Source organism: Emydura macquarii, unplaced genomic scaffold, assembly GCF_026122565.2.
Source record: "Emydura macquarii macquarii isolate MOO-44397 ecotype Brisbane River unplaced genomic scaffold, CSIRO-AGI_Emac_v2 contig_1348, whole genome shotgun sequence".
Taxonomy (NCBI): domain Eukaryota; kingdom Metazoa; phylum Chordata; order Testudines; family Chelidae; genus Emydura; species Emydura macquarii.
Window position 1 is genome coordinate 3194937 of NW_027131485.1, and position 134817 is coordinate 3329753.

The 134817-nt window shown below is 40.6% G+C and overlaps 1 protein-coding gene across 2 annotated transcripts; it reads left to right on the forward strand.

Annotated features, from left to right (window-relative positions):
* The first annotated feature begins 418 nt into the window (after positions 1 to 418).
* Positions 419 to 112572, forward strand: PRKAR1B (protein kinase cAMP-dependent type I regulatory subunit beta). 2 transcript variants are annotated; one of them, XM_067550915.1, is made up of 11 exons: positions 419 to 635; positions 2034 to 2217; positions 16289 to 16459; positions 21611 to 21702; positions 56938 to 56999; positions 57778 to 57824; positions 67584 to 67742; positions 77514 to 77574; positions 81243 to 81364; positions 109303 to 109384; positions 109782 to 112572. In XM_067550915.1, the coding sequence occupies exons 2-11, from the start codon at positions 2041 to 2043 to the stop codon at positions 109952 to 109954; spliced, it is 1146 nt and encodes a 381-aa protein (XP_067407016.1). In that variant the 5' UTR covers positions 419 to 635; positions 2034 to 2040; the 3' UTR covers positions 109955 to 112572. The 2 variants fall into 2 exon arrangements, with proteins under 2 accessions (XP_067407016.1, XP_067407017.1); XM_067550916.1 differs by lacking the exon at positions 419 to 635 and adding an exon at positions 1392 to 1440.
* The last annotated feature ends 22245 nt before the right edge of the window (positions 112573 to 134817 follow it).

Here is a 134817-nt window from a genome sequence, read left to right on the forward strand (position 1 = left end):
GGGCAGCTGGGGATGCAGCAAGACTCCCGGGTTATGAGCTACAGAAACAGACAAGAGATATACTTGTCAAACAGGGGCACTAATGTCACACACACGTCATTTCGTTTGGCCCCTTTCTCCATCCCTTAAACACCATCCCAAAATCAAGATCCAGAGGTCCAGGGCACCTCCTTATTAGGGGCTGCAGGTGGGGGGGGGCATCCTTCCCTGGGGGTATCTGTCTGCCCCTCATACACACACAGTAGTCCTTAGGGCAGATTGTGTGTCCCTCCTTTGATGCCTCTTCCCCACAGCCTGCCCACGGCCCCCAGAATCAGAGCTTGCTTCTCCTGCAGGAGGTGGTGAGGGAGGCTGTGCTTATGCGTGACTGACAGCAGACGGGACTTCCTGCAGGGGAGCTGCTGCTGCAGAGCCCTCTCGCTTTGTATGTGAGCAATCTGGGGGGGCAGGGCGGTTGAGAGGGCAGGGGGACCCTCTGCTGCAGCCTTCCACTGCTGCCAAGGCAGGAAGAGGAAAGGTAGCAGCAGCAGCTGGGGGAAGAGGAGGCGGCTGCACTGCAGAATAACAGGAGCCCCCACCCCCTGCATAAGGGAATAGAGAGAAGAGCTGCTGCTGTCACTTCTCCAGCAACCCAGGTATTTATATGGCCCTCTCACTCCACATCCTTTCCGCACGGCTCCTCTTGTCCCCATAGCCTGGTTGGATCCCTTCCATCCTCCTTCCTCTCTGGTTTTGACAACCCTTTCCCTCTCCATTGCCTCTCCCTCCGGCTTTGGAGCTGCTCCCCAGCAACAATAGCTGAGGTTTATTTCAGCACAAAGCCTGGTGCCAGTGGTGGAGGCAGGGAAGGGGGCTGATTATTCCCTCCCCCCCCCCCCCGCCTGGTGCCATTCACAAAGGCTGGGAGATGCTCTCATGGGGAGGGGGGGATGATGCCTTGGGCACTGGGACAATTGAAAGCAGAAGAGATGCCCCCCCTTTCCTACCCCCAATCCAAAACCAAATCCCAGTCCAGAATGAGATTCTCCCACTTCTTTGTAAAACACACAGATTAAAGCCTCTCCCTCCAATGTGAAAGAATTTAAAACTGTTTTAGAATAAATTCTTGGGAGGAAGGGGTTTCCCTCCAAATCAGCTTTCTTGAGGTAATCCCCAATCTTAGCCCAAGTTTCAGATAGTTGGAGGGAGAATTGTCTCGTTTCAGATTCATTTTGAGCCAGGCTTATGAGAGCATCTGGCTCTTGTGATGAAGGATTTGGCTGTCGTTTTTGTTCCAAGGGAACATTTAAGAATCTTATCTATCATTTTTGTTAAAAAAAAAAAAAAAGTCCCTTGTTTGAAATTGTCCCCTCATGAAACATTCCTGCTTGTTGAAAGCAAACCTCAATGATGATGGGAGTTGAGAAGAGGTGATGAAACGTAAATTATCTTCTGATATAAGTAAGTTAATATAAAACTAATATACCACACGCATGTCCTTTTATTTTGTACTGGGGTGAACACACATTAATTGGAGGAAATGAAACACTTTTTCCTTCATCACCACACTCCTCTTTTGGTGCAAAAGAGCTGCCCCACATATCTATATGTTTTTTTTTTTTAAAGAGGGTTAATAAGTATTGTAATGTTTGCCCCTCCATTTTCTACAGAAATCTAGGACCCTGGAGAAGGGACCTGGTCTCCATTTGTATACTGATGGGGACATTACTCTAAATTGTCATTTAGCAGATATCTTTAAAACTCATATTGTGCATGATTTATTGCATCGTTTCCAAATGTTGAAGAATGTCTAATAATTTGAATGCTTTTTTGTAATTCTTGGTATGTTGATTGTGTAGAGATGACATGATTCAATATTTGCATGAAAAGTGCCACAACAGTAAAATGTGCTGAATTGTTATCTTGTGAAGAGAAGCTGTACAATATTAAAATACCTTAGTTCTGTCAAATTGCTTTGACAAAAGACTTCAGGAATTCTCTGTGATATCTTAATTGCACCATTTTCTTACCTCGGTTTATTTTCTGTTTACAAGCCTGAAGATGGCTGCTTCTTCCTCCTGCAATGTGGAAGAAGATGAGAGCCTGAAGGGATGTGAACTCTATGTTCAGAAGTATAACATCCAACAGATTTTGAAAGAGTGTATTGTAAACCTTTGCATAGCAAAACCAGACCGGCCAATGAAGTTCCTCAGAGAACATTTTGAAAAATTAGAAAAGGTCAGTGACTTTCATGTGGCTTCTATTTTCAGTTTCCAAGTGTATGAATGCAAAGGATGTTCTTAAAGTTTCATATATTTGGGTGCAATATTTTCTTAGCATTTTGCTTTAGTAGGTATCCTTTAGTAGGTTCCCCCCCCCCCCGGCTGCCTCCACCCCCATCCTGTGGGACCTTCATAAGGCAGTCACAGGCAGACTTGACCCTAACTCCCCATAAAGGTGCCCTTTAATGGGATAAACACATCCTCAGCTGGGACCTGATAGAGCTCCACTGGAAGCTATCTTGGGATGAGAAGGAAGAGGGAAAGCATGCTACAAAGAACTTTCTCCTCTGTGGAGACAGCATTCCCTCCAAGCATAGATGCAGAAGGGAGCATGGGGCTGTAACTATATAAGGCTCAATCCTGCAAAGACTTACACATGTACTGTGTCCTAGGGACTACTTGTGTGCTTAAAGTAAGAGTGTGTGTAAATCTTTGCAGGATCATGGTCTAAGTTTTGTGGAGTTGCAACTTGACTTCATTTTTTAAAATATTTTTATTGTAAATGTGGAATTTTAGGTTAAAAATAAAAAAATATGCACAGAGCAAGAAATATAGTAATCAGTTAGCTGGACATGCAGCCCATATACTATATGCTGTGCATGCATTGTATAGACAAGTGGCTGTGTTGACACTGCATATTTAGATGTACTATCTGTATAGGATAGTATACCCCAAACTTGTGTGGTTTTAAAATTAAAAAAAAACCTATTTATATGCTGCTTTAAGGGTCTTCCAGTGTAGGATAACGTTGATTAGGTCAATTGTTTGGGATTAATGGGGTGAACCAAAGCCCTGGGAGAGTGATCTTCCCAACCATGCCCAGCTTGTTGAGTTCTAAACTCACAGGGGCAACAATATGATGACTCTGTGGAGGCAGCACTGTCATCATTTCTGTGCAGCCATCACAGATCCAATTGAGCTGAGGTCCATCAGTGAGTAGAAGCACTTGGGATGATCAGGCCCAATATATTGCTAGCAACATAAGGTCCCCAGCCCTGCAGTGTACACAAGTGCATCCCTGTTCCCATATGGAACCCACGGATGTAGTGAAGTTCCATATGGGCTGTGTGCCTCACATGCAGAATCAGGACCCAAGAGTGCAAAACTGGTGAATCCTGCACTTTGATGGCTTGTGATGGTGCGATTTATAATTTGTAAACAAAAGTCAAGAGAATTACTTCAACCTTCTATCCTGTTTTTAATACCTACTGACACTATTATTACAGGCAATTGCGTCAAAGACAATTTTAATATACCTTGTGCTTGCTGAATAATGAGCCTGACAATTGCTGTAGGAGTTTGAGCTAACACCAAATATGACTGTTCATACAATATTTTATTCTTGCTTAGGGAGAGCAGTGAAAATCTTGGGGTTTAAGACTTTGCTTAAAACATTTAATCTAAGAGTTCAAAACAGCAATAGACTTGAATGCCATGACACACACTTTGAAATTCACTTGAGAAATTTTGGGGTGAAATGAGGGTATTTTCTCAAACAATTTAAAAACTGGAGCTCATTGGAAAATGTGTAAAGATAAACGCAAAGCGTCATATTAATTCTTGGTGCAGCCCTTGTGATTGCACTGGAGTTACATCAAGGAGACTGAAAAATACAGTTTGTATTATTATGCTATTGCCATTATTATTATGTATCTCATTACATATCTTAAACTGCAGAATTAAACTACAGGATAAACTGAAGAAAACATAATATACATCAATAATCATGTATCAGATGTGGTCCTATCCTGCAAACACTAATAGATGACAAAGGAGCAGGTATTAACAGGATTGGGTCCATTGGTTCAGGAGGACCATACCTGAGTGAGATCACAAATCAATGCTTTCTGAAATTGATTAAAGTTTGATATCTAAATCTACACCAGTCATTTTCTGCAAGGTCTGGAGGAAAGGCTAGGGAGAGAAAAAAATACCTAATGTCATTTTGATGCTTACAGGCCATAATCTTTCAGCTGCCTTCAGTGTTATTGATCAGGAGGTGTTATTGACACAAACTTGATTTACTAACCATAGCAATTCCAGAATATCGGAATTTAAAAATTATTGCTGGGAATCATTCATACATCTGTTCCTGTTCATTCAAATATAGCAGGACCTGGTTGTCTTAAACGTACCACATCAGCTTTTACCTTAGTTACTATTTTATATTGCTCCAAAGAGGAAGGCAAGGGTGACAATAAGATTACTTTGTTCCTTAACAAAACTTCTGCACAGCATGAAAAATGATGATGATAGTTCTTAATGAAAAGATCTGAAAGAGAAGACAAGTGGACTTAAAACAAAATGTGGGACCTTGAACATCAATAGCTCACAGATAGAGCGCTCACAAACCAGAAAAAAACAGCCCCAGACAGTCCATTTCTTCCAAGCCACATCCTTCCCAAATGCCAAAGGGAAGAAAAAGTGGATTTTGCAGCATGCCTGGAATGTAAACAAATCCTGGATCTGTTGGATCAAAGGTGTCTAAGCCAAACATTGGTCACAGAGAACACACCTATTGTGTTGCTAAGGGAATATCTCTGGTCCAACAAGGGATGAGATGGTGATAAAACCTTTGTTTACTGTTATAGCATTAAACGGTTAAGTGTGATCTGGGGTTCCATGGCAAGTTATTGCTGGCTTACTCCCATTGTAACAATGGCCATTACAAATCTTTAACCTTTAGTTGAACACACAGGAAAGGACAGAAAACAGCAAACAGCATTTGGAACTTAAAGAAGGAATTAAGGCTTTCATGTGAACAATTTCCCTTATTCCCATTCTCTTTAGCTATACAGAATCTTTTACAGGGGGGATACCTCTGCTTGACAGACTTTTGAGATGGTATTAATTGGCCTTTTTGGGGAAAAGAGAAATAATTAGCTTATCTTGTTTCCTTTAAGACAAAACCAAGCAAACACACCCATCCAGCAGAAGAGAGAACCTTGCTTCTGTCTCTGATGCTTATTCTTGCTTGCAACCTAGCTGCTGGAAATGGCAGGCAGAGCATACTTATCAGCCACTCTGGGTATGTCTACACTGCAATTAAACACCTGGGGCTGGTTCATGTCAGCTGATTTGGGCTTGCAGGGCTTGGGCTGTGGGGCTGTAATATTGCAGTGTTGACATTTTGGACTCAGGTTGGAGCTGGCTCCAGCCTGAGCCCCAACGTCTACACTGCAATTTTACAGACCTATTGCTTGAGCCCTAGTCAGATGACACAGGCCAGACCTGGGTGTTTAATTACAGTGTAGACATACTGTCTGAGACCTGACACAGTATTAACAGTTTCAGGCTGTTTAAAGCATTGCTTTTAGCTTGCCTTTCTGGTGAGACTTACAGCAATGTTGCAAAAGGCTAGAGTTGTCTTGTCTGGCTAAGCAAGGCTTTTGTTAAACTTTTTTTCATGATAAGGAATAACATCACTGTTGCTTGAGGTGATTTATATCTGGGGAAAAACTATGGCAATATTTTTTGTTAGTTCTTCAAACAAAAGATAGGCTGGCTAATTATAGACTCATTTCTCACGTATACAAAATTCTACCTAAACTAACATACCTCAAAATAAGCATTTTAAGAGCACAAGCATCAATTCAGAAATCCACGGATCTGCCAAGAGTCATTTTATTGTTCCCTTTTCCACAAGAGACCTCGTACTCATATTAAAGTCAGCTGGTCTTGGCTCATAGTCTGCTTGAAATTGTTTAAATGCAAACGTGCCATTGTTAGGATTTATAGGCCAAGTTCACACGTCTCTTGGTGCTATTATTTCATTCTGTCTTTTTACAGTCTAAATAAAATTGCAGTAATTTGATTTACATTGAGGCAGCTATTTGTGCATCCTGAACAGCTAAACATTTCTTTAAAAAAAAAAAAAAAAAAAAAAAGCTAAGATTCAAGAGCATACAGCAAAATCCGTGGGAATTACATAAGCATGTAGATTCAATGCAAGCCTAGTTTCTGTAAGTAGTAGATGAGATTTTTAATGTCTATAATTGACATTCTTGGAGACTGATATGTTCCAGTGGCAAAAATCCCTATGCTGAGTTTATGTTTAGTGGGTTTATACCACTGATAAAACCATTACATGATTGCTTAAAAACTGACCAGGGATTCCTAGTGTAGATTTATCTTGGTACTAGGGCAGGTTCAGTTTTTATGCTAATTCAGTGCTTGGTCTGCCTGCTGTGGACACCAACACAGGTCCTGCCTGTGATAATGAATTTCAAAAGAGTTCAGCATTGGCCAAACTCTCCTCTTATTGAAGTCACTGGCTCTAGAGCTTCACAGATTTTTCTCGTCCAGGATGCGGTCCTGTGACTTTACATGACTTAGCTGTTCTTTCACTAATTTGGTTTGCTGTTGCATGCAAAATGTCTTTGATTACATTACACCCAGTCTTCATGTAAGGTCAGAGTTTAGGATACAGACAGATGAAAGATTCCGGTCCTTTCTCCTGTGATGCATGTTCATTTCTCTTTCCTCATATCTTTTCTCTGTCAGTGTGTTGCGCAAGGTTTCCCAAGGGCCAGTGAAACCTTTTAAGTAAGGCTGCATTTAGCTCACTCATGGCCAGGAGGTCATTGTGTTTTTACTCAAGGGTACCTACCTACGTTCTAAATTATTTTATTTCACCTTCTTTTGGTTGTAGATGATGCTTTGGGGAAAGACTGGATCAGGCTATTAAAGCTGTGTCAAACTGCTTTGCCCACATTAATCACTCTAACTACAGTGCATGAGAGAGAGAAATAACAGCAAAGAAAATGGAAATGTAAAATTGGTATAAATTGGATCTACCTTGGAACATATTTAAGGGACTGGGCAAGGCTGAGAGAGTTTGGTTTTAAAGTAAACAGACACTATCAAGTGTCTTTAAACAATATTTCTGTAACCATTCTGCCAGGTGGTGTCTGGAACAAGGAGGGATGGGTTTAATATCTAGGGGTTCCTCTTAAAATTACAAAACAAAGCTGTCTTGAGATTCCACCCAGCAATCTGGAAAAGCCGACTGCCTCCACTTGGAGCCTCGTAGTATTTGCCCACTTTCAAGCACTGAATCTATATTAAGAACAAAAAAAGAAAACTTTTTTTTGTGGTTCACCAACATCAAATCTGCTCTGGAGGAATACTGCTTACCTATAAGAATAGCATTTAGAGCAGCACCAGGAGTTTATTGCAGTTGTGCTTTTTAAAAAAAAAATTAAATCTGGATTTTTCAAAGGAAAAGTCTTAGACTCTTGACATTAAATTAGATCTATTTTGGTCAGTGATATTTTAAAAGAAAGGTCTGTTGCAAAATCTTGTGAGCTTAATAGTTTGCAGCCTTTCTGAGTCAATATTAGTGATAAAAGGATATTGATGAACAACAAGTCTACTCTGCTTTCATCTCTTTCTGTGCCTGCTCATATCTCTTATGTCTCAACCCTGACCCCCTTTAGGATGTCTACGCACCTTTACTAATTATTCTCTTTTTCCTGGTCGCTCTCCAATCTTTATGTCTTCTTCCATATGGCCCACTAAAGGCCATTTAACCCCCGCCCCTCCCACCCAGGAAGTGATGATAATGAATCAGAGAGAAACAAAACACAAACAGTGGAATTAATCAGATGTTCTTAAAGCAAATGGTGAAGTTATAACTTGCTTTTCTTGCAGCCCATCCCCCATATGCCTAGGGTCTATATGGGAGTACTATATAAATAATACATCACAGTAATCTACTGTGTAATTTTGTTTCTAAAACACAATCTCCAACCCAAAGTCCCTGTGGCATTTCGGAATATCTACAGAATGTGAAAAAGAAATTTGTCTCTAAGCCTGATGAATTTCCAGGAAGTAGTATTACAGACTGAGGCCTTGTCTACAATAGAGAGTGTTGTTAACACAAGTTACAGCAATGATCAAAAAGCGCTATAACTGTGCCAAAACTGTGTCGCCACCAGAGTTAGTGCTCTAGCGTTGACAGTGCACTGTGGGCAGCTATCCCACCGTGCAACTCGTCACCTTGTGCCACTAGGAGTTGTAGGAAGGCGGAGAGGATTGCAGTGCATCATGAGTGTGGGCTCAATGTCCGATGATGCAGTGATTTCTGTCCCATCATTCCATGGGTTTCCGACTGTGTTTCGCAGCATTTTTCAGTGGCTCCCGTATCCTGTGCGCCCGCTATCTCTGTCTGAAAGGATGGATCCTGCATTGCTCTCCACTGTTGTTGTCAGTGTTCTGAATACATCACGGCTGCTCATGCAGTATATCATGAACTCCCAGTCGGAAAAAGAATCCATGGCACCTGACCTGCTGTGTGCCATGCAAACAAACGACGCTGGATTACTGTTTGCATTCATGGAGCATCTGCATACGGTGAACTGCCACTTTTGAGCTCATGAAACAAGCATAAGTGGTGGGCTTACATTCTTATGCAGGTCTGGGATGGCAAGCAGTGGCTGCAGAACTTTAGAATATGCAAAGCCACCTTCATGGAACTCTGTGCGGAGCTCGCCCTTGCCCTGCAGTGCAAGGACATTAGAATGAGAGCTGCCCTCTTGTTGGAGAAGTGCATGACGATCGCTGTGTGGAAGCTGGCAACTCCAGACTGCTACCGGTTGGTCGCTAATCAGTTTGGAGTCAGGAAATCCACTGTTGGAACTGTGTTATTGCAGGGGTGCAGGGCCATTAATCACATTCTGCTATGAAGGACTGTGAGTCTTGGAAATGTGCCTGAAATAGTGGATGGGTTTGCAGCAATGGGATTCCCTAACTGTGGCATTTCCCGTTCATAGCCCTTCCCCACCATGAAACAAGAAATTTGACCATATGTATCAATGTTCCTTCAGCTGGAGTGGAGCTGTGACAGCACTGCCTCATCTCCCCAAATGCCGATCAGATCCAGAAGCTCTGGTATGCTCCAAGCGGGAGAGTGTTTGGTGCGTGGCGCTGCCATGGTCAGCTGGGATAAGACGTGAGCTTTCCACGCTGACCAAGCAGGTAGTGGAATTTCAAAAATTCCCGGGACTTTAAAGTGAGAGGGGTGGATGGCTGCAGGGCAGCAGAATTCAAACTGATGGCCAGAGTGGTCAGGGTGAGCGTCGTGGGACTCTTCCTGGAGGCCATTTACCGCAACAGAACCAAACATGGTGTCTACGCTCATGCTTTGTCACTAAAAGTTTGGCACAAAAAGCTCTACACCTCTCATTGAGATGGTTTTATTTTGATGCAAAATCAGGGGAGTTGGGTTGACAGGGGGGGATTACAGTGTGTACACCACCACTGTTTTGGTGCAAAAAGCTGACTTTGGTCAACAGAAGTCTAGAGTGTAGACCAGGACTTAATGTGTCATTTTTTATCCATAATTTTTTTTCTCTCCATTTATAAGTGTTCTCTTTTAAGAAGTATCATTTAATCAGTAAAGGTGAGCAAAGAAATTTAGTACCTGATGTCACATTAGAACCACATCATTTTGGTACCATCATTTAATAAAGCACTGTAAATACATTGGAAGAATATTGGTGTAAACAATGAGGTGTAATGGAACATGGATGACAGATACACTGAGGAACAATACCACAAATTGGAGTTTTTGAGGCACCTTCATGATTTACCACACAGAAATCATAATTTTTTCTTCCTGTGCTCTAACAGCTAGTTTCTGCCACCCTGACTGAATAAATCCTTATTCCTTGAATAGTCTCACTGAGTTCAGTGGAGTTACTTGTGGATTAAGGTATTCCCCCCAGGATAAATGAGGATAACAGAATCTGTAAGTAAAGAGCTGTGGATTTGGCATTGAACATGCCATCATTTTGGCAAAATTGAAAATTTTCACACAGAAGCACTGAAGTTGCTGAAAGCACAGCAAAATATCCTTGCAGTTCAGTCTGAAATAATATTTATCTACTAGAAGCAAAGCTGTTTCAGGTGATTTTTTCTTCACATACTAGATATAGATACAAATGTTGTATACTTGGCTTGGATTTTAAAAAGCAGAAAACCTTTGGCTACAGTTCTCTCTGTTTGGTAGTACGAGCTTTTAAACATTGAAAATACCTTCTGTGTTTTGTAATGTAACCATGCTACTTTATAGTAAAGTATATATATGAAACTAGGGCAATGGTGGTGATGAAATTCTGCAAGGCATTGAAGTGGAAGACAAGTTTTAATGTGATGCAGGAGGTCAGAGGAAGCTAGTGAAGGGATTCAAAGATGAAAGTGATATAGGCAGAGTCACAGAATAGAATGAGGATTTTTGGCAATAATATTTTGTCTAGATTAGAATCTGGGAATGAAATGAGTTGCAAAGAGGCCGGAGAAGACACAGTTGTAGAAATCTGGGCAGCAGATAGCTAAGAAATGGATAAGGACATTAGTGGTAGGAGATGGATATTAAAGGACAGAATTCAGACATGCCAAACAAGAAGAAATGACAGCACTTAACATCTTGGATATAGGTGTGGCGATGCTGAGGATTAGATCAAAAAGCCCCACCGAGGTTATGAGCCCATATGATGGGTCAGATAGTGGAGTTGTCTGTGGTGATGACAGGATTGGAAGGGAAGATTTTTCTGCCTGTGGAGGTAGATGGAGGGGGGACATCTGTGAGGAGTTGACAGAAAGGCAGTCGAGATGTGATGACTGCAAAGTTAGAGGAATAGGGGTAGAGAACTCCAAAATTTCCATCAACTTCAATGGGCTTGGGATGAGTTCCATACTAAGGAGATCAATTCTGCACTGTCAGCAAGGTGGAATAGTTTAACTTAATAAGTCTTTTTCAGTTCTAATCTTTATAATTCCAGGTGGTAGTCTCCAGGAATAGCTGAATGGTCATGAAAACTGAATTACTTTCTCCTTCCTAGCGATGATCCCTCTGGGTCAGTTCTGGGGGCAAAACCAGGGATTAACATCAATCATTAACAATGCTGTACATGGTTTGTGGATAAATAGGACATGGTCTTCAGGGTGATCAATTAGGAAAGTTTCTTGAGGACTAAAATTGGAAAACAGGAAAATATTTCAGTTAGAGAGAGACTCTGTGTTGCAATTTTAGAACAAAGTGAATAAGCTCTGGGGAGCAGAGTGGAAAACACTTAGTGATACTTAATGGCCAGCTTTGCTTTTGAAAGCCTTTCTGGAATGTTGTTATAAAGCTGTACACTCATTTGGACCTTGTCAAGTGTCATAGGTCTCTATGGTTTCACATTGTGAGTCTTGAGACAGTGACTGAGCATGAAAGCAGATGTGGGAGGAGGAACTACCGAAAATGAATTTCTCCTTGGTAATGTACCAACTCATAGAGAAGAGAGTTTATGGGTCAGGAAACATACTCTTGAATTGTAGTATGAAAGGATGAAACTAACTCAAACATTTGTTCAGCATTGTGACCAGTTGCAATGTTTTGGCTAGTACCCTATGAAAATGCTAATCAGAAAATTAAGTGACCTATTACTTTGAGGTCAGCATACTAAATTCCGTTGTGTCATGCTCCAAACCCTCCCAGGACAAGTTCCTTAGCTACAACCACACATACATTAGATAAACAGGCCAATGCAGAAATGTACATTTTTATTTTTTTTAATTCTAGGCAAGGATGACATTTCTTGTTCCCTTTCCAATTTTTGTCCCTAATCGTACGTCAATGAAGCTGCCAACTGCAGTACTTCAAGTTCACAGTCCAATTTCCTTTGAATTCACTGGAAATACTTCTGTTGAAAGCCTGGACTTTTATGGTATTTGATCAGGACCCAAGTGATTTTAGTGGCAGTAAGGTCACACTCCTTGTACATGGAATAGTTGATAATATTATAAGGCAGTGATGTGGATTTGTAACTTCTGGGAGTGTTGATGTGGTTCCACTATAGTAGTGACTTTACACATTTCAGACCAAAAAACTCCTCCTACTTACCCCAGTGTAGTCAGGAATAATTCCACGGGAGTCAGTGCGGTTACTAGTGTAAAAAGACAAGAAAAATAAGGTGCTCGCTGTTGGATTGGATCAAATACTACTATATATTATGCCATGGTCTAGTCTTTATGCCTATTTTCTCCATGGCATATCATTTTAAACTGGAAATATGATTTCTCTACTGTTGTGAATCCTCTGTGCCATTCCAGCAGAGAGTGAGAAAGCCTGTTGTCATGCCAACAAAAGAATGGTGAGGTGTTTACTTGAAAGTGAGTTCTCTACAAGCATTCATAGCAAGCTATGTCTGATGATCAGTGTTTGAAGAACTAATCTTAAGCGAGTCTATTCTTCCCTCTGAATATTTGCTCTGTTTATGTAGTTTTACCCCAGGATATAAGGAAGATGGCTATTTGAGAGCAATACCCTGGGCACAGTGTATGCTTTTGTTTTCAAAAAGCACTTTTGAGTTCAGTAATGGAAAGCATACTTAGATTACAAATAGCGGAACATGGAAAAGCCAGCAAGTCAACTGTCTGCTGCTTATATAAAGAGAGTTTGTAGCGAAGAGACTTCTTTTTAAAATGAATCATATGGTAACTCACTTTTAAAATTATTTAATATTTTTTGTTTTATACTGTATTTGGGGCTTAAGAGGTGTGTGAATTGTGATATTATTTTACCTCATTGAGCCTTTTACCTTTAATAAATATGTACTGGACTAGGGGACATATTAGTGATTAATTCTTCATAAATACCTATTATACAATATACAAAAAACAAGAAAAAGCGTGCATGCTGTATTCATATATTGCAAATAAATCATTTTCTGTAGTAATATATGCTATGTATGAAAAGACTATGTAAGTGCAAAGTAGCTTTATATAATTATTTACCTGACTGTCTGTTTTTAATAGTGTACCTTTTATTGTACTTTCAGAATTAAAGTGTTTACCAACAGAATACTGTTTTCTTAGAAAGAGTATGGATTTTTAGCTTTGCAATCAAGTGTATGGAGCAACTGTATATAGTTTTGGTCACTCTAAATAAACAGAGTTTATTATACTGTTGAAGAATTCATGAAGTTAAAAACCAGTGTGGGTTATTAATAAATTTGAAATTTTTCAAAAATGTATCAGTTTGATGTTGGTAAACAGATATCAATTAAAATTATAGTTGTATGGAACTTTTGTATATTCTTTAAGAATGTTTGCTTTGCTGTTGCTGCATACTTATATGCAATAAAACTCAGTGCATCCAGACACTTACTGTGTGTGCTGTAGGGCAGAATCTGGTGAGAATGTTATGTGTGATTCACAATTCTGAGAGAGTATGAAAATTCAGTCTAGCCGGCCCCTAACCATATCATTTGTAGCTTGAGATGGAATTGAAGACATTTTCAGTAGCTTGGAGCTCTATCTTGCAAGGGGATGAACACTTCCATAAAGTCAGTTTTGTTCTGTGCTTGTACATCACCTAGCACAATAGGGTCTAGTAGTAGTGCCTAGGATTCCAAATAATAAAGGGAGCTCATCACCCACAGGAGTGCTCGGCATTTTGTGGAATTAAGCCTTTCATCAGTCCATAAGTTGTATTTCGCTGTTGGTCTTCAGAACAGTTCAGTAGTCTAGATCTTAAAAATTATCTTTGACCAAAACAAGAATATGCTAGGAGCCATCACTTTGAATTATGCCGCCTGAGAAATACTGATCTGTTCCTTACCTCAGCCACTAGCAATATAATCAGGGTTGACGTGAAAGGTACTTTTGGATTAAGAAAGGAGGCAATATCTGTGAGAGTGGATAAAGTGACTGGAACAAGACCAGAAATGATAAGTAGCATAGCTGGATTTTTCAGACATTCATAAACATGGATGGCAAACCATGTATTAATCATCTGTTTTTCTTACAAGCTTTAAAGTTGTGGACATATGCCAGTGAAACAGGACACATTTTATGTAGCACACTGTTTTCTCATGTCATATCTGATGAGCCAACCATAACTCATTTCCTTTGTCAATATAACCAACTGGTTAAGATGGTAATTAACCACCTGTCTATCACTGGTACCCTCATCCTTCCTCCTCCGCTCCCTCCATGTGTTACACTCAAATTAGATAAGAATTTCCAAGGCAGGGGCTGTTTTTCGGTATCATGATATAGCACAGTGGGGCACTAATCTTATTGGGGACTTTAAATGCTACTGTAAAAGTAGTTTTGTTAAGTTAAATTCTCAGGAAGTTAAACGAATTCAGTGGATCATGATACATTTTGATAAACATCATTGATAGCCACCCACATTTGTAACTCCTGGGACTTTTCCCCCATGTGGTTTCTCTCCCCTGTTAGTCCCTCTTCAGGGATTCCCCTTCATTTTCTACACTGTTTTCCAGGAGTGGCAATTTGGAGCACAGCCATTCTTTTGGCCAGCTGGTGCTAAGCCAGCCGTCAATTTTAATTGTACGTCGGGGCCTGACTCAGATCTAATTTATTCAGTGTTTACATGGATGTAACTCCATTGACTTCAGGGGAGTTGTTTACACTGTCATAAATCAGGAGTGAAATTAGAATTGGCCTCCAGCAATGGAGATCCCAGAATATGCAGCTTCTTGAAAAAGGCCAGCCAGCATTTTTGCTGTGTTCCAGTGGTGGTAAACCGGGAGTAGAGCCTCTGGTAGAGGTACAGCTGGTCTGATTAATGTGTGGCTTTAGATTTAGACTCTTTCCTGAAGAGAAACATAGTCATGACAAAGTCTTTTTCTTTTACTCACTCCCCCCATGAGTATCTTCCCATGGGAAATTCAAAGGTGCTGTAGATCAACTGCAGAAAAAAATGGCTTTGGAAGGTAAGTGATAGTAGGCCTCAGTCTTTCCCCACAGCAACATAAACCCTTCAAAACAATGAAGATGCATTGGCAGCTAATTGGTGTAAGAAAGAGAGCCATGTCTAGTATCATGGCACCTTATTATGTATTGTACAGTGCAATACAGTCCTTGATGGGTTAGCTGGGCTTGTGGTTAGTGCACCCAGTGCCACCTCCTGGTCCTGGTCCTCTTTTACTCGGCGGTGCAGTGAGGGAGGCAGGTGGTTTGGGTCCCTTCTGTAGCAGGGGCAGAGATAGACTAGCCCAGGCCTGCTCACTCCATCAGGCTCTGACCCAGGGCCCTAGGAGAGGGCCCAATGGCCTGGGATGGGACATTAGACGAGGTGGGTTCTGAGTTACTACACAGAATTCTTTCCGGGTGTCTGGCTGGTGAGCCTTGCCCACATGCTCAGGGTTTAGCTAATTACCATATTTGGGGTCAGGAAGGAATTTTCCCCCAGGGCAGAATGGCAGAGGGCCTGGGGGGTTTTCACCTTCCTCTGTAGGATGGGGCATGGGTCACTTGCTGGTGGATTCTCTGGACCTTGAAGTCTTTAAACCATGATTTGAGGACTTCAATAACTCAGTCTTAGGTTAGGGGTGGGTGGGTGAGGTTCTGTGGCCTGCGTTGTGTGAGAGGTCAGACTAGATGATCATAATGGTCCCTTCTGACCTTAAAGTCTATGAGTGTATGAGTAACTGTGTCTGGCCCCCGAAAGTGTCCTCTGAGTTAACCTCTCTGGGTCATTTCCTGTCATTGCTTTCCTCTTTCAGCTGACATCCAAGATAAGGTGAAAAGAAAAAGAAAAGGAAAGCAAATTTGTCAGCCCCAACCGGACTCAGCACGTAGTCTGATTCCCTCAGGGAGGCTTCTTCAGCAGCCTTGTCAGGAGCCTTCAGAGTAGGCCTGTCCTCCTCCCCAGCCTCCCTCCTTTTTCAGCTGGGTTGCTCCCTTTTCAGCCCTTTCTCCGGTTGGATCATGCCCTGCAGGGCTACCTGGGCCCAGTATTGTCCTTTAACCTCTTCCAGCCCAGTGTGGGGTTTGTATATCCCATCACATGCTGATTATGTTAGCTGGTTTTTCATCATGCCATTCACTAGTGTTTAATTGTCCTTCATCAGAACACACACAAATGCACAAATGTGAAAACATTGTTTGAAATGTAGAAAGGAATCAGTTGCTGTGACTTACCAAAAATAAGTATATTACGTTTTATTTAGGGTAGCAGCTACATAGCTATGGAGGAAAATGCATCACGGTCTTCTTTTCACTTGCAGGAAGAATGCAAACAAATATTGGCTCGGCAGAAATCTAATTCCCAGTCAGATTCTCATGATGATGAGATTTCTCCTCCTCCTCCAAACCCGGTGGTGAAAGCTCGACGCAGAAGGGGAGGTGTCAGTGCTGAGGTGTACACTGAGGAAGATGCTGTTTCTTATGTTAGAAAGGTAACACGCTAGCAACTCTTTGATTCTGAAGTGTATGTTACAATCAAGTGATCTATCTGTATTTTACTCTATAAAACATAATTTGCAATGGTTGGGTCATTTTATGTTGCCACTGCCTGTGAAGAAATGCCAAGCACAAATTAAGAATATAAAACAAGAACTAGAAGGTTACAGGTAAGAGGACCACTAACGAAAGAAGATTCTGAAAAGTTAGAGATCATTGAGTTATCTGTTTACAATGGAGGAGTTCTGGTTGGCAGTCACAAACCACTTGTTGTAGGGTACGCTTTGGGACTGTCTGCAATATACAACGATAATGAAAGTGGAAGCCGTATTGTAGACAAGACTCTGGCAGCTTCTGGCTTTAAAAAAACCTGCAACACTATCGTGTTACTTAAATCTGCTCCTAAGTAACTGAGATCAGAATCAAGTCCTTTAAAAAAAGAAACAAAGTTATCTCATCTGTAACAATTTGTAGGTCATATTTAAAAATTACACGGCATACTTAGACTCTCCAAAATGTCTTTTCAAAGCAGGGGTCAGTCAGTCTATGGAAGCCCTGGACACTACTTCATTGAGCACTTTCAACCACATCAATTTATTTTTATAATAGTACATGTGTTTAATTTTTGGCAGGAAGTCCCAAGAGTGTGGGCTTTTGCTCATCTTGCCATTTACAGACACAGGCTTTTGCCCTACCATGATCTTAAATTCCCTTCCAGCCATTATTTCAGAGTACCATGAGATGTGCGTGGCAATTTACAGAGTAATCTTAAGACAGCCAGATCAGTGCCCTGCAGAGCTTTCATGAAAATGCAGACGACTTACCACACCAATTGTTTAGGTCCATTTGCTGGGGGAAATTCCCAATGGAAGCACCTCAGAATATGTAGTATAGACAGTGCTTAACCTAGTCAGATATGGTAGGCCAAGTTCTGTGATCCTTAATCAAGCAAGACCCCTGCTGGGCAGACTTTGACTCAATATGAGCTTTCCCCAGTGCTTCAAATGAGGCTGTACCTCAACGTGCACTATTTAGAAGTAACCAGCCTCCACTAGCGTTTCCGTCAGGAATTCTAAGATTGTTTCGACAGAGACAAGCTGGGTGAGGTGATATCTTTTATTGAACCAACTTCTGTTGGTGAAGGGGACAAGCTTTCGAACTTCCTAGAACTCTTCCTGAGGACTGGAAAAGGTTAACCACAGTATCATAGCAAAATACAAGATGGGACAGATTGTGAAGCCTAAGGAGTTGTAGAAGACCACTTAAAATGAAATGGGCACTTCACACCTTTGCAATTCTATGGCAAAGGAGAGCAGTAGGCTGCTGAGTGCATTACAAATGGTTGGAGTGAGCCATAAAACCAGTTTCTCTGTTAAATCCATGGTTTTTAGTGTCCAGCAGAGATATGAATTTAAGTTTCCAGGCTCGTCTTTTGAAGGTGTTGTGCAGATTATTTCGGAGCATGTAGGTCAGCTCTTACATCACTGGCATTGATTTATTTTTATCTTCACTGTTCTTTCATTATCTAATTAGATTTACCACGTTCATGTTCAGATATTAACTCCTAATTTTACATTAGAGATTTGTAAAGTATTAAACTTGGCTTTGCATATCTTGGATGAATCAATAAGATACTGGACATTATGTGCCAGACTTTCTAGCACTGAGTCCCCGGAGTTGGGCCAGGTGTACAAAACAGCTCAGCATCTCCCATTGTGACATTGATTGCCAAATTTTCAGAATAGCTGAGCACCCAGTGTGCTGGCTGAGCTCTTTAGAAGATTTGGCCCTAATTGTGGATTCTGAGCTCTTTAAAAACATTGGCCTATAATACATAGTACAGTGGTATTTTTAATTAGAAATATTAACTTGCTAAAATTAACATACACATTTGCTATTCTGCAATGGATCCACATAGGACCTTTATGCCTGCATGACTCCCTTTCCAGAATTGGCTCATGAATACCAATTTACAGGTGTGCAACTGTTAGTTAATTTAGTTGTTTTGGGTGTCAATGTTATTGTCGCATCCAGTGTCAATGGGTGGAAGGATTTTCTTTCTTCACTTGCAGCTATTGGCTAACAGTTACCTCCACCAAAGGGAGGTGGGGAGGGAAAGGGGCGCAAAACAGCTGTTGGTCTGATGCCTGGAGTAACTCTTCCTTCCACAAAAAAAGGGTTTATTTTATAGGAACACATTTTGTCAACCATTACTTTTGGGTGGGGTATCTCTTCCGTTCATGATCATACATGCCTTTGTCATCCTCTTATATTATGAGTTCACTGACTGCTCTGGGGTCTTCCCTAAGAAAAAAACGCTATTGTTCAACTGTTAATGGTACTGTTAAAAAACCATTTACATGATATCTTAAAAGGCACTTTCAGCTACTTAGTATTTTCTCTTCACAATTCTTAATATCCCCTTTAGAAACTTAAAACCTCCACTACATTTATGTCTCCTCTTTATGGGCCCAATCCAACTCTTCTGAAGATCAATGGAAGTGTTCCTCCATATTCCTTTGGATTGTTTTCTGATATTCGTAATTGAACCTGAAATTAACACAACTTTGATTCCTTCTCTCAGCAATAATGTCAGTACAGGCCTGGCAATGGAACTCGACAGGCAGTTGCTGCAAAACTAGAAGCACTGTACAGATTTTTTTCTGTGTTCTGCATAGAGATATTATGATTTTAATTTCTTAGAAGCAGGCTGTGATATTCTAGGGGATATTTTCCTACCAGGCTATTTGTAATGCTGAGGAATAAAGAACTAGGAGCCTGTGTTGGAATACTTTCTTGAGTGTCATCAGCAAATGAATCTGCTCCAGAATCACGCAGCAAGACACCAGGACTGGAACACACACTAGTGTTTCTCTGGCAGGGTAGAACACTAAACAAGAAGCTATTGAGCTTTTTCATAGTGAGCTAAGTTGCATCTAACTCTTATTTTGGGTGATATTAGGAATTCTAAGTCAAGTGAAGGTGAAATGTTGCCTTCTGTTAAGAATATGCATTTCCATTGACTTCTCTACGCCTTAGACTAGAGAAGGCAATGGGAGCTGCGTTTGTGAAGATAGAATTCAGCCCTTGAACCTGTGGCTGTCATATTCTTCCATACTAGATATGGACTGGTCACAGAGCTTGCTTATACATGTACCAGATGTGTTCATCATAAGATTCTTTAATGCTCTGGCAGGTATGGCTGAAGTTCGTTTCAATAAGGTATTTCACATGTAGTGCCACCTAGTGGCCGAACCGTATAATACAGATTAGCATTCCATTGTAGTGACAATGCCACTTATCCTTAAAATAATTCTAGGGCTGTTCTTTGTTTGACACTGCAAGAGGGTTGTCATGCATCAGTTTCCCCACTGGAGATAGCTTTCCTCTCTCTGGGCTGGCAGTATGGCCCTCTGGCCTAATCATGAGTCTTCCCCTGCCAGATTAATAAGGGAAGGGATGAACAGCAAAAAACAACCCTCTCTCATATTGGGAAATTGGCTTACTTCTGCCTAAATTAAAGAGGGGCTGGGGAAAACCAACAATAAAAACTCCAAGTCCAAGGCCTGCTCTCACTCTTGTCTCTTGGGATTTTCCCTGCGCAGTTCCAAGGGGAAAACAAAAAGAATAATAAGTCAGCCTTCTAGGCTGCCTCTCATTCCAGCCTCCGTGGGGTCAAAGAGATTCTAAAGCAAAATAAACAAAGGTTCAGCCCATTTTGGGGGAGGAAGTTCCTTACAGAAGCATATCTCCCCTCCTCACATACTTCTTCCCCTGTCCTCCCTCAAGGGACCTTTTATAGGGAGTGAGTGGAAGACTTCCCCCTTCTTTTCACCTGTCTCCACCCCTCCTGAGTGTCTGTGGCTCCTCCTAGGGCAAAGTGTTAACTCTTTCCATGCTGGATCAGGATAATGTCTGTCCACTTTGTGACAGACACATTCTAACATACTCTAAGATGCTTTACTTTTCAGACTTTAGACTTAATTGGTGATATGAAGGCCAGCTCTTTACTCTGTGGGATTTCTGCAAAAATGTGGATCACTCTTCCTTTGTGATTATACTTCAGAACTCAAAATATTTTCCTTTGGCTTAATTAATGTATTTTCTTTCATTAATTTTTTTGTGGGAGATTGGAGAAGTTTCTGACATATGAATATGTACAGTAGCTCAAATAAGGCAGGAGTTCTGTTTGTTTCATAAGATTGCGTCAATTGCCAGAATATGTTTTCCTCATCTTTCATCCTGGATCGTCTTTAAGACATGGGGAGCAGTAAAGCATTACCATTCATTCCAATCCCTGGCTTTTTTCTCCATTGAGCCCAGCCTGATCATGTCCCTGCATATAATGTCTAGTCGGTGATCGGCCGCTAGGGAGGATTGACCTTGGTCGCACTTGCATTATTTTCTCTGGCATCCTGGCATCTGTTTGTCTTCTACAGTGTCCCCACCATTGTAATCCTTTTGATTGCAGCCAATCCTGAACCCTGATTTCACATCCTACTCTCCCTCTAACTTCCATTTTATACCTGTCATCTTCTGAATATCTCTACTGCCTCCAGCCTTCTGATGTCTACTTCATTTAATGCAGCTGCTGCCAGATAAGAGATTAATACTGTTAGTACACTGGTTCGATATTATCAACTGATAAAGAATTTTTTTTCCACAATAAAAAATAAATTGGGCATGTGTTCATATTTTTTAAAGTGGAGAAACTTCACTCATGCTTTATGTTTAGAGGTAGATTGCTTCTGATGTTCCTTTGGGGAGAAGAAGAGTGTGGAAATTGTTTTCCTTAGTCTATTAAAAAATACATAATATATGAAAGAAGTCTGCGTAGCTGCTGTCAGTTCCTGCTGAATTTTTGCCTTGTACTGTATAAGGATATTTTGTGGGGCGGGGGCGAGGGGAAGCATGGAAAGGAACAATCTTTTCTGATTGTTATATTGATAACATTAATTCTTGTCCCCAGGCTGTTGAAATTGGAACGTTTTGCTTTCTTGGTGGTTTTATATTAAATTATAAATCTGACTCAGCAATTTGAAACAAATGGGCTCCATCCTACTGAGTAAAGCAGTCTTTTAGACATCACGATATATAATGAATCAAAGCCAGAACTGTAACGTTGTGTGTTTCTTTTTTCGCTACAGGTTATTCCAAAGGACTATAAAACAATGACTGCTCTGGCAAAGGCCATCTCCAAGAACGTGCTCTTTGCTCACCTGGATGATAATGAAAGAAGGTATGAGGAGGTGTTCTTATTATCTCAGCTTTTTGAATGAGTGGAATACGGTATTGGAATTAAAGACGAATCCTCCGTGAAACTTGAAGCATATGATATTGCAGCCTAGAAAACTTTACAGGTCTTAGAACCTCTCCCGTGGGATATTGGTGGATTTGGGTTGTGGCCAGAGCCTACCGAGCCCTTATGCAGGTACACAGGGTAAGAGTAAGGAGAAGATGGTCAGAGGAGCTTCTCTCCCTTGCATGACCTGACCCGTGTCAGATCCATTCGGAACAGCAGGGGGGTGCAGGGATGGTTTTGTTCCTACCCCGTGGGAGTGCCCGGCAGCCTGGAGTGGGGGCAAGGAGCATAGGAAGGGGTGAAGCCAGGGACTGGTGCTGACCAGGTATTCAAGGCAGAGTGTATGTGTGTGTGAGTATAATTCTAAATCACAGAGTAGCTGCAGAGCCTCTCCCTGAAGGGTCCTCCAGGCCCCAGCCCCTTCTGTGGTTTTGCCAAAGAGTGGAGAACTGGATCCTCTTTTCCTTGCTCGGCCTTTTCTGTGCATTCCCCGCAGGGAAGCTCAGCAGATTGTGTGGGCAAAGGATGCACATCTCCTGCACAGTCCTCTCAAATCATGTGGGCACCTATCCTCTTCCCCTTGCAGAGCAGATCTGCTTCTGCTTCCTAGGATTTGCCTCTTAGTGGGATTTCTTACTCTGTTTTCTTTCTAATTCATATTGTTTATCAGCTAGGAGCTAAGGCCTTGTCTACACTGGGGTTTTAGCACGGGTATAGCAACAACACAATAGTCCTTCAATGAGGCTACTAACATGCTTAGAGTTAAGCACACGTTTATTTGCAGATTCCTACTTATATTAGACATCAGCTCAGCATTGTCAGAGGCGGTTAAACAGTCCAATTACCATGAGATCCCATTAGAGTGCAACTCTCCAGAGTAATTAGCAGGGCATTGACTTTCCATATAATACCTTCTAACTTTTCCAAATATGTGAGTCCCAGTACATATCTGCTGTCTAAGACTGCTGACATATGCAAGCAGTGGAAAAGTATTTTCACCTCCATCAAGCACAAATTAAATGGGCAAGTATTTAGAGCTAAAAGGATATTTTAAGAATATTTCAGCAAAGAAAAAATGAAGGAAAAAATTTTGCTTTCTCTGCTCTAAATCGGCAGACATGACTCAAGATGATTGCCTTACTCCTGTATATTATTTCCCCCATCTCACCTAATTCTATGAGCCAGAGTGTCCCTTGTCCTATTAGGGGTACGTGGACATAGGGAAGGCAGAGAGTGCAGGGAGCATTTCACCTCTCCTGGTGCACGCCACATAAGGGTTAGAAACAATCTGTCGCTGCACTCGGGGGAGTGCAGGGATCGCTTTGTCCCTTGGGAGCAAATACTCCTAAAGGAGCAGAAAAGAGGGAGGGCCATTCCTCCTTTGCACCAGCCCACCAAGCTGGCTGGTTGCAGAGGGGCATGGGGCAGCTTGCACATTCCCTTTCTGCTGCCAGATGCTCCAGGAGAGTGTCTCCCTCCCTGCAGCTCTCAGTTCTGCACCATCCCCCTGCGTGGGACTGTGGCTCCATGCCACAATCAAGCCCTGTGACAAGCACAACAAGCTCTCATCCATATCAAAAGAGATGGGAATCTCAGAAGGACGCATACATTATGCTTTTTCAGACAAGGCTGTTGTATGCAAAGGGATTGGTTGGTCTTTGAATCTTAATGAATTCCCTCTTGACATCAAACCTCATTGCTCTAGTCCGGCCTCATGTTGTCAAGTGCTGAGAAGTCAGCACGCCGGAATACACTGCCGTCATCGCTGCCAGTCTGCGTCTTACTGATGCAAGCAGGAGGCTCAGCAGAAGCAATAGTGTATGACTTGCATTTTGTCCTCTTCAGAAATATTTATGTTTTTGAATAACTGGCAATTCCTCGGGGGAATATTTCATTTCCTGTGCTGCAGTGGGGTTTTTCCTGCAATCAGCTTCTCCTCATGCAGTGTCTGTGATCACTGGATCATAAATTCATTGTCATCCCTCCTCCAAGACTGGGTGCTAGGTAAACTTTGTCACACACAAAACGAACAATTAAATAAATAAATACAGCGTAGAGCTGTTCGTCTTTTGCACTCTTCCTGCTTGTCAGAATCAACTCTCCAAGAGAACTTAATTTTTTATCTGCTCCGTGGCTGTGTGATCGAGGAGCCCTGTGGATTATTCACTGGTCTGCAGCTGAGGAGGTTCTTACATATGACGTAAGACCCTGATTCGGCACGGTAGTGCGATGTAAATTTTCCCATTTCCCGTGTATACTTTGACTTCTTTGGGACTACTCACATGCTTAGAGTTAGGCATGTCCTTAAGTACCCTGCTGAATTGGAACTTAAGATAGCATCATTCATGTTATCATTGTGGAGAATGTATTATAGCATCTTTTCCCAAATATGGTGCCTAGTCCCCCTGTACACTATGTAATGCAGAGATACACAGAAAAGGGCTACAAAGCAACAGATAAAATGCAACTGCATTGGTATTAAACAGTGCTCAGTTTAAAATCCAGGGGTTGGTTTCTCAGCAGAGCTTCTGGCAAAATGTTCTCACTTACCTTGGCTGCCTACAAGCTTAAAAGAGAGCTCTGCTCTGGAAAGTGACTAAGGGCTTGGTCCTGTGCCATTGAAGTGAACGGGAGCTTTTCCATTGACTTGAAAGGGAGCAGAATTTCACCCCTAAGTGAGCTGCTGTTCTCACTTGGCACAGGAGGACTTCCCCAGCGTAGAGGCTACAGCAGGGTCAGAGAAAAACAAAGGTCAGCTTTAAGCCATGTGTGCACCTGCATACACACACACACACAGCGTGTGCTGCACACACATCATCCTTAGCCAAGAATCTGGCCTATTAAACACACAGCCGCACACCACATACTCTTGCACTGAAGTTCCTGGGACCATTACCAATGTTTTGATAAATTGGCAAGAAAATTAACAAACAGTAAAAACTAAAGGTAAAGCAATGACAGTGCTTGACAAAACATATCTTGAGAGATGTCATCTAGTTTTAATTGTTTATCAGAATTTTGCATAAAGAGCTAGCAAATGCATTTTTATAAGAATCATGAAGTCTTAGTAATGTGCAAACTCATCACAGGGTAACATCTGAAATCTTCGCTGAGACCTTTTTTCGTGTGTGAATTATAAATGGAATAGACTCGTGAGTTGCTAATGACACATGGAGATTAAATTGAGGAAAAGGTTCTTTCCACAGTTAGATGATTTTTAGTTGTTGTTCTATGGCTCCCATGTTAAAATATTTTGAAATGTTGTTGACTCATGGATTTCAAGGGCTTTATGACTGTTATAAACTTTATTCACTACTGCATAATATCATAGTTCATTAAAATATTGGCTGCAGTCCAACCAGAGTGCTTCATAGATAGGGAAGAAACCTAATACAGCATCATTTAGGACCAAGGTTTTTAAGCAACAGGACAGCACAGCTATGTATTCATTACACACCCTGTAGTTTCATTGCATTTGTAACTTTACTCTTTGTTAAAATCAAGCAAACACAGGGCAGATTCTGCTTGGCCTTTATACATAGCTGCAGTGAGCAGGCTGGTGCGCGGAGCCTTCCCTCGCTGGCCTACGGAGAACCCAAGAAGGATTGTTATTATTTATGTTATGTGCCTAGAAGCCCCAGCCAAGACTGTGGGGCCCATTGTGCTAGACACAACATGGACACACAGTGTGAGGCAGTCCCTGCCCTGAAGAGATTACAATGCCATCAGACAAAATCATCAAAGGGCGGTAGCAGAAAGAGAAGCGTAGGAAGGTGCAGCAACTTGCACAAAGTCACGCAGCAGATGAGTGGCAAAGCCAGGAACGGAAGCCAGGTTTTATGATTTCCCATGGAGTGCTTTATCCAGCAGACAACACTGCTTCCCCAGAATGGCAGGTCATTTGCTTAGGGAAGTGTAGGGTTTGATCCCGTCCTACTCCTTTGGGATGAATAGTGGATGAAAGATGGTGGGGGAAGGGCAGGACTATAACCTTGACCCATCTGCATTAGCCTGAAGAGTAGAACTGGTAAATAGGAGGAGCAGACTGCGTGCTACAAAGGCATGTAGTAATGGGCATGCGAATTCTGGGAGACAATCTGCAGACTATGGCGATTTGGAAGAAATAACTATATGCCTTCCCCAGAGTCTGTACTTCGAGAGATGTTACATGATCACACTTGGGTGAGGCTGCAGCTTTTAGTCATGTATCTGCAGTTATTCTAGAGCATTTCAGCTCTCATAGTTTATCACGACTTCAGTTCTCAATGATCCATTTTTAAATGAAACTATGAAGGTTGAAAGTGATGCAGTGCCTGCTTTAAGCTAAAACTGGCCTTTATTACTGCCCTGGCTGTATCCCTTTCTATGGCGATGATGCAGTTCATTGTACTATTTTACGTGAGCACATTGAAATCATTTGACATTTTCTTTTATTAATATAAGAATAGTCACATTACAACAACAGCCTGAAATTGAAGACACGGTGATTATGCGCACAGTCAAATGTAACACCTTCTAGTCTAAAAGTGACCAGTATTGAACTACTCTGTTGAATGGGAGGGATTTTGTTCTTGCAGGTTGGTCATTTTAGATAATGAAAGGAAGTTGGCTTCTTCACATGAACACAAAGCCTGGCCTTTCAATTCCACCTGTAATCTGCCAAGAAAGAGGAAGACAATATTCAAACGCATCTCTCAAAAGCCTTCTGTGAACTAAACAAAGCTCTTCTTTCTTTCGAGTAATACAAAAGGTATTGCCCAGGTAAATACCAACACTGACTCCCTGACAGTCTAGCTTCTCAGAGTCTGCTTAATGAATCCTATTGATGGCCCCGATTCAGCATGGTACTTAAGCATGTGCCTGTTGTCAGTGTTGTTAGTTGTTGGTGCTTGTCTGTGTAGGCTGCGTGCGCGCGTCCCCATGTAGGTGCTGTCCCACCTCTGCGCAGGTAACCGAGATGGCACTCACGATCGAATGAATCGACACCACCGTGGATTAGCTGAGCAACGAAGGCTCCTGGACCAGGTTTTATTACACTTGAGGCACAATGAGAAGTGACCTACAGAGTATCTATGGGTCTACTTCACATATGAGTGCGTTGTTACACTGGACACCCCCCAATGGCTGGACTTTCTGTTATCCCCTAGCCAGACAAAGTCGCTCCCTTTGACACCCTCTTTTATACACTGTTACAGACAATTTCATTCTGCCCCCTTTGACGTAGGTAGTTGCCACCCTCTTGATGTAGTCTAATACCACCCTTTACCGTAATTTGGATGATTTGGGCAAAACAACTCTATTTATCACCTTATTAGACATTTCTATCCATCAAAGTGTCATTTCAGGGAGTCAGGTTGCCCTTGTTATCTCTTTGGTGTCAGGATGTCTTGGTACCTTCTGTGTATTTTTAGTAATATTTTGATATTAGTAATATTTTGGAAATATGTATGTTTGCAGTATCAGCGTTTTCTCTGTGCCAGTTTCAGTCAGGTCGTAAGTTCACAGACTGACTCTTGTTAACTTGGTTTTTTCCACTTACTCTCCTGTTAACTTGGCTTTTTCCACTTAGGCCTTATGCCTTAGCCTGTTCTGCTAGGTTGCAGGCCTTAAGCTCTCACTTCTGACTACAGTGCCTACCTTTAAGCACCAGGGTAGTTCCCATGTCTTCTCATTGATTTCAGTTGAACTATTCACATTGTGCTTCAGCATCTTGCCGAATAAGACCTTGCTAACAAGGAATACTTCTTATACTAGGAAAAGTTGTGGATTTTGGAAATCATAGCTATTTGGCAGCAGAAATGGAAATAGAACGAGGTAGAATTGCCCACCCATTTGGAAAATAAATTCTCCAACTCTCCATTCAAGGATTAGACACAAATTTAACACTGACTTTGTGTTTGAGCAGATCCAATTTGTTAACCCAAGAACTATTGTCTTTAATCAGCCAGGTGTCTGGAGGCACCATTCTCTAGGTGAGTGTGCAGCTTTCAGGAGATTATATCAGCTTTGCTATCTTTGTCCAATCAAAACTTCTGTGATGACAGGTTTTTGGTTTTGTAGGACAGACTTTGTTCCTAAGCATAACTAAAGTCGCGACATTTGATATTCTCAGTCTTTCACCTTTAAAGAGAAATATTTTCAGACTGAAAAAAATAATTGTAAGGACTTAGATTTACTTTCACTGGTTTGTTCATCAATTCATATTCTTCATCACAAATACTGGTGAAGTCTGTGGCAGACTTTTATAAATCTGTATAAATTATTTTACCAGTGGTTTACCAAGAGGCATTCTATCACCCATTCCTGGCAAGTATTTCTGATAAACAGATTTTAAGTAGACCACTAGTTTATCTGGTTTCTTTCTAGAGTATTTGATTGAAAAAAAGTAGAGTTAGACAATTAACATTTATGCACACTTAGGATGATATCTTCATGCTAAACTCAGTGTATTGCAGCTGCTGTACAACGATATTTTAATGCAGTCATATTTAAATGCAAAATAATTATTTAAATAAAACAGAAAAAGAATAAACTCCTGTTTACTGCTGAATTTATTGACCATTGTGAAATCTTTCTAAATCTTTCAGTGCATATTATAGTACCTTTGTGCGCTTCTGCTTTACACAGCAATTAACTGGAAATAATTCTGTAAACTTAACCATTATTTGATCTAAAGGAGTACAAAAACTAAAAACAAAGGTTGAGTCTTTATTCAATATCCTGAGAAGACTTTCTCAGTGTTTTCAATATTTTGTCTTTGTCTTTCTCATTCAAACTGGATGACAGCTTGCTGGAAGTGATAATTTGTCTCTGTGCACTGAAGAACAATGGCTTATTTAATCTAAAACTGCTGAAAGCAGTGTTTACCTATTTGTTTTTAGAAACGATATATATAACTTGTTCACTTACTCTTACTGTAATATTTCTTGATTTGGGAACAGATCTTGCAATCCTTCATAGGCCAAATTTCTTCAAGTGGGCGTTTTACCTGTGCCTGGATTGAAGGTTCAACTTTCTGTGTTGCTCAGTTGTTGCTTTAGACTGGGATTTCCAAAGAGTTTAAAGGAATTAGACATCCAAATTGATTGAAATATAATGGGATTTGGACATTTAACTCCCTTAGATTATTTTGAAAATTCCAGTAATATATTTTGACATTTAGGCAAATAAATGTGCATTATGAAAGTACATCTGCTTGATAATCTTATTTTTGAAAGAAAGGAATTGTCTTAATAGGAAAACCCCCCTTAAAAAAACAACAAAAAAATCTACAATACTCTGAGTTCAAATGTTATTTTAGAAATAGATGATCCAGTTTAGTAACCATATGAGGTTTCTCTGTCACCTCAGTGCACTAATGGAAATTCTGAGTGTAAATTATTTGAATGTTAGGCTCCAAAGACTGTTCTAATGGGAAAAAAAACCTGACAAACCCAAACAATGATTTAGTTCTTGTTTTACAAGTTGGTTACTAAAGATTTTGACCTAAACTACATTGCATCTTGTGAGGTAACAGCTGGTCTATCATTGTCCTTGGAAAAAAGTAACAGTTGCTAATATTTCAAGAAACAAAGATGGTCTTTGAATCAACTGGAACAGCTGTAAGAGACTGACACACCATGCACTGTCAGCTGCTAAATTCATATATTCAGATTGACTGAAACAGAATACTTTAACTCTTTGGCACCACCAGACTACTACTTTCTTTCTTTAAAATTTAAATTAATTTTTAAATTTAGTTTTCAAATTGCTTTTTGCTTTCTCCTCCTGGGAAAAAAATACATATTTTTAAAATTTCCCTACAATTTAGAACAAGTTGACTTTTCTATTTATCCACCTTCTTTTTTACAAACAATATTAACACTTGTTTTGCAATCTGCTGTTGTGCAGCTGAAGTTTCTATTAGGTATGTATTACCTGAATTTCTGTGTGGTGCACAAAACTGAACAAACAAAATGTTTTAGAGAGGATATCAAGGTGAAAATGTCAAATGCTATGTTAGAGCCATATCAGGCACTGCCTTTTCTTTCTTTCTTTCATCCTAACAGCATAGTAGAAACTCAAAGTGCTTATCTTATCGAAGTAGATCAGGAGGTGGCTTGACCACAGTCTGGAAGTACCTATGCAAGGAGAGGATATCTGATACCAAAGGTCTCTTTAATGCAGTGGCTAGAAGCTGAAACTGGACACATTCAGACTGGGAAAAGGTGATTTTTTTTTTTTTACCAATGCCAGCAAATTAACCCTGGGAACAATGTAACCAGGGCAGATTTTCCATCTCTTGAAGTCTTCAAATCAGGGTGTCCAATGTTGCCAGCTCTTACAATCTTATCATGAATCTTGCAATGTTTGGTGTTTCCCCAGCTCTTGGAGTCAGGTGATTACATGAGAATCTCTGCTTCCATTTAATAAAAAGTAAGTTTCTAAGCCCTCATGCTTGCAGGGAAATACTTGAAAACATGAACTGAGTGCACCGTAAAGGCTCTAAAAGCAGAGGCAAACAAAAAGGATCTAAAATGGACTAATTTAAAAAATCTTATGATTTTTTAGCCAATCCTGTGATTTTTGGGGCCTGGTTTGAGATTTTTGAATTCTTGGGGTTGGCAATACTGCACGTTTATATTCTAGTGAAGCTACAAGTTGTGGGGCTTGATATAGGAGTTAGTTGGTGAAAATCTGTAGCCTCTGTTACGCAGGCGTTAAAATGGTCCCTTCTGCCTTCTAACGGATTAAAATCTGTTAATCTATCTACTCCTATTACCTGCTGCACATCAAAGAAGTTGGTGTGAAGTTTTTCCCCTAGTATAATGGAAGCCTGTGGCAAAGCCAAAGATCTGAATCTCATTTACACTAATCCCACTTTACACCACTCTGGTAGTCTAAAGGGGCCTTTGAGTGTGAGTAAATTATATTTTTATTTCCACTCACCCTTTAGGGCCAGATTTCCTGACCTACAGCCCTGTGCTTTAAACACAAGACCCACCTTGCTCTCTTTGGGCCTAATTTAAGCTCGAATTTCCACTGCCTTGTTTTTCACTTGTCTACTCATATTTGTTTTGCAAAAATCAGTCAACTGAAGATTGAGAAGACTTCAACAGAAACAAAATTAAAACAGCGTTCTGCTTGTTTTATACACTGCCTGGATTTATCTTCTTCTCTGATTCCTTTTTAATAACAGTTTCCAGAAGAAAAAATTGTGATCTTTACATTTGATGTGCTCATCATCTTTTTTTCTCTTGCGTTGTCCTCACGTGAAAGCCTTTCGATCCTACACTTTCTCTCAGATATGCATGTGCATGCCCACTGAGGTTAGCGGGAGCTATATTTGCATGTCTGAGGGCAGAATTTGGCCTTTTGACATCTTAATAATTCCAACAACAGCCAACAGAGGTTGCCCACACCGAAGATTTTGGCACCCCTATTCTAACATTGTAATGTCATCGTGGTCTTAATTCGTGGTGATAGTTTCATCAGCACAGTGACTCTTTGTTCCTTTTATAACTGCTGCATTCAAGCTTTTTTGGTACAACATTCAGTGCCGCACACTGCATTTTTATTTTTATTTTTCCAGAAGTTAGTTTTAAAATAATAAATCAGGGCATAGTGCATTTGGCTAAGCAATATGTTGTAGCATCTGGGCTTCAATCTTTCTCCTCCTCTACAGACTTTCTCTCCACTCTAATGCTGACCTGTCATTCTTTCAGGGAAGTAGCCTTCATTATGTCCAACTCCTTACCTGCAATATCTGACTGTGTTCCTTAAAGATGTTAATGTGTTCAATGGTGCGGTTAAGATTGTACTGCCTCCTGACATATTATGGTGTTAAGTAAAATTGGATTTAAAAAAAAAAATGCATCTAAATTGTTTGGCTTACCTCAGCATCCTTCTTATGCCTTATATTTTAAATTCAAATGTACTAATAAGCCTTAGTCCATAGTGATTAGTACAAGACCTATGTGTGACCTTCTAAGAACTTTCATTTACTATGCTCTTTGGTTTTGGAACTCCCTTCCTCTTCCGTGATGTTAGCCAAATCCAGCACTTTAAATCTGGGTTTTAGTTTAATTTATTTAATGCGGCTTGATCTTAATTACCTGGGCTGTATAGTATTGTGTCACAAAATTTAGATTTCTTGTGTATCAACTTCCTATTAAAACAATTGCCTTCTGAATACATTTATGGTGAAAGTGAATGATTTATATTTAGAAGACTAGTTTCATTTTCAGATGATGCTTTCATGGAAAACAAGGTTTAATTGTGTGGGAACAATGGAGATTCTGCAAACCGCTCTAATAGGTACAGCTTCTTTTTCTCTCCAATAGTTTTATAAATTGGATTAGCTACAACACAAGAGAGACAGTGAGAAAAAAAAAAGACAAAACCATATTATTCTCAGAATCCGTAACTGTTCTCACTGGTTCAGATTATGAACAATTCATCCAAAGTTTACTTGGAGCTTATTTCTACCCGACAACCTTCACACTTATTTATCAGTCTGATTTGTTATGCTGCTCTGTTCTGGAGCCATAGTGACACCCTCTGGCAATAGCAAAATAGGATTTTCCACAGCAGAGCTCTTTTAGAGATGATCAATGATGTGACTGTAAGGGTACTGTGGCATATCCAGTGATTCCTCCAGACTTGGAGATTGCTTTGTCTAGTGATTAAAGATCATAGATGTATGATATACCTTTGTATATGAATGTAACCCGCCCAATCTTGCAAATTAAGCTTCTGTGAAATAACAGTGCAGTTAGTTGGGTAATTTTTGTTGGGGGGTGAATTTAGTGCTGATGGAAGTGAGGGGCAGATAGGCTTACTTTGAGTCAAGCATGATATGAGCAAATATTGGGCATCCCACACATTTAAACATATATTTTCAATCCTCATCTAAAGTATCCCGTGGTATTCTAGTATTAGGCCTCTGAGCGGAGTCTTACAGTTGTGCCAACTATTATAGATTTTGTGATGAGCACAAGTAAGGACTAGAATGACACCCATCAAACTCATTTTATTCGTGAACTTAATCACCTTTGTGACTCATGTTTTCAAAGGTGAAAAGCCTAGTCTAGTAACCTGCTGTGCCAGTTAATCTCATGCTGCCAGTTAATGCTGCGCCTGTAATGCTTTTGCCTCCAATGTTTTGCATGTGTGGCTCACATAACTCAGATGTTTCTGGAGATGCTGGTTTTTCAAGAGATCGACTGGGAAGATTGAGACATTTTTGTCAGTTGGAGGAAAATTTTCAAAAGCACCTAGTGACTTAGGAGCCTAAGTCCCATTTTCAAGTGACTTTGGCATCCTAAATCTTATTGACACTCTGTGAGAATTTTGGTTCCTATGTGTCTGACTCGCACTATCCCTTTGTCGTCTATAGATTTAGTTATAACCTTTTCCAACAATATTTTTGAGTAGTAATTCTAGTGACAAAAACATCATTGTGCAGTCTGCACATAGGCTGTGTATGTGACTGGTCAGACTGTCTTTGCCGCTGCGAAACTCCCACGCATGGAAAATAGCTGTGACAGATCAGAGCAAGGGATGATGTTTATTTTCTGCAGTGATGAAGAATAACCATAGCAAAATTTTATACAGACCAGGCTGTAGTTTAGACTGTTAGCAAAACTTTTGCACATAAATTAGGGCAGTGGTTCTCAACCTGAGCCATACCAGGACCCTGAGAACTCTCTCCTATTTAGTTAGAATCTGGCTGGGACCTCTGTACCATTTCGCAATATATGAAGGGTGGTCAAGACTTCCAGGCTGAGAACCCCTCAATTAAGAGATTGGGGATTTTGAGCCTATTGATTGGCGGAGAGTACAGGTTTGGCTCAGCTCTTGAGAGCAGCTATCATGGTATCTGCCACCTGGGGTCACTGTGTTCAAGATTATTAAAGGATGCATAACAAAGAAAATATAATCAGCAAACAACCCTGAGGCTAACATTTTGATTGCCAGTGATGCACACGTTATTTGAAATAGAAGATTGTATAAAATGTAACTTACTTTGGGAGAAAAATAAAATCTGTTTTTTAATGCATAAAACACATTTGCATTAATACAAGGTTATTTTAGAATAAACTAACACAAGGAAAGCACTGGATTCCTCAAACATTCCCTTAATACAAATTTTCTAAGCTCTGTGCTCATTCTGTGTTTAGCACAATGGAGTATGAACAATTTTAAAGACCCACAATCCTTCATGTAATTCAGTATGTATTTTGAGAGTGAAAAACGTTTAGTGGGCTTGATTCAGATCTTGAACTGGTTTTACACTAATATTACTACACGGACAACAGCGGAGTTATTGTTGATTTACTCTGGTATAGGTGAGATCAGAATCAGATCCAATATATATTTTTAAATTGTATCCACTTTACAACATCTCTTAAATATGCTCTGTATTAAAATCTGTGTCTTAGCTAACACCAGATAGGTACAGTACAGTAAACCTAAATCCTCATGCACAAGACGACCATGCACTTTAGTTTTCAAGTTGGTTGGCCTATAGTGAAAAAACAGATATTTAAACAAAAAGTCCTCGTAATGGTGTGTGTGTATGTGAAATTGATTTGATAGAGTTGATTCCATGTAGGGGAGAGGACAGGGCTGATGCGCTCAGGGGAGCATTCTGCCCCAGCTAATGAAATGTAAAATACAATCCCAACCTTCCATGTGCATGGAATAGCATCAGCAGGGTGTGTGTCTGTATGGCACACAGTAACCCTGGTGCTCTCTCTGAGGCAATACAGCTCGGCACCACTTATGGCATAACTGCATAATTACCACATGATAGCCTGAAATGTCTTAGGTGTAGTTTTCATCACCTTTAAGCTAAGATGATAGGACACTGTAACCCTAATTCAGGTATTTTCTTCTATTGACAGGCAGTGGCTCATGTATAAAACCTTATAGCTGACCAAAGGAGTATGTTTCTTGCAACCTTTTTGCTGTAGTTGGCCACAGGTGGCCTCCATAAAATATAAGTTCATTTCTTTCTTCTCTAAATATTCTTAAAACTTGCTACACAACAGCATCACACGTGATATTCCATTAAATCCAGGATGTTTTTTAATATTGAAAATTGGCATCTAGGTATTAGGACACTCTCTAACACTGATAATTAGAGCATATGTATGATCTATCTTTCATCTCGCTGTTGGTATATCTTTTCACTGAACTCCGCTCAGAAGTACTCCAATTACAGGAATAAATGAAAGAGAAAAGTACACTGAAATTAATATTCAGGCGCTTCACAATACTTGCTCTATGGCTGTATAAACTGAAAAGTCATACAACTCAGATAATGCACAACAATGGCCAATTCAGTAGTGTTCTGTAGAATCCCAAATGAACTCTGCATAATCCATCAGCACCTTGAACTAAAGTTGGTGTCCACCATTCTTTGTGTTTGAACTAGACTGTATGCGCTTTAAAGCAGACATAGGGATCAGATTCTCTTCTCAGTTGCACCGGTGTTACACTGATCTAACATCTTTGATTTCATTGGCGTTCCTCACAATTTACAGCAGTGTAAATGAGATCAGAAGCAGGCTCGCACCTGTCTGTCTATCTAGGTTCTTATATTGCACTCATCACTGGTGTATCTAAATGCTTTGCACGCAGTTGGCGCTGAATAAAGTATGTACATTAAAATGTTGATTATGACAGAAATGGCTCATGGGGTTAGAAAGACATAATTGATACGTTTAATAGTGATGTTTAATAGTGCAAATAATTCTCTTATTTTGTAACTTCCTTCACTCCCTTCCTGCTATCTTACAAATTATTGAGCTAAAAATGTGGCCCAGGTGCCTTTTTTTTTTTACATGTAAAAAAATTCCTGGAATGTGGAGTAGTGGAGAAAACTGAGCTCCTTCCGGCAAGATTATGCCACCTTTCAGTGTTGTTGCTTAGGGTCTCATCCTGCGAGCAGTTTTAGCAAAGTTCAATGGTATTACTTGCAGTAGTAAGCACTACAAGGTTCCAGCCCTCAGATACAACGATACGTATATTAGAAATAGCATGATTTGATGGATAGCTTTTGTTATAGCTGCATGAGGTTTGAAGTTGTACTGCTCATCACAATTCGACAGTCTCCTTTTCCCCACTATTGTCTGGGTTCTTTTAAACAATATTGAGCAGTCCCTAAAAGAACACTGCCTTGCCATCTGTTAACTACGACACTAAAAGACCAGATAGAGGATATGGACAGAAAAGAAGGGTGTTGTTGAATTAAATCAAGATGAGTGGTTCATTGAGAACACCTGCCTGGTTTTAGACTCAGGAGGAGAAGAGGAAAAACAGTTGTGTGAATTGTAGGATGACTGGAGACACAACGCTAGGAAGGAACAGAACATCTATGGCAGTGACTTGGTAATTGCAAGGTAGATAGTGGAGGGTTTAATAAAGTATTTGTATAATAAAATAATACTTAGCTCTTACGTCATGCTTTACACATGTAGATCTTTTGGCTCTTTAAAAAGGAGGGTATCTGTCTTTTGTTAAACCAGTTTCAGATATTGTATGGCATTGGTGGTAACAGATAGCAGGAGATTACAAACCAAAGCCCCAATCCTGGAATAGGATCAATGTAAAGTTGCACTTGGTAAAATTCAGCTGACTCCATGGGGGCTTTGCATGGGCATAAGCATCCATTCAGATCCATGGAGATTCTACTGCAAAATTGGTGCCAAAAGGAAGATGGATAAAGACGCTGTGAACCACTAAACAAAATTAGAAATGTATTGGTAGAAGAGAATTTAATGATGCTTTCTTTTGATAGCTGTTTTTGTAAAATAAACTGAATGAACAGAACAATGATTAGTTTTCTCATTAGCCAGCCACAATTTTAACTTAGCCGCTTTTCACATTTACTGAAAAACTTACATAAAATAGTGCATATGTGTAATGTGATCAAGTTAATATTGCTGTTGGAATCTTTACTTTTGCATTTCCTGACTGGTTATGATTTCATCTGGGCAAAGTTAGTCTTGCATCAGCACAAAGTTTTTTGTGTTTAATTTCCTAAATTTTAGTCCTGGTAGATTATAGAATATTGGACTGTAAAATCAAACTATAATTATATATAGAAAAGCTATGTTAGGTAGATTATTGGGGTTTCTAAAATGTGTTCATTATTTTCTCTCTCTGAGTTGGACTCCTGGTAGTAAGATGGCCTGATTGCAATCAAAGGGGTATGAAAATCAGATGAATTTTTTTTCAAAGTTGTTTAGAACACATCTAAAGAAGTGTTTCATAAGTCTGTGGAATATGCACATTATACAATAATAACACGGCATAAGGGTCTAACCCTCATCTGGTGTAGTCAGTGGATTTACACAAGCTGACGGTCTGATTGGCATAACCTGCATAATATTTTTGCAGCTTTGCCACTTGTGAGTAATGTGTCCATCCCAAACTTATGTTGATAAAACCTTTTTACCACCCATCCAACCATGTATTAACTCTCTCTTTCTCAGCTTTATGTGAGTATGTATTTACCCTTATACCACAACTCGTTATACTATATATAATGTGTGTGTGTGTGTGTGTGTGTAATACACAGACACATGCACATGTGTGCATAATCAGACACATTCAAGATGGGCTGAATTCAAATATCTGAACTCCTTACAGACTGATAATATATGTCTGAAGCCTCAAATCTGAGCCAATCCCTATAGTTTTGGTTCCAGGCCAGAATCTGGAAAAGATGCAGCCAAAAATCTCTTGACAAAAGTCATTCTAGCGATATTTTTGCCCAAGATGGTGGGAATTTCACAAGAACAGCTGATTTCATGAAATTTTTCCCATTGGGGTAGAAATCTTAGGAAAATAACAATGATGCCAGTATTGACGGTATTGCTGTTTGCTGTTGGTAACTGTTCATTTTAAAAAAAATTCAACCACAGTATGTTGCTGCTTCTGTACCACTTTCCATCAGGGGATCTCAAAGCACTGGGAGATAGGTAGGTGAAGAAATCGAGGCAAAGAGAGCTGAAGTTACTCACAAAGCATTTTTTTCTTAAACCAATAAGCATAGAAGAACTTCAATCATGGGACATTTTAATTTTCACAGACTCTGATTAGTATAACAGCTATACAAAATACTGGCAGTGAATATGTTTCTAGGGATTTTGCAAGATTGCTGGTTTATACATTTTCTTTAACAGCCTACACAGTTGGAAATAATTCAGAATTTAACTGAGCCAAGCATCAAGAATATCATGACCACATTTAGGGGTGGGTGAAATGTTTTGATTACAATAATTCCATCCCTCAATCCGTGTCCTGACCTTTGCCTACCCCTCAAACTGGTTAAAGAAAGAGATACGAAGAGTACCCCAACATTACTTCCTACTCCCTTATGCCATTCCCTCCATCAATAGGCCATTAGTCATCTCTTGCCACCTACCCTACTTCATAATCTTCTCCCTTCTGTATACATCTTTTTGCAGAGCCCAGGCCTTTGGCAACCATTCTGTTAGTCCATGATGGCAACTTAACCATCACATGATCTTGGTTATGCAAGGCACTTTGTAGCATGTGATCCTAGGGCCTTGTAGATTTGAATTAAACACCATCCGGTACCAGCCAAGAGAGTTTGGGCCATGCCCAAACTATGTTAGCTTCTAGAAAGGGGAGAAGGAGAGTGGAGAAATTCATAGAATCATAGAAGATTAGTGTTGGAAGGGACCTCAGGAGGTCATTTAGTCCAACCTCCAGCTCAAAGCAGGACCAACCCCAACGAAATCATCCCAGTCAGGGCTTTCTCAAGCCACACCTTAAAAACTTCTAAGGATGGAGATTCCACCACCTCCCTAGGTAACCCATTCCAATAGAGATATACTGCTGAAAAGGCAAGGATGGTGGCAGCAGTTAGGTCTTGGCCTTTCCTCCTTACTTTCCAGAGGTAGTGGAAAGGCCACTGATCTTACCCATTTTCCATCATTGCCTCAAGCATTTTTCTTACCTAGATGGCACATAGGTTGCTCATGGCTGTGTCTTCGTCTGAGTTTGGAATGTGTCAAGTGCAGTGAGGATGCTACTGCATTCTAAATAATAACCAATAATAGAGGAAGGTGAATAGTTGAAGGGCTAGAGAAGGACATCCAGGGGATGATGAGAAAGGCAGTCTGAAGTCACATCTGTAATAATGGAATTCTTACAGTAACTGTAGACAGTATGTTCCCAGTCTGAACCTGGACACACAGCGTCACCCGAGCATGTGGCAAGGGACTGGAATTACACATTTCCTGAGATGCTGCAATCCAGTTTAACACATCTAGTTGGATGGGTCCCACAACTTTGATGTTTAGACATGAAGGATTTCTAGAGTGTGTTCGGAACATTGCTAAAACAGACAATACTAGAGCTTTCATAAATGCTTTTGTAACTTCAGAGAACATAGGAGATGGATTATGAAAGCTACCAGTGCAAAATGGAAGGTTGTTTTTGAAGAATGATATGTCTCCATTCTGACCCTATTACCTATCATGCAAGCCAAGAGGAAAGCACTGATGCCAATCTAATAGGCATGCTCAGCAGAGAATATCCAAGTTTCTGTTTTATATCCATTGATGTGAAAGGTTGTTTATAAAGGCAGGACATTATTGTTTTGAATCTTTGGCACTGCCTCACATCTTTTAAAGTTGAGAGGAGCAAGTCTGATGAGGTTTCCAGCTCCTTGGTCTCAGTTACAAGAGTGGGCTGTTGGAGATCATTTGTGCCTTCTTTGACAATGATCATGCACTTGCTGCATTCCTCTTTGCCTTGTTAGGAAACATTTATTTTCTTGTCTTTAAGTTACTCAGCCTGGCATTTGGATATAATCCAGTATAATAGACTGAACTGGTAGAATGTTAAATGCAGTAGGACCTCACTAATCCAAATATTGCTAATCTCCACCACTATTGTTTTTCCAGGGAAAAGTCACTCATCACACTTGTCGGCAAAGATGCAATACAGTAGCAGTGTATAGTAGAGAGCTCAAGATGTATGTATGTCAAAATGTAGGGCTTGCCCACGTGGGAAGTTAGTGTGAAATAAACTAGCGTGGAATTTAAAGTGTGGTGACTATTCTGCACAACTCCCCCTATGGGTACTCTTATTCTGTACTAAAAATTCCTGTGTATAATTTAGCTTAGTCTGCTAAGTAACTGCATGATCTTATTCTTGTAACCTTTGTCTTTCCCTTCTCCATTCCTCTTATTGCTTGTTACTTTCCCTTGTCCTGTCTAAAATTATATTGTAAACTTTTTGGGCCAGGGAGCATGTTATGCCTTTCTATTTGTCGTGTAAAGTGCCTACCACATTTTTTTGGTGTTGTATAAATAATAAATACTAATTATTACTAATAGCGAGGTTTCCTATTACTAAGACTTCATTTACTTTTGCAAAATATTATACAGACATTCAGTAATACACAGAGAAATAGGATGACATCAATCTACAGCTGTCAAGGAGCACAAACAAAGTGTATTTTACGATGTAGTATCCTTGCTTTTTATTGTTTATTCATTTACGGTCTGATTCATAAAAAAATCAGTCATTCATAAGGAGTCCTCCATTCATTAGCAAAGTTATATCATCAATAGACTTTCTGAATGTGAATTTCAAATTGTGTAACTTATTTTAGGTGTCTAAGCAGATATTACTTTTAACCTACTTTCACCCAAAAGTGTTTTCATGTATTTCTCTATTTTTCAGAGGAAAGTGTTAAGAAATTATTTTAATAATGGTTTTTCCTAATAACAAAATGAGATTGAATTCTGTTTGTGCTGCTCCATCTGTCTGAAAATGCCTCTCCTACCAGCTAATGAGTCACCTAAAAACCTTCCGCTTTGCATTAAAGAACTAACTGCAGACCATCATCACCGTTCCCTATTAGTACATCCTTACATTCTTCCCTTGCTGAAGTAGTCAGCAAGAATAGTAAAATCTTTACTGCTTTTAAATTTCAGCTCCCTTGTTTATCTCCTCTCCTCTCTACCTTTGAGATTCTCTGCATTCAGCTCTGTAAAGCATTTTATGAAGCAATTTCCTATGAAGTATGTTACATAAAATACACATTAAATTGTACAATTCTTCCCTGAGGATTGCATCTTGACATAGTGGAAAGGCTTGTGTGATCCATAGACTCTAAACAATGATGGGGGGGTGGGGTGGAGGTGGATTTTAACTCCTGATAGGGCCATCCAAAATGGATGGGTCAAAGGGTAGGGACCAGATGAAAGGCAGCTCTTTGGTCCTCCAGAGTTGGGGTTGAACAATAGGCTAACAGCCTATCTCTGTAAACAAGATGCAGAAAACACAACAAGGTGGCCATTCTGGCAAACATCATGGTAGATAGTGATGGCAGAATCTTATTCATGCCCAAACCAATGTCTGATAGTGTGGAAAGGATTCAGATTCAGATATTATGCTGAGCCCTCATTAAATCTCTTCAAACTATGCAGCAGACCGAGCTCTTAAGAAATTATTTTTGAACTCTTTCACATCACCTCCCTGGTTTGGTTTAGGAATGACACTAAAAGTTGTGAATACGCTGAATATTGTGAAATGGTATCCTTGTTATTGCTATCTCCTCCTGTAAACACTTCCTCTTTGAACATCCCAGATAGGATATGGTAGATGTTTTCATTTATGATATGAGCCTTCCCTAACCACCAGAGATAGACACCATACGATGGACAAAGATTCCCATTCTGAAGGGGACAACACTCGGTTTAACTGGCATTTCTGAGCCACTTTTTCTGAATCACTCCACTTTAACATTATATTTTCCTTTACAGAACTGTATTGAAATGCTCAGCACTTTTGGAAATCCTAAAATGGCTTTAGGAGTCCATTAGGCTTCTATTTTTGAAAATCTTGGCAATGCTTTATATTATATACCTAGTTCCATGACATGAGAACATTTAGCTCCTTGATCTCATCCAGATCCTGAAGACGTACTGCTAAAGAGATCTTACTTTTCTGATAGCCAATGTATTATCTCCCTCCTTTCATCCCATATTTTATATGGTCTGAAATCACCTTTTCTTCTTGTGTGTTAGGAAATAAATTATATCAAAGAGTGCAGTCATACTGAACAGCACTGATTTACTAAGAGGGTTGATTCAAATTGTTCTAGAGAAACTGTTCCTATTAACGAGGTTTCTAAAACTTAAAATATATGGGACCATAATGTTCCAAGTGAGTGTTCTGCAGCTCTCTCCGCTGAAATCAACAGTATGATCACTGGAGACTAACAATAATAACATGGCCTTAGGAAACTAGTATAAAAATAAACCACACAACTGTGATAGAGAGAGCAGTAAACAGGAAATTGAGGCAGAACTACTCCATTCAAACAGCAGAAAACCAATAACATAAGTGAGGCCATTAAAACAAATAATATAAATGAGCTTGAGACAGCTATAAGAGAGAGATAGGGTGATTGATGGCTCTAGTGACAAGTTGGGGGCATAGAAGTGGATTAGAGATTGAGTTAAAGGTAACAGTGCTAACACGCCTTTTCCTGTCCAGCAATTCTAATTGTTCTTCCTTCCTGTGAATTCAACATATAATACTGTATATAGCAACATTTCTTTACAGTTTTTGGACTGGTAGATCAATGGGTTTTTGCTCTGTTATTTCAGTTATAAAGTTTAGTTTTACACTGGATGCACAGGGGTAAATTCAGGGATATTGTGTAAACTACCCTTTACGTGAATTTAGATTCCCATAGGCTCAGTTAGACTCCCTTGGAGCTACATACACTGACTCTGCAGTTGTCTAAAGGAGTCTAATTTGGTGTGGCTTGCATGTTGAGGAATCAGAAAGAGATGTAAAATGAAGATTACACATTTGTCTCATGAGGATTTCCAGAAGAATTGCACAAAGGAAAAATAACCCCTCCCCCCAAACCATTAGGGCATAGTTGTGGCATATCTACAACCTTATTTGCAGAAGGTTTTAACACTTGACCTGCAAAGTCAACAAAAGAATCACCATCTCCCATCTTAATAAATTGGGTTCTATCTGCTCTGATCACATCCTGCAAATACACAAAGTCATCTGTTTCCTTTTTGCTTAGATCTTGCATACTCTTTGGAGGAAGAAGGTCCATTGTTGTCAACACTCCTGTTAAATTTATTTGCTTTTCTAGTGCAGGGAAGATGTGTATAACTCTAAAGGTCACATTGTACATTTTTTATTGATTTATTTGATGTCTTTTCATTTATATAAATGTCCCTGTAATCTTTGTGCGAGAGACATGTACAAAATTTACCAGATCAACAATAAAATGGGAAATGTGTCTTTAACAAAGCCCACCAGAATATTCACTAAGGCCCTGATCTTGCATTTGTTCTCTGTGAGCAGAATCCTACGCTCATAAGAAGCCCCACTGAAGTCAAAATAGCATGTGATGCTCTTTGCAGAATCAGAACCTAAAACCTTGAGTTTTCCCCTTCCTTCCTCACTGCTATGTTTCTTGTAACTGGATAATTATTCAAATGTATATAAAATTACATCTTAAATTACAGCAGTAAAAGGTTCCAATTCAGCAAAGTACTTAAGCATATGCTTAACTTTAAGCAGGTGCTTAAATCCATCTCTGTTCAGGAAAGCAATTAAGCATGTGCTTAAGTCCCACTGATATCACTAGTGAGTAGGATTGGATGAAAAACACTGTGAGGTTTAATTTGGCTCTCCAGCCAACATTTTTAGAAGTACAAATCCCAGTTCAGTCTGAAGCATTAGAAAATTATTTGCTTCCCATTAAAGTTTCAGTATAGTATGAAAACAGAATGCAATTTAACTGATTTGCATTTCTATTTTATTTTTAAAATAATGGGAAAATCCATCAAGAGTTTTTCTTTGATCCACAGTGAAACAAATTAGAAACTTCCTGTAAACATCAACAGCTTATCAATATGTACCTTAACCTAGGGAACAAATTATTAACATCCTTTATTCCTGAGAGCTGAAAGTAATGCATTTAACAAATGTATTCCTTTAAGAGGTTATGCGTTTTTCATACAAGAAAGAACAACCCAGGGCACAAATGAAAATTAGGCACCCAATTCTTAATGACCGAGGTAGGGGCCTACCTATCCTTTGTGCCTTTGAAAAATGCTACTCTTGACTCATTGGGTGAAAACAGACCCATGATGAAGCAGTACTGTTCGCATGTGTGGATGACTGAATTGGCTCATCAGTGGTCATCAGATTTTTTTTAAGCCTCTAACTTTATCTATGTTTTAGAGAACTACGTGTTTCTTTTAAAAGTTACATATCAGAAATTCATGGCCAAAATGAAGACATTTTGTAAGCATTTCGGATGAAGAAAGAATGTGTGTAACAATATGTATAAACTGACTTCATGTTTCACTGACCATCTAGATTTATTGTCCTTGGTGGTAAATATTGACCTTGGATTTATCTCAGTCAGTGTTTACCTCTTAGGTCAATAAATCTGAGGTTCACCTCAACAGAAGTCAATATCTGCTTAGTGTTAATATAAATATTTCGGTGACCTTTATATGTATTAAGTAGTCTAGGGGTTTTTTTTTAGTCTTTCTCTTGATATGTTTAATTCTTTAAGTATATTTTTTACACCATCTCCCATATTACTCTACAACAGTGATACTCAGACTTCAGTGGCTTAGGAGCAAAATCAGTGATCAACATTACACAAAAGAACCACAGTACTGTGAATTTATTGTTTCATATATATATATATATATATATACACACACACACACACACACATATTATTCTCACAGCAAAATGACTGTCCAAGTATTATTATTTTATAAACTACAATGATTAATAACTTAGTAAAAGCATCCTGATTGGTTAATAACTTAGATTGACTAATAATTAAATCACACAGTATTTTAATATCTCATGCTGCAAAGAACCGCAGGAGACACATTAAACAGTCACTTATGGCTCTCGAGCCTCAGTCTGAGTATCACTACTCTACAATCTGTTAATGAAGAGAATGTACAGGACTTTTTGTCTAAGGTGAGCTGTCAGATTTTGAATGTGTGTACATAATAGGCACTCCATAGTATAATAATATAAAATTGACTACATGGATCACCAAGCACCTGTCTACTAGTAGCGCGTAATGGTTACTTCTTTCTTGTCTCAAGACTTATTAGTTTTCTTACATGAGAAATCTTTTCTGTGGTAAAGTATTTCCTTTTCTGCATCTTTCATAGAGTTTAGAGCCAGAAGGGACCATTAGATCCTCTAGTCTGACCTCCTTTATCTCCTGACCATCTTTATCTTACTCATCGCCTTTATCTTACTTCTTTGGGCCTTCACCAAAATTAGTCTGGGGGTAATTCTGTTCAGGTTTTGGGTTCAGGTTTCATATTTGTGTTGTGTGACTGCCTTCTGAATGGTCATTGGGGGATTTCCCATGTAGTGTCAAACTGAAGCATCTCAGAAGTTTCAGGTTCTGCCTTCATGGCTCCTTTTGGACGGTCTCAGCCATAAACAGACACAAATATTTAGAACCCTGCATGAATACAACATTTATATCTGCAACCAATCCGCAAATTGTATATTTACAAATACTGCCTTTTCTGCCTCTGGATAGGTCGTTGCGTGGCTGGGTGTGAGACCTGCATCTGAATATTATCTCAAGCCATTACATAATGGATGGGGTCCCTTACTTTCCTCCTGACTTCCCCCCAACAGCTTCCTAGAAGTAAGATGCAAAGTTGGCATCAATGAATGCATGAATCCTCCTTTTTACTCTCATGGGGGAGCATGCAAGGGAGAGCATGCAAGCCAGAGCCTGAGGATTGAAAAGCAGCTCCACAGCTACTCAGTAATCTGGAGACAAAATGATTTCCCCTTGGGACTTTACGGTATCCAGGCCAGCTACTTGAATTGGGTGCTGGGCTGAAGATTTCCCCTATTATTACTGCTATATTACAAAACATTTATGTAATACCATAAATTACATGGCACGTAACAGACATAGATAAGATACATTTCCCCCTACCCCACAAGGGAAATCACAGTCTAAAGGCCTGATATTGCCAACCCATTCTCATGACATTAGGTCTGATGCTACTACCCTAACTAATGAGTGTTCATGTAAGTAAAAGTTTGGGGGCAGGACCTTTGTGATCACACAGAAATGTGGACTGTATGAAGATTTTAGGTTATTCATTCTAAAAGTATGCTGGGTTTAAATGGTTTTAGAATGTTACACTATGGAAAATTCTGATCCCTGTAGCAAGGAAAAGCATAAACTTAGGTCTACGGATTTATATGAATATTACTTACTGAGACCCAGATACAAGGTATTTGTAGTTCTCTTTCTCTTTATTTCTTTAATTGAATTTATTTCAAACAGGCTTTAGTGGCAGAATTTCTGCTGCATTTCTTTAATATATTCTGGGATTTTACGTCAGCACAAATAAAGACTCTTGACCCCAACATTAAAAAAAGGGTATTTAAATGACTGGTAGTGCTGTACTTAAACAAGAGGCAAAATTTTGTCTTGGTGATCTTTTCTTTATCCTAATGTATACCAATCCCCTCTTAATTTGATGGGCACAATATTTTAAAATTGCTTTGTCAAAAGCAATCCACAGTAATATATCCAATCTGAATTTAAGATTCTGTTGAGAGGAATTATGCATGGTGATTTTTCTATCATTTCAGTATATTCAGAAATAAACGTCAAAGCCTTGTTTGTGTTGAGATAATTTGGCTCAGCAATATATCAAGTCTTCAGGGGAAAGAAGTGTGAATCATTTTTTCTTCTTAGAGTTATCGGTTGGAGGGATTTGTATGCTGCAGGCCATGTTATAGCTGGCTTATATACAAGGCCTGATAGAGCAGGCAAAGCACTTGGCTGTTTTTCTGTGATGCATACCTTTAAGTCTGATTGAAGAGCAGCTTACTGTTGTCAACATTTGATTCATAGAGTTGTGTAAATGGGCAAAAAATTCCTTTCTGTCATGCCAGAGGCCAAATTAAACAGAAATCTGTGAACTGGGATGGTTATTTGGTTGTGGGGAAGCAACACGGATTGTATGATAACACATTTCTGCATGTTTTTGTGATTTGTTTGCATTGCATTTTGATTCTATTTTATTTAACTTAGTGAAATATAATTCTGCCTATTTGTTAAATTGCTGTAAATATGATTACTGCATTAGTCAGCAGAGATAGGCAAAAACCAGTGTTAAAACTACATATTGTGCGTAGGCTGAATAAGAGTGACTTTAAACATTTCAGTGTTAATGATGTTGTCGTACTAGACTGCCTGCAGAGTTCTCCATATTCCATTTCAAAGAGGCATTTAAAAAATGTCCTACAGATACTCAGTAAGTCATATACAATAGTGCTTTTTTCTCTCTTCTCAGTGTTAACAAAAGCCCAGCATATTTGAGATTTAAAGGCACTTTGGAAACCTGAATCTTAATGATTCTAGCACTGTGGAAAGGTAGAATACACTAAAGCATGCAGTTTCTAAAATTTGTCACTCTTTCTTTTTTAATGTTTGTAGCAGAGTGCAGAAGAAGCATGATTACATTAGTGACATGTTTACTAGGCAGATTTTAAAAACATCACAAAATCATAGAAAATTTGTGCTCTGAGGTTAGAAGTAGCAGGTGTTCCTGCGAGTAATATTATAGGGTGTCTCAAAGATTTCTTTGATGTTCATTTTAATGGCTAGTGAAGGTTCTGACCACAGTGACTGAGGAAGATGGAAAAAATAATGCATTCTGTGTCCTAATTTATATGGATATTTAGGGTGAAAACGATGCCCTTAGCTCTGTATATGTACATTTTATAAAGGGAGTAGCTTGTGCTTCTTCATGCTTCTTCATGCACTCATTCTATCCAAATCCTGAAATACTGACCCTCCTGAAAGACAAAGATGCATATCATCTGATCTTATTGACCTCTATTCTCTAACTGAGCTACTAGAGCTCCTAATGGGGGAACTGTTTAACTCAAAACTGATGCTTCATAACACAAAAGACACAAAACCCAGAAGGGAGGTATATACTATCTGAAAAAAAATGGATCTCTAATTCATTTTGTGAATGTAAATTATTCTGTTCCAAAAGTGCTGTAAATTAGGGGGGATAATACAAAGCTATAGGGAAAGCGGAAGGAAAATGGGTGGGTGCATGAGTTTGCACGTATCTGTCAGCTACATTGACTATGCAAATACAAAATCAAGTGCTTGGGGATATGTTGCTCTATGACAGTCATGGGAGGACTCTATATCCTTGGATTAATAGATAAATTAGACTCATCCAATTTTAAAGAAAAATCTAACACTTTTAATAGATAACTTTTGTCAGACTATTTTATGATCATTTCACTGATCCAAATATAAATTATAATTGCATCTTAGGTACTAATACAAGTTTTTATATGTTTTTATTGTACTTAGCTGTTTGATATCTCCAAGTGTGGTAGAACACAACAGAATGGAAATTAATGAAACAGAATGTGGGAGATGGTGGCAGCCATGTGTAACATGCTTGTGAGCAAAGAGAGAGGCATGTCATGCATGCCACAGAAATTTGTACTATTCTCCTAACTCTGGATGACAGTGACTGTAATTTGATAGAGTATTGCTCTATGGGACAGAGGCAATCTCTTCCTCTAAGTCTTTACAGTACCAAGTACACTGGTGGCAAACACTAGATAATACAATTAGTTGATGATAATCATGGGAATTTTCTGGCCCATAAAACTACTTTGCAGAAAGCTAAAAACAAGAAGTGAGAGCAAATTAAATGTAAACTCTGAATCTAGCCAATACTTCATATAGTAACGTAATTTTTATAGTAATGATGTCTCAGGCAAGAGCTATCTGGCACAGAAAGGAAAAGGTTAAAAAATTATTCCCTGGTTCTTTTTATTTTCTGTCTTTTTCTATACTGCTACTGCTGCCCATGAGAATCATCAGTCTATGACTTGTTCAAGCCTTCCTCCTGATTATTGGAGTTACATTCATCCATTCAGGAGATGGAAACAATACCATGTGATTCATGTACATGACCACAATTAACAAACATAACTCAAATTTGGAATACTGAACATCGAACACTCGGTGCATGTTGTTTAAAACAAATCCAGAGTAAAAAATAATTGTAAACAACGTTTCTGAGTGAGTACAAGCAGATCTATATAAATCACAATTTGTTCACAGGCATATCATGAGTAGAAAAATAGGTTAAATTCTTAGAATGAGTTATTCCTTGTAAATTGTTTGTTCATTTGTAATATTGATAGAAATATGCTGCTGGCAAACCAAAAGAATTTATTTCCTGTATAATTTGTGTGTCTTATTAAAAAAACTTCATCTAAACTTTCATCTCAAATGTTAATAAAGTGCTAACTGAAAACATTAACAGAGGTTGAGGGGGATCTACTTATATCTACTGCATATCCTGAGCAATAAGTACCAAGGTAATGTACATAGAACACTATTTGTTTAGTGTAAATTGTAATTTATCTAGATAATTATTTAAAATAATATCCAAGGTCCCGATTACTTTTTTAACATGTAGGATATTTATCTCATGCACTGGCTAGTAGGGCATTTTATACTTAATATTAAATTGAAAAACTTTGGGAATATTTTAAATCCCAACATATTCTAAATATTTTCAAGGAATTCCAAGCACAGTAACAGAATGAAACTGGCAAATAGCAATTAACTTTCTACAGATGTGTCACTTATAAAGAGTGTTAGCTGTACCATCTGAGTATTGAACAATGTATTGAAGTATTGAAGTATATACGATGAATAGTAAATAGTAACTCCTCTGATTTAGTTGGAATAGTCCAGAAGAGGGAGCTTGGAATTAAAGAGTAAACTTGCTTAAAAGTATATAGAGAATAAGTTGCTTATATTGGTAACTTTTTTTGGTTGCCTTTTACCATTGGTGGAACCATGTTTTATATTAAATGAATAAAAAATAGATTTGCTTTTAGGATGCCGTAGTATTTTTATATTGCTTTCCCATCATAGTTTTAAAGCAATTTTCTCTTAGAGATTCATTCTAAATATTTTGCTTTTATTAAAATATTGAGTGTCTTCTCTAGGTGTGTCTGCATCTGAAGAAGAGAGCTGATATCTCTCGAAAGCTTATGTCTACAGATATTAAATTTGTTAGTCTTTAAAGTGCCACAGAACTCTCATTGTCTTTGCTGTATACAGACTAACACGGCTACCCCTCTGGAACTCGGTGTGTTTGATAAAGAAACAAGGAATGTAGGAAATGCATGGTGATGGTTAGATCATAAAAAATCCAAATCCCATATACTCATATACAATGCATAGGACCATATTTATCTTTGGTTGACTCAAATCTACTGATCTCATTCTAGTTACTCTAGAGATGAATTTGGCCCACTTTATCTAAACTGTATGATTTTTCATTCTGATAACACGTCCCCGGGACATTTATAGAATGCCGATGCATACAAACACTGGCTTTGACTTTGTTACAATGTCCTTCTGTGCCTCTAATAAAAATGTATTTGGAGCCTTTTCTAAATAAAAGATCTAGTAGTGTATGCCTGCAGCTAAAACGAAGCAATGGTGCAATCTTACAGTATGTAACCTCCATAAATAGAGTGCGGTCACTTTGAATCTGACCCATCAGTTCTCATCCTCAAAGGAAACCTGCACAACACTTTCAAAAGACGAGCCTGGAAGCTTAAATTCTTAACTTTGCTAGACACTAAAAATCATGGTCTTAATAAAGACACTGGATTTATGGCATATTACAACAATCTGTAACTGACTAACCCTCCATTTTGTCCTATGACTACATGAATATTAACTGGCCCGAGGGTACCAACCCTCCAGGATTGTCCTGGAGTTCCCAGAAATTATAAAGTGTAGATTAATCTTTAATTAAAGATTATGTCATGTGATGAAACAAGGAATATGTCCAAACCAAAACTGGCAACCCTAGAGTCTCTTCACCTTAAATGGTCCCTTAGAATATGTGCTAACTACTTATCTTAAATTGTTATCTTGTATTTACTTCTTACACTCTTAGTACTTTTCCCAGACCTGAAGAAGAGCTCTGTGAAGCTCAAAAGCTTGTCTCTCTTTCTAACAGAAGTTGGTCCATAAAAGATATTACCACACCCACCTTGTGTATCCTGGGACCGACATGGCTACAACACTGCACACTCAGGAAGCCTGAATGGATCGGCAGAAGAATAAAATAAATGGTGGAAACTGGTGGATGCCGATACACACAGAGGGTGCAGGAGGATAAATAAGAATAATATGAAGCCTTACATTTAGATGGAATGCTCCACAGGGCAGGAACCATCACTTTTTATTTGCGTGTAAAGCACTATGCATGTCTAGATTGTATGAACATTAATGAGATGAGCTCAGTACTTTGTCTTAAATTGTGCTTTATTTACCCGTAGAGAGACAAGCAGGCTCAATGTTCGTTAGAAATACAATGTTTATCCTTTGAGGAAATTAACTGTAAGAAAATCTTAAACATACAAAAGAAAAAGCAAAATAAAACAAAAAGCCTACTATAGTACTTGGCTATAACAGAATAGGACTAAGCAAAGAATTTGAAGGGTTACCATGGAACACATTTGCTCAACTCTTACCGTATGAAAACAAGGAGGCTCAACACAACTGAGTCCTCTTCGTAAGAAGGTATACTGGTTTTTACAAGTATTACTCTGAGAGAGTGTTGTACAGTTTCTATGGAACTATGCCAGATCAGCTTAATATTTTTTCAAACATACCCTCGACAATATTGATTTTTTGGTAAAGTGATAACAAAGGAAGAGAAAGTTATGTATAGCACACATGTGGAATGTTTTCTGTGTTTGCCTGCACAGTGAAATAATTCTGATTGAAGTCTGACAAATTATAACCTGAAGGTATAACAAGGATTTTCCATTTGTGTCAGGGATTCTCTCCAATGTATACATTTTATGTATCTCTCATCTTCCTTTCCTGTGATCTGCTCACCACAATAAGGGCTGAAAACAAATCTGATTTTGAAACTGATAAATTATGTTACATAGTTTCCCTGTATAGCTATTGCCATGGTCTAACTTTGAAAGTGTTTGAAATCACTGTTCTCTCACTTTATCAAGCGTGTCCTCAATTATCTATTGCCAGCACTGCATTACCTACAATAGCCTTTTCTTTTTTTCCTATCTCACTTTCTATCTTGAATCAAAATAACCGCATTGAGATTATTTGTTTTTAACCATTCTTTTTTTTCCATGATAAAGAAAACCTCTTAGGTCTTACTTTCTACTGCCTTTCACCTTGTGTTGTGCTTTACACCTGGGTGTGGAAGCCTACCAAATCAAAATGTTGTAGTGTGTTATACCCACTTTGCATTCACTGGACCAAATTCTCGGATGGTGTAAAGAGGTGTCACTCTAACAACTTCAGTGGAATTTCACCCAATTACAGCAGCAGAGAATTTGGCCCACTTTGTACAGGTGTAAATAACTATATAAGGTGGAACCCAGTGGAGAAATCAGGCCCCTGGGTTTTAGATCTGACTTCAGTTGTTTGCAATCCTCTTGTATGCTTTAAGAAAACCTTCTACACGTTAAAACCTGCTGTGAGCCTTTGATATTTGCGACCCTTTAAAAATCCTTTACATTTTGATATTCCCAGAGAAGACAGATGGTATTTTTGATGGAATAGATAGAGATTTCAAGTCTAAACATATTCCTCAGTTTCACCTTGTTGGACTAGTTAACCAAGTTTTATGTTATGTGCAGCTCGGAAACTTTGCTTGTAATTTGATTTACTGTTGTAGATTATATTATCACAAAGTTACTAAAAATGAAATCTGCATAACCCTCTGTGGAGTTTATCATCATTGGCTGAGTCCTGCCAGTCTTTTCCCTGAAAAGCCAATGGGATCCTCATCCGTGCATACCATCCCACCTGCATCAGTGGTTCTGGGCCAAAAATTGCCCCCAAAGCCTTCCGATTGGAGTACTCCTGATTGGCTCCAACAGCCATAGCAACGAGAACCCACCTTTTTAAGGGTTAGCCAGTAGAGGTTGTGGAAGAGCCTCAGAACAGACCTAAAGCTTTTCCCCCGGGGATAGGGGCAGTGAAAGGCTGGGGAGAAGCAGTACTGACATTAGCGAGAGTCAGCTAGGAAGCTGTGCAGGGGGAGCCTTCCAGGAGTAGGGGCCCAGACGCAGAGGCACTGGATGTACACCCACTCCCCCGCCCCCCAACACACACATCTTAGAAGCTGTCCATAAATTATATAACACACTTTGGGGGGATTTTCAAGGCCCAGCTGCCCCTTAAACCTCTTTGTAACACTAAAATAAATGTGCAAAATTAAGGGACCACCTACCCCCTAACGTGTTACATATTTTATGGACAGTTCTGTATCTCCAACCATCAATATCTGCAATTCCTCATTCCATCACCTAACTAACACACCTTGGAACATTACAAATGATACATTTAAAAACAAGCAGTGCCCTCTCTTAGCAATTCTCCCACGCAACACACTGATCCGTAAGTCACTGATGATAAATCTACCCTTTGCACATTAACCATCCGTACCATTAGAAAACATGGTTGGCATCAGCATTTGGTGGAGAGTGGAGTCATGTGGAGTAAATAGGAAAAGTAATATGGAGAAGACAAAATCATAGTAATACTTTTTCAAAGTTTAGGTGAAGATTTAGCTAGTGAGTTCTTAGCTTTTTATGTCATCTTGTTACTGTGCTGGGGTGTATGCACTAGAACAACCACAGACTGTTATTTTAATAAAAAATTTTGTTTGGAGGAATTTATGTGTGTGTGTTTAAAATATATCTATAAATAATAGCAACTTGGAAATAAGAAATTCAGGTCCCATCCTCCACACATCTGTTACAACTCTACTACACACCTGTTTCTTATGGCAGGGCTGTTTAGAACACTTGATTTCTATGTTTATATCTTACATGGTCCAAAGACTATTGTGAACCATTCTAAAAACAGTCATGTACACCTTGTAGCAAAAAGAAGGTGGTCAAAATTTGGGGCTTGACTATATTATTCCTTTAGTGAGCTCCACTTTTTCTTAATCCATCTATTTTTTTAAAATCAGCGTTGTTTTCTACACATCGCTCATACTTTTCTAGCATGAAATTGTATATTGAACATGTACATTGATAAAATATTTCATGTGTTGTATGTTCAAACGCCAGCTTGAACAGATCAGGACCAAACATTTTAACTTACAAAAAAATAATTGGCATGTTCTCCCAGGGTAACAGTTTTTTTTTTATTTTAGTCTATTTTGTATGTTGCAAATCAAAATCAATAAATTATATCAATTGTTTTAACATCAATTCCACAGTAACCTAAATTAAGTCAAAGGTCAGTTTTGGTGCAATAAAGTTATGCGTTTGGAAGGTTGTTAGGCCAAGATTTTCAGAAGTGCTTTGTGACGTATCGAGTGCCTCAATTTTTGGGTGCCCAACTTGAGACATGTTAAAGGGGGCTGATTTTCAAAAGGTGGATGTTCAGCAGTTTCTGAAAATCAGGTCCATTTAATGTGTCTCAAGTTGGGGGATCCAAAAATTGAAACACTTACAATCATAGTCATTTTTGAAAATTTTAGCCTAGCCATAAACATTAAGAACAATAGTTCCGGGATGGACCAGAAACATGATTAGCTATTTTCAATGACATTCACTGGAAATGGGCAGGGATTGCTGTTTGCCAGAAGCTTGGAATGGGCCAAGGGATGGATCACTTGATGGTTACCTGTTCTGCTCATTCCCTTTGAAGCATCTGGCATTGGCCATTGTTGGAAGTCAGGATACTCGGCTAGATGGACCATTGGTATGACCCAGTATGGCCATTCTTATGTTCACATAATGGTTGATCACCTAAATTTGTGCATCAGTTATACCCACATATTGCTCTCTGGAAATGCAAATCAACATTAACATTAGTTTGGTTGACTTTCTTGCTTGGTTGCTTGCTAACATTTACCCCACAATTATGTCTCTCTCAAAAGTTTCTGTTAAAAAATCGAAGATTTGCTCTAGTAAAGAGAGGATCATGTTAAAATATACAATGCATTTCTATATATTTAGGCAGGGCAGTATTAGTTTGGTAATGCTAAACTGTTATTTTTGAAAATCTATTCCAGTACTCCTTTGACAACCCTTGTAGCAGTAGTTTGTAGCCTAGGAATTTTTAAACATTTTTGATAAAAGGAAGAGATGTTCAGAAATTTGATAACAAACTATTTTGGAGAAGGGTGCACTGCTATACATAATTTATCAGCCACTATTTGTACAGTTGGTTGTTAAGATATAAATAAAACACAACCTTCAAACAAGAGATAAAATGTTGACAGTGTGCATGGTTATTTCTCTGTATGTCGTCCAAAAATGGTTTCCAAACGTGTTCAAACAGTCACATTTTGGTTTTGATTATTCTTGGCCACAATCTGATTTCTCTGTTTAGTGGCGTAATCTTTTGGGGCCTGATCCTGTGAAGAGAGAGTGCCTTCAGCTCCAGTTAGAGCATTTCACACCTTGCAGAAATGGGCTCTTAGAGCTCTGCACGGACCCAGAGGCAGGGGTAACAGAGGGAGCAAGTTAAGGCTGCCTGATCCCGTGCTACTTGGCCCCAGCATAAGACAGAGCTACTGAGAGTATGCAACCTATGGGCACACTGGGGAGCTCTGAGAGAGGTGCAATCCCTGCCCCTTCTCCTCTAGGTGTGGTACAGTTCCACATTGCCCCCTAGGCAGTGCTGCTAATCACACCATCTAGCCCCAGCTGTGGAAGCATCCTGACTGCTCCGGAAGAAAGATACGCCCAGCTTGGGTTTCTGAGTGAACATTTCCTATAACTGAGCCTGAGTGGATTGTGGAACCGTTGGACAGGAAACAAGCTAATCATGGGATTTTACAATGTGCATTTCCCATATAAGGAATTGAAATTCACCACAGATTCGTAGCTGACCTCCTGGCTATTTTGATGAACCCTTTAAATTCCTTCATTGTTTACACTCGGTTGTGATTGAGAGGCATTTGCTTCATTGTATGGGCTACACGGAGAGTTTATGTCTCACTCTGGGTGAGGGGCGGTAAATTGATGCACCACTCCAGGAAAAGTGAGTCACAATTTCTCCCCTTTGCTGGTGGTGGGGTGTGGTTTCTTTCAGCCCTTGACACTGATTAATTGATTAGAGGAATAGCCAAGGCTCCACCCCATCCTTGATGCCTATCCTCCACCTGTGTGGGAGGGGAAGCGGTGGCTCTGTGGAACCTACTGTCCCCCCACGTGCCAAGTGGTGATCGGGACAAGCTGCCCAAAGCAATGGTGGAGGGAGGGATTTGTCCCTTACTGCCCAGCCTGTCCTTGTCAGAGCAAGTGACAAACTTGCCCTGTATGTTTAAAATCATGGTGCCGTGTGCAGTCCAGAAAAGATGAATTAGTGCAGTGTTCTTCTATAGCGTTAGTGTTTCCATAGCATTGGCCGAATTCTCGTCACACTAATAACTCCATCAAAGTCACTGAGTGTAACTGAAGTCGGAGTTTGGCTTCATATATTTATCTCTGCACTGGAAGTGTAATCCCTTGCCAGCTCTTATGCAATCTTTATTTAGGCCTCTACATTTCCGAAGGCATCCTGCTTTGTGCAATGGACTTTGCTTATAAAAATGGAGCTCCATTTTCAAAAGGGCTGTGCTTCCTTTTTGGGTTTCCAGCAGTTTCCGTTGTGACACATACTGGGCTCTTTTGAAAAGCTGACCACTTTCTGATGCCTAAAAGGGAGCTGAGGTCTTTGGAAAATTCTGGCCTTAGAGAATAAAAAGCATGAGCTGTCTAACTTGTAGAAAGCTTTCATTTAAGAATGGGCCTGTACACAGAAATTTTGAAAGTTCTTTCAAAATAGCATGAGTGGGTTGAGTCACCGTCTGAATTAGTTTGAAACTATGACTCCGACAGAACTAGCTTTTCAGATTTTTTGACAACTGGGGACTCCATGGGCTGCTGCAATTAACCTTTTTCGTTTCTTTATCTGCAAAATCTGTTAATGAAGGATTAACAAAACAGAGTGACTTCAGTACTATTGACTAAATAAGAAACAAATTCAACTCAACAATGTATGTTTATTTTCTTTTATAGTGACATATTTGATGCCATGTTCCCTGTTATGCACATTGCCGGAGAAACAGTTATACAGCAGGGTAAATTTTCTACACTTTTTTACTTACAAATTTGCTATGACTATATAATTGATACCTCTTTCTGATGTTCAGAAGTCATAGGGCCAGAGTATTTACCATCTTTGCTCACATGCAGCAGTATCTTATTCCACAAGTATCTAAGTATTTATTTATACTGTAAGCTCATTGGGGCAGGGGAATAGTTTCTTGTTCTGTGTTGTCCAGCACCTAGCATAATGGGGTCCTGTTCCATGACTGGGGTTCCTAGGCGCTACCACAATCCAAATATATAATTATAATATTAATAAAAAAGTGTCCACAGTGTTTTAAATGGGGGCTACTCGCAGTGTAAAGGACTACTGAACTTGAATAAAGGGAGCAGACGCTGGCCCAGAGTGATAGAAGATGGAAAATATTTTCAATGGTTGTTGAGAGTGCTCAGCACCTGAATGTATCGTGTCCACAGTTACCAGACTTGGCAACTTACTTGCAAGCTTAGAGCAAGTCGAGCAGGACTTTAGTATCCTGAGGGTATTCAAAGTTTCTAATGTGTTTGCCTGCATTTTAAATAAATCAAAATGGATAAACTAATACAACTGAGAAAAAATACAAATAGTCCCCCCTGATATTTCTGTTCATGAGTGAAACTAGGCAGTGGTGTTGAGGAAATGATTTTCTCTAATCAACTCGTAAACTTGTGCAAATATGTGTAGAATCAAATATGGAGAAATGGAAATGATTTGTATAACCATTGAGCAGACATTGTGAAAACAATCACCATTTCTATGTTTGCTTCCAGGTGACGAAGGAGACAACTTCTATGTAATTGATCAAGGAGAAGTGGATGTGAGTTTTAATGAACCTCCAATTGGGAGTTGCTTTCCCTTCTTATTTATTTTAATCAGCCACTTACAATATGATGCTCATTCTAAGTGGACATCGTAAAATCTCATGCTCATGATACTTGCCTCGGGCCTGATCCAGCAATGTTCTGAGACTCTCCACTCCAGCTGAACTGAGAGAGCTCAGCAGTTCACAGGATTGGTCACTTTGTTAGTTAGCTTTTGTTGCATTAGGTCATTTATGCATAATGTTATAAGGGGTATATTTTACAGTCAAATTTATTTGTCCATTCAAAGCAGGATAATATGGTATCATAAGCAAGCAAATTACTTTATCTTTGGAACTCTAACCACACCTGTAAGTGTGCTGCATTCAGTGGAGCGGGCCACCGGGATGGAAAGCACCTGAGGGGTCATATGAAACTTAAGGAAAATATTTTTTTAATCACTTATCTCAGCTCATGTGCATTTCTTTTCAAATCAAGGGAGAGCCCCAGGCTGATCATTTCCTTTTAGAAACCTTAATTTGCTTTTTAAACTAGCTCTGACTAACCAAACAGTGCACTGTGTTAATAAAGTGAGGTTTCTTAAAAAGTATAAATTGAGTTCTGAAGTCACAAAACACCCATCAGAGTTTGCAGTGGTTTTGTCAGGAGGCCTTTGAAAGGAAGCTGCCCTCGGAATCTGTTTTCCAGTTTCAGGTGACTCCTAATCTGTATACCTCTGATCAGCTTCACCTTAAGGAGTGTATGAAATCAACCCCCTTTACAGCTTTCATTTGGTACAGTCTTCTCATCTCATTGAATTCTCTGGAAGCCACGTCTTACATATCAACAGTTGTTAAGATAGGACAGGCTGGCTCATTGGCAGTGTTGCTATGCAGACTCCCAGATGAGTTCTGTTTGGATTATTTAAAGAAGGCAGTGATTTATTTTGAATCCAGCCAGCAGGCATACAGTTATTTTAGTGAAAGTTATTTTTTTTTAGACATTTGTTTGTGTCAGGGGACCATCTAATTGGCATTGTTGGGAATCGAGAAACCTCACACTCTGCCTGTGGAAGTTACTTCTCAGGAAATCCGTGTGACTCATTGTTCCTCTCAAGCGGGGTAGCATTCCTCAGTAGCAAACCTTGCCACATCGGCAGTGCCAGAAAATAACAAGTACTGTATTTATAGAAGCGTGGTAAAAATTACTTTTAGGGCCTGATCCAAAGCTCACTGACTTCACGGGCTTTGGATCGGGTCCATAATAATATGCAGAAAATAGACAGATATTGGAAGCTTGGTGTAGTCCTCCTTAAAAGTGCCTAGCCTTCCTTCGGAAGTTATAGAGAATAGTCAGCTGCATTTTCTGTCACTGAAGATGGGTTCTTAGCTTCTCCCCCTCCACTACATCCCGGGACCCCGCCAGGAGCAGCTCTTTTACACAATGCTAAGCAAGTTCTAACTGAGAGAATGAAACCTTTTCATACATAATCTTGACTGTCTGTGGCCCAAGGAGGGACCTAAATGCACAGATTTTTTTGACTGATCACTGGGTACATGAAAGCCTGATTTAAAGTAACCTCCATAGGCAGGTATCAGAAGGCTCTTCTAAGGGATAAAATTTTCAAAAGTAATTTAGTGGCTATGGGGCTGTGAGGGGGTGTTCTCCCCACACCACCCCTGAAGGGGTTAACGCAGCTCAGAAGGGGCTAATTAACCTGATAGGCTGCATCTGGAGGGAGACACAGCTTGAGGACAAGGGGAGTGTGAAGACCCATAGTAGGAAAAGGACAGGAAAAGAGGGACTGTGGAGCTACTGTGTATGGAGTCCTCCTTTGCAGAAGGCAGATATACCCTCCTGAGCTCGGCCCCAGAGTTACCACTCCCGCTGAAGGGGGCCAACAGGCAACAAGGAGGGATCCAGCCCTACTTATGCAGGTCCTGGAGAACCAGTGGAGACAATGGGAGGCGCAGATATACTGACACGGTTATTTGGCAAAGTTAGCTGAACAGCAAGCAGTATTTACTTAGGATTCTCCAGGAAGTGAGCAGGGGCCAGAGGGGCAGGGAATGGAAAAGAGGTTCTGAGCCAGAAGGCCAGAAGCCTGGCCAACGCAGTGCTATGTCTGTGGTCAGAAGGGACACATAAAAAGTCAGTGCCCCTGCCGGAACAGAGACAAGAAACTGCACCCTAAAGGTGGGAAGACAGGAAAGCCAAGAGAAGTCCCACCTGTTGAGACAGTAGAAAAGGGGTGGCACCTGTTTTTCCTTAGGGGAGTTAAGACATATGAGGAAGCATTGCCCTCACAAAGAACCATGGCCAAGAGAAGGGCAGGGTCTTGACTAAGGTCTCGAAGAAAGAGTTAGTAGACTGAAGTCTGAGTACAGCAGTAGCAGAGAAGGCTGACTGGGAGGTGATGATAGAGGATGAGAAAGAACTGGAGGTGAGAAAGACACTTGAAAAGACTGACCTGAAGGAGGCAGAGGTAGACACAGAGACCAGTCAGTAAATGGTGGGAACTCAGACCCTGTGGGGACAGGTTTTGAGGGTGTCTGCAGAGCAAGAGAAGGAGCTACCAGAGAAACTGATAGCCACAGAGCAGGACTTTACGAGTAGCTGTACAAGACCTACAGTTCAAGAGGGAAAAGGGACGGGCAAACTGCTTCTCCTAGAACTAGAGCAGAAGTAGGATGACCTGTGAGCCCAGGTTTGGCAGATGCAGGATAGGAGGCAATTGTACCCTGGAGGGTTGCAATCTTTAGGGGGAGGGTATGTGATGGGGTGTTCACACCACGCCATTCTTGAAGGACTTAAGGGGGTAATTAATCTGGTAGGCTGCATTCGTGGGGGGGAAGACTTAAGCTTGAGGACAAGCAAGAATTGAAAATAAAACCACCTTGGCAGGAGTAGGCAGGGCTTTAATAAATCCAGGAAGGGTGAGCGGAAGACGGTGGCAGTGTGGAAGTCTGCAGTCACTCTTCGGGCACAGTGAGGAGAGAAGGAGGAAACCAGGAGGGAGCGAAAGCCCTAGGATCCTCACCCCGAGGAAAGGATTTACCCAGAGAGGTGGTGAAGAAGGAAGCCTGCAGAGGCCGGGATGGGAAGAAGCCCAGGGAAATGGCAGGAAGGGTTGAGACGGTGCTGATTTTGGCTGCTGATTGTAGGCTCTGTGGACTGGAACCGGAGTAGCAGGTGGGCCTGGGTTCCCTTACCAGCCATGCGGAAGGTAGCAGTCTTGAATGGGAAGACTGCCTGGAATGGCATCTAGTGAGACTTTGATACCCTGGAAGGGGAAACCTGTATAGTGACGTGGCTGGAGGGCCAAGCCACAAAGCGGAAACACTGCAACTCCTAGAAAGCAAGTGAGCCATGGCATGAACTGAGAATGAAGGAGGAGGGCGTCAGTCTGGGCAGAGCTAATCCCCAGACTGAGCCACAAGGAGGCGCCAAAGCAGTGAGTGAGCCTTGTTATAGGGGCATAAATACCGTTGAAAGTCAAGGAGACTTAGGCTCCTAAGTGCCTCAGTCCCTTTTGAAAATGGGACTTAGGCTCTTATGCCACTTACACACTTTGGAAATTTTTACCCGAGACCTATCACCCAACAAGATACTTCAACACATATCTAACTTTAACCACGTCAGTGCGGTTGGGCTAACAGCTTTCATTGTTTCCGTGGTCTGCACAGCACAGACAAGTGCGTGACCCCAAGACTGTGGATCCATGGAGCAATATATTCTGAGCATGTCAACGACAGATACGAAGCCTGATTTTCCGTAGAAGTGCAAAGATGCATGGCAATAGTACTGGCAATTGCCATCATTACAAACATCAGAAGCTATTTGCAAACATAGCATGCAGTTTTTTAGGAAAGAAACGCTTTAGATTACAGGCAATATATAGTTAGAGTTATAGGAATTTGTACAAGAATTCTTGTAAGTGCAAGATTTATGATGAATCCCCTTACGGGTAATTTTGAAAATCTATGAAGAACAAAATAAAAAGACAGTCTAACACTAAGTCCTCATCCTCTGCATCTGTGGGAGGATAAATGAGAAACATTAAATACAAATAACTTAATATTACGGGTCCATAAATTTCCTTTTTATGGTTACTGTGAGCGACAGAATAAAATAAAATGCAATACGGTGCAGTTTACAGGTACATTACCGAGCTGGACAGACGGCATGGGCCAAAGGGATTGTCAGAGGAGAAACTTTCATATCTAGTATGTGAGGTTTTTTTATTATCTTTTCTTTGGCAGCGATGATGACGCACAAGTATACAACTGGCAGTGTTAATGTAATAAAAATGGACATCTAAATAAGTGCTTGTAGCCCTGCTTGAACTTCAGAGAAATCACAGTGCTGGTCAAATAATAGAGCAATCACAAGAGCCTATGCAGCAATGGTGTCCCACTATGGATCATTATTTCAAGAGAATTTACTGTGAGACAGACTGTGGGCAGGCTCATGTGTCCACACAAGATAGTATAGGGGGTGGAAGGCACCACCGAGCTACCTTGTACCAGCTACCTCTAGTGCAGGAGGGGAATAACGAAAGGGTGGAGCCTTGGCTTTGCTTCCAATGCATGAGGCGACATAGCTGCACCAGATACAGCCCTGGCACAGTGTACTCCCGCAACCAGAGCAGCCGGGAGATTGTGACTCAATAGGTCATAGGTGCAATCTCCCTCCAGGGCCGCACGTATTGCCACTAGCTCAGGGAAGATTGTTAACTCATGATCTAGCCTCGTATGAGGAATAACTTTCTACTAGCTAGATTATGGTTTGAGGCTTTAAGTCTCAGAGGTCAGTTGTCTACTGGAAGCTCTACTCCTTGGAGAAATGTGGATGTGTGCCAAAAATGCATCTGTTGAGGCTTAGATTATGGTTTCCAATAAAGATGTTGAAAGTACCTGTTAAAATATGTGTTTCTTGCAAAAATCTTTAATTCCTATTTCTAAATTTAAAACTGTCCTCCTGTTTATTATTTTAATCTTATGACCTCACATTTTATTTAAAACCCACCATCAACTACTCTTTTAAAATATGTATTTTTAAAACAATAACTTCCTATTGTATTTAATTATGCAACATTTTTCAGGTGTTTTCTTCTTGTAAAATAATAGCCAAATGCACAATGATGAAAAAACAAGTAAAAATTTGCCAGTTGCCTAGATAGCTAAATAGTATTTGTGCTTAAATAACCTTTGTGTTTACCATATTCAAGGTATTTCCACATGTATAATAGACAAATACAAAGAAATATTGTGGACACAGAAGTAATCTTATCGGTTCATCTCAGGTAAAACTGGCAAGTTTTTAAAGGCCACAGCCACCCTTGTATGTAGAAATATAAAGATGAAACAAATCAAAGTTACACAGCAGCGGGTGTATGAATATATCTGGATTTTTAAGAGCTAGTTAGACTTAATTAACCTATTGGTCAATGAGATCTAATGGATTGCTTTAGCTGAAAAGCCTCCCCCCCCCCCAGCTTTTTTCCCCTGTGTATTTAATTAAATGTATCCATGACAACTAGGATTCCTCCATTACTAACTGCCCGTGTTTCACATCTTTGCATTTTCTAATGGATGATTTTTAAAAAACTAATAAGTACATTCTATGGGTCACAATTTTCAAAACGTCACTTTGAGTTTTTGAGGATTTTTAAGATGGTCCCAAATTTTGAAAAAGACAAAACTACTGGCATCATCTGAGAAAGTCACCCACATGTATAAAACCTTCCTGTTTAAGACACATTTAGATTTCCAAGGAGAAATGAGCCTCATTTCTATTTTGGGAACAGAAATATTTGGACCTGCCTTCTCCAGACAAGGCACAGGACTGAAGATATTGCAGACAGAATATAATGGGGATGCTTTAAGATCTGAAAATTGCAGTATCTGGATCATTTCAATACACAAATGGATGAAGTGAGTGAGATTGCCTCCATAGGGCTTAGAGGGGCAGCAAGAAATGCAAACGGTTAATAAGAAATCAATAATATAAAACGGAGGACTGAAAAGCAGAAGTACATTCACTAGTTCTGAGACTGAGATATACTTTCATATCCCACTTCCCAAGCAAATGGTGGAGTTACAATGATTGGTAAGATTACATCCTATTTCTATAGATAACCTGAAGATGAATGAAGCTAAAATGTGCTCCTGAGCCACTGAGCCTTGTGTGAGTCAATTTGATTTTCTCTCTCGATTAGTGCCTAATGTATATCACAGCCTGTGAGGAAAGGAACTGAAGGGGACAATATCACACAAGATTCTTCCTCTTATTCTATCCTCTTATATAAAAAAAATACAAAGTGAGCCCAACTTGGGTGATTTTCTAGCTAACCTGCGGTGTTCATACCAACAGAGTTGAAAAACAATAGAAATCTAGAGACAATAGAAATAGCAGGCTCTGACAGCATGATATGCCCTTCATATTTGGGCATCTGCAGCTATGTATTCCTTTACAGCAACATGAAAGTAAAAAGTTCCCACTACTAGGCAGCTGGGTCAGCTGTCCAAGTAACAACTAGGAATGTTTTGATTGTGTATTCTCTACACTAGTGAGGGTTCATAAATATCCAAACTGCATAAGCTAGATCCTCTAACCAGTATTTTTTGGGGGAGGAGGGAAAGGGAGGAAAAGGGATCTTCAGAGCACCCAGAATAGCCTCATCTTCACCTTTCCTTTCCTGGGTTTTTTTTTTAACTCCATCTTAAAGGAATATTAGTGTGGCTGAACTTTCAGCTAAAGGACAGAATGACAGTACAATATATCATCACTGCACTTTATCATCATCATGCAGACAAAAGTTTATTGTTGACATAGGGCACATTCTGGACAGTGTAGTACAATGGCTTTCCTTTTAAAGTACAATAGTTGTTCTTGTGTTGTTTTCTCTTCAGGAGATTGAAATTAGAAAATGGTGTTTTTATTGGGGAAGAGAGTGCTGGGCCCAGTGACCATGTCATCGGATCAAAGATTTGGTTTCAGTTCAGAATGCTTTAAACCTGACACACTTAGTGGGGCTTGGCCATTTTCATAAACTGTTTACAAGCCGTATGTCAAAGATATTTTGTGGAGTCTAGTCAAATGGGATAGTAAAATTAAAGATGGCTTGGAGCAGATTAGCTTCAGCTTTTCTTTATTGCAGTGCAACTATTATAAATGTCAGTACTTCACTCACTCTACTTTGAGTTTCACCAGCTTAATTTCCCCCTCTGGTTTGCATTCCAGGACCACTTATTGATTTAACAAGAATTTACACATTACAGGTTTAAAATGCAGATGCCGGAGTGAGCACATTTCCCATTCATGATTCAGATGTTGCCATTTCTGCCCTAAAAAAACACCCGTCATGTTAGCAAATTATCTTACCGCATTTTTATGCAATAACAGAAATTCAACTCAGCAGCAAGACACTGTACACAAAAATAACTTTCTGTCCTGAGTTTTAAATGCAGGATGAAGGATCACCTGGCCTTCAGGGCCTAACCCAAAATCCATTAAAGACAGTGGGATTTTCTCACTGAATCCAATGGGCTTTTTGGATCAGAGCCTCACTGAGGACATAAGAGTTGCCTTATTGGAGCAGACTAGTGGGGTCCGTGTAATGCAGTGTCTACCTCTGCTGGTTGTCTATTCCTGATGCGTCACAATAAGAAGACACCTACCCGCCCGCCAATTTTGCAATATTTTAATATGGAAGGTTTAAAAAAAAAAAAGATTTACTGGTTATCAAACTTTATAGGTCCCTCGTTTTATTCATCCACCTTCCCTGCTTTTGACATGCAGGGGGTTCCAGGACTCAGACTTCAACCAGACTTGAACTTGGTCAAGTTTTTTCTGGTGTGGACTTTTTAAAACTCTTTTGTGTGTAAGTTTCTTATCACAAGAGGAATTAACAATTGACCCAACGTTCTGTTTGGTTTTCCTTTCAAAGCCTGTGTCACAGATCAAAAGGAAACCCTGCTATTATTTAATGTGACATTCCCCCATGGTAACAAAGAAATTCAGCTACACATGACATTTCATGGCTTGCATTCTCTTTTGGCAGCCTGCATGGCTACTGCCTGCCTATTTTGGTTTATTATTACCCTTTGCTTCTATTTCTTGGTCTCCAGGATGGGCCAGCAACACAGAGACCCACAACACTGGCTCTTCGGCTGTAGCTCACCATTGGGGCGAATAGAACTCCCATGCAGTCCTTACATTCAGACAAGGTCTCTGATCAGCTAAACTGTCTCATGCCTTGACAGCCTGTTCCAACTCCTATTGAAGTCAGTGGAAAGGCCTCAAAGGGAGTTGGATCAGGGCTTGAATGAGTATTGGGCAAAACAAACTGGGATTGAGTTGGGCTGTCATTCAATGGACATCTTTTCAGCACAAGAGGAAGATAGATAGATAGATAGATCTACACACACAAATATGTATTGACATTTATTTTTATTTTTGGGAAAAGTCCAAATATGTATATATTTTGCCCCATATTAGACACCTTATTTTTTCATTCCTATGTAGCACAAGATTCTAATTTATAAAAAAAAATTGCATTAGTTCATTGTTTGTAATAGGCTATGTGAAATTTTGCAAGTTTTCTTTTTTGTTTTTTCCTGTTTGCAATAAAGGAAACATATAATTATTCTGTTCTCATTTTTCTTTACAGAGCTGTTACAGAACTAATGTTCAGTCTCATTGATTGCTACTGTTACTGCTCCATAATACATTAGGATATATTCTGCACTTGATGTGTGCATGCAGCGTCTACTGTTCTTTAAGCTCCTTGACACATTACTAGCCTAAAAAGGGTACCTTCTCTCAGTTTATAATTACAAAACTACATACATGCTGCATAATACACTATCCATCACATTCTCTGAATACACTGTAATGCCTCAGAAGCTGTACTGTCAATGCATAGTGGGGGGAATTCACCCTAGTATAGAGAGCCTGCACACGCCCCCTTTGCTCAAGTGAAGGACTTACATGGTGCAGAGGAACTTGAGTAGGCCCTCCGCACTGAGTTGTATTTCAGTCAAAATATTGTATACATCAATGTATAACATTTTCTGATCTAAAATAGCTTTGGATCTGATCCATTTCATCAGTACAAGCAGGATCATAACAGTGGTTTAATAAAATAATTATGGGTCCTGAAGACCCATAGAGCTGATATGTGAGTGGAAGAAGAAGGATAGTTCTATTTACATGCTATCAGATCCAAAGTATTCAGTAACCCACTAAGTCAATGGGAGACCATGATAACTGTCCTTGGATAATTGATGGAGAGAATAAGCTTATAAAAGAAAAATTTCCCCTTACAGAAGATGTTTTCCTTGTTTTGTTCTGTTTTTCAGTTCACAGCTATGGTGCTTTCCAACAAATCTCATTACAGTTTTTAACAAATCTCCTTCCTTTCAAGTTTGACAGTGTTAATAAAAAGCCAAAGTTGTGACAGTTCTGCTTGTCGATTCTCTGAGTACTGAACACAAGAAGGAAAACTTGATGCCAGTTAACCACAGGAGCTGAAAACTCAGAGAGTAAATACAATTATTGTGCTGAAGCAAGAAGACTTGAAATTCTGTCCACAAAGCTGGTTGTCGCCCTCTTTTGTGAGTGAGCAAGGAAACTGTTAGGCCATTGTTTTCTTTCTGTGCCTACCAGCATGGACCATAGATAGGAAATTATTAATGGGTTTTTAGGTAACTGGAAGTAGAAGGAAAAGCACAAATAACCCCCCCAATTCTTTTTCCCTTTTCCTTTTGTAGGTTTATGTAAATGGAGAATGGGTTACCAGCATTGGAGAAGGAGGTAGCTTTGGGGAGCTTGCATTGATCTATGGAACACCAAGAGCTGCCACTGTCAAGGCCAAGACAGACCTCAAACTTTGGGGCATCGACAGGGACAGCTACAGACGCATTTTAATGGTGAGTTGTAAATGTAATGACTTATTCACATTACTGGTATTATTAAACATTTTATACAGCGCCATAAGTGAGCACAACATTTATATTTTACACTCAAAATATAGCAGTGCTAAAACCTCTGCAGCTTAAGGTTGTAAAACAAACAAATGCACATTCAAATAAAATGATGGGTCTCAATTCGACTCAGAAAAAAGGGAAAGGCAACAAGATTTAGCAGAATGAGCAGGGGGGTGTGTGCCAGGAACCCCTGAGTACTGCCCCATCATGCATAATAATACATCAATAATTATTTAAAACCATGAAGCCCTCAAGAGGCCCACATTACTCATCTAAGCTATCACACATTGTCTTATTGTTGTCGGTCCCCTCTTACCCTCCCTCAGCACCGCCCCATGTTTGGTGCCTTGTGTTGTCGTCATTCTAACGTACACTGTATGCTCTTCTTGGCAGGAGCTCTGAATGAAATCCTGGCTCCATTAATGTCAGCAGGAAAATTCCCAGTGACTTCAGTGAGTCCAGGATTTGACCGCCCTCCCCCCCCCCAATCTTTGTTTGTCTACGTAGTGCCGTGTATATCCATGGCACAATATACATAAATAACACTGCACGGCCCTAAAACTGCAGTAGCAGCTGCAGAAAGCTGCTAACACTCTGGGACTTGAGGGAAGGATTCCTTTCCATCCCTCCAGTCTTTGCAGAGAAGCCTACAACTCAAGTTGGACCTTGAGTGGTGGGTTTATAATGGAAACTTTGACACACACTTAACTAAAGCAATGTCTTAACTTTCACCGCAATTATTTGTTTTTCTGATGTGAATGTACATACTCTTTTCTCCTCCACAGAATATTCCCTTCCTGCCAGTAGTTTACACTTGAATAATGTTTTTTAAAGCATCTTTCTTGATAAGAACTTTTCTTCAATGGTTACATTATTTCATTGTGGCCTGGAGCAAATGTTACTGTGCTTTCTTGGTAAGGAAAGAATGTGTATTTAAAATATATACAGTACAAATGGAAGTACTGGATAACTTAAGAGTTTAGTAAGGGGATACAATGCCTTTCAATGCCAGGTCACTAGTTCACATCCAACCAAGTTCAGCAGTGACCTAATATTTATACCATTTGATGACTACTGGGTACCTGAGTGAAGTGAGTTAGTGGCATATATCTAGTTCTTCATGAACTCGTGTCCACATCACAAAAATCACCATCACCACTATCACTCTCAGTAGAGGAGCTGAAGACTCACTGGAGAAGCAGATGAAATTATTCTTCCATCCTTAGAGGTAGGGTGGCCCCTCTAGCACAGGATTGAGGTGCATCGACAAGCAGCCTGCCATGCTATTGAAGATATTGTCTCAGTTCTGTGGATGGACAGGATGAATACTATTTGAAACCTTCTTAGGACAGGAGCAGCATTAATTGATCTTAAATAAGACATTTTTTCAAAATAGGAAGGAGAACATAACTTCTCCATTAGTACTTGAGTAAGGCAATCAAGACGGGTATCTAGAATACTGCTTGAGATGAATCTGCTTGGTGTGAATAGTGTTCAAAAGTACAAAAGAGAAATTCTGCAGGAGAGAAATAAACAGCATAACTAATGTGTTCCCTGACTTTTTAAGAAAGGCTTTTTAGTTTTTCCTTTAATCTATCTAATGTAGTTACACCAGAACAGAGGAGAAATCATCAGAGCTTTTGAGGCCACTTTGGTCTCAAACTTGATGAAAATGGCAAGGCAAGCTTGTGAACCATTCAGGTTTGATCACTCAGTCAGGGTCAGATGCTCATCTCAGTTTGATAACTATCTTCAACAGTTGGATGAGCATTTCTTGTGCCAGAAGGGATTTTACTAAAAAGGCATATAACCTGCAGCTGAGGAAACTGCCCCTTTAGTGCTGGTGCAAGTATGCTGAACATAGACACAGCTTGAACATCGTGAGCCTCTCTCTGATTATAATATACAGATAACTGCCTTTAAAATGCATTTAGAATCCCTTGCTGCTTTCAGCAAGAAGATTTTGTTCAGTGTACGAGCACTTTGTCGTTTATACATTGGAGGATACTTTTTTTAAAAAATTGGTCAAGTTGGTGCCATTAGAAATGGAATGTCTACTGCACTGCATGAGAGAGTTGATCAATATTTTAGATGCCCCGCATTGCCATTTTTATCCACTTAAGCATCTCAATGATACTTTTATATTTACTGTATCCATAAAATGTAACTTTTTTTTCTTGGAGTGGACTAACCCCCATGCAAACAGTGCAGCTAGCTTTTGGTTTCATTTGCCATCCATTTGTTGCTTCAGGCTGTCTTGAAAGGACCATGTTAAACCAGATGCATTTCTGCATATTTCATTGTCTCTTTCTAGATAGCCTAATGCTTGAGGGTCAGATGTAAGCTCACTCAGCTGACTGGGATAATGGGAAGCCTCTGGTCAGTTCCTTCAGTTGAGATTTGTAAAGAAAGTGCTTGGCATTCATTGCTGTCTTTCACAAAACATTATAACCTGAAATTCTATGGGGTAAAATAAAGTTCTTCTAAGCCACTCAGTCCCCCCAAATGTTCCTCCTGCGCACACCACCCAGTTCTTTAACCTTGTTTCCTCTGTCTAGGAAAGTTATCAGTGCTGTATGTTGCATGCCTTACCCATGTAACATGTTTGTGGGGGTCTTTGATTTCATTTTTCTATCTTCCTGAGTGTGGGTAGTGAGGAATCTGTGGCTTGGGATTCTCATGTAACTTAAATTGATAAAATATCGCTGCTGTCTTCCTTGCCATTTGAATTGAAAACCGTGGGGAGCCTCCCAGGATAGCAGACAGAGAATGCCAGGATAAAAGGAGACAAATGTCCATTTTCGAATGGTGCCCCTATATTAAAACATCAAGTCCATCCCCCAACCAAATCAGTCCTTAGGTTGAGGACATGGCACACATTCATCTGTTAAAAAGGCGTTGTAAGTTATCCTTTCAGAAATTAATTTACCCAGATACCTGGCTGCTATAGGGAACAAGTTATAGGGTGGACACACAAACTTCGGCCTAGTCAGCCACAACATTGCTGAGATGGTCCACATGAGCCATCTTGCCAAGTGTGATCTTCTCACCTCTGATATGAATGGCTACAAACCCCAATGCCCTTTGTCCTGCAGTCGCTGGGTTCTGTCTGTGGCACAACAAGCCGGCCCTGCTGATACACAGTGAGTTATGTAGGATTGGAAGGGATTTCCTGGATTATCAAGGGTCGCAGGCAACTCCATCATATAATCCCATTGATAAATTTATCAAGCTGCATTTTAAAACTAGTTAGGTTGTTTGCTCCCATGACTCGTATTGGGAGGCTTCTCCAGGACCTCACCCCTCTGATGGTTAGAAACCTGCTTCTAATTTCCAGCCTAAATTTATTCTTAGCCAGTTTTTAGCCAAGAGCGATACTATTGGGACACAACTAATGATCAGTCAAGGTTAGTCCATTCCTACTGTAATGTCTGACTTCATTTATGTCATTTTGACCTTGTTTTGCCAACAATGCTTCACACTGCTTTGGATCTGAGAACATTGTTTTTTTAACAAGTGTCTTTTACCACTTAGAAGAATGAAGTTAGATCAATTGCACATTTCTATACACTGTACATTGCGTGGTGGCCAAAACATAAACCAAATCCAAAGCCTGCATTCCATTTAACATCTGTGCAATATAGCAGTAGGATCTTATGGTGTATTTTGTTTTCATGGCTAGTATGCATTGTTTCAGTGACTTTTTTCTGTGCTCCAGTAAGAATGTACATTCTAAGCATAATTCAATATCAGGTTTACGCAGAGATTAAAATGGAGATGGAATGGTCACCATTCCAGCACCTCCTGCCAGCTGCATACCTGCCAGCATAACCCTTTTATTTGAAACTCGAGCCTTGTTCTACCATTCGGTAGCCCTTTGTTTGGCTTGTCATGCAAGGCGGGGCTTTTTAGGAAATACCCAATCAACTCCAGCCAGCCTAGTGTGTACTTCTGGGGGGGGGGAAAAAAAGAGCTGGAGAAGGAAAGCAAAGAGGCGAGCAGAGGGGAAGAAAGAGAGAGATTGGAGTGGGAAGAGAGAAAGTAGAGGAGGAAGAGGCAATTTGAGTAAATGTTTGGGGGCACCAGATGCTGTGGCCTACCCCAATGTATACAGAAAAATGACCAGCCCTAAGCCATAGAACCTGTTTGCAATCTTGATGGCATTTCTCTTTCACAAACTGCGTGCTGCTTAAGATAAGTTTGTAGCCTGCTAAGTCTTGAGCTCCTCTAAACTGAAGGGCTTTGAACCCCTTTCTGAGATAGAGTTGGTTAATTGATCTGGCCACACTTCTACTGACTGACACCAAGAGGAACACTGTAGTTTAGAATTTAAAAGGAGACCAGGCCCTCTGTATTAAAGATGATTCCTTGTAAATGGGAACAGTAATCTTTTAAGTATGAGCTTGTTAATGAGGATTCTGCTTTAGAAAAGGAGGGAGTGTAGACTTAGAGGGAGGGTGGAAAGAAGCAGAAGGAGGTGGAAGGGAGAAAGAGTTAGGTATTAATCCAGAGATGGAAAAGACCATCAGCATTAGATCAGCTAATCAAGCTCCCTACCAGTGTACAATTGTTCCCTGGAGTACCTTAACTTTTATTTTTATCTATCCCAGTTTTAAGTGTCTCAAACAATGAGACTTTCCCCACTTCCTTTGGGAAACTTTTCCACAGGCTAATAGATTTCACAGTCAGGAAGATTTTACTGATATTCATCTTAAATTACTCCTTTCTTAACTTCCTTCCATTACTCCTAGTTATGCCTTTGTGTACCCTACCTTGCAGTTCCTTTCTCTTCTTGGAGTTTACAACCTTTAGATATTTGTAGACCACTATCATTTCCTCTCCTTAAAACCCTCTTATTTGTTGATCAGTTAAACTACACATTTAAACTGTTAATATTTCCTCATAAGTAATTTCTAAATGTTTCATTAATTCTTTCCTGAACTCCCTACAATTTGTCTATGTCTTTCTGGTAAGGAGAGACCCAGACAGATCACAACATTCTAGGTGTAGTTACACCAAATCCAGATATGTTAAGACTATTATCTTTCTGTCCTGTGTATGATGTCTTTGCATATTCAGATCAAACTTGTGTTGGACTTGTTTTTGCTGCAGTATCACATTGCAAACTCACGTCTAATTGACTGTCCATAAATCTCTTTTAGCATTACTACTTTCCAGGTTTCTCTTTCCTATTGAATATTTTGTGCCTTGGATTACTTTCCCTTAGATCTCTTAGCTATATTTTCCAAATTGAATCTCATTTTTTTTGCTACCCCTGTTTCAAATCTCTTTAGGCCCCTTGGTGGTATTTCCCTGTCCTGCCAGGTTTTCACAATGTTTCCCAACCTGCAGATTTCATTAGTGTGTTATTGGCTAGATAATTCTCCTAGATCATTAATGATGAGTTTATATAAGAACAGACCTAACACAGATCCCTGCAACACTCCACTTGACACCTCTCTGATTGTCAAGTAGACAGGAAACTAATAGAAAGTTATAGCAATGCACCAGATTATGATTGTGTTCATATTCTGTCTGATTTACATAAACTCTGTGAGTAACATTTTTTTGACAATCCAGTGCTTTTTTAATATCAAGATATATTACCCATGATACTTTTTCTTCATCCACTGATTTTGTCAGTCTACCAGCCTTCTACCCCCTATCAAACAGTGGCCAATACCTGGGGCAGGCTACTATACTAAACGGACTAGTTATAAAAAGCAGATGAGATGGCACAAAACAAATGGAAGAATGTGAGGAGAAGGCTGGAGATGGGGATTAAGGGAGGCAGAGAAGTAGGAAATCAAAAATTCTCTCTCTGCCTGTGTTCCATGTGGTATAAAGGTCAGCAGTACTAATCTGAATACCAGAAAAAATAATCATGTGTAGTAATGTTTTCTCTAAAGCACCCCTCAGCCCCACCCTGGAGGCAGTCAAAACACAGAAAAACCTTCTAAAGTAAAAACAAATCAATATCTCGAGCTAAGTTTTATGCCCATGCCTGGGCAAATGTGGTGAGTGGTCTGTAATTGGACAGAGTGCAAGAGGTGATAGACAACTGGCATTGCCTGAGGAACTTCCATGAGGGGGCACGGCCACGCCCAGTTCTCCTGATGGACAGTCCTGGGGGGTCATGCTTGCTCTTGTACATCTTTGCAAAAGCATAGCAACAGGAGCAGCCCGAGCCATTTTGCCAATCAGGGTGGGAAACGTTTTTGGCTCCTCCCTGCCCCACCCCCGAACAGCAGCCAAAAAACAGAGCCAGCCCAATCAATGGAGCAGACATGGCCAGCCAATCACAGCAGAGTAACAACAAACAACAAAAAGCCGAACAGCACGGTGGTCTGGTGCCCCCTGGAAGTTGGCCCCTAGGCGACGGCCTTGCTCACCCACCCCTAGAACCGGCCTTGCATAGCAACTTCCACAGCCCAACACACGCCCTCTAGCACGTAGGCAGAGTTATGCTTTTCCAGGGCACAATGCCTCCATACTGCACGATTCGCAGCTCTCTTTAACTAGGGTTTCAAAACTGTGCTGAACTCGGTTAGTCCTTGTCTACACCTGCAGCTAAAGCATATTCAGCACCATGAAATGGCATGCAACTTCAGCTTAATACCTCAGTGAGTTGGATAGAAGCAATTCTTACTTCTCAGAGCTATTGTTTCAGGTTGGCTGCAGACTCAAGCACAGTTAGTTCATACTTTCAAAGTTTCCTTCCCAAACACATGAACCCTCTCTACGCTAGAAAAAATGTTAACCATATTTAATAGTGTGAAGCAGGGGGTGCAGCTGTATGAAAATATGAATTGCTAAAGCTGTGTGTACACAGGGTGCAGGCTTTTAAATACCATGACAGCCAGCCTTGCTCCTTTTTCATTGCACCAATTTTGTTCCTTCTTTCTAGGTCCTTAGGCTGAGGCCTAGGGAAATTAGTGGGGTTGGGCAAGTCAATTCTTCTCTCTTTTCTCTACTCTCTTTTGCCTGTTGTAGCTATTTAAACCAGTGGTTTTCAACTGATGGTCTGCAGAGCCCGGGGGGTTCACAGACCATGTCTAATGGGTCCATGAAAGGTGGTTGTTACCATAGAACAGTGGTTTTCAACCTGCAGTCCGTGGATCCCTGGGGGGTCCACAGACTATGTCTAAGATTTCCAAAGAGGTCCACACCTCCATTTGATATTTTTTTAGGGATTCGCAAATGAAAAAAGATTTATCTGATTTGGACCATAGGATCTTTGGCATATATGGACTGTCTCTAACAATGTATCTGTACATGACCTAGTACAAATGGAATTGCAGTCTTGGTTCAGGTCTGTAGGTGCTATCACAATAATCATAATAATCTTCCCTTGAGTTCTTCGCATTTATAATATTCCCCTCAGGCTAGTTTTGTCTGGGAATTCTATAGCATTGCATTGGGGTTGTTATAATCTTACAGAATCGAGAGTTTACAGACACGTTTCTTAAAGAAATTGATGGGCTCTTTGCCCTCAGTGCCAGCCAGGATGTTTAGAGTTTTTACATTTTTGTCTGTTGTCTGGCTCTCTAAATACTCAAGGCTGTGGTCAGGCAGCCTTTCATGGCTCCTGATTACTGCTTCTTAAAATTCACCTGTGTCCGAAGTAATTTTAAAAGCATTTTCCACATCTGTTTGTACATGCCCTGGCCCATTAAACGAAACCACCAATCTGGTTTTCCACAGCTGTAAATTTTGCTGGTCTGGTTTCCACTTTGGATTGTAGGGAGGAGAGCAGTGACTACACAAGGTCCAGTTTTCCAGTCATTGTCTCACAGTGAGCTGTCAGTTTTTGGCAAGGTTTGCAGAAACTCCTCCATTTGAGGGTTTTTTTTTTCCCTCTTGGCCTTTCCAGTGCTCTGGGGGCCGCTGAGGTAGTGGTTAGTCAGATGGAGAGGTCAGATGAAGGTCACCACTGCTATCTCAGCATTTGAGGAGAGATCCTGGGAGACAAAGAATCATCAGGGGCTATACAATAGTGAAGCATGAGACAGATGATCCTGGCCGTTGCTGCTGCTTCTGCTGTTCTACATAGGCACCTGGTAGAACTTGGCAGCCACTGCTGGTCTGGTGGTTCTATTCTAGTACAGAGGGAGCCTATGACAATGTTGCTGCTCTGATGCACAATGGACCCAGGAGGAGAGTAACTAGCAGCTACTGCTGGTGCTGATCCTGATGCTTCTACCCCAGTGCAGTGCAGTGCTGGTGTAGAAGTAGAGAGAAGCTGGCAGCAGCTGCTGGTGCTGTTATTCTGGGGTCAAATCCAAACCCTCTTGAAATCACTAGAAAGACTCCCCTTGGCTTCAGTGAGTTTTGGATCAGACCTCTGGTGGAGAAGGAGACCAGTGGGTGGAGAAGGCTCTTTTCTTCTGGCTCTTTTTCTTCTCTTCCTCTCTTCTCTTTTTCTGGCTCTTTTCTTTCCAGAGTTTTGTCCCAGTTTTATATTTTTACCCTTACTGAATGCCTTGGCAGCAGAGATTATTGTATTGCCCTTTGCGGTCTGTCTTCCCAGCACCCATCAACACTCCCCCCTGCTGGGAGGAAAAGCCAAGTGGCTTTTTCTACAGCAAACACTAATATTTACTTATGGCTTATCCAGCCATGCTGTGAGTAAATGTGGCCTACGTTCCCTCATTCCTCGAAAGATTTGCATGTCTTCGCTGCACTGGGCTCTGTCTTCAGAGGTCTGGCTAACAGGTGCACCTTCTACCGAGATCTTTCACAGAGCAGGAAAATGGGCTGTGAGTCTTATACAGCTCTGCATAGTGAATAATTGTAAACCAAGCAAATATTGAATATGGCAAGAACAACCTTTTTCTATGGCTTGTTCTTTGTTACCAGGGAAACTTGTTCTTTTAAATCACCTACGATTATGCAATTGAGGTGGCAGGGGGAAGGAGAAGGGGTGAGATTTCTTTAGTGTGGGTAAAACTGCTGGGAAAGTTCTATAGAGCAGGATATCTTTTCTTATGCAAAGAGTAATCTGGGTGCAATGGATTCTGTATTTGAAAATCTAGGGTCATAACGGAATCCCTTTCTGATGCTCTGAAAACTCTCTATGATGGCTGCATGTAAATACCTTTTAACCAGATAAAACAGTACCATCATCATAACTATTTTCAATAATAACAATAGTAACTTTGTTTATTTGTATTGCATATGCCCGGAGAGTGCCTAAGTAGATTGGGGCACCATTATACAAGGCGCTGTAAAGACGTACGTGAAAATAACTTAAAATAATAGGTAATGATAAACCCTTACCACGCCTCCCTGAAGCCAAAGGAGTCTGAGCAGGTAAAGGAGACTAGATCTATAATGGGTTTCCTCCCACTTTTTAATTGTAACCTCACTACTTGTGGGCCTCATGCATAATAATATATAAAAATTAATTAAGAAATGCAGCCACTTAAAATCAATGGCTGAAAAGGGACCAAATTCACCTTTGGTGTCCAGTAACGCCACAGATGTCAGTGAAGTAATATGAGGGATGAATTTGATCCTCACTGACATTACTTATCAAGGATAAAGCTTATCCAGACATTTTATGAAGAAAATCTTGCTGTAGGCTATTTATACTGGCTGTGTTTAAGTTTCTGAAGGAAAAAAAAAATCAGAAAGAGCAGCTGGAGGAACAAATCACAAAAATACTTTGTGTAACGTTCTGCCTTTTCTTTCTCTCTCTCTCTTTAATAACAGGGCAGCACACTGAGAAAGCGAAAGATGTATGAAGAATTCCTGAGCAAGGTCTCCATTTTAGGTCAGTTGCCCTTTGGACTTCAGTGTTCGTTTCTCTGTCACACATGTTGTCTGAAAACATTTTGGTCTTTGATGAGATGATGAAAGTGGCAAGTGGTTGAACAGAAGACCTCACAGTAGCATCTCCAGCCAAAGAAAAGCATGTAAAAAAATGCAAAGGGCTCCACCCACTAGGACTTATTTTTCTCATCCTTACTGTGTAGCAAATAGGAAATAGGTGGGTGAAATCTTTCCTTGAAAATTTGAGTAAGCACTTTGCTAGGAACTTTCTGATGGATAAAGTTGCAGTGGTGTCACATGTGGGCAGTTGAAGAGGGATTTTAGTAATATGAATGTGTCATAAAGTCCTATTAAATCCTTGCAGCTGACAGGTGAGAAACTTTTTCCTACAGGAATGATGTTGTAGCCTCTTATATGCATTTATGTGGGCTAAACAGACTGACACCGCAGATCTAAATGGGCTTAAAATGTTTTTGTCTTGTGTCTTTTATAACCCCTGTCTCACATTCTTACAACATCTGTTTAGCTTCTTGTCCTTGGATTTTGTTTCCCTTTGATTAATGTGATAGCCACGAAATTTGGACGTGTTCTTGGTGGCCTTCAGTAGGAAAAACAACAAACCCCTAATGCCTGACCAATCCATCACCATTAGGGGAACAATTTCTAATCAGAAGGACAGTGTTAGATGATACAGTAAGATGCTGATTCTGTAGGAAATGCATCAAGTTCCTACTTGAAGTCTATCTTTGGCTATTTAAAAAAAAAAAGATTAATATACTATATAATTGAATAAAACTCTTCGTAGTTTCTTTTTAAACAAATTACGTTTGCTTATTTATGATATTCCTCTACCATTTTAGCTGATATGTGCCTGCAAAAAGGATACTTAGTGAAAATGTACTTGAACTTCTCAGAAGATCTGGTGTGAGAAATTTGCAATTACACTTGTATTCTTAGATTAATGTCAGGTAAATCATTCATTTATGTTCTCGTCTTTTCCAGCAGGATGCAAAAGTGCCTTCTCCATTACTTAATTTAAATCTTCATAAATTAGGAATGCAAATTATGTCAAATTATACTAAGCATTTAAAGAAAAAAAATCTCTGCACCTGCACTAATGAAGTACAATTACAGCAATAGACATTTAGAAGTAATTTTAGAGATTGAAGTTATTCAGAAATGAACTCCCTTAAGCATGCAAGTTGATACCGTAATCTTATACTCAGCCCTAACTTCGGCAAAACTCCCATGGACTTCAGTTCAGCCTATTGAAAATGCACCGTTTTTTGCTGTATACGTTTTTTCTCATTATGGACTGAATGAAGATTTGAAAATTTGGGCTTTTTTTCAGTGCAGAAAATTATTAGACAACCTATGTAGTGTTGTGGATGCATTGAGAATTCAGCTGAAATGTCTAAGAATATTTTGGGTTTAAATAGTAGATGACAGCTGGCAAACGCAACAGCCATTTGAGAAATCTCAACTATACAGTACTGACAAATCAACTCCATTTCCTACCTTAACCTAGTCAGAACTCAGTAATTTCTTGACATAAACACTTGATGTTTTGAATAAAACTTTTCTAGGTTTGAATACTTTCTCTAAATTGTCAACTATGATATTTTAGAAATAAAGTTTTAAAAAATTACATTCAGACTTATTTAGATTATGATGCACAGATTCCGTGTATATTTCAAGATATGAGAACATTAATATTTTGAAAACTTTCCTCTGAGGCTGTTTAAATGTGAAATCAAGATTTGATATGCAACATTTGGTGATTACAAATCTGCATATAATCTTCTTTATCTACATGTCTGAGTTTACCTCTGGAACTAAAAGAACTTTAAACAGTTACTTCATGTAAATTCCTCTATAAACTTTTTATTTGCAAGTACCATTAACTAATGTATTTGTAATGGTCCAATCCCTTTAGACAAGAGAGCGACTTCGTGACTAGAGCTACAATTAGCTTTGAATTTTTCATAAAGCCAACTGAAGAAAAAGTTTAAAGGGACTCTTTCTTTTCATTGTTAATTACTGACTCTGTTTTTTATCAGAAAGCCAGTTCTTCCAGTCTTTACAAACGGGTTTTATGCATATTTTTAAGTAAGCAATACACTTCTTGAATATTGTATTTACAATATTTTTATGGGCTTTGTTTGCAAACTAAAGGCCATAATTGATATAGGAAAGAATGTTAGTATGTAAACATGGAACAAAAAATGGAAACCATTATTTTAAAGTACATATGAGGAAAAAAGCCCCAGAAAATGCCAAGAGTTATATGTACCAAGTAACTCTGAACTTACTGCCACATAGTTTTGTTAGACCCAAAACATACTTCTGATTTCTGCCACAGGTTTATTTTAAAATGCCTCATTTCAGCAACATAACTTTTCTTTTTTCATGATGCTTCTAAACAGCTTTTTGAAGAAGAAGAAGAGGAAGCAGGGTAGAGTTTAATTCAGAATAGGCTATAGTAAGCCCTAACACCAGCAGTTGTGACTCTTGACTTCAAGTAATTCATACTAAGACCTCCGTTCACCCATCATTAGTATGGATTAACGAAGTTCTGTTGCATACATTGTAATGTTTACCGGCACATTCTGCTCTGAAGATGTATACATTTTTAGGCCAGCCTTGGAAAATAAAAAGATCCATTCCTGCAATCCTTGTGCGTATTAATTGGCCAAAATTGTCGCTGAAATTGGGCTGCAACCTTAAACATAACCATGCTAAGACAGCCTGATCCTGAGGCCACTTACGGCAATGCGAGTTTTTCCGCTGGCTTTAATGGGACAGTGATCAGATACTTAGAACCACATTCTCATCTCTCATTGTCTCCTTTGTACCATAAAGGATACACCTCTCCTGCAAGTGACAGTGAGTCTCAGAGCCGAGGTCTGCAGACTTGGGCTCATGGGGTTCACGCTATGGCACTACAAATCGCTGTGTAGACATTCGGGCTCAGGCTGAAACTCAGGCTTTGAAGGGAGGGGAGGGGGGCTTCAGAGCCCGAGTGCCAGCCCAAGCCAGCAAGTCTGCACAGCTGTTTTTAGCACCGTAGTACAAGCCCAACAAGCCTGAGGCTGTAGACTGGGCTCTGAGACTCACAGCTGCAGGCTGCCATTTGCAGTGCAGATGTACCTTAAGAAAACAGGCTGTAAATAGCCAATGGAGAATTCCCTCAGCAGGGAGACACTCCCAGTAGAGTTTGCTCCTGCACTAGCTCCCACCCTAGTGGGGTTTGTCAGAGGCAGTGAGGGTGTAGAACTGCTCTGTCCTTTTGCAGCTGGGGCCATACACAGCTCATATCATAGAATAGCTCCTAGTCTGCTCTATTACAATTGGGGATCAGGGGAGCACAGATCCAGACCATGGAAATGGGGAGATATAACTATCCGTTGCTACCTAACTTTTAAAAATTATTCACTGCATCTTGGGCATCGGAAGTCACACAGATAGTAAATACTTTCATGTTTCCTGAATAGAAATTCATGCAGAAGGCACCGATGAAATAAAAGTGAACTGACCACAATTTCATTATCGTCAAGTATTTCTTTGTTTAAATAGAACCAGAAGTGTCAGAGCCATCAGGTTTGATGTGAATCCTGTGTCAAAGTTAGACGCTTTCACAGTAAAGCTGTATCACCTTTAATATTTTAGAATCATTGGACAAATGGGAACGCCTTACAGTAGCGGATGCTCTAGAACCCGTCCAGTTTGAAGATGGAGAGAAAATTGTTGTGCAGGGAGAGCCGGGGGATGACTTTTTCATCATCACAGAAGTAAGTCTGGCTTTCTGATTTCCCCTTGTGTGAGTTCAAGCTAGCGTAATGAAAAAGGTGAGCCAAATTTAATCTCAGTTCATCCATCGTAAATCTGGAATACACTGAAGTCTGTGGAGTTCCTCCAGAATCAACTGAAATCAGAATATGTACCATTGGCTTCGAGGGGGAGGGTGTGGCAGAGGTGGAGCTGCTATGTAATAATCTAAGAATACTGATCTGCAATGTTATGGATACTATATGTGACTTGGTCAGTAAAGTAGAGATACCGTTTGGCTACACTGGGTTATTAGATTTCCTGGATGAATGTATTGGTCTAGTTTAAGAGGGAGCTGTTGGCAAAACAAGCAAGAAGACAATACAATGGCTCTAGCTAAGTGTGATGGGGTGTTAATCTTGTCTAATGTGGGGTGAATGAGGTTCAGAAGAGGCCAATTAACCTGATAGGCCACACCTGGGAGAGTGATTAGTTTGATAGGCAATCTCTGAGGATGGAGTACAGCAGAGCAGGATCAAGCGGGGCTGGTGTAAATCCAGGAAGAGAGGGCAGAAGGGGCAGTAGTGTGGAAGCCTGCAGTCACTTTCTGGGCTTAAGGAAAGGAGGAAACCTAGGAGGAGAGTAGAAGCCCTGGGATCCAGGCCCTGAGTTTACCCAGAAGGGTGGTGGAGCGTAAACCTGATAGAGGTGGAGTAGGAGAAGGTTTGGGATGGTGCAGAGCTTGGCTGCTGATTCAAGGGTTCCTGAGCTGCAACCTGGAGTAGAGGGTGGGCACAGGTTCCCCTACCAGATACTGGAGAAGTGGCACAGCCTTGGATTGGAGGTCTGCTGGGAAGGATACCTGGTCAACCAGTCCAGTGAGACTTTGATACCTCAGAAGAGAGACAGGTGGGGGCGTCAGACTGGGTGGAGCTATTTGCCAGATGCAGTCACAAGGCGGCACCCTGGTGATGAGTGACCCCCCTGACAATAAGCATCCTCCTAACAAAAGCTTGGGGGGCAATTCCAAAACAATGGCGATGAGTGGTGAAGATGGCTTCCAGGCTCCAGCCCAAAGTTACTCAGCTGTTTTGCCAAGGCTGGGAACAAAGAGATCAAAAGGACACTGAACAGTTAAAAGGACTCTGGAGAGAGAAGGAGTGGAAGCTGTGTGTGTGCTGTCCTGGGAAGAATGGGCTGACATGGGACACAGACAGTGGGGTCCTGGGGAAGTGGCTGAAGCAGTTGGGGCCCTCCCTAGCCCCAGACTTACGCCTTAGGGAAAGACAGGCATGTATAGACTGTCTTTTGTTTTAAGATCTGCTTTCCCTGAAATGCTTTGGTTCTAAATAATCAGTGCTTTGCTTTGAGAAGGCGCTCAGGAAGGAACAGAACGGCAAGTACTGAACCCGACTCAGCCCTGCTGAGGTAATCACAGTTAACACCTGGGGAATGCAGCCTAAGTCTGGCGGAGAGTGAGTGAATCACTTCCTCCCCACCCAAGAGAGGTGACAGCTGGAGGCCTGAGACCTGAGTGGGAAGGAGGCACTCAAAAAGACCAGGAGGGGTCAGAGGTGCAGTTAGCTTAGCTACTGTGACAGGTGGCAGCGGTAATTTGCTCCCCTACTTTGCTTAAACCAAATCTGGGTGACTGACTTGCTTTCTGACTTGCTCTCACACTGGCAGTCAGACCAGTCAGGCAGCTGAGAGTGTTGACATCCTCTGGGAGGTCATCTGACACTTCCCTTTCAGTTCCACCATCTCCCTTCTGCCTCACAAGCAAGCAGATGTTGATGACAAATATAACGTGGCTTGGAGCAAGAAAATGATGTAAAAGTGTCCCAGAAATACAAAAACAGCTTTACTGTGTGACCATATTCTGACTGTATTAGGAGCCCTCACTCAATATAGCCGCATCCAAGAGTTTTGGCTGCATAGTTTCCATTGCCAGCTCAGGGAACATACATATACAAAGGTATAGACCCTACCCATTAAGCCCCACTCTAGAATCACTAGGGACCTGCAAAGCAGCATCTCAGAATTTTGGGGGACAGGCAGAGCTCCCTTTGCTCCCTCCTATATGGGTTTTTTAGGCAGGTGCCTCTGCAGAAGGCAGCCAGAATGTGGCCCATAATGAATTTAGTGTGTATAAAATATCTTTTCTCCTTCCTTTTGATGCTGGTGCTGAAGCACGCAAGAAATTTTGGAGCTAGCTTCCCCACTCTTGATGCCCACAAAATTTTGAGTGCAAGTAATTGCACCTGCATATCTGGTAGTTAGATGGCTAAATGACATTAATTGCACCCACAAAAAACTGGGTGCTAAAAGGGGAGCAGATTTTAAAAATCCAGCACATAATATATGTTTTAGTTAGTAAAACAGCTTGTATGTAAGCAGCGTTTAGAAAATACAGCTTCTCTGTCAAACAAGAGCAAGTACAACATTTCTACAGTCTTTCTAAAATTTTCGTGGCTCTGTGGAGCAGCGTAAGGCTACAATATTAACTAGATTTTCTTAGCTATCAAATCCAGTGTGCAAAATTGGCAGCCTGCTTAAGAGTTACCAAAGGCCTTTATTTTCCTCCTCTTAACCCAACAGCTGCGAAGACTTGAATGGGTAGCAAAGCACTAGTACTGCATACTCATGTACTATCTGTTCTTCTATCCCTTCAGCCATTCAGCCATTCACTGCTAGAATTTCATCTACGTTTCTCCCTTTGGAAGCTGCCTGTGTTTTTCTGCATTAAGGAATGAAAACCCCTTACCAGTTATTTATATACAACAGTTACACTTGTGCCTGCTTGTGCTGCTGTAGTTCTGGGTTTGTAGTTTGAACCTCATTTCATAGGGGTTTTTGGCTCAGACGTAAAACTTTTTTCAGGAGATGTGAAGTGAGCCATCAGGAACAAATTATTTTGCAAACTTTGGTTGAACATGGTTTGGCTGGTTTGTAGTTACATATGTCCAAAAATATTAGCTCCTTTCATTTCTTTCTTTTTTTTTTTTTTTTTTTTTGTATTTATGACCTTATAGCCCCAAACACTCTACAAATGTTACGGAGTTATTTGCATGCTATAAATACATGCAACTGAACTGGAGTCACTTTGGGGGTGTGATATGGCAGTTGTTTAACAGTGCATAGCAACACTGCAGCAGCAATTTTGCACTGGATTTTTATTATATTAATTATTATACCATCACAAAGTGAATGAGTCAACAATGTGATACAATTACAAAAAAGATTAACGTAATTCTGGGGCATATTAATAACAGTATCATCTGTAAGACATGAGAGGTGATCATCCCACTCTACTCAGCAGTGGTGTGGCCTCAGCTGGAGTACTGTGTCCAATTTTGGACACCACACCTTAGGAAAGATGCGGACAAGTTGAAGAGAGTCCAGTGGAGAGAAACGAAAATTATAAAAGGTTTAGAAAACCTGACCTCTGAGGAAAGGTAAAACCAACTGGGCATGTTTAGTCTTGAGAAAAGAAGACTGATGCGGGACCCTGATAGTCTTTAAATATGTTAAGGGCTGTAATAAAGAGGATGTGGATCAATTGTTCTCCATGTCCACTCAAGGTAGGACAAGTAATAGGCTTAATCTGCAATACAGGAGACTTAGGTTAGATATTAGGAAAAAGTTTCTGAATATAAGGGTAGTTAAGCTCTGGAATAGGCTTCCAAGGGAGGTTGTGGAATCCCCATCATTGGAGGTTTTTAAGAACAGGTTGGACAAACTGCTATCAGGAAGGTCTAGGTTTATTTGGTCTTGCCTTGGCAGGGGGCTGGACCTGATGATGTCTCGAGGTCCCTTACAGCACTACGTTTCTATAATTGTTCTGTACAATAGGTGTCCATGGTATGCCTTAGAAAAGGCTTTGGTTCATTTTCTGAAGCTTTGAAACAATCACAGAGACTTCTGAGATTGAAGTCCCAAAGGGTGCCTCCAAGTTTGTATAGTGAGGTTTTGTAGCTCCCACTATACAAGGTTCCCTAGGAGTGTCAGGCCTGCCACAGATTTTAAATAGTTGGCATCAGAGTTTTTGTTAACCTGCTTAATAAATCACCCATGTTTTGTTAACATTCATAGTTGCTTTCCTCAATAACATTACTGTGAGGTGCTGATGTTCCAATGCGCTCAAATGGCAGTGTGAATTTTTGATTTGGCAAGTTAATATGTTATGTCTCTTACACTTGACATTCAAACTGTTTTCTGAGGCTGTTGATTTGGCAATCATCTGTGTCGATTTTTGTGGTCATTAGTAATTACATATTTCTTTAACTGTAAATTTGCCACCCTGTTTTCATTCCAGAAAATACTAATGTTGTTCTGTAAATTATTGTATTGTGTCTGCCTCATATAATACCAACTATTCAATATGAAGGGGAAGATATTATTGAGCTGGCTGGATTTTCATTCGTAATAATCCTTTTGCAGCATGTAGATATGGTATCTATAACAAATAAATGAATAAAACCAATAGATTATTTTGTGGCAATAGAGACAGTATTTGTTACAAAACCACTCAAATGTCTTGTGGTTCAGAGCAGCTATAACTTTTATTTCAGATACTATAAATATAAAATATCCATACACACAGTTATTGAAAGTACATTTTTATGCTTTTTTTATTTAACCGAATATCTCTGGTAACTTTCCTCCAAGGATCTCCACACACTTTAAAAGATTTATTAAACTTCACAACAACACTGTGAAGTAGGTAATTATTATTCCCACGTTACTGATGGGTGTCTGAGTCACAGAGAGGTTAAGGACAACATTTTCAAGAGGGTCCATTAATTGAAAGTGCCTCCATTTTTCCCCGCAGTGCAGAGCACCCACTGCTCCCATTGACTTCAGCTGAAGATACAGGTCCTCAACACCTCTGCAAATGTCTCAGACTGGGTGGCATAAAACGGTATTAACTAAATTAGTGCCCACTTGTGAAAAACTGGGCCTAAGTGCTTTGGGTCAAAGTGAGTCAATGGCTAAGGAAGGAACAGAACTCAGGACTCCTTTCTCCCATTTTAATTACATGGTCCCACCCTGTCAACATACAGCCCTTCAATTTTCTAACTCATTCTGGCCTTTTCTCTATTTCTGGAGGGGCAAAATATGTGGCTACCTCCAAAACTAATACATGTTTGCAAATTTGCTATAAATTAGCTGTCTGGCCTTCCTCCAACAATCAAAACTTTCACACTCCAGGTCCAGGTTAATGAGAAAAGCAACCATGAATAATTTTCTGCTGGCAGCATACAGTGGTGGAGTTCATCTTAGTCTTAACAGGCACATTCAGCATTTTTGCCAGTGGGACAAACTCTTCCGCTGTTTTCTGGCCTTGTGTTTGCTCAGTCACACCCAGCTAGTACTGTAACGCTCTCTCCTTTGGCTTGTTTTATTTCTTCTGTTATATTTTCAGTGTTCAAGCCCCAGTTCAGGAAAGCATTCCTATAATGCATTACAGTATTTAGCATCTCTAAGCATGTGTTCAAGTCCCATTTGAAATCAAAATCAAGAACGTTTAAGTGTTTTCCCGAACAGGGATGGACTATGCAGGTGTTTAAGCACTTTCCTGAACCATGGTCTTGCTCATTAAAGAGATTTCTTTAAAAAAATAAACACACACATAGAGAGGCACAATGTGTCACACACCAGATAAAGATGGGCACAAGGGGCCCATTTCTTCCTTCAGTTATACTTGTGCAACTCCGTTGACTCCAGCGGGATTGCACTGATGGGGAAAGAGGGCAGTATTTTGCTCAAGAGAGAGAGCCTCTAGTTACACTGTCTGCACTAATAATGTTTAGCTCCCTATGTGATCTATGGAAGAAGAGTGCCACAAAAGTACTAAGCATCTTTATCCCTACTTTCCAGAAGAGGAAATAATCATTTATATTCTGGTATACCCCAGGGCCTCGAGCAGTCAGGTCTCTACTGTGTTAGGTCCTGCCCCAAAGAGGGGTTCACATGACGTAGGTTTGTCTACACAAACATTTAGTCTGTGGCCAGCTGCATTAGTGTGCTGCACACCATGTCTCTGTGTGGACCTTGCTGACATGCTCTAACAGTTCCTTAGTGCACTTTGATCTACCCTGCTTTGAAATGGGAGTAGATCAAAAATGTATTAAGGAACTGTTGGCGCACGTCAGCAGGCTCCACACAGACACTCTTGTGTGGCAGGCTCGTGCAGGGTAGGTTCACATTCCAGCTTGCTGCAAACTAAATGTTTGTATAGACAAGCCCTTCCTTGCACAAAGTCAGCATCACAACCAGGATAAAAACCCTGGCCCACATCTAATACATCGGTCCTTATTATCTGCCAGAGGAGTAATGTATCCCCTCTTGGTCTCCATTCCTCTGTATGCAAAACTGAGATAATGATACTATCAACAAACAAAACCTACCTATTTAAAATGTCTGTAGTTATCCATCCTGGAGGTAGGAAGTATCATTAGCCCCATTTTGCAGATAGGGAAACAGACACAGAGGTTGTTTGTGTGTGTCAAGTGGTAAATATATCCTCAGGATTCCAGGACAATTAAGCTTTTCTCCAAACCTAAGTTTTCACAGACACCCATAAGATGCCTTCCTGCTTTAACACGGGCACCTCATTTTTCATTTAAATCTACAATCAGCAGCAGACTCCATCAAGATTTGTCTCAATTTAAGTATCTCTAAGGGCTAAGAAAATTGTTTCTCAGATATACATTATTTTACTTTCCGTACCACACTTAATAATTAAATATACAAGAAATCAGTAGTGACTTTATCCTTTAATAATAATGAAATAACTACTAGTCCCAGATTTATTTACAACTAAGTTTAAACTGTTTAAAAAACAAAACAAAACTGCAGTTTCTGTATTTTCAGACGTTTACAGATCTTGTTTTCCACTACGCTTTTCACACAACAAACTCAGGCTTTCCCAGACTAGACAGATGTGGAATGTATCTGTTGGATTCCAAGGTCATGGAATTATCCCATATGAGATTCCTGGCACAGAAGGGCAAAACTTTAAGCACCATGCAACAATTGTTACCACAAAAGAATTATATTTTGGCAAGTGTAACTCATAACAGATGTACAGTTTCTAACAAATAAATTTGCACTTGTATCATAAACTACCACATTGTGTACACAACACTAGGAAGGCTTTATTTGTTTGACTTCAGATAAAGCAAATATTTTTAGCTACCATTTTAAAATAGCAGCCTGCTAAGTTAAAAATCCAGTAAAACAATGTAAATCTAATTCAAATATCATTCAAGTGGGGCCTGATTCAGTTTCCACTGAGTTCAGTGAGTGCTTTGTCATTAACTTCAGTGGGAGCAGGAACAGGAGCAGGGCCATGGTACTGGGGGAAGGACTGTTATAGTGTCTGCTATTCAGGCTATTGGAAAAGTTAGCAGACATGAGTAGTGAGAGAAGAGGTACTTTTCATATACTGTTCTGTAAAGTCAGCCCAAGACTTGGCTCAGCAGTAAGGACTTAGAAGCAAGTTTGTCTGATTCAGCTGCCAGCAAATGCTAGGGTCCACAGCTGCAAATTACTATGCTGCATCTTTCAGCTCCCTCCCTTCCCTATATCAGATACTTTGGATCTTCTTATCATTACTAAGCCTCATATATGGCATAGAGTTATGTCATGGAATGTCTTGAGTCTGCTCAGAGAGTCCTCTGACGTCAGTTTCATATTGAGAGCTTATCATGTCTGGTTGGTAACTGAGCTGCTGTCATATGCCTGTGGCAGTCCTTAAAGCTTGGCCTGGAAAGGCTTAAGGAACATACACATACCCACAGAAAAATATGCATCAAGAGAAGACAGTGAAAGGTTTAGGGCAATGCCAAATTATAGTCATGTAGGACAATTTACTGGAGCTCTTTGCATGGGTTCTCTTCTATCTTCCAACCCTGCTAAGTACTCATAGGCACAGGAAATAAAACCATGTGACACGGACAAGTTTCAGCTTTATCTAGCTGCCCAGAATTATGCAGCTTGACATATGATAAAGTTCAGAGAAAATGGGAGAATATGCTATTAGATGTATGATATAATAGTGAGCAGTTTCATATTGGATGGTAGTTTTAAAATCAAGTATAAAAGTTATCCATTTAATAGTAGTGTCTGATAAGTAAAAGAGGAATGGTATGATACTGACCTCCTTTGTAAAAACTTTTTGAGATCTGCTGATGAAAAGCTCTATCTTAGTGGAGAGAAAAGGAGATTTGATGTCAAGACTCCTGGGTTCTAATCTCAGCTCTGCCAATACTGTAATTCACTCTGTGTGTGTGGGCAAAATTTTAACATCCCTGTGCCACTATCCCTATTTTATAGATCAGGGAAGAATAAATCTTACTGTACTCTATAAAGGTGGATGAAACCCTCACATGAAAGATGCTCTTTAAATACCAACTATTATTATTACTATTAATACCAGGCAAATGAGAACTTGCATAATTGCAAGGTGGGTCCTACATAAGAATTAACAGAAATGATTTGTCTATGGCTTTGGAAAATGAAGACATACAGCAGGGTGCGTGGCAAAAATTACTTTGAACTGATAAGCAGAACTGTGCTTGGACAATCGTTTTCAAACACAAACGTAACTATCAAGGGGACCATTCCTCTTGACTTGGAGATTTCAGTCAGGGCCATAGTTTGATGCTCCTGAATGGGCAGGGACCTGTTGTGAATAATCATGACAGCTGAAAAGTGTTTGAGATAACTACTCTGTAAGCACTGTTTCTGTAACACTCTTTTTACCCAGACTCCATATGGTTGCAAACGGTGTTCGAACCATGGTTAGATTTAACAGTGTTTGCACCATGGTTAAAAGCGCCAACATGGCGGGAGCCAACATGGCAGCAGTTAAGATGACTCTGCACCTTGCAGGATTGGGCCTTTTTGTGGTAAATCTAGGCTTGGGTATTATTGCAGAACAGGCTTTCAAAGATTTATGGCGTAAAAGCTGTTTAACCAAAAAAAAAAAAAAAAGGAAAAGAGAAAGAAAAATAATGGTTCAATTGTTTCCTGCTTTAAACTGTTACACTTTGACACTGTAACCTGAAAGAGACCCCTTTGGCACATACCCCTACGACAAGCAAGAGAACTACAAAGTAAACCTCTTCCCTATGGTTAATGAAGTCACTGCCTTAGGCACACTCTGCTATCACACCTGATAATCTCTTTAAAACACAACGTGATTAATTATTAATGAGGAAGATGAATGTTGTCTAGAAAAGGAGTTTCAAAGGCTATAATCAGAACTGCTTAGTGTCACCAGGATGTTGTTGATAGTGAGCATGTTTGTCAAGGGCTCCACAGTACAGCAACTTCTAATATACCTAAAACAGTACATGAATGAAAATCAAAATAACAATAAGTGCCTGAATTTCCTGGGCTTTAGCTGGTTTTAACAACAAAAGAATTATTTTACCCACAGTCCATGCAACAAAGATTGATTCTTTTTCCATCTGGTGTCACCAGTTGCGCTTAAATGTAACAGCTCACATGTTCAGCATTCTGTCCCTTCCGTGTTTGGACATTTGGGGTCCTGGTCTGTGATGGTCTCCTAAGCACTAGGGTAATACTGATAATAATTCAGGACAGTACTTAAGCATGTGCCTAACTTTAAGTGTGTGCTTAAGTCCTTTTGAGGACAAGGACTTTAAAGTTTAGGCACATACTTAGTTGCCGTCTTAAATATGGATGTGAGTAAGCGCATGCTGCAGGGCTTTGCTGAGTTCAGCAATCTGGGCCCGATCCAGTTGTTGTTGATGTCAGTGGGAATCTTTCCGTTGAATTCAGTGAGCATTGGATCAGGCCCTATATCTGTAACCTGGAATGCTGCATGGCTGTGCATTCTGGCTGTGTGGGAGGCTGTCCTCTTCTGAAGAATGGAGGCACAAAATAAGTTATTAAAAAAAAAAAAAAAAACCTGCCTGGCCCTCTGACCCATAACTGTGTGCAAACAAGTTCTCCGACCCCTGATTCTCAAGTGCATTCCCCCCACCACCATGAAGCAAGAGAAAGAAAGGAGCTGCTCCTTCTCATCAGCAAATACCTCAATCACTCCCTTTGTGGTAACTGACCAGTGGTCAATCTAAAGCAACGGGGTGCTTCTGCTCATCTTCCTATTCATGCCCAGTATCAAAGAAAATCACCCCTCTCAGCTGCCACAGGTTCTGGCTTCTCCTCCATGCTTCCCCTCGCCTTCCTCCACCCCACATGCTAACGACTGCTGCAGTACAATTATGTATTTTAAACTCTGCAACAAATCAAAACCTGAGTTGGACCATTTTAATAATTAATTTGCTTAAAACGCCTGATTGTGGGCATTTCCCATCAGTTTTACCATGTCAGTTTGTTGTAGATTTCATTGTTGGTGACATAGCAGAAATCAGGACCCCTGAATTTAAGTTCCATGAGTTGCTCTATACCCTGGGCCATGACGATAACGCGTAATAGTCAAAATAACACACAGTAAATGTACTGTTAACCCTGCTGAGAACACCTGAGTCGTATAAATATATGCAAAACTCTTTCGCTCACAATCAAAATTAACTCCTGTTGAGCCATCCATTGCTGATAACACACACATCACCTGATTGTGAAAATAAAGATTCTTTTAAAAGAGATAATGTAAAGAGGAGAATAATGTAAAAACCATGTTCACATCTGGCACATGACTATAGAAAAAATTCCCAGCCAGTCTGGCAAATGCAGGGCGTTTGTGTCCAGTTTCTGGGCACAGTTGCTTTCAAAGAATGAGACATATAATCTCAAATCACATTGTATAAATAGTATGTATAATACTTTTACTCACACTTACATCCTGTCTTAGCTGCTTATCTATCTGATATGGCCCCTGTTATTGAGTACATCACAATCTTTCATGTATTTGTCCGTACAACAGTAGGGACGTGCTCTTATCCCCACTGTACACCTGGGGGACTGAGGCCTACAGAGACTAAGTGACTTGCACAAGGTCACACAGGAAGTCCATGGCAGAGCAGAAAATTGAACCCCATCTTCTGAATCCTGGGCTTGTGCCCTAACTGGACCATCCTTCCTCCTCCACATTAAGTTTGCTGTTTTTGCTGCAAGTGTGCTGTTTTTCAGAGATGCCGACTGCCAGCAACATCCACTTTATACTTTATACTTCAAAATTACTGGTTGCAATTTGTTTCTTATTTTTGAAAAGTAACTTATTTTCCCAAATTGTTAAGATTCGGATCCTTGGCTACATCTGAGGAGTACAGAGTTCCCGGGGTATGTTTAAAGCCCTTCACCTTGGCAGTTCCTTGAACTTGGGGCCAATTTTGGAAACCTCCTGGCCCCCAGGAACCTCCTGGGTGCTGTAATTTATGCCTCCTGTCAGTGGTACCAAGGGACAAAATGCACCATGGAACTGGTGCCGAGGTGGGGTGCCCTGGTTGCTCCCATTTGCCTCTGGGCCACTGAAGAACTCCCCATGGGTTATCCCTGCTTTATGGCCAGATTCCATTAAGCAGGGCAGCACAAAGCAGCTGCACTGGTCTGGAAGATCTAGCCCCAAATACCTGAAAGTATTTAAAAAACCCAACCTTTCTGCACACTCTGTGCACAGCACAACAAATGCGCATTGAATCGTCTTAATTCACATCCGGGATGACAGCTTGTGTAGAGCGTTCAGTCTCATTCAGCTGTAATTTAAAACATCTGATTCTTAAATCCCTTAAAATTGAGATTGATACTGGAAATACTGACATGGCCTGGCTGGTAATGGCCCTGCCAATTGCCTGTATGGGGTACATTGAAAACTAGGAGGAAAGCTGGTACTGAGATGTAAATCCAATGTTAATTGTTGTCTAGTTCAGCGTTTCTTAAATGCAGCCACGAGGGGCTTTTCTTGTGGCCACAGCCTCCTGGGTGGTGATTGGGGGGAAGAGGGGGCAAAGCAGTGGCCCCTCCTCCTGAGCTGCCAGCAGGGATTGGGTCCTGCCCCCCTCTGGAGACACAAACACTGGAGGAGCAGGCAGCCAGGGAGTTCCCCCACCCACCTTCCCAGGGGCAGTGGGGTCGGGCTTCAGCCCTAGGGTGGTAAGAGGCATGCTCCGGCCATGGGGCTTCAGGCTCTGTGCCCTGGCCATGGGGCTTTGGGCTCCGGCTTTGGGCTCATCACTCCTCTCCCATAGCTCCTGACCCCCACTGTCTCCTCCAGCCCCAGGCTGCGGCCACATGGTGGCAGGTTCCGACCCTGAGCTCACGCCCCCATCGCCCTTGGCCCCCTTGTCTCCTCTGGCCCTGGGCTCTGTCCCCTGGCCACAAGGCTTTGGGCTTACCATCCTCCCCATCATCCCTGCCCCCCGCTGCCTCTTCTGGCCCTGAGCTTTGGCCACACAGCAGAGGGTTTCAGCTTCGGACTCACCGCCCCCTCCCCCATCGCCCTGGCCCCCTCTGGCTCTGGTCCCCAGGCTTCAGGCTTGGGCCATGGGATTCAGCCATGGGGCTTCAGATCAGCCCCAGGGTCACCCACCCCATCACCACTACCCACTACCTCCCCTGGTCTCTCCCTTCCTCCTACCCCTGCTGCCTCCCTACTCACCTTCCTATCCAGGGCTTAATTTGTCCCTGGGCTTGCCAGGGCTGAGTAAGTCTGTTGTGAAAAGTGATATGTGTATGTTTGTTGATATCACTTTTCACAGCAGCAGGCTTACTAACTAGCAAGTCTATGTAAGCAACCAAAAATGCAAAAGCAACAACAACAAAAAAGACAAGAATGTGCAAAGCATCTTATTTGTGTTTCTGTTCTGTTTAGGTCCAGTGATGAATAGAGACAAATGTACATTATTTTTATTATTAAGTCTGCAAAAGAAAACCCCTAATAATTAATAATGAAGCCCTAAAAATAAATGACAGTGATTTGGACATGCATGTATATTTGTTTTTCCTAAAGTTAATTAAGTATTTCAGGAAAAATTGTCAGAGTGGCCGCCAGCACGAGTTGGTGGCCACACTCTGAGGCCACCAAAAAAATGTGTTGCGAGAACCTCTGGTTTCGTTCATTCCCAACAAGCAGTATATACAATCCATTTTCAAAAAGAGCAAGAATGTTGGGTGTTTTTAAGATTCCTTCCTCCATGTACAACGTAGCCCAGGACCTTATGTTTAGTTAGAACTTATTCTTGTTTTCTTTCTGGGTCTGCTTTGGGCATGATTCTGCTGTCCTTACTCTTCTCGAGTTGTACCTTACTCATGTCAAGAAGTCGCTCTGAAATTCCCTATATTCAAGTATTTCTCAGCATGAGTAAGACTGGCAAAGTCAGGCTGGCTGTCTCTGCAGGTTTTTAGGAGGTTGTCAGGATATGTGTAAAGCCCTTTGGGATTCAAGTATTTGCTCACAGACCATTACAAACTATTTACTCAATATGGTCAAGAACATTGTAGCCCTGAGTGCTTTAAAGCTAAACTACAGATGCCCACAGTCCCAGCAGTACTAGCTCTGTTTTTACCTCACCTGAGTATTGTCTCAGTGTACCTGTGCTAAAATATTACAATACATGTAAACAGTATTTGACATATACCTATATAAACAGTACTCAAACTGATGGGAAGAGGGGATGTGGGATTTCCTAGATGCTGGAGGAATTCATCCATACTAAAAAAAAAAACCATACCTTGCAGGGATGGCTTTTAGCCCTGGCTCATAAAGATACTGTTGAGATGGCTATGGATTTGCTGCAAGATTTTTGCCGCCCCTCAGGGGAGGGCCAGTGGCTTTATAGTGTAGATTTCCTTAGGATTTGCAGAATGTACACAGCTTTCTCTGTAGGAAAAGGCAACTTTTAGGGGATGTATTTTAATTTATTCCAGAACGCAAAATTTTATTTTTGAATGCACCAGGTTCACCAAACTGAAGGTATTTATTTTTTATTTTTTTTAAATCTCCTAGGGAAGGATATCGCCAAACCCCAGGAGGAATATTTTATTCCATTCCCACTGCAAATTACTCAATATTTTGTTTGTTGTTCAGAAGCTACTGCCCTAGCTGGTTGCAGCTGCTAACCCAGCTCTGCTCACAGCATTAGTTATGAGACTTTAATTATGATGTCTGTCTCAGACTTTTGCTTGGTCTGATTACTTCAATATCTACAGAATGTTTTCATGAAGTCGCAGATGGTGGTAGGAGTAACTGGGCCATAAAACAACATTAACAGCTAAGAATGATTTTCACTAGAAAGGAGTTTGAGGGCAGGATGCGGGTGTTTAGCACTTATTTTTCTTGTTTTCTCTTTTTTGCATTCAATATTGCCCATTCCGTAGGTGGTGGCATTCTATGCTGTCTGCTCCCAAGACATGATAACTATTAAGGTCAGTCTCAAATATGAACAGTTGATGAATAACCCATTATCGAGTCACTTTAATGTTGACTCAGTGGACGTTTCCTGGCTTCAGAGAGAGAAAAGATAATGGCAAGTTTTGTAGAAAGAAAGAATCTTTAAAATGCAACATTTTTGTGTGTGTGACTTTTATTGCCTTGTACATTGACATGTCTGAAGGAGGAAAACAGTGCATTGTTGGCAGTCATCCACAGCGCTTGGCACAAAAGGGCCTTAAAATCTGGCATCAGGATGAGTATTAATTCTGTTGTTTTCCCACAGAAGCTACAGATTAGTCAAGGCCAAGTATCTCTAAGATCATTCCTTAAAAAGGGGCACCTGAGTCTACCTTTACCGTTCGCCTGTTGAAATAAGTAATTTTTCTGTCACCAGTACGACAGGGTATATAAAAAAAGCAACTAAAATGTTAAAACTAGGTAGAGCTAAAAAGCACATGGGCCCAGATCCTCAGCTGTGGTGGAGCCACTTAGCCAGAATCTGGGCCTAGAGCCAGTGTAACTAGCCTTTGAGGATCACATCCCAGAATAGGGGAATCCTCCTATAGCTAAGAGCTGATACTGATGTCCCCATGTTACCACCACCCCGTCTTTGCTGCCAGCACAGGCGATATGGCAGGACTGCCAGGTATCCTAGTGACCTCCAGCTGCCATACTGATCCCAGCTGGTAGCTGATATAACATAGTACTCAGCACACACCTGGCTTAGAATCAGAAAATACAAAGGCCACATTTACATCCTCCCCTCTGCACTGCTCTATATACTTTTTGGCCGTAGGTGAAGATCTGAGCAGTAGTATTGGCCAGATATGCATTTATCAGACACCTGAGTCCTGTATCCTGATTTTGTTTACACTGGTGGCAATCAAAGTAACATTTCTGAAGTCAGAAGATTATAGGCCCTGTTTCAGAAAGCATTTCCACTGGTTATAAACTTAACCTGTTGTGAGGAGTGAGAAATCCTCTATCACCTACTGAGAAGAGACTCCTTGATTTATATTTTCACCTAAGTATTTCAGGAGTTTCTGTACATTTTCTATATCCATTCTGATTGACAGGATATTCGGCTTCTTTTGGCAACGCATCAGATTTGCAGGTCTCTCTCACACAACAGTTCTCATCCTGCTCCCACTAAAATTCATAGCAAAACTGGTTGGCTTCAATGAGCATGATTAGACTCAGTACAGACTTAATGCAAATTTTCTCACTGTTGCCAAGCAAGACTGTCTCTGAGACCGGGGTAGGGGTGAACCAGATGATGTAAAAGGTCTTTCTGTCTCAAATGTCTATGATTTTAAATAGTAAATGATCAAAACAAAGGCATTTCCTGGTGATTAATGACTGGCTGGGTGTAGTTGTGTCTGGACCTTAACCCTGATCTCTCCTATATCCCTAGGAAGTGCCCTGTAGCTCAGTTATTTTTGCTCTTTTAAGCTACGCTTAGTTTATGATTAATTGTCATTTTTAATGCACCTTCATATATGTGGCTATTTTGGTGCCTATATTAAACAGCTTTTGTTCCTCACTCTCTTAAGGGTGTGGATGTTATTCCTGAATTTATATAAATGGTGCCCAGAGAGTTATGGTGATGGGTGCTTAGAAACACGTTTAATTTTATGCATGTGTGATATCGCTGTCACACATCACATTGCACGTTGTGCAGTACCACGCATAGTTGGAGAGCTAATGTCTAGAGCATGTGCCATGTAGATACCACAGTTTGTTTTCTAGTGGCCTCTCTAGCTTGTAATATGCAATAATGTTGCTGAGAACTTTGAGTAAGAATATTGAGCATTAATGCTACCAAGCTTATATAACGTCAGTGCAACTGTATTAATAATAGTAAGGCCTTTTCTGAACCATTGTGCTGTCAAGAGAAGTGTATGGGGGAAGCACAGTGCTTCCATTATTACGATAATGCCCTCTTTTGAGCCATTCGACATTAGGTGAATCCTTGAGGGTTCATCCTGCCAGGTGCTGAGTGTCTTCAAATCCCTTTTAAATCAGTGGGCTTTGAAGGCATTCTGTGCTTTGCAGGACCAGGCCCATAATTAGCAAAGCTGTGTGTGTACAATCTGCATAAAATAGCAGAACAGGTTTTAAAATGTTGTTAGTAGAGGCTACTGTTACTTAGCAGCTGCCTCTTCTGCATATTGAGAACTGTAATCTACAGTTAATCCTAACGTGCCAAGGAAAGAATTCAGTTGATGGACATAACTCAGAAAGGGGTTTTTTTATGCAGACTTAGGGCCTGATTCTACAGCCCTTACTCACATAAGTAACAAACAAATAGTAAAGATGGTCGTGAGAGCAATGGTTGCAGAACTGGACAAAGGACGATTGAAATGATAGTTTTTAAATTAAAAAGAACTGAATTGATTTAAATGATTACATTATTACTGTTTGAAAAATAATTTTAAAGTTGTTTGAAACATTTGCTGATAGTGGATCTGCTGGACTTATCAGACAGGCAATGTTTCCAGTGTGTTTGTTGCCCTGGAAGAGGATCTATAGCTTCTAAATTTCCTTAATTTGAACTAATGACAGGGCGATTTATACTCTGAATGACTTAATTTTGTGAATTATCACGTAAGTGGGAAAAGATGATTCAATAAAACTCCTATGGATGCTGCATCATAAATGTTCTTTGTTCATTTCAAGCCCAAATCAACTTCTGTTGAAACCAGTGGGTCTGTACATTGACTGCGCTTTGATTTGAATGGAGCTGTGGTTTGGCATATGTGCAGTAGGTTTCTGATATTACTCCATAGCTTACTAGTAAATGTTCAGTAGTTTGTAACAGGTTAGCAAAGATTGAATCGCAGTGCTCTAATGAGCTCTCATGTGACTGAGAACTGGGGAGAGGTTTGTCTTGTGAATGTGTGGATTATGGGATGAGTGGATTAGCAAAGTGTGGAAGAGCCAGGGTCTGCTATGCATGGTTAGCAGTTGATAGTGCAATGGCTTAACAGCAGTAGCAGTGGGAGAGACTAGGGCTACATCTACGCTACAGCACTTGTAGCTGCGCCACTTTAGCACTTGTGGTGGAGACACTCAAATGTCTATACTGACGACGGCAAAGTCGCCGCTGCCAGATCGATCACTCTAGACCCGCTCAATCGATCAGGAAGTTGATTGAGTAAATCCACCCCCTCAAGTAGCATAGCGTTGCATCGACGGGAACGCGGTTCCTGTCGGTGCAGTGCAGTGAAGACGGCATGCAGAAGGGAAGCACAGCAGTCGATGGGAGTTACAGAAGCTACCCTGCGTAATTTGTGTAACTCCCGTCGACTGCCGCCAAATCTCCAGGTAACTGTAGACCAGGTAAGCTGACGACAGAGAGCTCTCCTGTCAACTTAATAGCTCCTGCCTCCACAAGAGGCGGTAGCTATATCAGCAGGAGAAGTTCTTCTGCCGCCATTGCATGTCTACACCGGCACGTAGGTTGGAAGTAACCTGTATTGTAGACAAGGCTTAGATTTTTTCCATCTCTATTTCCTGCATGACACATACTCTTTTCTGGTACATGATGCAGAGGGAAGCAAAATGGGTCAGAAAAGCCTTCAAAACTGGGAAGTGGGAGCAGCTGCTTTGATTCATGATTCCCTTAAAAAGGTGGAAGAGACCCCAATTGTTTAAATATATATTTATAAGACGAGGTTAGGCTAGTTTCTCCAGTTTGTGTGTTTGATCTTTTCCCATTATTACTTCCATGAAAAAAGGTGCAATCAAGCACAAAAAGGTATTCAGGGACAACTGCATGAGTCAAAAAAGAATGTTCAGCATTGTAACCCCAACTCGATAAGGCTCACCTACAGACAAAACTTATACCTCCAACTATACTGGTATAGTTAAAGCAATACAACCCCTCTAGTGCAGACACAGTTAGACCGGTATAAAGGTGCTCATGCTGGTATAGCTTATTCCCATAAGGAAAGGGGAATAAGCTATACTGGTACACAGCATCTTTATACTGGGGTAACTGCATCCATACCAGGGGTTGCACCAATGTAACTTTTTCAGCAGAAAATCGCATCCTTAACCAGAATACAGTAGAACCTCAGAGTTACGAACACCGGAATTACAAACTGATCGATCAACCAAACACCTCGTTGGGAACCAGAAGTACACCATCAGGCAGCAGCAGAGACAAAAAAACCCAACAAATACTGTACAGCAAAGTACTATGTTAAACATAAACTACTAAAAAAAATAAAGGGAAAGTTTAAAAAAAATTTGACAATAAACTATTTCTGTGCTTGTTTCATTTAAATTAAGAAATTGAAAGTAAGGAACTATTTCTGTGCTTGTTTCATTTAAATTAAGACAGCATTGACAAGGTAAGGAAACTATTTCTGTGCTTGTTTCATTTAAATTAAGACAGCATTTTTCTTCTGCATAATAAAATTTCAAAGCTGTATTAAGTCAATGTTCAGTTGTAAAGTTTTGAAAGAACAACCATAACATTTTGTTCAGAATTACGAACATTTCAAAGTTACGAACAACCTCCATTCCCGAGGTGTTCGTAATTCTGAGGTTCTACTATAGCTAAATTGGTACAAAAAGTGTACATACCCCAGGCCTAAGCTTTCTTGCTTTTGTGGTCTGTGGTGTGCTCTCTGACAGTATTTGTTAGTAGTCAGTAAGTGGAAGTGTGTTCCACAATTACACAATTCACAAGAGATGACTCTTCCATTCAGAAGCTCCTTTCATGGATCAGTCCATTCAGTGCTGGTGAGGTGAAGGGAAGTGAAATAGACAGAACATAAAAAAAAGTTTTAAAAAAAACATACAAAGCAAAATGCAGTACTAGGTTTTATACCCATTTCCAGATGACAGCACACAGTAGTGTACAATGCAGCTGATACTATGCTAGCATTTTGCCTCAGCCTTGTACTATATTTACCATACCTCCTTGCACTGATAACATAAATTGTGTGAAAAGAGCAGTCTAAATTCATACCATTTACAGAACATTATTGATAATGAGCCTGTGAGTTTTACTCAGTACAAGGGGGATTGGGTATATATACACATAGAATCTAAGTTCTTTGTCATAGACAAGCAGTAAGATATTGTGATTTATTTTCCTGTTAAAGGACCCAGTGGTGCAAACCCCATCTCACATGAATGAAGATATAAAGAAGGATTTTCAGGATCTGACTCAAAGTGAGGGGAACTTAACCCCTTTATACAGGGCTCATCAATAGTGGATTAGTAGTTTCCACAGTTTGATCAGAGTATATCTCCATCTCTAACTCCAAGTACAAGATACATCCATCTAATACTCTTTCATTAAACTGCAAGAAGCAGGAAGATAGAAAAATATTTTTAAAATATTTTTACTGACTCATATTAAAAATTACAGTACGCCACCAATTCCTACAGATCCATTTAATAGTATTGAGTCATTCATGACTATAATTCATGCCTGACTCAGTTTTTCTTCTTTGAAAATCCCAGCCCCAAACCTCCTTTCTCAACTATCATCCCAAACTAATCTATATATTGTAGCTTACAGCCTACCCTATTATAACAATAACATCTCAGTAACCTAGATCTATTACTGGGGGACGCATGCTGCCCTGCCTCATTGGTCTTCAGAGGCTCCCTGCACAGTCAGTAATCCCATCTTCATAGAGAACAAGTAGGGGGCCGCTGAGCCCCATCCAGCAGATTACTCTTCATGTAGTGGTTCTGCAGCTGCTTCACATCCTAGCGAGAAGGAGTCACTTCACCATCTTCCTGAAGATCTGCCCATTGTGGCCAGGCTGCCTGGGCCATCAAGCTGGGCCATCAAGTATTTGTTCCAATTGGTCAGATCCTGAGATCTTTACCTGGTTTTTATTTTGGTAAATGCCCACTGATTTCAATCAGTAAGGAGTGAGCATGAAATTCACAAGCTTAGTGCCCTCTGCATTGCAAAAGCCATGCATTGGAGCTATTAGGGGTTGAGGCATTGGTCGAGAGGCAGTGCAGGGACCTGCTTTATTGAGGGATCTCCATGCCCAGCTGTATGGTGATGGGGGCAGGCATGTCGGAAGAGCTCACATTTATGCAAAGCCAGTGACCCTAATGTTCTGTGCAGCAGCATGGATGAGCTGCATAGCAGTTTTGCTAAAGCTGCAGCTTTACACCTTGGTACTGGTTTTAGGTGTGTGGGGAAGACTTCAGCTGCTACACTTCTCCAATATAAAACCTGAAGAACTAGGTTTTAAGAAGTTGAAGTGAAATTCATTCTAGTAAAGACTGAGTCAGGAGCCAGTATTTGGCCCGGTAATAACAAGAACATTAGAACGGCCATACTGGTTCAGACCAATAGTCCCTCTAGGCCAGTATCCTGTCTTCCGGCAGCGGCCAATGCCAGGTGCTTTCGGGGGGATGAACAGAACAGGCAGTCATCAAGTGATCCATCCCCTGTCGTCCACTCCCAGCTTCTGGCAGTCAGAGGCTAGGCACATGCAGAGCATGGAGTTGCATCCCTGACCATCTTGGCTAATAGTCATTCATGGATCTCTCCTCTATGAACTTATCTAGTTCTTTTTTTAACCCTGTTATACTTGTGGCCTTTACAACATCCTGAATTCCACAGGTTGACTGTGTGTTGCGGGAAGAGGTACTTCCTTTTGTTTGTTTTAAACCTGCTGCCTATTAATTTCATTGGGTGACCCTTGGTTCTTGTGTTATGAGAAAGAGTAAATATTACTATCTTATTCAGTTTCTCCACACCAGTCACAATTTTATAGACCTCTATCAAATCCCCTCTTAGTCATCTCTTTTCCAAGCTGAAAAGTCTGTCTTTTTAATGTTTCCTGATATAGAAGCTGTTCCATACTTTTAATCTTTTTTTTTCTTTGCTCTTCTCTGTACCTTTTCCAATTCTAATATATCTTTTTTCAAAATGGGGTGACCAGAACTGCACACAGTATTGAAGGTGTGGGCATATCATGGATTTATACAGTGGCATTATGATCTTTTTTGTCATATTATCTATCCCTTTCCTAATGGTTCCTAACATTCTGTTTGCTTATTTGACTGCCACTGCACATTGAGCAGATGTTGTCAGAGAACTATCCACAATAAATCCAAGATCTCTTTCTTGAGTGGTAACAGCTAATTTATACCCCTTCATTTTGTATGTATGGTTTGTATTGTTTTCTATTATGCATTACTTTGCATTTATCAAAGTATAGGATTTCATCTGCCATTTTGTTGCCCAGTTACCCAATTTTGTGAGATCCCTTTGTAACTCTTCACAGTCTGCTTTGGACTTCACTATCTTGAGTAATTTTGCAAATTTTGCCACCTCACCATTTACTCCTTTTTCCAGATCATTTATGAATATGTTGAACAGTACTGGTACCAGTACAGATTCCTGGGGAACACCACTATTTACCTCTCTCCACTCTGAAAACTGATAATTTATTCCTACCCTTTGTTTTCTGTTTTTTAACCAGTTACTGATCCAGGAGAAGATCTTCCCTCTTATCCTATGACTGCCTACTTTGATTAAGAGCCTTTGGTGAGGGACCTTGTCAAAGGCTTTCTGGTAGTCCAAGTACACTATATATACTGGATCTCCCTTGTCCACATGTTTGTTGATCCCCTCAAAGAAATCTAATAGATTGGTGAGGCATGATTTTCCTTTACAAAAGTCATGTTGACTCTTTCCCCAAAAATCATGTTAATCTATGTGTCTGATAAGTGTATTCTTTACTATAGTTTCAATCAATTTGCCTGGTACTGAAGTTAGGTTTACTGGCTTGTAATTGCCAGGATCACTTCTGGAGCCTTTTTTAAAAATTGGAGTCACATTAACTTTCCTCCAGTCATCTGGTACAGAAGCTTATTTAAATGATAGATTGCATACCACATTTAGTAGTTCTGCAATTTCATATTTGAGTTCCTTCAGAACCCTTGGTGAATACCATCTGGTCTTGGTGACTTATTACTGTTTAATTTATCAATTAGTTCCAAAACCTCCTCTATTGACACCTGAATCTGGGGCAGTTCCTCAGATTTGTCACCTAAAAATAAGGGCTCAGTTGTGGGAACCTCCCTCATCCTCTGCAGTGAAGACGGATGCAGATAATTCATTTAGTTTCTCTGCAATGGCCTTATCTTCCTTGAGTGCTCCGTTAGCACCTGGATCATCCAGTGGCCCCACTGATTGTTAGGCAGGCTGCCTGTTTCTGATGTACTTAAAAATGTTTTGTTAGTTTCTGAGTCTTTGGCTAGTAGCTCTTCAAATTCTTTTTTGTTCTGCCTAATCATACTTTTACACTGAATTTGACAGAGTTTATACTCCTCCAAAAACCGTAACACCTTTTAAATAACCTTGAAATTCTCTCATTATTGCCAACCTTATTATTGTTTATTAATATCTCCTCTTTCCTTATTTTTATGGGTAGTAGCATACCAGTTTGTCTTGCACTTTTCAATACATTGATCATACCTCAGGAGCAACATATTTGGAAGGTAAAATATTTAATGCCAGTGATTTTTAGTAAAGATTCTCCCACCATTAATGGGCATGATCCAAATTCCATGGAGGTCAACAGAAAAGCTCCTAGTGACTTCATCAGACTTTGGATCAGGCCCAATATGAATAGAATATCAGCCTGATCCCACAGATGAGTCATGTTATTCACAACAATGGTCCTACTGGAGCCAGAGGGACCACTCATCTGAGTAAAAAGTGACTCAGGTGAGTAAGAAAGTGCAGGGTCAGGCCCTATCAATGTTACTGGGGTGCCTTGATCCTAGAAGGATGATAGATATGGTTAACTTTCTGGGATGTCTAACCCACCAGTATGGTCAGAAAGTAAAACATCCATCAAAAACTCATTACTTTGGAGAGGATGGAAGCACATGGATTATAAAATTTAATTTAATTTTTACATCTTAAATTATGGTGCCGTATCTAAGTTATAAATTTTTGCAAAGCAAATTGCTGGTGCATCTGAAAGACATTCATAAATATTTTTCACTGCTGCGAATGAACTGTTACACAGGGAGTGAATAGGTGTGTGGGGTGACGATGTGGGACGGTGGTGGCACATTGCTTTGAGAACGGCTACTCCTGTTGTTTTTGCAATAAGATGCCTGTATTTACTTGGTGGAGAGGAGAAGAGGTTAATGATATCAGTTACTGGGAAGACAGAGATCCCTCAGTGCCTGAATGAGAAAATTCCTAGATCCACTAAAGATTTATCATTTTACTCCCAAACTTCTGCTAATGAGGAGACATGCCTGTCTGCTTTCAGTTTCATATAATCATAAAATACTGATTTATTAAATGTTGCCAAACTTCCTCCTGATGCCTACAATGTGTACTCTCAAAGTTTTGCTCCCCAGAGGAGGAGACTGAAATAACTATCAGCGTACAAGATACCATTTTAAACTGAACAGCGTTAAAGGGCTTGGGATCCTGCAAAATTCTGATCACGTGAATTGTCCCGTGGAGCCCAATCCTGCAAATTGCTGTATTTCACTTAAAGGGAAGTGTTTGCCCATTGAGATCAAATGCTTTGGGGAGGAGAGGGCAGACAGGCTCTCTGAACACTCCTCAAAGTGCTCCTGCTTCCTAGGATTGGGACCAATGGCAATGTTCATGCAGCTGAGGACTTCTCACGGGAGTCAAGGGTTGTAAGGCTAGGCCCAATGGATGTAGACAGCTGAGAAATCATACTTTGAACATCTGAAAAGTAAGCTAAGATAAAGCATGGCTGTGAAACCTTGGGTGGAGGTGGAGGCTGGGAGACCAATACCTAATTAGTTTTGGTATTATTGACTTAATTTATAACTTTTGGATAATAAAGAGCTGTGGATTTTTTATGACTTATGATTTTTTATGACTTATTTCATGTCTGCATTGGACCTATTATACATGTACCATTATACTCTTTCTCCTCTATGTTAGAGGAGAATGGGTTCTGGGTGACAAAAGCTATATTTATTCATAATGTAAAATGGAAGTGTTATGGATGGATAATTATAAACACCCTCTTCTTTTTGCCATAATGGAGGCTGGCTTTCTGGGCAGTGCACTCTGACACTAGCCCAGAGAAGTACATGTGAAGTGTGCAACTGTTGCAGAAAGAGGCAAATCAGGTCTTACATCTGGGTGCTGCTGTCAGGGTTTCAGGAAACTTCTTTGACTCTATTATAAACTTGTTTTCACTGAGCAGCGGGAAGAGCGAATGTGACTGTTAAAACAAGAGTGGAAAAATATGTATCTGGAATATGCTTTATCCTGCCAAGCTGAGTGTTTATTGTGGAGCCCAGACACATCTGTGCTTCTCCAGCAGATATCACGGTGTTTCTAAAAAGGCAGACTGCAATGGAACGGTGGAAGAAATTGCTTCAGAAAACTTTGATTTATTGAAGTTTTTTGTCATTTGGACCCTATCAAAAATAGTAACAATAATAAAAGAGGCCCATAAAAGGTGATACTAGGAGAGATGGAAGGAGTATGCGTGATATTGTAATTCTCTCAGGATGGGTAGTTGGGAACGTTAACCTGGAGGGTCAGTACATGTCTGATTTTGTTTATCAGGATTTTCATTTGTAATAAATGTTGAAAAAAGTGGGTTGGGACTGGGGTTGAAGTAATGAGAGTGGCTTGAAATCAGCGTGGAAGCTGATCCACAGCAAATTGGGTGCTAAAGGCAAGCAGGCGTGGGCCCATGGGCTGCGGCTGACATGGAGCTTCGTGAGAAAGGGGTTATTCTATTTCCATTCGTTACTTTGGAGGGTGAAGCATTCAGTGCGTGTGTGTGCGGACACACACGCACGCGTGCACTTTGTGAGAACGACTGTGGTCAGTGTGGTTAAAAAAAACAACCCATCAGTACACTTACTGCATTTCCAGCCTCTTACATATTTACTTGAAAGGCTTGGAAACCAGCAGCTTTGGCTAAACAGCTTAGTTTTATCAAGGATAAAGAATTTTTGCTGGAGACTTGACAGATACCAAATCACTTTTGTATATTCAGCCCTTCTATCCAGTTACTTCAATGGGTATCCCTAAATTTGCTGCAGACAGTTTTATGTGCATGACTGTTTTGACAGACAAAATAGAATTGTAAGTCTGGCTTATTTAAAAACAATATGGACACTGATCCTGCATGCCATTGCCCAGGTCAGTTGCCCTTACTCAGGCGAGAAGTGTCTATAGCATGTTTGTGAATTTCATGTCTTTCCCACTCCTGTTCTTTACGGGGTGAAATCCCAGCCCTATTGAAGCCAATGGGAGTTTTGCCATTGACTTCACTGGGGCCAGGATTTTATCTGTAGAGTTTATTCTTTTTTGAAATACTGTTGAAGCAAGCATTTGATATGATGACATGATAAATTGTGATGCCCAAGAAAACATGTCAACAATGCTGTCTAGTAGTTTATACTAAGCACATGTTACTGGTAAGGAAGCAACAGGGGAGATCATAACTTTTAATGTACTGGATGAATCTGATAAATGACAAACAGCAACAGATGCTGGGGACTTGTGAAATAATGCTCAAACCTTATTTAATATTTACATGCGGTTCTTGGCATGATTAGAAACAAGATTTGCCTTCTAATTTGTGCACCGTGTAAAGGTTAAGGTTATAAATTAACCTAGTGGATGGCCCAGCATTTAATAAGTGTATGAGCTTTTAAAAAAAGAAATCTATTGTGAAATAAGGCATGATGCAAGAAAACTCTGTAGCACTTGTTCAGAGGAAGGTGAATTATGATAAGCTTTTACATAACAATGAATATTCCATTGCTGTTTGTTGTTACTATGCCTTACTATCTCAAAGAAACAAAGATCAGTAGTTAACTAGCCAGATATTTCTGTTCTGATTTGTAATCCATTTGAATAAAACACAAGGATCGGAGTAGCGGCAAAATGTGTTAAGATGTGATACCTTGTGGACTCCTCCCCTGGCTGGAAGAATCTCTCTAGTACAAGACACACCAGACAGTGTGTCTGCTCCCCTTCCTTGCCCTAGCTAGGGCAGGCTTTGGCTCACTTATTTTTCCAAAAGTGAAAACTTAAACCTATTTATTCATGCTCTATCCTCTTATAATAAGGCCCATTGTTGTCTGTGGGGGGTGATTTGGAAAGGATGGAAAAGTTGTAGATTCAGCGCAATCATCTATTATGGATGCTCCACACTTAGATTTAAAAACTTCCTTTTCCCCTGTACTGTCCTTACAGTCTCATCATCATTCTTATCACAAACAATGTGTCTCTGGGTCATTTATCAATTAAATATACATGTATATATATATTATATATATATATCTATCAATTTCAATAGAAAATAAATATATCTCCTCTTTGCCTTATCCTTTTGAGTTGCATTTTTATAGCACAGGCTTGAATATTCCCTTGTCAATCCTTCTTTGTTACTACAAAAGAATAGGTGGCTTGCAGCCAGAGATATTCTTTTTATTTCATCTATGAGAACTTTATGCTGTGCATTGAAAATAATAGGAGATTTCCTTCAAGAAAGAGTATTTATATATATGCCAAGAATCTCTTTGAAGCCTTGTCTGTGCTACAGACTGTAACCATGTTTTAACATGTGTTAACTAACAAGCGTTAACTAGCTCAATTGTTAATCGTAGTGTAGACAGGGAACAATGTTTACTTGACATGTTTATCCCTAGGGCTGTTACCATTACATCATTACAAACTGTAGTGTAGACAAGCCGTGAGAGTAGCATCTGGTATCAAGAAACCTAGCCTCTAAGAGGAATATTGTATGACATGGGAATTTGGGGGATGGATGTTCAATTTGAAATGCTTCCCCTTTAGCCAGATTTTATAATTCATCAGATAACTGCATGACTTAAGGGATTGCTAATGTGATATGGAGATTTTCACCTCTTAAATTTCCAGCTCATATGGAGCCTAGGTTAGATCAAGCTACACTATGATGGGAGTTTGGTGGATCTAGTACAAGGTCCCTGCCAGAGAAATCTGTATGGCAGCTAGCACAGTTGATCTCCATGTTGACAACCTCAGCAGAGATCCAATGACTGAACAGCCATGAGGACTGAAATGCTCTCCTTGCTAGAGGCGGGCCTTTTAGAACAGAGTTGCAGGGCAATGTATAGGAAGCTTACTTTCTTACTGCCCATGATGTAAATGTTCTGTGAATGAAGAAAGAACGTTAGCCGTCAAATCTGGCAGTCCAGCACCTTTCACAAAGCCCTACATTCATTCCAAACAGTATTTTTGAATAGTAGATTTTCTATTTATGCAAGTCACTGCTATAGTGTTCAAGGACAGAACTACAGGATCTGATCTTGCTCCTAATGATTTCAGTAAGAGCTCCACATGTACAATAGCTGCACTCGTAAAAATGTATCCAGCCATGCAGTATTACTGAATTTTTTCTTCATTACTTCCATTAAAATTTGAGTAATGTAGATTGAGATTGCCATCTCTTTATACCCAGTATTCTAAGAACATGGTTGATGCACTGCCAAGGAAAATACTTTGGATTTAAGTTTTTTACAAGCATAGTATGTCGTATTCAAACAAAAGGATACAACTGTTCAAATTTTAATTATGTTTTCTAGGGCACAGCTTCTGTTCTTCAGCGCAGATCTGATAATGAGGAATATGTAGAAGTTGGAAGACTTGGTCCATCGGATTATTTTGGTAAGAAAAATTCAATGTAATAAAATAAAACTTTGTTTGGAAAACATGTAGAATGTAATTAGTCTCCTTCAAAATTCGTTTTATATGCTTCAATCAACAACAGGGAAATATAGGGTCAGATTCTGCTCTGTCCTGGTGTAAATCCTAAGTAACTTCACTGAAGATGACATTATTCTGGATCTGCAGCAGTGTAAATTAGACTCATTAAAACATTATGAATGTTAGACTTCTGAGTAATTTTAAATGGCACATGCATGTATAGGGCAACAGTAGCTGCAACTGAATTATGTAAAGTGTCTATCAAGATTTTTGTTAAGGGATGTATGATGTCTATAGTGTCCACCAAAAAAAAAAGGAAACAGAGAATATGTGACAGTATATTTATTCCTGCTTCTAGGTGAGATAGCACTGTTGCTCAATCGTCCCAGGGCAGCCACTGTAGTGGCACGTGGGCCACTGAAGTGCGTAAAGCTGGATCGTCCTCGCTTTGAACGAGTGCTTGGTCCTTGTTCTGAAATCCTCAAGAGAAACATTCAGAGATACAACAGTTTCATTTCTCTTACAGTCTAAGTTATTCCATTTGGAATGCTGCCTTTGTGTTACCCCGTGCACTTAAATCTGACCTGTGCAGCTCAGCAGCTTTATGAAGAGAAAAAAGTGTGTATTTTATGTCTCTTTTTCTGTCTATGTCTGATGCACTGGATATAAATTAAAACGTTATGTATCATTAAAGCAGGAAGACAACCATTTGGATAAGACTAGCTTTTAGGAATGTTTATGAATGGTTAGGTTTTTGGCTTCCAGGTAAGATTGCTATGTGTTACCATATAAAATACTTTCATTGTGCATTTTTAACTACCTAAAAATACATCTGAGTTTCTATTTCTCCATTTATTTTAGCTCATTCTCCAGAAAGTTAGTCCTATCCATCTTTTGTCAAACCTTTTTAATGAATATACATCCCCCTCTGCCCTTCGGTGTAAAATGCTCTCCACTTGCTATGGACTGGAAGTTTACCAAACACCACATGACATAGGACAGTTGCACAATTTGAGGGGGGAAGGCAAGAGGAAGATTTTGATCGTTCCGATAACTCCGAGAAAGAGTAGAACCCTGGATCATTTTGTCTGTTAAACCTACTGGGCCAGATTTGTTCCTGATGTAAGGTCTTTGAAGGCAGTGGCATTACATCAGGGATACATTTGGTCAACTGTCCACACTCCAATTCAGTTTTGAAAGGTGTGGGATTTTTTTGTAAATGTAGCCAGAGCCCAAGCATAATTTTTTTGGGCCCAGTACAAACTGGTAACACGGGCCCCCTCCCACACACATACCACAATCCCTCATCCCATGCATACAATCTCATGAGCCATGAACATTTTTTTCCTGGGGGTTGCAGCCGGGGCCAGGTCCAAGGGCCTCCGGGCCCCAGTAAAGCGAACCCTTTTTCCTTCCTATGTGGGGGCCCTGAGTGTAGTCATTAGTTCCCCAAGTGGGTTGTCCTCAGCCTTTTTAACTAAGAGTCTGAGCCAAAGCCTACTAAGGTCAATAGGAGCTTTTCCACGGACTTTAGTGGGCTTTGGATCAGGTCCTAAGACCTTTGAAACAGCATTCTATACGCCAAAATATCATCCGCAGCTTCCCTGACAGGTATATAAAAAGCTTGAGAGATCATGCTAGAAGCACATCCACGGTATTCAACAGCAGTTTGATATGAAACTATTTTCCATGCAGTCCCTTTACGGCAGTTAAAATACCTTTGCTTTTGTGTACGATAGAGGTCTTTTGAAAGCAGATATGTGCTTTAAAACGAATCGTCTCTGAATCAAGCGTATTTACTAAGCTGCCTCTTGTCAAAAAGCTGTGCAAGATACCAATCGGGCCCTAATCCTGCATTGAATGGTATGGGCCAGGACCCCTGCTCCTGGACAAAGCCACACTGACTCCCTTGTGGCCCTTGTGTAGGGCTTTTTGCAGGACCAGGCCTTCGCCTACTCGGCAGCCCTCCAAGATTTTAACATTTTAAATCATTCCTTTGGGGAATTTTTCTATTGGAGGAAAACTCAGCTTGATCTCTGTGTCAATGTTTGCATCCAACTACCATAAACACCATATATCCATTTTATTTTGATTATGGTAAAGCCATATTTCTCTGTTTATTAAAGCATCCTCTGGTTTGATGACAATGAGAATTTTTCATGTCCTTATGTGCTGAAATGACAAACTAAATAAGGCAGCCAGAACCTTTTTTAAATCAGAAGGGCTAGTCAAGAACATGGCTAAATTAACTAAGCCCAAAAAAACTCATTATGCTCTTTTTACCTAAATTAACAAAAATTCCTTTGGGAATTTTCCCACCAAGAAAACTGCTGGGGTTCAATACGACAACCCTCAGAGTAATCTTCACTGAGCTACATAAATCCATGGGTTTCAGGATGAGGCCTGTCATAATTTCAAGGTATTTAATTTATTTCAGTATGTTTTTAGTGATCCTAATAATATCTATTTATTACTATTATTTGTTATGATTGTTATGATTCTTGCATGGATTATTAAATGTGACCATTCAAAATGTTTTGTTTTCCAACTTGCAGTTTCATTAGAAACATTTATATAGACAAAAATCCACCAGATACGTACATTCATACAAGAAACATGCAAAACTCATTATTTGCTTAACCATTTTTGTATTCTCCTATTCTGTGCAATTAAAAAAAGAAAAGAAAAGTTACCACTCACTCATATATGCTGTTTTATCTCTTGCATTTCTGCTGCTGTATTGGTAAAAATTTGTGAGTGTTTGGCATAATCTGCAGGAAACTTTTCAGCATTACTTAAACATTGAGTGTATTAACCTCACTGTTGAGAGTTAATTATACACCCATACATAACAGATACTTTGCTATGAACCTTTAAAGATAATGAAAAATAAGATTTGAATTACAATTCTGTTGTAAGCAATGTGAAGAGACATGTAAACATTTAACAACAGAATTTCTTTGATGTAAGGGGAACATTCTATTCCATTTTAAAGATTATTGTAATATTTGATATGGATAATGGGACAGAATTATGGTATGAATAAAATTCTTGTATGTTATATGTGGCACTTGTGAGCTTCTTAACAATGGAAGTTGTTGTATTTAAAAATTTGAATACTGTAATAAAAATTTGAGCTCTATTGAAAAAAAAAACTAGGGTGCAGAATACTGTATTGTGTAATGTAATGTAAAAACAATCAGAATAGGGAAAAGGCAAATAATCCTGATGCTATACAGAAAGGGAGACTGGTATGTTTTTCTGGGGAGTCAATAAGAGAAAAAACTTATGCTTAAATGTAAGCATCTGACTAATCTCTTTATGGGCACCATACTCCCCCAGGCATTTCTGTGCTGGCATTTAGGCCCCAATTCAGCAAGTTGCTTAAGCACGTGTATAATTTAAATATGTGAACAGGCTCATTGAAATTGTGGAGACCCTGTACAAAGCCAGGAGGATTGAAATCAATGGGACTGCTCCTGTGATAATCATAGGCTTAAATATCTTGCTGAATCAGGGCTGTAATTGGAAGGAAAATCTTTCTCAGTCCCAAATGCTGCCCTCTTTCAACCAAAAGACACGTACAAAGCCCATGGCCTTGCCCATAATGGGGATTTGTGCTGACCACACCTTTTGATGGCCAGCCACCAATGTACTGGCACCCTTGTGCAAATCCCTAGTGTAGACAGGCAAAGCCACTTTTTCACACCAGTGAAGCATCTCAGGCTAAGCTGCATCAGTGCAAATTGCAGAATGTAGTAGTTTACCGTTAAACTAGGGGTTTGAGTTGGTGCAGCTATCCCAGGGACTGAAATCAGGACAAATCCCCAGTGGAGACAAGGCTCCCAAATGAACTGCCTTTATGCAGAACATCTAAGAGGGACTGGAGAAAAATAATCTTTCTGCCTATCCAACCTGATGTCTGGGTGAGGACCAGCTATTCAGAAACCCACTGCCACCACTGCAGCCCATTGGCTGTAGTATCGGATGGAGCCCTTATGCATCCCCTACAAAAAGTGGGTGGGTTCAACTTCTCCCAGCCTGCCAGCCAGTGTCTCTGCCATCAATGAGGAGCAGCGTGCACAGTCACTCTGATGCTTCTCTGTGATGTCCCCCACACACTGGGGTCATGGGTGGTTCCTCTGTGTCTTGGGCAGGGGTCCCCAAACTTTCAGCTGTGAGGGCCACGTGACTCAGTCTTAATCTAATGGTGGGCCGGAGCGGCTGGACCCACATCACATGGGAGGGGGTAGGGAGGAAGGGGCGGAGCTGGAAGGGGGGAGTGGCCGCTGCGTGGTGGTGTGTGGGGCCAGGAGCGGCGCACTGAGCCCACATGGGAGAGGGGCGGGGGGAAGGAGCGGGGCAGATCAAAATGTGTTGGTGGGCTGGATGTGGCCCACAAACCATAGTTTGGGGGCCCCTAGTCTAGAGCCTTCCACCTTACCATTTTGGGAATATGTTTCCAAATACATTTCCAAATATACATACCTAGAGATACGACAACTAGAGACGAAACCACATTCAACCATGTATGTCTCTTAAAAAAAATTCTAAGGGTACAAAAGGATAAAAAAAAATCCTCTATCATCTGTACAGGCTGTGATTCAGGCTGCAGGAATTCATCTTTCCTGAGAATTACTCACATTATGTAGTAATCAGAAGTGACCGCTTTCTCTGAGTTTCTTCCAAAATGACATTACTATTGTATGCTTCCCAGAAGAGGCTCTTACCACCTCTCACTGTCATTCCCAGGATTCTTGTTTTGGTAGGCTTTAATTATGCTTCAGCCCTTGGAGCAGGAATTGTACAGATGATAGAGGATTTTTTTTTATCCTTTTGTACCCTTAGAATTTTTTTTAAGAGACATACATGGTTGAATGTGGTTTCGTCTCTAGCTGTCGTATGCTCTAGGTATGTATATTTGGAAATGTATGCCATTTTCTACAGATCAACGTACAAGGCCCCTAAACCTGGTGTAATTGTGTCAGACCCTCTAATCTTCAGTTTCTTTTTTCTCCCAAATGGAGCTGTGCCATCAAGGGGTGTGTGTCTGGGAGAACCAGAATTGTCTGAGGATAATAAAAAACTTTGATTAGTTTCATGTTTGGGTTTTTTGCAACCAGTGGCCTCTAGGGTTTCAGAGGGGATTGTATTCGGGCAGCAAGCTCTTCCTGCTAGAAGCTATGCTTCTATTTTCAGCATACTTGCTTGGTCATAGCTAGGGCGGGACTGTCTGCCCACGCTGGAAATTACACCCCTCGTGTCAATCTACTCTATGGATGAAATACATCCCTGTGCAGAATCTTAGCACTAGGCCGATGCATCCTGTAAGTCCTGTTTTGAGTTCTTAAGTGGTGTGTAAGCCCTGAGGGTGGTCTCCTTGGCACAGAGGTGAGTTTCACCCTTAATGCACATTTATGTGTAATGTCAGAAGGACAGAATATTATCTCTTGTTATAAGTGCAGAGGCAAAACCATGGCATTCCTTGTAAAAATCAAAGACTAGCCTATTCATTTCAGGGTCAGAATGGAGTTTCCCCCTGATCCACCTTAAACTCCTAGCCATGCTTTTTTCAGAATGATCCTGGCAGTTCCGACTCTGTCCGTTCCCACCCTATACCCCAGATACACACACCTGCCCATAAGCTCTCTCAGATGTGACCACAGCTGCAAGAATTCCTGCAGGTTCCACTGCCCTGAGGTGGAGGACAATGGGTGTGTATGTGTATGGGCTTGAGAATCCAACTGTGAAACTTGGAGTTATGAGAGTTCATCTGCTTGAGCTCTCCACCTCCGGTGCTTTTCCACAGCTCCTTGTTGGGGAGTAGCATTTCATCGGAGGAGTGTGGCTTGCATGACAAACTGGCCTTTCCTCTGAAAAAGTTGGCTAGCCACAGCATCAGCATCTGCAGCCATCTGTGCATTGCCAGGAAGGCGCAGGATGTTTTGTGCTTGGTCAGATTCCAATACCAGAATGATCTTGCTGATGCCTAACACTCTGGATTCAACTTTTTAAAAGAGGCAGCATTTTGTCAGCATCCTTATAAGCTGCAAATGCAAAGCAGAGTATGAATATCTCATCCTATATGCTAGGGTCCCTGAATAAAACTACACAGGTAATCAATTTTGGCGTCACAGTTCTCTAACTTCTCCCCAGCCATTTTTTTGTGTGTGTTTGTTTTAAGTTAAGACTGCACAATTGAAAGTATGTGAATCAAGGGAGAGTCTGTATTCTACAATCTACATCAACTGGAATCCCAAGTAACCCACGTTCTTGTATTTACTCGAGTTTATATTAAATCTGCAGATTTCTCTTTAAAAACATGAATTTTCGTGAAGGAAAAAAATACAATCGCATTATCCAAGACAACTGCTCGTATTCCAGTATAGAACGTATCCAAACATGGAACAAGAGTGTGCCATTTTGTTACAAATGCCAACAATGATGAATGAATTGGCAGATGCTGTGTTTCTACATAATCGCTAGAAACTACAATATTAGGCTAGTGCTGTATTTTTTACATTTTCCACTTTAATTGCAATTTTGGTTGAAATTCAAAAGACTTCTCTTTGCAAAAAACCAAATCTGATTAAGTTTAGCCCACTGCTAAACTTAGTCTTGATGGGTGAGAATAGTTTCCTGTCTTTTGCAAGAATTCACACTTTGGACCAGGAAACTAGACAGATGATGAGATAGGGATTTTCTCACCACTGCCTGCTGTTACTGGCTGTGGATGTGTATGCTGTGGGCTCTAGGGAAATCAAGCTGAATGCCTTTCAGGGAAGTGGCCTACTCCCTATCCTCTTTGTACAGAAAATGTATTGTCATTATTTGAAAGAACTTTTGTATTGCTCTTAGACTACAAGTATGGTGATTGTTCCATAGAAGACATCATGGTGCATAGCAGTGAAATACGACGTACAGTACCATGCATGTGTATTTTCCAGATAAACTGTGAAAATGGTGAAACGGCTCTGCAGACAGTTTGGGCATAATAGCTGCTTTACATTCTTTCATACGTGTGGAATTTATATGTACTGCAGAATGAATCTGTTCTATTACCATGTATTTAAGATAATGCAATGATTAGCTAGATTTCTGGTGGTTTTCTCTTGTAAGTCATAGCTGTGGTCCAAAGACAAAGTAGCAGAGACCTCAAATCAGGCTATGGTCTGATGCTGGCTAATCCCCTCACAACCCCACATTTATTTCCACTAAGAAAGAAAGAGAGAAACCAACAGACTTAACACTTTAATAATGTGGTGGTAAGACGGATCCCTTTTCCCCTTCCCTCTGTGGAACTCCTAGCTGTGCGTGGGGCTAAGAATCTGGCCCCAGCTGAAGACTATCTGAGTCTTTCCAATATTATGTACATCTGTACTATGCCTCCACTCCGAATCTGAAATGTGAGTATTGTCTGTTGATCTCCACAATGTAACCTGTGTAACAATGATTGCAAGCCCCTGGCTTGATGCAAAAATCAGTTTTTGTTCTGACTCTCCTCTTGCATACAGCATCAAATCCAGGTGCAAGCTGTGGGCCATACAGTCAGGTAAAACCTTGTCATGGTGTAAAAGTACACGTTGGTAGGCCTGTCTCCGATTGGCAAGGTGGATATGGCCACCTGTGACAGAGGCATGGCTGCTCCTCTACCTGGTAAAGGTGTAAATTGCCAGCAGCCGCCAGTGCTAGCCAGCAGCAGCAGCATCACACATATTGCTCCTACCGAGAACATCAGTCAGATGCACCCACCACATGCTGTGATGACTCAGTGCGGGACACTCTACCTTTAAATGGCAGGATGTATCCTGTCCCGGACACGTGTCCAGCTAAGTACGGCACTCTCCCTCGGTGCTTGGGGTTTTGGCTCTGAGCCTGGGGATTAGCCCTTAGTGAAAGAAGAAAGTACAATATTAACTGAGCGGGATTTTTTTTTTTTTTTTTTAAATATCAGAGTTTCCATCAGTTGTTGAGAAGCACGAGAACCGGCATGACAAAGGCATATTTGTAAGGGCTGACGAGATGTAGTGGAACCTGTGCTTGGATAAACATTGCCCCATCAAAATAGCCATAAAGAAACCGCCTTCTCGCTACAGAAAAAATGTTATGCCAGGAGCATATTAAATTGTATATGCTTTTTCTCAAACCTAAAGAAGTGCAGCAGTGACAGCAGCTGTGGCTGCTGGAACCAAGCCACGGCATTCAGCTAATGAAGGTCTTGCTGAGGATGAGGTGGGGAAAAGAACACAGCTGAATGTATAATTCAGAGACCCACATTGAAATTATGTGCTAGTATTTAGGATGTACAGTATGAAAAAAGTTACTGCACAGTCACCAAGTAGCAGTGTCTGGGCCAGAGAGAGCAGCAAAGATGATTAATTGAATCATTCATCATATTTGATTCTTAACTCCTGGAGGATCTGAGTCCTATTTGTAAGGATGAGAGAGGATTTTTCCTCTGGGTTTCCTATAGAAATGACTAGCACTCCCCCGTGATAACAGAACTATGCTGTGAGGTAAGAATTTGGCCCAGGTCAGACATCCATGATTACTGGTTCGGCTTGATCCTGCACAGCGCAAACAAATGCAGAGCCCGGTGCATATAAACAAAAGATTAAAAGAAGCAAGCAAGTGGGGTAGGCAGGGCAGCCACTTCTCCATGAATGTGAGCTCTGCTGACAGCTATCCCATTACGGCTGCCTGGTAGCCGGAGTGAGGCCTAAGAAGGAAGAATGCAGCCCCATTACCGTGGTGAGGATCACACTTAAATCCATGTCACCTCAGGCAATTCCACTCTCCACCTTCACTATGTCCCTTTGCCTCTGCACTCTTGAGAAAAGGGAGTGGGGAGTACAAAAGGCTTGGGACTAACTCCCAGCCAACGTGTCAGGCTATGGCTAGCACTTAACCTCAATGAGCCCACATTTGTTGTAGAGCACAATAACCAAGTGCTCCCTGCACTATGCAACCACTTGCAGGAGTCTCCCTGTCACTCAACACCCTGGTACTCTACCAGCCTACCAGTCTGAAATGTGCAGAATTGTGTATTACCACAACAGGATCTAAAGATCTCTCATCACAGCGTCACACAACCTTGGCCTCTTTGCGCATGAACCTTATCACTGACATTCAAAGTCAATTACTTTTTCCCTGGTTGGAAGTAGGATCTCCGAGCCTTGATCTCCACCCTGATTTCTTCTGGACTTCCCTGACCCTAAAAAGCTCCTTGTTAGCCTTACAGCCACTGCAGCGGAGGTAAGCTGAACATGTCACCTTCTGAAGCAGAAGTCAGTTGGAGGGGTTGCTCCAGGATGTGGTGAGTATCTAAAAACTTCTTATTTTTCTCCTGCTTTATAATTTCCTGGAGAGTAGGTCTGAATTGATTGGGGGGCAGTGGGGGAATCCTATTTATCCTGTACTTTTGGAAAATTAAGAAAAAACAGCTCGAAGCTTTCCTTGTTAATCTATTAGCATTTTAGTATAGACAGACTCATTGCTGCATCTCCCAAGCAGTAGAAGACAAAACAAGTCAAAATAAATTGGAAATGAGCATTTTTATGATAATGTATTGCAAATGTCTCACTAATGATAAGTTTATCCCCAGGCCTCATAGTTCACGCTGTACAACTAGGAAATAAAAATAAAGATCATGCTTCTGAATTCCCATTTCATTTTAGACCCAGCCAATCTAGCTGTCCATTCTTTAAGGCAGAGAAGAAAAGATTCCTGGCTCTCCTCCAATGCCAGCAACTCTCTTTCATAGCCTACGGGTAAGTAACCTTTTGCATTTGAATGCATTCCATATTTGAAGGCATTGCGTAGGTATGGATAAAATGATTCAGTACAATAAAATTCATATTCATCTGCTTTTAAAGCAGATTATGGCAGATTAGCCAACAAATCTACAGTGAATCCCCTCTTCAATGATTTCAAAATGTAAACAAATCCAGCCACTTGTCTATTGTGTATAAATATTTACCATGGATTATATTAAGATTAACTTTAGGTGATATTTGCAGCAATGGTTTTACTTTGTGACACTACATTTGGTAATATAAAACCTACTAAAAGAAAAACGTCTTCAAGAAAGCATGACATTTAAGCAGATCAACTGTACAGTTATAACACAGCATGTAAACCGTTTGAAATAGGAAGTTACTATTACCTGTAGTTGAAGGAAGCTGCTTGCTTGGCATGGAGTACGACTGACTGGGATTATTAAAATGCATTTGTAAAATCTGCACTAAACCATAGGTTTAACTTCATGTTAGTGAATGCTGACAGAACAACTAGCAGTGCAGGGACTATGGAGTATATATGCACTTAGGGTGTGATTTTCAAAAGCTCTAAGCATTGGCTTAACTGCTCCCACAGAAATCAATGGAATTTTTATGAAAGACTTTATATGCTCTGTGCTTTTGAAAATCCCACCCATAATCTAGAAAATGATTCAATAAATAACAAAAAAAAAAAAAAAAAAACCTTACCAAATGACCTTTCTCTGAGAATTGTACTGTTAGTTCAGTATTTTTCCCCTAATCAGGCTACTGGAACAACACATCTAAGAACTGTTTATTAAGGGTGAGGTTAATTAGGATAAACTGATGAGTTCCACTAATTGATCTTACCTTTGTACATTAATATCTTTCTAGCAAATCTACCAAAAAAAATTTTTTTTTTTGCCTTGGAGACCAAGGACATCATTCATACCTTATGACTTCCAGGTCACTGATTAGATATGAGCCCTTATTAAAGATCTGGAGCAAATTACTTTATAATTAATATATTGTCCTTTATAAGTCTAGGGGAGTTAAATCCAACTGTTCATACATTCAGAAGAGCCATATACATCCAGCAGACCATTGCTAATCCTCACAGACCAATGAAATTCTGATGCTGTGCTGGAGTATAGGTAGTGGGTGATGTCATGACCAATGTGGGAGCAGCAAGACATCGCCTGACCCTTCCATTTTCATTCATTAATGTAGTGAAACAAAGCAAGGACATTTATAATTGTCTGGTGTTGTTCCTGCTCCTCCCCAGCCACAGCTCTCATTAGTCCAAAAACCTCTCCAACAATCAGTGCAAGTCAGCGAGGCTCCACGTTCTATGGTTTTAGATCAGAATTGAGCGTTAGACACAAATTATGCATGTGAAAGCAGGACAAAGCTATCAGGAAGGCAGGACTGAGCCTTAGGCCTGGGCCACCAGCAATAACAACAGCTTCACATTTTGTAAGTGGATAAATGTGATTTTTGTCTGTTCAAAGTCATTTTCTCTAGGTTCTGGCCCCTCAGCTGAGTGGTGGTGTGTGTGAAAGAGGAATCCATGAAGACTTGGGTGTAATGTGAAAGCTGTGAATGTTTAATATTTAATATTTTGGGCCTTTACCTTTCTAGGAAGACTAGACTTTCTGCAGCACGACTGTGAACCCAAGCCAATTATTTTTCCTAAGAGAGTAGAAAATGTGGAAATCTTTGTAGACCAGTGGTACATCTTCCTGCAGATGTGTGATTTTCACTGACTCGCCAACTTTATAGAGAACTCTTTAGTGTATGAGATAAAAGACCCTGTAGCTGACCATTGAGAGAACTGTGTATGCCGGCTCCTGTGTATGCTTTATTGCAAATACAAAATTTAATTGGAGAGGGAGGTGAACAATCCCTGGGTGAATATCGTGCAGCTCGGTGGAGCAGGGAGTTAAAGGTCAAAAAGTACAATTCTTGTGCTGTAGCATGTGCTCTTGAGCCGAATCTCATTTAATCTGCAGACTTTGTGCAGCGAGGAGGAAGAGCTGCAAAGGGAGGGAGGTCATGTGCAGTAGGTGTCTGGAGCAGAGCTTACATTCCAAAAAATAAGACGCAAGATGCAGCTTCTGAAGGAGCAGAACCTCAGGCCAGTGCTTCACAACCTGTGGCAGCAGCATCCCAACCTGACTACACCTGTGTTTAAAGGAGCGTCAGACACCGAGAAGGCATGGGCCTTTCATCATGGTGGCTTTGTCTGAGGAAGACCAGGTAGGCCCACTGAGCAGTACCACTTCTACTGTTACTTCCCAAAGAGGGAGGCGGGGCTAGTGAAGCTTTGGGTTGTGACAGGAGGATCTTGTCAGTGGAGTGCCTAATTACAATGAAAATAGCTGTTAGGAGTCTAGGAAAAGAGAAACCACCTTTCCATATGGAAGGCAGCCCCTTCCCAGCCACAGTATAATTAGCACAGTTTCATACTTTATTAAAGAGGCAATCTACTTTAAATTAGGGATTCCTAGAGTCTTCTCAGTTACACTCATTCGCTAAATGACATTATAGGAATTTACGTTAGAGAGAACATGATTCATGCTTAAATCATCCAGCCACCGTCTGATATAGGTTGTCCACCCGAAGATAAAGGAGGAAAGGCTATTGCTGTGTACTGTGTTGTGTTAGTGCTAGGAGCTTGAAATGCTCAGTGATAATTTATCATTACAATCAAATTACTACTATACAGAAAAAAAAAAGAGTTTTGTTTTCTAGCAGTCTTAGAAGACCCACATTTGAATGGTTGGCAATTTATTATTATTTACTTTATACAATTTAATGTTTATATTCGCAGTAATGCCCAGAGGCCTCAAGTTGGGGCCCCGGTGTGGTAGGGTCTGTACAAACATATAAGAAAACACTTCCACCAAGTTCTTATGATAATTATGTGTTGATAATAGTGCATGATGGACTTTTTGCTTACCAACAACTAGTTTATCTTACATGTTTGCTGCCCTGCTTAAAATTACCATGTGTACCTTCCATGCTGGAAAATTTATCCCACACTGACTTCAGTGGGAGTATTGCCTGAGAAAGGGTTGCAGGATCAGGCCATTTGACTTTAACAGACAGAAAAAAATCAATCTGTCTTCTCCTCCTATGGCAAAAAATTCTGAAAGGCTGTCTGCATCTGAAGAATCTAAATCAAACATAGGGGTAGTGGTGGTCTCGGAAACCTCCTTGGCAATCCTAAATGAAACATTGCCCTTAAGAAAATGATTCCAGTTCACATTCTTTTGGTGTGGTTTGTTGGTTCCCCCTGTCTCGATAGATGAACCTTTTTTTGTGTGGAGGAAGAGGAAAATGCTACTCCAGGCTTGAGTAACTGTTACCCAAATAAATGCTGGCTAGAGTGCCAATTACATGGAAGCATGGCACAAAGACTAACAGCCTGGTACGGAGACTTATTTCAGAAGGATACACAAAGCATTGAAATCCTTCAATATTGTAATTTTGGAAAATGTGATATTCTCATACGATGGGAAATTTGGGGTGTGAGTTTCAAAAGCACTCACAATTGTCCTAACTCTGCCCTGACTGAAGTCAATGGTGCAACTTCCACTGACTTCAGTGAGAGCAGAGTTAGGCTCTGAAAATCTTACCTTTAACTTTTTCCATTTTTTTCCCATACAATGAACAAAATAACTCAATAGGGTGTTTTTCTCACTGCTCTGCTCAGACATTTTGACTATCCATAAAAACATAACCCACCCTTACTCTGTTTTTCCAAAGCTTATGATGGAGTTGATGTGGGAGGGTGCTGATCATTTAGTTTGTATTGGTTAACATCACCAGTAACTCGGGAGTCACAATGGTTTACTATAGTGTATAGGCGTTGGATAGAATCTCTTTAAGTAGTTCAGGAGCACTTCTGCGCGCCTCCCTGTCTCTATGGCTGAAGCCACCAGAACCCAACAGATCAGCAGTGTATATACGTAGCTAGGTTATGCATGTCTGTATATAGTTAGTAAACACAGTTAGTTGCACCCAACTGTGTCCTCGTATTCTTAATGTGTAGAGAATAAAGACACAGCAATTGGCAAAGAGGATGAGACACTACCCAATTCCTAGACAGTACAGTTACAGACTCTGCATTTTGTAAGGATATCACACTGGATAAGCAACAATTCAGGATAAAATTTAAACCAAGGAAGACTTGCCCAGCTAACAAGAAAATTGCTGGAGAAGCCTTTCAACCAGTGCTAGCGGCTTCTTCTTTAGATAACTCAACGCGTGTTCAAGATTTATTGTCTTTATCTCACCTTATCGCCAAGCAAAATGTTGTAATTATCTTTTTATGTCTGGCATGTCCCTAATATGCAATGTTACATTGTTGCTCCTGTTTCTGCAGAGACAGAAAGGGCCTTGTTTTTCAAACAGTACACGCACAGGCTGAATGGCTAGGGGAAGATTGCTGAACGTATTTGGTCTGCCTTGATGATTTTAAAGGTTGCTAATCGACCTCTATTTCATCACCTTAGCCCCGTTAATCTAGTTAATGGCTCTTCCATAGCTCTTCAGAAAAGTGCCCAGCTTCCTCTGCAATGGACTCATGATTTTATTGCTGACCTTAACAATTAATTCCCATATTTCATTCAGCTTGAGTTTCAAGCTAATCTGTTCCCCAACTTGACTGTATGAAGCCAAATTCAGCCATGGTATAACTCCACTGATTTCAAGGCAGTTACACCAGCACTGAATTTAGTCCATGGTTTCTGCCCCTACACAGGACTTGTGATGGAGTCACCATCGAGCCCTATGTGAGTCATGTCCATTAACCTCTGATACAGCAGGGGAGGTGGGATGCTGTAAGCAGTGCTGCAATGAAGTTTTAGCCAAAAGCTTTTGCTTTTTTAACATTAAAAAATTGCAAATAGAACCTGTGCTCGTTCCCATGAGCATGGAATTAAAGGGACTTGTTCCATCCAGGAATATAAGGTGGGTCAGATCTGTATATTTGTACCCAATGGCTTGCTCTGCTGAGAGGAGCACAGGTAATGAGATTTCTTTCTGCTGAACAGTGTGTGCCTCGAGCTGCTGTTAAACTCATTTTTTTTTAAGGCAGCATTTTTGATTATTTCCTATTCACTTGATACGCTACCAAAATAGATCCAGTCCTCCCCTGTTTTAGCCTCTGCTAAAACCTTCAGACCACATCTTCTCCTATAACAAAAAGTATGTGGAACTGGCTTAAAAAAGAAAAATTCCTCTTCTCACAACACTTAAAAAACAACAACTCTCCTTTGCTAAAGAAAAAATAGCCCTTAAAGAACTCTGTTCAACTGCTGCTGTCCAGCGGGCTCCATCCTAAATGAGATCAGCAGTGTCCCTTTAACCATTGCTTTGCCATGCCTTATTTTAATTGATTAATCCTCCCAAAATAGCTGCAGAAAAAGGAAGCTACCAGGAAGGCTGATAACAGCAATACATATGACATAATTTATTTTGATCTTTTAGAATGTCTTGCCTGGAGCCTGCAGCTGAAATTGTGAGCTATCAGGATTCAGGGTAGGACATGGGAATAATAAAATATATGGTTTAAAATAGAAAACTGAGCATGAGAGAGCAGTTAACAATGTGTCTGACTGGGGGGAGGGAGGGAAATAGGGGTCAGAACGAAAGCCTTTTCCTCTTTTTTATTCTGAATAAATGACTCACAGAGAGGGAAAGAGAGAGAGTGAGTTCAAGTAAACTAGCTGAACTTGCTGATGGCACTAACTCAAATAAGGGCAAGTGCAAATTTACATACATGTTTATACACACAGGTAATGGCAGTTATAGATGGAAACCAGAGAGAGGGAGAGATTGTTACAGGTTTTACTGGCCCTTTAAGCCCAGAAAGGTAAGTCTCAGGGGCCAAGTTACCCCATTCCAGGCGTTCTGCAGCAGACAGAGGCAGATCCTGACAGAGAAGAAGCAGTCCCAGGGTAACAGCTGGTATCTGGAAAACCCCATGCTACTGTTCTCTTTGGAGCATGGGACCAGGAGCCTTGTCTTATAAGGTGGGGCCAGGCTCCTTTTCTCAGCCAATCAGGAAAGTTCTGGGAAACATGGTCACATATAATGTGCTTCTTCCCTCAGAATGGGGAGAGACATGGAGAGGAAGAGGACTGCTTGCCTGATAATAGCTCCCTGGCCAGAGAGAATGAGACTAGTTAGTTTTGACTCTGCCTCCAAGCTGTGGAGAAGTGTCGGGAAAACTGCCAGATGCCTAGGGAGAGGAGAGCGTTTTGTTGCAAAGGTTTTTGACAAGTTTCATTTATCTGAGAGGCTTTGTGGCCAGTAAAGGGCTGGCTCTGGTTCTCAGCCTGATACATATCGATAAACCAAACACAACTCCTAATGGTGAAAAACCACAGTCTGATGCAGAACATTATCCCATTATGGTTAGCATGAAAAGGCTGAAAGGCCATGCAAAGTTATAGTAAATGCCTTGCTTGGAGCATGCACGGAAGTGCTATTAACAGTAATGGAAGCTGTTTGGGCATCAAGGGAGTGCACTCCTGAGTGAGGACAAAGGAGATTAAATGGGACTGAAGTAGGAGTTGTGCAGGCTCCTGAAGAGAGCAGCCTAATATCCAGTTGACCTATCTGACTTGGTGGCTTCTTTTGGCCTGGGAGTTTTATCCCCTGAGGATGACAAGAAATGGCTTAGTTGGGTGACAGAACACCTGTGGGACTCTCTAGCAAGTCCTCCAGATGACTCCAAGAGCAGGGTTTGGTTCAGTGAACTCAAACTCCAGCGCTCATCATGAGGGAAGAGTGCAATGAAGCGAAGCCTTTATAGGGGGGAAGAAAGACCGGGAAAGTGGGGATCAGGAGATTTTGTGGACATGACCTGCCCCCTCAGAGGTGAAAATGTTGGAAACTGACAAAAGCCAAGGAGCCTCTGAAGTAAAATATTGAAAGTTTCTCTTAATCTGCTCTGTTGCACCTAAATCCTGCAGGGACCTTCTACAGTGAGAGATTTTAAAGCCACCTTTGCTGTACAGCTTAGACAAAACAATGGTAATGGGACAAAACTCAGCATCAAGTCTGAATGGCTTGTCTTGTGTTCACTTACGTTAGTTAGTAGCATTTTAATGCTGAATCTTCATGTGTACGTTCATCTTCCATCTTAATTTGCAACTAGTTTACAAAATAAAAATAAAACTAATTCTGCTATGAAAGTGAAAATTGGCTGCAATAAATTGAAATTCTGGATCTTGTATCATTTGCATAGGACCAAAGTCTGATCTCACACTGGGTTTATGCTAATGTAACTGTGCTGATTTCAGTGGGATTATTACTTATTTAGGATCTGTTACAAAACCTATGGAAATCAATGGAAAGGCCCTCCCAGACATTAATGGGCCTAGGTTCAGACACTTAAATCAGCGTAAAAGTGGGATCAGAATGAGGTCTTTAGCGTGTGCAGTTAGAATCCTTATGAGAATTAGCTATTCTAAAAATGGCTGAGAAAGTTAACTTTGAAAAAAAAAAGAGGTGTGTTCCCTGTGGAAGCTGCCCAGCCTGACAGCACTGGAAACTGAATTTCCCTAACCACACAGCAGGCAAAGTACAGGACAGTGCCGCTCTGAGCCCGTTCTGCCAATGAGCTTTCATCCTGTTCTGGGGAGACCAGCTGTGGTGCTGAGAAGGTAATTCGTGTCTTCATGCCTCTTTAGTCCTTGGCCTCTCTGCCAAAGCAGGTGCTATTTTATGGGGGATGTTTTTTCAGAGGTGAACACGTGTGCTGGAAATTGGACTGAGACCACGTAGGTCACTCCAGATCAAAGCTGCATTTTGAAGCAGTGACACAGAAGTAAAAGGCTCCCGGTCTTATTACCTGTCCCTCGAGCCGTCTGATCTCCCATCTCAGCCATTTTACTTCATCTTTTCCAAATGCCAAAAATGATTAGCCCCTATTATGGAGTAATGGCTTTTCAAATGGAATTTACAGCCACTTTTGAGCTATATGAGCACACAGTAATGTTTGCTATCAGAAAGGTCTTTTATGGAGAAAACAACACTTTGTTCTCTTGTTTTTATATTGGAAACATCATATCAATAAAACGGATGTGTATCATTATTTTACTACTGAGAAGTGCTGCAGCCCTTTGCAGACATGCAGGAGAATACGCTCATACCCCGAGGAGTTTACAGTCCAAAGGCTGTGTTGGCACCTTCCAATCCAGCCGCAGGAAGAGCTAGCATGTTTTCCCAGAGGCAGAGCATGGACTGAGACTCACAATTCATTCCCTCCTTCCGCCTTGGTCCATGAGAAGTAAATTGTAACAGTCCCTTTCTGGGCACAGTTTACTTCCCCGTCTGCACGGGATTAGATGTGCTGGCTAGCGTGCTGGAGATGGAGCTAAGACTCTGCCCACTTTGCACGTATCTGCAGGGTATGACCAGTAGCAAACCTGTGGCAGCTACTCTCCACGCCATGTTACAGGTAGCCAGTGCAGGTTAGTCAGGGGCCTTTATCCCTTTACTCCTCTGCACGGGCACATAGCCAGGGTCAGGACCTGGCCCTAACCAGAGATGCAAAGCAGAGATTCAGGAAGAGAGTTATTTTATCTTCTGTCTTCTTTTAACCCTTGCTTCTTTGCTCATTTTTTATTTTAACAAAAGGGAACTGTGGCATCGTATTAGCCATCTCCCGTCTTCTGCCTTGGTCTTATTCCCTCAAACCTGGCAGAGTCATCCCTGTGCTTTGCCTCCTCCCAGTTTCATGCAAGAATTCAGTTATGTGGATAACAGAATTATTTATCATCTCCTCCCTTTCCAGGATGACTTGCAGCTTTTGGAAAGCACTCAGGAGCATGAGAGATCACACTACAGTTAAATACAGACAAAGCTTACAGGGCCATATCCTCCCATCGATTTTTATACCGCCCTCTTAATTGATTTCCAACAGGGAAGTAGTTCAGCAGGCAGATCAATGGCAGGATCTGTTAGCCAAATGTCACCCATTTAAAGGTGAACAAATGCTGAATTCTACAAAGCCAAGAGAGGATGCTATTAGGGTGGCTCATCTTTTGCAGAAAAATAGGAAACCCATTTTTGGTGCAAATCTGAATAGAGAATGTATCCCTTTTTATATGTGACACTTCAGCTTTGCTGCTCATTTATACATAGGTAACACAGGCCATTAGACCAAGGCAAAAAGGATCGAGACAACCGCATGTGACATAGTTGAAATGGTTTACATATTTTATGCTTCTTTACAAGTTTAACTGCAATTTGTGATACTGCAGTCATAACACTCAAAGGAGTATCCATTCAAGTTTTCGCTATGAAAAATGGAAGTGTGTGTGGTCAAGGGTCTGGACCAGGGCATTGACAGTCAATGGGATTTAGGCTCCTAAGTACCTGACTGCCATTTGAAAATGAGCCTTGTGCTCCTAAACCTGTTAGGTGTTACACCGCTGAGCGCAGCAATGCCTAAATACATTTAAAAATCTGAGCCTATGCCTCTCTGTATTTCAGTTTACCATCTTGTCAAATGGGTATAAAGGAGCAGCGTTGTGTTTAAAAAGTGCTTTGAGTACGATGCTAGACAAGGGCCAAGTATTCTTATCCCTGTTATCGAGTTGTATCACCCAGCAGCTTTTATGTGGAACACCCCATTGAATTCAATGGGGCGTTCTGTGAAGAGCTGACAGCACATGGGCCATTGTTATTATTTATCGTGTTGCATTTCTTTACCTTGGACTGAAATGGGCAGTGTTATCATTACTCACAATGTAATCATTTGAGAGAGAATGTCTCACAACAGATAGAACGATGGAAGATGGATTAGGAGACTGTTACCTTCCGGAGGATTGTGTTGTTGGCCCCAGTCCAGCAAAGTATTTGAGCACATACTTAATTGTAAGAGAGTCTAGGAGGCCTACTCCTTTAAGTAAAGTTAAGCATGTGCTGATTTGCAGGATTGGGGCCTTTGGGCTAGATCTTCAGCCATAGCAAATTGAATCGAATTCTATGTAGCCACAGTGATTTACTCCAACTGAGAATCAGGTCCCCATGGTTTAAGAAAAAGCCAAAACATCCTTCCAAAATGGAGATGTGTGGAGCCCTAGGTAAGATTGCAGCAGTGTCGTAACTGTATCCTTTGAATTACTGTCTCCTCCATCTCTGCATGTTACCTTAGTTAGCATCAGTGGATCAAAGGGCCAGAGAGTCAACCAGGGAATTTCACAATGACTACAAACATCTCCAACTCACCACAAATTAGCCACTTCCACTCAAACACTCATAGTCCTTGCTAAATTCAGTTCTGTGGAGCTGATCCTGCAAGCTCTTATGGGTGCAGTCTCTCCCTCAGCAGGGCTAGCCATGTACGGATGGTGTAGCTCCACCGAGTCACAGGGTTGCATGGATGCAAGAGAGCCGAATTTGGGCTTGCAGGTTTAAACTTTTAGCTCTCTGAGGCAAGAACTGTCATGCTGTATTTATACAGTGCCTAGCACAATGGACCTCACCTGGGTCAGGTGCTACCAAAATACAAATAATAAAAAAATAATATTGGGGTTTTACAGTAGACAGCAGGGCTGAGTTATATGCTGGGTAATTCCCACAAGGCCTGATTCAAATCAAAATTAGAATGATGGTGTTTCCCACTGACTTTGCAGTGGTATTAATGACAACACAAGGAGCACGGCTATGGAGGATCAGACCCACAATATGTCAAATATATTTACATCCGATAGCTATATTGTATACGTTAAACCGTGTTGGCGCTCTTACAGGTATTCAGCTAAATTTGCTAAATATTAATGACAAAATACAGCCCCCTTTTAGTAGAGCTCTCCAATAAGCGTACCTTAATTTGACTTGCTGTCATTCCATTGTTCCGTGGTGAAGGAGAGTAGGGAACAGCTTAATATACCACTAAAATACTGTTCTGTGCTGCTATGCACATAGCTTGGTTTAATGCCAAACAATGTATCTCACTATCCAGTCTGGTAACACGGCCAGTTTGTACACTCAACCCTGAAGGTGAACTTTGTGTCACTCAGTAGTGATGCCTACCCGCCAGGATTCTTTATAATTGTCTCTAGGGTGGAAATATAATTAGCTTATTATGCTAATCCTGCCCATAAACTTCTATGTAGCAAGGGTTTGATCCTGTTCCTAGTCAATAGCAAAAAGCCTATTGATTTCAATGGAACAAGATCAGGCTGTGAATGCTGATACCACCCTATTAGAAAAGATACCAGTCTGTCTCCATAAACACTTTGACTTAAAATACAGGAGCAGGAACAGGTTGTACAGGCCAAAGTGTCTCTGTACATTCATGGGATAGATCATGGAAAAATTCAATGGGCTCCTGCTTTCTGATCACTTTTTCTTACCAAAGCATTTCACAATTGATTTGTGTGTGTGATTTTTCAAGGGACCTGTCTCCCGTGACAGTATCTGGAATGCTGTGCAAAAAAATTACAGACTAAACAGAGCTCAGCCTAGATCAAACAGGCCAACAGAAGAGCACAAAAGGAAGAGCTGAGGAAAAGGGAGGCACAAATATCCCTAGGTATAACAACTGGAAGTGGGGAAAAATTGTCCTTGCTTGCTCTCTTCAGGACATTTTAAACAGGGGTGTCCTTCCACACTGTGCACTTGTAATTTTTTTGCACATAAACCTGAAGGCCTTGAGCCTCTCTCTATCTGACTGCAGGCACAAATCAGACAGTCACCAGTACCAGTAGGTAAACTGATTTGCACCTGTAATTTATTTATGCAGACTCAAAGCAACAGGAGCAAATTTTGAAGACTCAAACAATATGCCCATGGAGAGTCAGGTCAGACTTCAGTCCGTCTGAAAATATAAGCCAAAGAAATGAGTGTTCAAAGGCTGACTTCCTTCTCCTTTTAAGAAGTGGATGAGATTCCTTCTCAATCCATTTAATGCCATTTGCCTGTGTCGCTTTCTAGATTGTGCTTTTTAGACTCCGTCCATGGTTTTATAAACATTTAGGATTGTTGCTGAAAGACATGGAATCCTATTCTCTGAGAGTGCTCCTTATAGTCTATTTCTGGAGCCATGATGCTTTCTGCTCTAAGTAATTTTGCATCTGCTATGTTACAGAGCCTTTGTTACAAAATGTGCCCAGCAAAATGGCTTAGACAGTGATTTTCCTAAGGTGTGCTTCCTGTATTGGTGTCTTTCCATCTTCAGTAAAACAAATAGGCCATCCAAAAAGAACAAATAAAACATGCGACTAATGTTTTTATTAATTTTGAACATGATTAAGAAGCAGACAAATCCCCAGGTTTAAATCAAATTGATTTAAGTTTGGGGATTTGTCTGGGTGGTTTTGCAGGATTCACTTTCATATTTGATTACAAAAATGTAAACTTGTTTTAGATACTTAAAATTCATTCATTGTTTGTCAGGCACTCAGATACCAGAGCAATGAGGACCACAGAAATGCCTATGTATAAATCAAATCATTAAAGTGGCTGCAGCAAGATGGCGGCGGCCATTTTAAAATTGTCTTAGCTCCAGCGCTTCCTTTGCACTTGCTTTAGTTCTCTCTGGCTAACTTTCCAGAACCCAGAGTTGCCTTCCCTCCCACTCTTCCCCACCGCAGCTTCTTCCTGCTCTTTCCCAACACTATGTAACCACTTTCCGACCAATGTCCTTCACAGCTCCTTGGTCTCTCTCATCAGGAACTAGGGCACACTTTGTAAAAACGTGATTTGGTCCCATTATACCAGTTGACCTAACCCTATTTATACTCACTGAGCCTGAACTGGTTTGAACTGGGTACAGCAGACATGATTTGGACCCACAGTATGAAAAGAACTTTACAGCTCAGGACTTCATTGTGCTAGATACTGTACAAAAACAGAACAGAAGGATCATCTCTTCCCCCAAAAGCTTACAATCCAAGTAAAAACATAATTAATAACCCTTGTGTCTTCTGAAGTATATAGAGTAGCTGTTGTCCTTAAAAGCCAAAAAAAAAAAACAAAAAAAAAACCCCACAACTATTCTACTTAATTCATTGGCATTTTATAATTTGCACTAATCCTCATTCACACCTATTAAAACTCCTACATCATCCCTCCCTACATATACATGGATATAGATATTACATAAAAATATGGTAATCCATCTATGGTACACTTGTGTATAATAGACTTACATGGAAAATTATAATGCATTATATATTACTTTTATGTGGCATTTTCCATATAAAAGTATCCTAGCCTGTTAGTAAGAATCCTTAAACAGAATGTAGGGATTTTCATATAGAAGGCTAAGCTGAAAAGCAACTTTTCAGAGAGGAATAAAACTGCATGCAGAAGTTTTCTGCAAGCTTTATTTATATACTCTGATCATTGGACTCTCCTGGCTCTTTTTTGCCTAATTATCAAATATTTGCGATGAACCATATAAACAGTCAAGTGTAAACTGATTCCAGGGGAAGGATGCCCATCTGATCACAATGATAGATTTAAAAAAAAAATGCAGATACAGTACATTTTTCATAAAACGAAGCATACAAGAAAAACAGATATACTAAAGACGTCTTATCACTAGACAACTAAAATTACTCCTGAAGTTGGTTTTTACTAAAGGTTCAACTTTTTAAGGAGTTACCACTGAATATCCAGCCAATTATGTTTCTAGATAAACATTAGCCAATGAACTAATGAGGGGGAGGAATAATTGCTCAATGAGATTTGCAATGTTAGACTCTTCACAACCTTTTAGGAACATCATTGTTATTATTACTATGACAACACTGACCACAGGTTTGATTTCACCCCACACAAATGATTAGAAGAAATTTGACATTTTAAACTGAAGTCATCATTTTTCTTCTTGTGAGATGTCACCCTTTTTTTCCTGAACAAGGGATGGTAATATACAATCCACCCTGCCTTACTCCATGTCTGTATTACTTAGCTGGTTGTAGCAGTATATTATAGGTACATACATGTGCACTGCAAGGGGGGACTTGAATCATCCCTTATCACAAGACATTTGGAAACGCTTACACACTGGCTCAACGTTTTCCATCTCCAAAAACGAGCCGGGCTTTTAAGTGCTTTCAAATCTTTTAGGTTTTGTATTTTGATTTTTTTTTTTTTTGGGGGGGGGGGGGCCCTGAAGACCACCCAGTGAGTCTATATGACATCATGAGAGAGCAGTAAAGGCACTTGAAAGCCACTTCTGTTTTGGTGGCAACTCCTATGCAATTGCAAAGTGCCCATTACAGGTCAGGTTGTTTCCTAGAAGCATGCCCAAGCAGTAGCATGCAAACCCCTTCGGGGGTTCTAGAAAGCATTCCCTTTTGAAATGTTGCAGGAAACTTGGAGATGAAAGGCTGAGTCTCCATGGCTGTGCATTTACAGTCTATTGTCTTCCACGAAGGATAGTTATCACTCCTCAGTTGTGTTATTGCAGTTAATCCACTTAAAGGCTATTGGATTTGCAGATGAGCTGAATTCTTTGCTCCTGCCATTAAGATGCTTTGTTGAGACGAGAAAGGGCTGTTATTTAAATCACAATGAGTCAGTGAGATGTCAGGGTGCAGCAGACACCTTGTGCCAACTTACAGTGAAGAAGGGGGTATTTTCTCCCTGCCTCCCTCCCTCACAGGAGGAGGCTAGAAACGCCTTTGACTTGCGCACTCAGAGAATGCGGCCAAATCCCAGCTCAATTATTAATTTTTAACGAGTTAGCTCAATCGGGAGTGTAATTTGGACACTTGCACAAGGCGATCAGTTGTGTAAACTGGGGCCGAGGAACCCTGCCCTGCAGCTCCATGGAATGAAACGCGGCAAGGAGGGGCTGAATCAATAGGATACAGGTTTAATATGTAACAGATTCAGCCCTTGAATAAGGGGCAGGGCCCAAGACAGCTGCTGCGTGTTGACTTTGAACCTTCGCACTGAAGCGCTCGGCTCGGGCCACCCCGCGCTCTGACTCCGCCAGGGCCTGACCCCCGGCCAGAACGAAACAGACAGACAGACAGACACCCACGGCGCAACAAGCAGCTGCTCCATGCCGTGGCAATCTCTCGGCTGCCGCATTTAGGCGCTCTGGCCCCAGCTCCCCATCAACCGCCTGTCTCCGAGTCCCTTTGCGGGAGGGGTTAGGGAATGAGGGGTGGGGGAGTCCATGTGCCCACCCGTGACCCCATCCTCCCCCCCTCCCCACGCCATCACGAGCTCCTGGATTGCAGCGGATGGAAAAACGCGCGGCTCCTGGGGAGGGAATTGTGCACTTCATACGTGTGTGTGCAAAGAAAAGGGGGGAAGGTGCCGCATGCATAGGGTGGAGACGCCAGGGAAGCTCTGGTCCTGTGGTGCGGGGGGAGCTCCCCACCCACTGCTCTCCTTTGCCAGGCCGAGACACGCACCCCCCGAGTTTTTGCAAGCGCTTTTCCTGGGAGCCTGGCAGGACAATATCATTTCCACCCCCCCCCCCCCCCCGGGACAACAGATTTGCAAGGTGGGGGTGGGACCCTTGTGTCAATTCCCCTTCCTCATCTCCTCCCTAGAAACTCCTCCCGGTCACTTCCCCACGCTCTGCGGCTCAGCTTTGAGTGAAGATTTCTCTGTCGGCGCCGCTCCAGGCCCCACCAGCCCTTG

What these genes read in the sequence shown, in the direction of transcription:
- PRKAR1B (XM_067550915.1), top strand. Translation starts at nt 2,041, where the DNA reads ATGGCTGCTTCTTCCTCCTGCAATGTGGAAGAAGATGAGAGCCTGAAG. An exon ending in TTGATCAAGGAGAAGTGGAT is followed by an intron (nt 57,825 to 67,583) that starts GTGAGTTTTAAT and finishes TTCCTTTTGTAG; the next exon opens with GTTTATGTAAATGGAGAATG. An exon ending in ACTTTTTCATCATCACAGAA is followed by an intron (nt 81,365 to 109,302) that starts GTAAGTCTGGCT and finishes TATGTTTTCTAG; the next exon opens with GGCACAGCTTCTGTTCTTCA.